The 121,896-nt window shown below is 45.3% G+C and overlaps 2 protein-coding genes across 4 annotated transcripts; one reads left to right on the top strand and one right to left on the bottom strand.

The window, feature by feature from the left end:
• Window positions 1-15,067: 15,067 nt before the first annotated feature.
• On the bottom strand, window positions 15,068-17,859 carry LOC142290559 (uncharacterized). The gene is made up of 3 exons (XM_075334517.1): window positions 17,667-17,859; window positions 16,818-16,968; window positions 15,068-16,713 (listed from the first exon to the last, which is right to left on the bottom strand). Exons 1-3 carry the CDS (start codon window positions 17,851-17,853, stop codon window positions 15,540-15,542), a joined length of 1,512 nt encoding a protein of 503 aa, XP_075190632.1. The 5' UTR covers window positions 17,854-17,859; the 3' UTR covers window positions 15,068-15,539.
• Window positions 17,860-50,156: 32,297 nt separating this feature from the next.
• Window positions 50,157-101,810, top strand: NFE2 (nuclear factor, erythroid 2). Of its 3 annotated transcripts, XM_075334520.1 has the most exons (4): window positions 50,157-50,236; window positions 50,498-50,557; window positions 97,929-98,094; window positions 100,158-101,810. In XM_075334520.1, the coding sequence occupies exons 3-4, from the start codon at window positions 98,023-98,025 to the stop codon at window positions 101,193-101,195; spliced, it is 1,110 nt and encodes a 369-aa protein (XP_075190635.1). In that variant the 5' UTR covers window positions 50,157-50,236; window positions 50,498-50,557; window positions 97,929-98,022; the 3' UTR covers window positions 101,196-101,810. The 3 variants fall into 3 exon arrangements, with proteins under 3 accessions (XP_075190635.1, XP_075190636.1, XP_075190634.1); XM_075334521.1 differs by lacking the exon at window positions 50,498-50,557 and having other exon boundaries at window positions 50,177-50,236; XM_075334519.1 differs by having other exon boundaries at window positions 50,181-50,557.
• Window positions 101,811-121,896: the final 20,086 nt, after the last annotated feature.

Genomic DNA, 121,896 nt, shown 5'->3' on the forward strand with positions numbered 1-121,896 from the left:
TTGCCTGTTTGGATTAGATGGGTTCTTACCAACATACAGTGAAAAATATTCATGTCAGTACCAAATTTAGAAATATATTTACTTAGAAAATTGGTGATGTGTTGAATATTTATTTCAACAGCTGTATAAGGTTATTGGTTAGGCAGATGTTTATGGTGTCTTTGCCTGGTGTTCAATGTATGTCAAGTGGGGCTCTATGGCCAAGTTGATATTAATGCTCTAAAGGGTGCTTTACACGCTGCGACATCGCTAGCGATCTCGTTAGCGACGTAACACGCCAGATCGCACATATGATTTGCCGAGATCGCACATGTGATCGGGGCTACAAAAATGACCTATGTGCGATCTCTGCAAATCTTATCTGCGATCTGGCGTGTTACATCGCTAACGAGATCGCTAGCGATGTCGCAGCGTGTAAAGCACCCTTAAGTCCTGGGAACAATAGTCTTTTTCATCTAGTGAGAAAGGATAAAATTTAAATGAAAAATTGTAGTTTTAACATCAATCATAGTATACTTCTTAGACCAGGGTGCTGGGCACTTGTCTTGTGAACCAAGATTGCTTGTCCCTTTTCTGCAGTGGTGGAAATTTCATGAAGAACAAATAGAAGCCTTCAGTACCCTGGTAAGATGAGAAGAGGATGAACGCATACAAGACCACATCTATAAGGCAGACTGCAAAGACTGACTTGATTTGACCAATGGTAAGTATTGGACCAAACTGCCCAAAATGGTGATGAAGGGGTGACCACACACATGGGGTTTGGGGAATAACCTTCTGAAAGGATGGAGAGAACTAAACACTTTCCTTAACTGCTACAGTGCCTTACAAATGTAAAGTACAACAGATAAAAGGTCAATATATCACAGATAACATATACAACAATATTAACTAATTCACTGCCATAGATATACATGGAATGTGTATTCACTTTTATATGCCTTTTTATTTCACCATAGATATTTCTCTACTAGTTTTGAAACAGCAACTATATGCGGAAGACTGAAACTCAAGATAAACTCTTGACGGAGAACTTGTGGGACTTGGTTACAAATGTGGTCAATGTACAAGAAGTTTATATTCTCATAAAACCACATTCCATCCTGAGTGGCAAATTCATTGTGCAATGTATCCACAGGCCGAACAACGGAAGGACATGTGAGTCTCCAAGGGTTGTGACTGTGTCAAGGCAACTTACTACAGTGATGCAACCACCAAGATGAGATATTCCAAGATGAGATATTACCTAACTCAAAATGAACCCCACAATCTTTCATAAATTCCACTCACCCACACTTTCTACTGAAAAAATGCTAATAAGGAGATTACAAAATGCTTACTGACAAAGCAATGGTGATTATTTACTCCAGAAGAAATCTAGGAGGCATTAGTCCTTGTCTAGTCTAATAGATACCTATGCTGATCTTCACAAGAGCATACAGATCCAGAATAGTCCCCTTTAGCTAGACGATGGAGTAGACGTATGCAGCTGCTGCGTAACCTCTTAAAAGGGGACCTTTAACTACATTTTTCATGTTGACATGGATACACCATGTAATCGTAGTTTTATTTCATTACATAGATATCAGCAATGAAAGTATTCAGCACCTTAAAAGTCCAAATGGGCATTGCCAGAGAGATTTCACTGGGGGGCAAGCTCTTCTTACCCTCTGTATGAAACTGACCAATCATAAGCAGGCAGGAACACACTGGGGAAAGAAGAAAACACCCCCATAATAACTTAGAACTTGTTCAGTTTGGGACATATATCAACAAACAGCAAACGTCCGTGTGATTAACTGACAGCTTCTAGCTCTCATCTCCAGCAGTCAGTGTGGGGGGATGGGACATACTGCAGAAGTTGGGGATTCTCATTACAAGCACTTGTGTCTCTCTGCTTAGTGTGAAGTGGGCGATTCTTCATTGCTCCTTATGTGACCAGAACCATTAACCAAAACTAGATAAAAAGCAATCCATTACATTTTTCTGCTTTAATATTATATCACTAAAGAGTATCTAAAAATGTACAATATCCTACAATTATTCATTAGCCACAAGATTTTTAGACATTTACATCTATACCAACATCATGATTATAGGAACTTTAAACCTTATTAGCAAAAGAAAAGTTTTACAAACAGCTGTCAAAAATAATCTTAAAAGACCCATTAGATCAATATGATTTTATTGTAAAGTCCATCAATTGCTTCCTAAAATACTTCCATATTAAATACAACAATAAGTGGTGGGCAAAAAGATCTGAAAGACTACACAGAGATAATAATTACAATACTTCAATTAATAAAGCATATTCATTCATATAAATTAAGCAAAGGGAGAAAAAAGGAACAGCACTCACCGGTTATTGCTGTGAAGTATTCAGGTTTATTTCATGGTCGGAGGATACATGCTTCGGCTTTACAGGGAGGGAATGAGGATGGTTAGCACAAAAAGACCAGTCTTTTTGTGCTAACCATCCTCATTCCCTCCCTGTAAAGCCGAAGCATGTATCCTCCGACCATGAAATAAACCTGAATACTTCACAGCAATAACCGGTGAGTGCTGTTCCTTTTTTCTCCCTTTGCTTAATGTTTCATGCCCTGATGCTTTTGGAACAAGCACCCCGCAGCTGTATTCAGTATAGTCCAACCTGGAAGTTTTCTCCTGTCACAGCAGAGATCAATAGCACCGCGTGTGCTTTCTGCAACTAGCCGCTGGTTGTTTGATGTGGACAGTCCTCAGTGGAAGTAGTGCCCCGCGAATCCTTCTTGTTATCATTCATATAAATAACTCCTATATCAATACTACAAAGATTTGGTGTATATAATAAATCATAAGGACAAATCGCAATTTATTCATCCAGTGATATTTCCATGGACACTTGTCCTCACTTCACTCTCTTGGAGCCTTTGTCCTTTCTTTCTGTTCTTTTTCCTTCCTTATAAATTGGCAGATTTTTCTCTTTAAATGCTTAATTGCATATGATATCTACTGTGCATGTGCGAACCTTGCTACCCTGTCCCCCCACCCGACTCACGGCATCATTAAGGTGATTTGTGCAGCCTGAAGCTATTGGTCACACGTCACTGTTCCCGGTTATGCGCAATCTGCATCTATATCCACGGGCATCGCAGTTGGCAAACGTGGCTGGATGCGCATGCGCTGACTCCAACAGACCACACTTGTTAATTTCCGATCAGTTTGCAGTATATTTACACTGCTATGGTGGAGGTCAAGGCACTATACCCCCTGAAGAAGTGAGATCAAACCCGCGAAACTCGCTTTGAGGAGCATATTCTATGGCAATTCTACATAGAGAAGCTCATTATGAGTAAGGACATGTGTGCAATATACATATAACCAAGTACATGTACTATTCTTTTATATATGCACTGGAGGTATTGCCTACTATGTTATTTTATTTAAGATATTTCTTTTACCCATCCTACAATGTTAAATGTACTACCTTATTATCCATGTTCTGCTTTTCGTTGTTTTTTATAAATTTTAAACTTTTTACAATGTAAATTTTAATAAAAAAAATTTTTTTAGTTAAGAAAACTCCTTTTTTTGCTGTTTTATTTCCTATAAAATTCTGGAGTTACAAATAGTTACTATAATAAAACAGTGAAGATTCTGTATTTACGGTAGATTAAATGACCTAATCTGTAATTGTACTATGCACCCAGTGGATTTGATTCTTCTAATTCTATTTCTAGACTGCAGTACGGTGTAATCACACATGCACGATCTCACTACAAAGAAAGAAGACGATTCCCTCTACAGAAGAATATCCGGATCTACTGAGCATGTGCAATCTGACATAAAAGACCTACAGGGCAACAAAGAGGACAAAAGCCTCTGGCGTGAGGATTTTCAGGGGGTTTATATCTAAAGCATTGAGCATTTTTGAAAATTTATTGTATTTGAAATTTGTATTTATTTTGATATTTTAATGTATTAATCAATGAATTATAATATGTGAAGAACCACTTAAAGGATTTAGACACTTTTCATTTTTTTACATATATGTGTGCATTTTTGACTAAAAAGCATTTTGTAGTTGGAGTTCATTAAACATTTTGAAACATTTGGCATAACAGCCAAAAATCACTCAGGAAATCTAAAATGTGGAACTATTAAGGGTGCTTTACACGCTGCGACACCGCTAGCGATATATCGTCGGGGTCACGTCGTTAGTGACGCACATCCGGCGCCGTTAGCGACATCGCAGCGTGTGACACCAAGGAGTGACAATTAACGATTGCAAAAGCGTCAAAAATCGTTGATCATTGACACGTCGCTCCTTTTCATAATATCGTTGGTGGTACATGCCGCTGCTTGTTCGTCGTTCCTGCGGCATCACACATCGCTATGTGTGACACCGCAGGAACGACAAACATCTCCTTACCTGTGTCCAGCGGCAATGAATAACGAAGGAGGTGGGCGGCATGTTCCGACCACTCATCTCCGCCCCTCCTCTGCTATTGGGCAGCCGCTTAGTGACGCCGCAGTGACGTCGCTATGACGCCGAAAGCACCTCCCCCTTGGAGGAGGGATTGTTCGGCGGTCACAGCGACGCAGTTGAAAAGGTATGTGCGTGTGACGCTGCCGTAGCGATAATGTTCGCTACGGCAGCGATCACCAAATGTCGCACGAACAATGGGGGCGGGTGCTATAGCGCATGACATCGCTAGCGATGCTGCAGCATGTAAATCACCCTTTACTGTGCTGATGGAGATACCACACACATCCAGGAGAGGTATAATGCAAGGTGGTTTAATTCAATGCGTTTCGAAGTGTAACCCCACTTCTTCATCAGGAAATCCACCAGTATGGGTAAGATCCTATTGTGTTTTTTTCCTTACAGCTTTTTATTTGGCATATCAGGGCATTTTAGCCTGCATAATAAGTTTCCAGTCAAATTCATTATTCTCCTAAAGTTCTCTTCTCCTAAAACATCTTCTTTATGACCACATCACAGCTAAACTTTCAACAAGTTATATAGCAATTTAAAACTAGTGATTATCGAACATTAAAATACTGGAGTGATGATTACTTAAATCGAGCAGGTCAGACCCTTGGATGGGATCAACTCGAGTAACGAGTATAATGGAAATCAATGGGAAACTCGAGCATTTTTGCAGAAGACCCTCCTAAGACGTTTGGGTGGAGGGCATGAAAATTGCTGAAATGGATGGAAACAGCACTCAAATGGAATGGGAACTGTATGGGGAATATGCCTGGATACTTCTCTGACTCCAAGGTTGCTGCTGGGAACAATATTGTAAGATTATTATGCCACTTTTGTGGAGTGAAAATAAAACATACAAAACCAAAAACCAAGAGAAGAATTCAATCCAATAAAATAATGATTTTAATTGAATAATATTAAAATAGAAAAGATAAAAAATGAAAATACATCAAGTACAGGTATGAAAAAGGGGGGCACCTGGCACACTCTACTGGTAATAAACTCCTAAATAATGAAAGAGTACGATAATTTGTTCACATTATTGTTCCATTTCCTTTGGTTATTCACGCACAGTTGTACAGTATTTCACGTACAAGGCCACCATGAGGGCTTACTGCCCTTACTGGTGTATGGGGCTCAGTGAAGTGGGGGCACAGCCCGGGCCCAGTGTACTTACTTCGTTTTATTAATACACGGGTCAGTCCCTAGTGATAACTGCAGTCTGCAAAAAATATGGCCGCAGCAGAGGTGTCCAGCCATGTCATTTTAACTGAGTGCACGCTACACATGGCTAATTTGCATGTGAAGTGCTTCAGGCATATTGCATGCAAATTAGCCATGTGTGGTGGCCCTTGAAAAAGGACTCAAAACGAGCGTCGGGCTTGGGCTGTGAACGGTGCTAATTCTGCCATTGTATATCCCGGTATGTATTGACTTGTCCCGTGTACCATGCTGTCCTATGTATTTTCTAGGGAAATTTTCCTGCTGTAATTTTGACACAGGTAGTGACAGAGGTTTACAGCAGCATTTATGGCAGTCTTATTAGATTATTATAGTCAGAGTGGGGTGATACATTATATTATATTTACATGCTGAATTGAGTCATATGCTGTCCACTCTCGCTGTTCACCTCTAAACACCATTGTCCTGGCCCCCACCCTTGTGGAGTCATTACTCCTTGAACTTGCCTCACCGTTCTCACTGTGACCCACGACGTGAGTCACAGTTGTGGCATATATGACCTTTTAACGTTTTTTGTATTTTGTAATTGCTCAATAAAATTATGTTGGACACTTAAAATACTTTAATGTGTGTTCTTTGGACACATAGTTTTCTATTAATATACGGGAGTATGCCCTTGTATTAGGGAATCTTTCTATATGGGGGAACTCTTGTTTAACGAAAAGTTGATATAGTAGATGAGAATGCTGTCCCCTATTTATTCTATGAATCTTTCATTACAAATTAGCCATGTGGTGGCACCAGGGGGAGTAGGGCAGAGCAGAGCACGTCATACCGCGGCCCAGCATGCAGCAGCGGGATGAGGTCATCACACTGAGATGTCATAAACTTAATGTGCGTCCGAGGGCACACATCCAGCTGAAATGCATCGCGGTGCAGAGAGCGATTGCTGTCCTCCTTCCCTGCTCAGTGTGGATTACGCATCATACATCATTCTCACAGAGTCCTCCATTGTGCTCCTGCACAAGTGCACTTCTCTCTGTGTTTTTCTAAAATGACATCCTAGCCTAATGTTGAGACTTTAGCTCAGGTTTTTCTTCGGAAGTCATTAAGCTTCACGGAGTTCCCTCTAATATTGTCTCAGAGGAACTAATTTCATTGCCAAATTTTGGAGAGCGTTTTGCTTTCAGTTAGGGATTAAGTTGTCTCATTCTTCAACGTTCCACCTTCAATCTAAAGGACAAACAGAAAGAGAAATAACAATATGAACAATATTTACGTTGTTTTGTATCTAACAATCAGGAAGAGTTGTCCTCTTTCCTTCCTCTCACCGAATTTGCTATTAATAAACGTCGTCATGAATCCACTGGGTATATCACTTATTTTTGTGTCTATGATCGGCATCCCCAGTTCTGTACATTAGAGGAGGAGCACTCCTCAGAAGTACCTGTGGAAGAGTTATTTGTCTCATCTTTATTGTCTACATGGGAGAAGGATCAGTAACATTTATGTGACATGGGTTCTAAATATAAAAGTGTAGCTGACTGTAGACATGTGCCTGGTTCGGACCAGTGTAAAGTTGATCTGGAGAGGTTATCTACCAAGAACATTAGACTCAATATACCTTCATTAAAGTTAAGTTTATTGGTCCTTATCAAACTACTACAGTCATTAATCCTCTGGCTTTCCGCCTGGCACTTTTAGCATCATTCAAAATCCATAATGTTTCAAAAAAATATGTGGCTTTTGGAACCTCTCTTCCCTTACCTTCAATACTGGCCCTAGTTGATGCGTCATTAGTGTTTCAGGTTTCAAAAATTGTTAATTCCTGTTTCGTGCACTGTTAGTTGCAGTATTTGGTTCATTGGCGGGTTTGTGGTCTTGAGGAGAGGACTTGGGTACCAGCCTCTGATATTCATACTAAGCGCCTGGTAAGGAATTTTCACCGCCTCCATCCAGAGAAACTGGATCCTGAGGGATACTGTATTTAGAGGAAGGGGTACTGTCACAAGGAGATTTTTGCAGGCATCGCCATCTGTCATGGAGGCGTCAGAATATGTGGAAATTACAGATTCTGGCACTCTGGCTGCTAGCTTCTCTGAGGCAGCGCAGGGAGACGTGGGCATCGACTTACAGGCTTAGGAAGCCTAGCAAGAGTTCAACTCTGCTGGGCCGCTTGTTAGTCTCTTTGATCACATGCTCTGGGGGAGCCAATCATGTTGGCTTCTCTCTTATACAGTCATATGAAAAAGTTTGGGCACCCCTATTAATGTTAACCTTTTTTCTTTATAACAATTTGGGTTTTTGCAACAGCTATTTCAGTTTCATATATCTAATAACTGATGGACTGAGTAATATTTCTGGATTGAAATGAGGTTTATTGTACTAACAGAAAATGTGCAATCCGCATTTTAACAATATTTGACCAGTGCAAAAGTATGGGCACCCTTATCAATTTTTTGATTTGAACACTCCTAACTACTTTTTACTGACTTACTAAAGCACTAAATTGGTTTTGTAACCTCATTGAGCTTTGAACTTCATAGACAGGTGTATCCAATCATGAGAAAAGGTATTTAATGTGGCCACTTGCAAGTTGATCTCCTATTTGAATCTCCTATAGAAGAGTGGCATCATGGGCTCCTCAAAACAACTCTCAAATGATCTGAAAACAAAGATTATTCAACATAGTTGTTCAGGGGAAGGATACAAAAAGTTGTCTCAGAAACTGTCAGTTTCCACTGTGAGAAACATAGTAAGGAAATGGAAGAACACAGGTACAGTTCTTGTTAAACCCAGAAGTGGAAGGCCAAAAAAAATATCAGAAAGGCAGAGAAGAAGAATGGTGAGAACAGTCAAGGACAATCCACAGACCACCTCCAAAGACCTGCAGCATCATCTTGCTGCAGATGGTGTCACTGTGCATCGGTCAACAATACAGCGCACATTGCACAAGAAGAAGCTGTATGGGAGAGTGATGTGAAAGAAGCCGTTTCTACAAGCACGCCACAAACAGAGTCGCCTGAGGTATGCAAAAGCACATTTGGACAAGCCAGTTACATTTTGGAAGAAGGTCCTGTGGACTGATGAAACAAAGATTGAGTTGTTTGGTCATTCAAAAAGTCGTTATGCATGGAGGCAAAAAAACACGGCATTCCAAGAAAGCACTTGCTACCCACAGTAAAATTTGGTGGAGGTTCCATCATGCTTTGGGGCTGTGTGGCCAATGCCGGCACCAGGAATCTTGTTAAAGTTGAGGGTCGCATGGATTCAACTCAGTATCAGCAGATTCTTGACAATAATGTGCAAGAATCAGTGACGAAGTTGAAGTTACGCAGGGGATGGATATTTCAGCAAGACAATGATCCAAAACACCGCTCCAAATCTACTCAGTCATTCATGCAGAGGAACAATTACAATGTTCTGGAATGGCCATCCCAGTCCCTAGACCTGAATATCATTGAAAATCTGTGGGATGATTTGAAGCATGCTGTCCATGCTCGGCGACCATCAAACTTAACTGAACTGGAATTGTTTTGTAAACAGGAGTGGTCAAATATACCTTCATCCAGGATCCAGGAACTCATTAAAAGCTACAGGAAGCGACTAGAGGCTGTTATTTCTGCAAAAGGAGGATCTGCAAAATATTAATGTCACTTTTATGTTGAGGTGCCCATACTTTTGCACCGGTCAAATTTTGTTTAAATGCGGATTGCACATTTTCTGTTAGTACAATAAACCTCATTTCAGTCCAGAAATATTACTCAGTCCATCAGTTATTAGATATATGAAACTGAAACAGCTGTTGCAAAAACTCAAATTGTTATAAAGAAAAAAGGTTAACATTAATAGGGGTGCCCAAACTGTTTCATATGACTGTATATGTTGACTGGACTATTTCATTAATAACAACTATAGTTTACCTATAATAAATGTAAAGTCCAGCTCTCCGTATTGCCCATCCTTGTCCGTTATGGAGCTTGGAATAATTCTGCGTTGCCATAGCCAGCGTAATCCAAAGACGAAAAGATAGAAATCCGTCTCTTCAGCGTACAAATCCTTCTATATTTAGTTTATAAGAAGTACATTAGACAGCGAACAATGAGCTCATGAATAGCATGGTCAACGCGTTTCAAGTGCGTTTAGCACTCTTAGTTATGATACTTAGTTATGACCAATAAATCTTAAAGCGTTTTCAGACCGATAAACACAACGGCATGTTAATTACTTAATTCAGTGATTAACTCAACCAGATCACGCTGATAAAACATGATGAATACAATATGAAACAAACACAATTACTAAATTTACAAAAGTTTAAGATACATTCTATGAGTATAATTAGCTAGATTTGCAACATGAGAGTATATACATTTATATACTCTCCACAAAAGTGAAAACAATCAGATTGGCACATTTCTGTTGTTCAGCTTTGTAGTTTTATTTTTATATGTACTTTTTTTGTTAGATTTTTTGATATATTATTGGATTATTTTTTTAAGTCATTATTATTTAAATAAAGAATATAAAAATAAAACTACACATTTCAATAACAGAAATGTGCTGATCTGATTGTTTTCACTTTTGCGGTGTGTACATAAATGTATATACTCTTGTGTTGCAACTTTAACTATATTCTTGGCTTGTTTGTATTTTTAACTTCTGTAAATTTAGTAAAATAATCGTGTATATTCATGTTGTATTCACCATGAGCTTGTTGAGTTAATGACTGAATTAATTAATTAACATACCAGTTTGTCTATCGGTATAAAATCTATTTAAGATTCATTGGTCGTTTGGCTCTGTATCATTGCTTAGGGTCTCGTCACATCTAGCGACGTTCCAGCGATCCCACCAGTGATCTGACCTGGCAGGGATCACTGGACCAGCGATACATGGTTGCTGGTGAGCTGTCAATCAGGCAGATCTCCACAGTGATCAGAGACCAGCCAGATCAGAGACGCTGTACTTGGTAGCCAGGGTACACATTGGGTAACTATGCAAAGCGCTTTGTATAGTTACCCGATGTGTACCCTGGCTACGTGTGCAGGGAGCCGGCGTCTGGCAGCATGTAACCGGCGTACGCTGGTAACCATGGTACACATCGGGTAACTAAGCATATTTGCATATTTAACCCGATGTGTACCATGGTTACCAGCGTACGCCGGTTACAGGCTGCCAGACACCGGCTCCCTGCACATTCAGATCGCAGGTCTCCCGCAGTCAAACACGGCGATGCATGCTGCACAGCGGGAGACCAACGAGCAAAAAATGGTCCTGATCGTTTTGTAACGATCAGCGACCTCGCAGCAGGGGCCCGCTAGCTGCTGCTTGTCACACACAAAGATATCGCTGGCGAGGTTGCTGATACGTCACAAAACCTGTGACGTTTCAGTGATCTCGCTAGCGATCTCCCTGTGTGTGACAGGGGCTTAAGAGTGCTACACGCACTTGAAATGCATTATTCATGCGCTCACTGTTTGCTGTCTAATGCACTTCCTATGAACCAAATAAAGAAGAATGTGTATATTTTAGAGCCGGATTTCAATTTTTCTTCTTTGGATAGTTTACCTATGTTGATCTGGTGAGGTATTGGGATCCAAACTTACTGGTGGTGGTTGTGCATTATTCCTGTGAGCGCTTGTGGTGTTAACCCTTGTTATCTTTTTGTTGCTTCCTGCCTGCTCCTGCTTTTCTCCTTAGTCTCTTACTATTTGTTCCAGTGAGTTTATAGTGTGTTTGAGTTTTGGTTTTCCCCTCTCTGTCTTATTATGTGTTACCATCATACTCCTGCCCCTTCCTTTTCTGGGAGGGGCTAACAGATTAAATCTGGTCAAGAGAACAAGACAATAGCCAGGCATGGGACTTAGGCATCTTAAGTATTAGGGGTAAACCTAAGCTTGTGACATTTTGCTATTAAATTTCAAAGAATGTTCCTGCCATTAACTTTTATCATTTGTACATACAATAAACAAAAGATCATTATAAATCCTATCAAGAACAACATTTGCTTGGAGTTTGTATGTTCTCCCCATGTTTATGTAGGTTTCCTCCTGGTTCTCCGGTTTCCTCCCACATCGTTCATTGTATCCTGCGCGCATTGCAGCAGGCTTTGTTTCCGGGTGTTCAATTGCCGGCTTCAGATGTGCACTGCGCATGCGCAGTGCGTGTCTAAAATTGACAAGGAGAACCCGGAAGAGAAGCCTGCTGCAATGCGCGCAGGATACAATGAACGATGGGGACGTCGCTCCATGGTATCACGCCCACAGGGGCGTGATACCACAGAAATATGCAGACGTCCATAGGGCAAGGTGCCGCCCCTGTGACCACATTCCCTGCTATTTACATAGGAAATATGAAGGTAATAAAACGTTTTTTATTACTTTCATATTATACAATTTTATAACACAGGGATGAGTAGGGAGGTGTAATTAGGGCACACATGCGTCTGCTGATAGGTCAGAACGCATATTCTAGGTGACAGGTTCCCTTTAAGTTAGTAAAAACCTTCTTGTTTTTTATTTTCTTGTACACTTTATTCCTAAAACTAATTAAAACAAAATTAAAATCCTTTCCTGGATTTCAAAGAGGCACACTGTCACTCTCATTTTTTATGGATCACCTCCGAGACCAACTTCCTGAATAATTCTGTGTAATCGTGAGTCAGACTTGAAGACCTGCTTTTATGACACAGAGGATTGAAAACTTTACTGGTTAGCTCATTGTAACTCAATCTTGTGTCGCTCCCAGGAGGCAGTCTATATACTTTATCTAGAATGATGTAGGTTATATCCAACAAGTTACATACCCTCCCATTGCTGTTAGGCTGCTTTCACACATCCGGCTTGAGCTGTGCGGCTCAATCCGGCTGTGCAAGCTATGCAACAGATGCGGTGAAAACACCGCATCCTTTGCATAAGTTTTTCCCATGCGGCCCGTCCGGTTTTTGCCGCTTGCGGCATGCTACTGAGCATGCGCAGTGGCAAAAACCGCATGCGTCGGCCGGATGCAGTTTTTGCTGCATCGCGCCGCATCCGGCCGCCATAGGCATGCATTGAAAAATGCGGCGCAATGCAGTTTTTTTGCCGCACGAAAAAACGTGCCAGGCAACGTTCCATCCGGCCGCCGCATCGGCTAAATCTGCCGCATGCGGCAAAAACCGGATGGAACGCAAGGCCTTGCAGCACAATGCGGCACTAATTAAAGTCTATGCAGAAAAAACGCAACCGGCAGCAAAAAAAAACAGTTGTGATTTTCCTGCAAAGTGCCGGATTGTGCCGCATTGCAGAAACCGGAGGTGTGAAAGCAGCCTTAGGCCTCTGCCACACTCACGTGTAAAAAACGTACGTTTGGTGTAGTCCGTTTTTTGTGTCCGTGTTCCGTATTTGCAGTCCGTTTTTCCCCTCCGTGTGGTGTCCGTATGCATATCGTGTGTCATACGTGTGTACGTGTGTGCGTTTTCCTGTGCGTGAAATACGTCAGTGTGTGTTCCGTGTGCAGTCCGTTTTTTGTGCGTGTTTCACATGTTTCACACATTGAGATAATGGTGATTACTTGGAATTAAATGACACATAGGTGTATGTGATTAGGACATAAATATAAGTTAACTATAAACTGTTTCCTGCTTGTATTATGCCTTGGAGCACCTATGTGTTGAGACAAAATTGTCGCAATGCCATTATCCACGGAGGCCTTAGTGTTTTTATGTTGGATTATATCTCGTCGTTTTGGCGTTCGACGCCACATGTTGCAATATGATAATGTAAGAAGAACCAGATTGTGGGTGCATCCACTAATGATGATGCGGCCTATGCATGGTCATTTCCATACTTTATTTTTTGAGTTACGGAATTTCCCAGATAAGTTTTTTTCATACTGCCGGTTGTCAGTTGAGAGTTTTGATTACTTACTAAATATTTTACGACCTCATTTGCAACATCAGGACACTTGGATGCGGCTTTCCATTTCCCCAGAGGAGAGATTTATGGTGACTCTGAGGTATTATATTTGTTATTTTTGTAATTTGTGTAAATGTGTTATTTTTCACATTGAAATGTGTAATTGATCTTTATTGATCTAATCTCATTTTTGATTCAATGTTTCTGTTTTCTTATGATTGTTTTAATTTAAAAAAACATAGTGTTAATTGTAAATCATTGTTTGTCTTGTTTTCATAGATTCTTGGCGACTGGTCAATCTTTTAGTGCTTTACATTTTGATTTTTTGTTGGGTCGATCAACCATTGCCGTTATAGTACGTCACACATGCGACATGATATGGCAACATTTAAAAGAAGAAATGATGCCTCAGCCAAACAGAGAAGATTGGTTGAAAATCTCTAAGGGCTTCAAGGACTCTGTTGACTTTCCTAACTGCATAGGAGCTTTGGATGGCAAGCATTTCAGAGTAAAAAAGCCACCAAACTCTGGGTCACGTTATTTCAATTTTCATAAGTTTTTTTCCGTTGTTATTTTGGCATTGGTTGACACAGAATACCGTTTTATTTATGCAGACATTGGGGCCTATGGTAGTGCCTCAGATGCCCGTATTTTCCGTTCATCAAGATTAGCCCAACGCCTGCAAGACAATTCATTATTGATCCCCCCTCCAGTTGCCCTACCTGGTACATCTGGACCGTTGGCACCATATGTGATGGTAGCAGATGCAGGATTTGCATTATCCAAACATGTTATGCGACCATATCCAAGGAGATCCATTGATGACAGGAAACAGTACTTTAATAATCGGCTAACTAAAGCAAGACGTTATGTGGAGTGTGCATTTGGTATTTTAGCTAACAAATGGCGCATTTATCAGACAACGATTCAGTTGCAGCCAACCTTTGTCACATCTGTACTCAAGGCTACCATAGTGCTTCACAATTACTGTCGGATACATGAAGGAGGAACTTATGTGGATGATGAATTTCAGATAAACCATGTTGTTAATCCCACAGGTGAACCTATGTCTCATAATTCCGTGACATCTGGTTTACAAATTAGAAATTTATTTACTGATTACTTTAATTGTTTTGATGATACTAATAATAGTGATGATTGTTAAGATTGTGATGGTTTTTTGTTGATAAAAATATAAATTTTTTTTATTATAGGAACTTGGTTAAATTTTCTCAACATCTAAGAGCTTAAATCAAACTAGTATTAAAGGGCAAATGCGTTAATCATAAACTGACATTTCTGTTAGCAACATGGTTTTCTGAATGTTGTATGTATGTGTATGTACATTTCTGTGTTACTATCATGTTTTAGGAAACTTATTTTAAACTTACAACATTAATAATGTTAATCGTCTATTGAAAAAATGCAATATTATTAATAAATATCAATAATAAACATGTTTCTTTTCTTCAAAAACAGAATCTTTTATTAAGAATAAGCATATTAATCCATAAAGTAAGGATGTTATTTTTTCACATCCACATTAAAAATGTACATATTGTTCATCTTGTGTTAAATTTTTCTAAATGTAAATTTTGATGGTATTCTTCATAACATACAAAATATACTTTACATACAAGAGTAATTGTAAAGAAAATGTGTGCATTGCTTACAATGTTGAAAAATGTCGGCCAATTACGTTGCTATCATGTTGGACATTGACATAGACCAAAAAATTGTAAACTGTGTTTTCAGAATATTAGAACTAATCTAACCATCAAATTGGTTGGGTAAAAATGTGTTCATAAAATTACAAAAATAAAGGCCATAAAACATATATGTGATCCGTCACTAAGTATAATCACACATGTTTTTTAAATCTTTTCAACTCTGAGTTTGCACATTTTTGGAAATCCCTCTTTTTTAACATTTTGACACATTCATCAGATTTGTTGTTTGATTGTTAAGATTAACAAAAATGTGCATCACAAGTCAACAAGATCTTCTAGTGAAGTAACCTGAGTGTTGCTGAGTATGTTGTTTTGTGTGGCCTCAGAAATGGTATTTTCAGGAATGGAAGCAGTTGTTTGCTGAACAACATTCCTATTACTAGCTACAGTAGTGTGTGGAACAGTCTGTTGCATGCTGGTTTGTCCCAACACATTGCCTGTGGTTGAGTACACCTGTGGATCTACATGGGTAATTGGGTATTGTGTGTGTGTATGTTGTTGACCTTGAGGATAGTTGACTGATGTTTGTAAGTGTGGTGTAGGTAACATAGTTGAGATTGGATAATGAGGCATCATGAATGATTGTGGGTATGTTGAACCTGGAAACAAATTAGGTAAACCACCAATATTTGTGGGTTGAGTAAAGTAACTAGTAGTTTGAGTTGGTTGTAAATTCATATAGTTCATGGGTTGCTGTGAGGTAGCACTTTGTACAGTGCTTAAGGCACCAGTATTGGTTGCAACATACCCTTGTCTAATTGGTGTTGGGAATAACGTACTTGAAGCAATTGAAGGTTGTCCAGATTGTTGTAATAGTGGATTATTGACTATTACAGTTGCCATTGTTGTTTGTGTTGAAATTGTATTTTGATTGTCTGTTGTGTTTGGGACTGTATGTTGTTGCATAATGGTACGCCAATTTTCTATGGCCTCATACACTCTCACTGGTTCCTGTTCTGCCTGACTAGCTGACAGTAGGGTAAGCATAGCAGCTCTTACACGTTCCTGCCTATCTGAAGGAATTTTGGTTAAGCTAGTAGATAAAGACCGACAAAAACGCTCGGCATCTGTTTCTGGAATTAAAGTGTTCATTATGTGAATAATGCGTGTGTCAATTATTTCCGGTAAGGATCTCATTTCCTCAGGTCTGCGGATTCTTCTTGCACGTAGAGGTTGTGGTGCAAAACGTGGAAGTACATTTGTTTGTGTTGATTGTGTAGCTGGTGTGGTTGTTTGTTGCGTTGATGAGCCTTGGGTGTTGGTTTGTGCACTCTCTGTCCCACCCTCATGTGATTCATTTGCTGCATCTTGTTGAGTCTCAGGAATTTCAATGTCTTCTCTGGCAGGTTCTTGTTCTGATGCTGAGGTGGCTGTAGCAGAGGGACCTGCTGTTGGTTCATCATCTGATTCGTCAAGATTATCCTCCGTTCTATAAGAAATGAAAAAACAGATTACAATCTTAACATTTATCTTTGTCCAATTATCTTCAGGGGGTTCTTTTTTTTTTTTTTTTTAAACAAAAAAAAAACTTACTGTGTAACTTCTAAGATGGGTGCTAGGAAGCTTATTTGTTCATAATAAATATATCTGCGTTTGCGGCCTTGGCTGGATGAGGATGGTATAGGGTTGTACTCCCTTCGGTACTGATCACGGGCTGAACGCCAACGCCTTTTTACCAAGTCAACTGTGGAAAATAAAAAAATATGTCACTTGCAACATTCTCCATAAATCTGCACACATTAATTTAAATAATGTTTGCGAAATGTAATATACAATTTAACACAATTATGTTGGTCAAATACTTTGGATTAAATATAATTTATTTAGATATTCTTCATTCAAAAACATGTTTAGACATTCACACATAACCAAATAATATTTCTGAATAATTATATTTTAAGTAATTGTCATCTATATTTAAATTATAATTTGGTGTTTTTGCAATGACATTTGGCTATCAATTACTAGAAATATTATTTGATACATGTAGGTAATGATATTGACATGTCATTTTAAACAATTTTATTTTAAAAAAAAAAAAATACAAGATTTTCAATTGTGATACTAAATTTAGACTAATACAACAGGGAATTTAAAAACACATGACAGTTTAATCAGTTAATTAAGTAAATTCATGAAGAATTCCAAGTCAGATTACAAATTTAAGTATACTTTGATTTTTGACACTTATGAAAGTTTGGTGATACTATGAAAAAATTGTACAGGAACTCAATATATTGAGTAGTACATATACCAATTCTTCTCATAGGATTTTACACTAAAAGACAACATAACTATGCCAAAACAATCACAGTTTGAAAGTATGAAAAAATCCAAATATAGATATTACATAAATAACTATAAAAAAATACAACAACTTACCATATTTAGCACGCTTTGCAGGAGAACATCTAGACCATGCATTATTGGGGTACACTTCCTCAGCTACTTGATTCCAATGGCGCTCAACTGTCAGTCGGTCATGGTAACCATCTACACGTGTATCCCATAATGGTGGGTGAGTCTCGACAGCTGTTATAAGTTTCTCCGTGTCCACCCGTGGTGCCATTATTATATTTCGAAGACGAAAGTTTGCTCAAAATAGATCTTGCAATACACAGAACTACAACTTCTTGCTTGCTCACTCCTTCTGCAAATGCACAGTTAGTTTTGTGCAAAAAAATATGTTAGCTACGCCACCTGAAAGTATTTCAGAGTGTAACAAACTTTCTAATTAAAACACGGACACGGACCACACGGATAGCATACGGAGGCCATCCGTATCACGTACGTGTAAACACGGACCCATAGGATTTAATGGATCCGTGAGGACGTGATGCCGGTGGAAAACGGACATGTCAGCGCTTTTTCGACACGCTCAAACGTACGCACGGAACGGACACACGCTCCGTGCGCAAACACTGACGTGAGGCTTTTTAGATTAAAAATAGTATGTCAACATCAGCACGTGTCTCCGGTACGTGCAAAAAATGCCAAAAACGTACCGGAGGCACGGATGTGTGGCGCAGGCCTTAGGCTGTTATAATGAGGGACCACCCCATACCTTTTGAGATTTCCCAGCCCTAACCCCATTTTTGGAAGGAGGAATGGAGAATCATCTTTCCCTTTTCTGATTACTCAGTTCTAGTGTTGAGCGAGTATGCTTGTCACTACTCGGTACTCGCACGAGTATCACTGTACTCGGGCTACTCGGCGGGTACCGAGTAATTTCGCGATACTCATGCTGTACTCGTGGTCTTCATGTTGGCGCTCTTTTGAGAGCCAGCCCTCATGCAGGGATTGGCTGGCAGACCGCAATGCCACAGCCCTGTTACTTGTGGAATTGCAGTGATTGGCCGGCCCTCACAGAATGACCGTGCCTTTAGTCCGACACTTCCCCGCTCGGCTACGGCCCCTCCCGCACTCCACTCCGCGTGTATATATATATGCACGCTTACACACACACGCACGTTTTTTTTTTTAATTTACAGTTTTATGGTTTCTACATGCTGCCGGTGGTCATTTCACAAAAATACTCGGGTCTCCCATAGGATAACATTGGACTCGGTGCTCGGGCCGAGTACACGAGTATCTTGGGATGCTCGGCCCGAGCCTCGAGCACCCGAGCTTTTTAGTACTCGCTCATCACTACTCAGTTCCTTTATCACCAGCCTTTTTTTTACTACATCACAATGCTATCCTGATGAAATCTTATTGAGTCCTCATAGTGAAACACCTGGTAAATGCCACAAGTGCCTGGTGGACAGCTCTGTGGAGAAAAGCACAACCTCCTAATGAAACTTTGGCTCCAAAACATGCAAGATCTTTGATTCATGGAGTATCTGATCTCTCAATTGCATACACATCATGATGACTTTCTGAAGAAGGGACATTATTGGTTAGAAAAGCAACATTCAGACGAGTATAAAGCATTTTTGACTATATAGCCATCTCCTTACAAGATGATGGGCACTCATGGGGTGGAATAAGGATGCAGTTATGCTCATTTCTCTATCAACAGGCTGAGTTGTATTATACGTGTGTATCTGCTAAGGCGACAAGCTATCTTACATTTTATTTGTCATCAATTTTTTTATAATTATAACCTATTATAATGGTAAACTACATGAACTATATATGCAAATCTATAGTAAGAAAAAGTACAGCATTTAATACTCAGACATCGAGTAACCTTATGGACTCCCCGCCAGACACAGATAAGCATGCTCCAAACTAATGGGCTTCAACTGTGCTGATAATGTAGCTTTATCTATGACCAGCAGTGTAAAAACGCCACTCGTCTAACAGCTATAGGTTAACATACCGAAATTTAAAGCAGCTAATCCCCAAGTACTGTTTCTATGGTCCATTAACATAATAGCATAATGGGATTGCATGTATACCTAATGTGTGTCATGTCAATGAACAAAATATTCAGCAATCCACAGGTATCATATACGTGTCCTATTCCCATTACTAGGACAGCCGGATGATGGTACATGTCCCAGCACATATGTATAGATTACATAAAGCTGAGTGGAGGATACCGGGCACCGCTGATCCCTGTATGGCTGACAAAGCTGTGCTTTCAGGCAGGTGGAGACCTGGGTGCGTGTCCCAAAGCAAAGGCGATACAAGATCCACAATGAAGAGATGAAAGGTCGCACTCCAAAGGTCGAATAAAATATTTTTCTTTTTATTCCACGATCACATCAGGGGTACAGGTAGTGAGGGAGGATGAGGGTGTGCCACGTCGGACGACGGCAGCCGTTTCGCAAGTAACCTTGCTTCTACGGGTCCAGTGGCACTGGATGTAGATGTGATCGTGGAATAAAAAGAAAAATATTTTATTCGACCTTTGGAGTGCGACCTTTCATCTCTTCATTGTGAATATGTATAGATTATCAACACCAAAAACGCAACCAATGTTTGGGAATAAATTCAGTTAAATATAAATCACCAACAAATTATGCGATTGCATATAAAACCAATTTTTATTAAATATAAAACATTAAAAATGCCAACATAGACAAAATGTCTCCAGCAAACGGACCCCTCAAAGGGTAAATATGTACTAAAAAATTATGTTGGGAACACCAGGTCAAAGAATCGCGCAAAAAATCCCCCCGTATAGACAAAGGAATAATATCTATGTATAGATTAAAAGTACATAAAGGTAACACAAGTGTGTGGTTGTAAAATTATAATGGTTACAATTAACCATAAAAAGACATAATTGCAACAATATACCTACAGGGGAACAGTAGACAAAAGTAAATGGTGTCCCACACCCTCTCCAACGTACGTATCGCACTGGTAGAGCTTCTTCTAGGACTTGTAGCGCTCCTGGAAAAAGCGCTACAAGTGCGAAACATGCGTTGGAGAGGGTGTGGGACACCATTTACTTTTGTCTACTGTTCCCCTGTAGGTATATTGTTGTGATTATGTCTTTTTATGGTTAATTGTAACAATTATACTTTTACAACCGCACACTTGTGTTGCCTTTATGTACTCTTAATCTATACATATATATTATTCCTTTGTCTATACGGGGGGGATTTTTTGCGTGATTCTTTGACCTGGTCTTCCCAACATCAATTTTTGGTACATATTTACCCTTTGAGGGGTCCGTTTGCTGGAGACATCTTGTCTATGTTGGCATTTTTAATGTTTTATATTTAATAAAAATTGGTTTTATATGCAATCGCATAATTTATTGGTGACATATGTGTAGATGCCGCATCATCTGCATCGCTCATCTCCCATTGTTTAAAAAGAACCAACCATCATGATTTTACAATATGAACTAAAGGCAGTGCCAAACAGGCACTAAGATGCTGAATCCACATATACCTGTTGTAGAAAGATCGGTTTCTTTGTTGATGAAAAATCTTTAACCAAAGTTGCAGAAATGCACTTCACATTAACTGATGTGCAACAGGGGTGGGCCTTTGTGGGTTGGGTCCTCAGCGTTTATTCCTCCTCCTGGCTTGCCCCTTTTCTTAATTTGAATATCGCGCCCTGCTGCCATTGCTGTTGCCACAGTAATTGTGTTTACATTAAAATGACACCGGAGTCCGCGCATATGCGTACCACGATCTCCGATGCCATTTTATTGAAGACACCGTGGTGAAGACTATGAAAGGCATCGGCACATGCACAGATTTTTTTTTTTTACATCTGTGCATGTGTGACGCCCTGGGCAAGCCAGGGGTCACAGGTAATGACATCACCACACCCTACACCCTGGTTAGGTACACCTAAGCTAGACCTGAAATCCTTGTTGCCTTCCTCCAGGGGCTGATGTCCACACCAGGGGGTGGGCCAGGCGGTTGGCTCCGCCCACCGAGGAGTTCACAGTCCTGGAGGCGGGAAAACACAGGCAGTCAGAAAAAGTTAGAGTTTGGAGGAGGAAGTGAGAGGAGAGATTAGGTTTGGAGTTTGAAGTAGAAGGAGGGAAAAGTAGTGAAAGAGAAAAAGTGACAGTTTGAAAGCCTGAAGTTAGTCCGGGTGTGTGCCCCGGACAGAGACAGCAAGGTTAGCAGACGGCGGTGACCGTCTGCAGTGGAGTCTGATCGGAGGTTGCCGAAAGGACCGTGGACGGGTGGTGGCCCGGCGGTACCGGACCGGTATACAAGGAGAAGCCAGCACCATTGGCAGGGGCCTTTCGGATCCCGGCAAGGCTTGGAGTCGCCGTGAATTTGCCAAATCCGTCAGTGAAGGGGACCTCCGGGTCTCCAAACAACTAAGTCCCGATTGAAGGCAACCGTCCAACCGTATGAGAGAGACACCGCCACCGCCAAGGCACCAGTTTCTCAGGGCCAGCGCCTGCGGGCAAAGAGGGGCTCCTCTGGCCCATATCCAAGTCGGGGAGCGGGTTACCGGTGGGAAACCATCACTACCAACATTGAACTCAGGTGCAGGGAAAGAGACAGTCACCGTTAACTACCGGGGAAAAGCAACAGCAGCCGTCCGTGGGAACCGTCTTGCCAGCCGTGTGTTTTACCGAGAACTGTGTCAACGTCTCAGGCTGAGTGAGTACCACCGTGTCATGAGGCACAGTGCTGCCCCCGCGACCCTGCACCTCACCAGGCCCCGCACCTGGCCCGCCATCCCTCATCCTCCACCCCATCACTGGGCCCCGGGACAACCAACTCCTACCCACGGAGGGGAGAACTAACAACTCTGCTGCTCCCTGTCACCGCTCCCGGGATCCCCATACAGAGCAGCGGTGGTGTCCACACAATCACCACAACCGTGGGTGGTGTCACGGACAATAAATCCCCAAAACCAAACCCCTTTTCACTCACGGGCGAGGAGCGCCGCTCGAGTCCCCGGGATCCGGCCCATCGCTCAAGCCACCGAGCCGCAGAGGCCGCAGCGGCAGCCGGACCCCAGCAGTGGGAGAGCGCAGCGTCCCCTCCTCCACCCGCGACACATGCGCTCATGCTGTTCATAATCTTCACCGCAATGTCTTCAATAAAATGGTGCCGGAGATTTTTATTCCACCCCCTCCCTCACAAAACCCAGTCTCTATTCTATGCCCCCTCACACTTTTCTCCCCCCAAAATTTACTGTTTTTATATACACCCTCCCCCCTCGCTCACCAAACTGTATTCTTATACATTTTTGACTCTCTCCCCCTACTATTTCTTCATGAATTCCCCACTTTCCTAGCTCACCATACTTTATCTTCTCACATTCTCCCTTCACTTTCCATACTGTCTACTCATACATACCCTCCCTCCCCATATTGTTAATGCACACATTTCCTCCCTGCTCCCCATACAGTTTCCTTATACATTCCCTCCTCCACTCCTCATATTGTGTCCACACCTACTCCCCACCCCGTGCACCATGCTGTTTTTCATATATCCCTGCATACTGTGTCTGCAACCACTCTCTCACCTCACTTTCCATAGTATCTCCTCATATATCCCTCCTTCCTATACATTTAATGCACACATTTCCTCCCTGCTCCCCATACTGTTTTCACAAATGTCCCCCCTCGTTCCCCATAATGTTTTCGCACCTACACCCTGCTCACCATACTATTTTATCATATATTCCCCCTTCCCCATTCTGTGTCCTTGACTCGCCCACGGGGTCTGAGGGGTTACTCGTCACCGGCTGGTGCGGAGGGTTGGGATGTCACAGCTGCTAAGCCCGGTTACGTGACCCCAGCGGTGTTAATTAATGGTGGGGATGATGATGGGGATAGAAATTCTTCGTGACACCACCTGTGGTGTGCGGCTATAATAGGAGCCACCGCTGCAAGGGGTTTCCTCTGAGGGCCAGTGGTAATGAAGCTAGGTTGGTACAGCTCTCCACAGGCAGAGCTCAGGCCCACAGGGAGGTTGGGAGTAGTAGTCCACTCTAATAAAGGAGCGCGGGGCATGGGAAGGATTAGACGATACAGCGGCTGCAGTTTAAGTGAGGTTGCAGCTTCACTGAGATGTCACCGCCTTTGGACTGCCGGACTCCGCTGTGATGGGCTCCAGCCGTTCCCGTGTAGTTTGGAGGTCAGAACCGGTGTTTTTTCCTGTGAGTCCTTCCTCCCTGCGCTGTATTGTGTGAGTCCCTGCAGCCTAAAGCCACGCAGGGACCCGAGTCCTTGAATGGACCCCATTCCTGTCCCATATGGCAGGCAGAGCGAGTCCATTACTGGTGCCGCTCTCTCATCACGGCTCCTGGCTCTATATGCTGCTGTGCCCCAGGCGCTTTCTGTGGGCCAGAAGACTTGAAATCCTCTGCCCGGTGGATTCTGCTTGCGGGACGTGCAGTGCCCACCAGCCTAGGGCTCCGCACCCTGTTCTGTGCGCTCAGTCCTGAGGGAGGTATGGCACAGCTCTCCCCTCAGTGACCCTGTTCTCCCACACCTCACTTGTTCCGTGTTTGACACTATGCAGTGTCAGCGTCTGTCTGTGTGTGCGTATGTCGCCTTGCTCCCCGTTGTGTAGCTCCCCCCCTCTAGAGCAGAGGGTCCACTACATTAGTGATGGCCACCCCCCAGGTCTCTACCTTAGCCCAGTCCCAGTGAGAGGGCATCTAACTGTGTACTGTAGTGGATTGTGGTGGTTTACCGGCAATGACCTCCTCCTTATCCAGGATGAATACTGCACCTCTGGTGAAGTGCAGTAAGCCTCAGGGATGCCACATCCGCAGCCATTCTCCCCCTCACTATCCATATTGTCTCCTTTTACATCACCCTCCCATACTGTGTCCACACCTATTGCCCCGTTCCTCACTCCCCATTCTGTGTCTGCACCCTCCTTGCTCCCCATAGTGTTAATGCACCCATTCCCACCTGCTCCACATACTGTTAACACACCCATACCCCCTTCCTGCTCCCCATTCTCTTTCCTTAAATCATCTCCCCTCAAATCCCCCCCACCTCTATTACAATAAATCTTCAATGTCTTCAGCTCTAGTGGAGTGCTTACCATACCAATGAGTGATCTTTGCACCTATTCAGCACTAGCGAGTGATGTAAGCACGTGATCAGATGACCTAATCATGCTGCTGACGTCTCCCTGGCCGGCATTCAGGACTCCAATTGTACTAATGCCTGAAAGACGAGAGTACAATTGATTGCTGACAGCTGGTACAGAGAATGGCCAAATCCCACTCTAGGGGGGCCGTCAAATTGCAGCCTCTGGAGATACACTTAGAACTGCTGCATCAGGAGGCCCGATGGCACCCACTGCAGGCTGCACTCTGGGCTAATGCCCCATGTGCCCTCCCAGATACGCTCCTGACAGTTAAATATGGAACTTAGACAGGGCAATAGACTGGTAAGCCACGCAAGATATTTAAACAAACATGCTTCTTGCTCAGTTGTGCTGCATAATGTAATTTCACTCTTTTGCTTAATCTATGTTCTAGTTGCTATATATATATATATTTTTTTTTCAAATCTAACAATCTTTTAAACATTTTGTATTCTCTCTCCACATCAGTGCCTCTTTCCTCCCCTCTCCAATGCACAGCTCTCATACTTCTGTAACTCTGAAATCCAACTTCTACCACCATACATACATGTAACACTCGCACAAATCACTGACCACCTGCTCCTTTATTCTCCTTCTCCTAGTTGCTGGGGACATCTCACCTAACCATGGCCCTCTTTGTTAGAGATGAGCGAGGCCCCGTTCAAGTTCAGTTCGACGAACCGGTTCGGCGAACCACTTGAACCAATAGGAAACAATGGGAAGCAATCACAAACACATAAAAACGCATTATAAATGTACACATACAGTTAACAAACATTGCTATAACACTTACCGGTGCCCGCGATGCGTCCTGCACTCTGTCTCCTGTCACTATTCCTTCCGATGATCGCTGCGTCCTACCGATAACCAGCACTGACAGGACCTTCCGTGACGTCGTCAAAATAGCCATGTGACCAGTCACATGGCTATTATCTCATTGGCTACAGACTGGTCACATGACTTTGACGTCATGTCCTGTCCTAGGTCCTGTCATTGCGCTCTCCGGTACACGGTGCACGTTTGTGTATCGCCGTGTACCGGCGACATGCTCTAGCACACGGTCGACTCCCCGTTCTGATTCCCCGTTCCATTAGGGACCGGCTGACACAGCCAGTCATTAACAGAGATCACCGTTGCTATAGCAACGCAGTTAGCGGTGACGTCACCGTTAACCGCGGCTCCGAGAATCACATGATCGGAGCACCGTTGCTATGGTAACGCGTCTGTCAGCGTTACCGCTGTTACCGCTAACAGCCAGCAGCACTGATCACTCACGGAGTGAAGGCTGCACGGGAAGCAGCGTCTTTCCCCATGCAGCAGTGATGGAGCAGAGCTGCATTTGTTGAACGAGAAAGACAGAAGACCATAGATCGTGGAGGGCTGACAGTGAGTAATAAACATGGAGTCTCTAATGTGTCTGTGTATTTATTTCTATTAAAGTATTTTTTCTCTGTGTGGTGTCTTTTTTTTAACCCTTTATTGGAGATTCTTAATGGCCGGGTCAAACGTGCCTGACATTAAGAATCTCTGGTTTAATACTAGCTAGTAAAACAAAGCTAGTATTAACTCATTATTACCCAGCAAGCCACCCGGCTTCAGGGCTGTTGGAAGAGTTGGATACAGCGCCAGATGATGGCGCTTCTATGAAAGCGCCATTTTCTGGGGCGGCTGCGGACTGCAATTTGCAGCAGAGGCGCCCAGAAACCTCGGGCTAACCTGTGCTGCGGATTCCAATCCCCAGCTGCCTAGTTGTACCTGGCTGGACACAAAAATGGGGCGAAGCCCACGTCATTTGTTTTTTAATTATTTCATGAAATAAGTGAAATAATTAAAAAAAACGGGCTTCCCTATATTTTTGGTTCCCAGCTGGGTACAAATAGGCAGCTGGGGGTTGGGGGCAGCCGTACCTGCCTGCTGTACCTGGCTAGCATACAAAAATATGGCGAAGCCCACGTCATTTTTTTGGTGGGCAAAAAACTCCTGCATACAGTCCTGGATGGAGTATGCTGAGCTTTGTAGTTCTGCAGCTGCTGTCTGCTCTCCTGCATACACTAGTGAATGGAGCATGCTGAGTCTTGTCGTTCTGCAGCTGCTGTCTGTTCTCCTCAATACAGACAGACAGCAGCTGCAGAACTACAAGGCTCAGCATACTCCATCCAGGACTGTATGCAGGAGTTTTTTGCCCCCTGAAAAAATTATGTGGGCTTCGCCATATTTTTGTATGCTAGCCAGGTACAGCAGGCAGCTACGGGCTGCACCCAACCCCGAGCTGCCTATTTGTACCCGGCTGGGAATAAAAAATAAAGGGAAGCCTTTTTTTTATTATTTCATGAATTTCATGAAATAATTAGAAAACAAATGACGTAGGCTTCGCCATATTATTGTGTCCAGCCAGGTACAACTAGGCAGCTGGGGATTGGAATCCACAGCACAGGTTGGCCTGAGCTTTCTAGGCCCCTCTGCTGCGAATTGCAGTCTGCAGCCGCCTCAGAAAATGGTACTTTCATAGAAGCGCCATCTTCTGGCGCTGTATCCAACTCTTCCAGCTGACCTGGTGAAGGGTGGTTCGCTGGGTAATAATGGGGTTAGGGCTAGCTGTATATTATCAACTGAAATCATTAATACCCAGCGAGCCACCAGCATCAGGGCAGCTGGAAGGGTTGGATACAGCGCCAGATGATGGCGCTTCTAGGAGAACGCCATTTTCTGGGGCGGCTGCGGACTGCAATTCGCAGCAGAGGGGCCCAGAAAGCTCGGGCTAACCTGTGTTGCGGATGCAATCCCCAGCTGCCTAGTTGTAACCGGCTAGACACAAAAATGGGGCGAAGCCTACATCGTTTTTTTTTTTTTAATTATTTCATGAAATTCATTAAATAATTAAAAAAAGGGCTTCCCTATATTTTTAGTTCCCAGCCGGGTACAAATAGGCAGCTGGGGGTTGGGGGCAGCCCGTACCTGCCTGCTGTACCTGGCTAGCATACAAAAATATGGCGAAGCTCACGTCATTTTTTTTGTAGTTTTTTGGCAAAAAAAATAAAAAATGCTTCCCTGGATTTTCCATTGCCAGTGAAGGTAACACCAAGCAGTGGGGGTTAGCAGCCAGTAGCTGCTTGGATTACCCTTAGCTAGCAATACAAAAAATGCAGCGGGAGCCCATATATATATATATTTTTAATTATGTATTTAAATAACTAAAAACAAAATGGGCTTCCCTGTATTTTGATTGCTGGACATCACAGTGCTGTAAAAATAAATCTTTAAAAAAAATGTCGTAGCGCTCCGCGGTATTTTTGATTCTCAGCGCAGATAAAGCAGACAGCTATGGGTTGCCACTCCCATCTGCCTGGCGTTACCTTGGCTGGCAATCAAAATACAGGTAAGCCCATTAATTTTTTCTATTTAAAAAATAGTTAAAAAAAAAATAACGTTGGGTCCCCCCATTTTTGATAGCCAGCTAGGGTAAAGCAGACAGCTGTAGCCTGAAAACCACAGCTGGCAGCTTTACCGTGGTTGGTGATCCAATGTGGAGGTCACCCCAGGCTCTTTTTTTATAATTATTTTATAAATATTAATAATTACAAAAAAAAAGTAGGGTCCCCCCAAATTGGATCACCAGCCAAGGTAAAGCGGACAGCTGTGGTCTGGTATTCTCAGGGTGGGAAGGTCCATAGTTATTGGGCCTTCACAGCCTAAAAATAGCAGGCCGCAGGCACCCCAGAAGTGGCGCATCCACTAGATGCGCCAATCCTGGCGCTTCACCTCAGCTCATCCCGTGCCCTGGTGCAGTGGCAAACGGGGTAATAAATCGGGTTGATACTAGCTGTAAAGTCACCTGACATCAAGCCCAGCAGTTTGTGATGTCATGGCGTCTATTAGATACCCAACATCATAAACTGTCAGTACTAACAAAAAAAATCGTCAAAAAAAATTTATTTGAAAAAACAGTCCCCAAAACATTCCCTCTTTCACCAATTTATTGTAAGAAAAAAAATAAAGGGGTCCCACGACGACTCTGGACCGTCTAGAATATGGGGGGAGACACTCAGGGAACGTATCCCCCATTTTCTAGGAGTGCAGACCCTTCATGTGAGGAGTGTGGGTGCAATGAATCTGCACTCACTCTCCCCGGGTCCACAGCAGCAGAGTCCATGTCGTAATGGTTGCTACCAAAGCTGCAATGCCCTGCTCATGAGGTAAGGGCATGCCTAATCAGGAGAACTATTCTACATTTCCAAATATTGGTATTTGCTGATATTATTGCTATTCCACCTACTATATATTGGGGATAGGATCTTGGAGATGGAATACCCCTTTAAGTCCAGTTATCCAGCTGAATGAATACTAAAGAACAGAGCTCACTATTTAGATGTGTTTTCTTGTGGCGTATAACGGACTCTCATGTTTGGTACTCGTTCAGCAAGGCAACTATAAAATCAAATACCTCCATCTGGAAATGTAGTATATAGCTCTCCTGATCAACTATGTTCCTTACCTCATGAGCAGGGCATTGCAGTAATAATATTAGTGTTATTAATTCCATAGCGCTTTGCATACATTGGAACACTGTCCCCATTGAGGCTCACAATCTAAATTCCCTATCTGTATGTCTTTGGAGTGTGAGAGGAAACCGGAGTACCCGGAGGAAACCCACGCAAACACAGGGAGAACATACAAACTCCTTGCAGATGGTGTCCTTGGTGAGAATTGAACCCAGAACCTCAGTGCTGCAAGACTGCAGTGCCAACCACTGAGCCACCGTGCCACCCATTTAGCTTACAGATGCATAACCACCACTCACTGTGTCTGAACACAGGAAGCTGAGCTGACAGCCGCTCTGTGCATGCGGCAGCATCTATTGTGAAGGAGAGGGCTGCGGGGGATCAACGCTACACAGGTACCGTGGGACACCGGGGAACACCGGTGGGGTTATAGGGGGTGACCTGGCAGGGCCTGGGGAGGAGTTTTCTGTCGCATGTGTCATGGCACATGCGACAGAAATTAGAGGAGTAGGGTGAATGTGGCCGGCGCGCTGCTGTGCGCGCGGCCATCTTGGATTTCTGAGATGGGGTCAGGGGGGGCACTTTGGCGACACCGGGGGACCGGAGGGGACCGGGGAGGAGATTTATCATGTTTGTTCATGCCAGATGGGAGATAAATAATTTTTTACCGACGCTGTCATTTACTATAAAGTGATCATCGGTATACGGTGTATACCGGTGATCACGTGAGCGGGGACCGGAAAAACCGTCCTGAATCATGATCTCCAGGGTCTCAGCTACCCCTGAAACCCCGGAGATTTTCTGACGCTGGGGGGCGCTATTCACTTATTTCTGCCTGCTGTTTATAAACGGCAGATCAGAATAAGGCTACATTAACACGACCGATCCATTTTTGCAGTCTGCAAAAAACAGTCCTTTTTTTCACGGGTGCATCTGTGTGGCATCCGTTTCCGTTCCGTAGACGGTCCGTATGTCATCTGTTTGTCATCCGTGTGCCTTCCGTTTTTTTTGCGTACTGCAAAAAAACTGAAGGAGGGAAAATACATAAATTTACCCAGGATCCATAGCTTCAACCTACATGAGGTGGTCACATGTTTACTCCAGTGCCATTTTCTACTGCTTTTCACAACATAGAGCGCTCTGGTGATTTTCTTGTGCCTGTGCACTTCATATCAGTCTTTTCTGTCATTATAATGGCAGAAAGACACATAATGTCCCATTCTCCTGCAATTTGTAATTTTGCACCCTTTGGTGCCTTTCATGTGGCACTAAGGGGTGCTTAGCTTTGTATTTAGCCAAAAAAATGAAAAAAAAATGAAGTGGGGTTCCCCCTATTTTTGTAGCCAGCTAGGGTAAAGTAGACGGCTGCAGCCTGCAGACCACAGCTGGCAGCTTAACCTTGGCTGGTAATCCAAAACTGAGGGCACCGCACGCTGTTATTTTAAATTAAATAAATAATTAAAAAAACAAAACACGTAGGGGTCCCCCCAAAATTGGACCACCAGCCAAGGTAAAAAAGACAGCTAGGGTCTGATATTCTCAGACTAGGGAGGTCCATGGTATTGGACTCTCCCCAGCCTAAAAATAGCAGGCCGCAGCCGCCCCAGAAGTGGCGCATCCATTAGATGCGCCAATCCTGGTGCTTCGCCCCAGCTCATCCCGTGCCCTGGTGCGGTGGCAAACGGGGTAATATATGGGGTCAATACCAGATGTGTAATGTCACCTGGCATCAAGCTCTGGGGTTGGTGAGGTCAGGCGTCTATCAGATACCCAACATCACCAACCCAGTCAGTAATAAAAAAAAAATAGACGACAAACACATTTTTATTTGAAAAAACACTCCCCAATACATTCCCTCTTTAACCAATTTATTAGAAAGAAAAACAAATCCAGGTCTGCTGTAATCCAAGGGGTTCCCATGACGATCCATACCATAGTCACTGTCCCAGTCAATGAAGAGCAGGATGTTCCCCATTGGCTGGGAGAGCAGTGCAGTGACCTGAGCTAACATCAATGGGTCAGCCCAGGTCACTGCAGGGGATGACAAGTGCTGCTGTCAGCGAGGTACATTACCTGCGCTGATCTCCTGCACTGCTGACAGCACCTGTCACTGAGTTCAATGACCGCCGCCTTCACAGCCAAGTATCGCGAGCGGCCCGTGACGTCACCGCTAGTCAGTCTCGGGTCAGAAGCGAGAGAAGGTGATGTGACAAGTGGCGGCCATGGAGGACAGTGACAGCGTTGAGGTCGGGAGGGCGGGACTTCATCACCGCAGGTAAGCCAAGCGGGACCATGTGTGCAGAGTGCCAGGTGGGTGGAGCCTAGCGGGGTAATGTGTGCAGAGTGCCAGGTGGGCGGAGCCTAGCGGGACCATGTGTGCAGAGTGCCAGGTGGGCGGAGCCTAGCGGGGTAATGTGTGCAGAGTGCTAAGTGGGCGGAGCCTAGCGGGACCATGTGTGCAGAGTGCCAGGTGGGCGGAGCCTAGCGGGACCATGTGTGCAGAGTGCCAGGTGGGCGGAGCCTAGCGGGGTAATGTGTGCAGAGTGCCAAGTGGGCGGAGCCTAGCGGAACCATGTGTGCAGAGTGCCAAGTGGGCGGAGCCTAGCGGGACCATGTGTGCAGAGTGCCAGGAGGGCGGAGCCTAGTGGGGTAATGTGTGCAGAGTGCCAGGTGGGCGGAGCCTAGCGGGACCATGTGTGCAGAGTACCAGGTGGGCAGAACCTAGCGGGGTAATGTGTGCAGAGTGCCAGGTGGGCGGAGCCTAGCGGGACCATGTGTGCAGAGTGCCAGGTGGGCGGAGCCTAGCGGGACCATGTGTGCAGAGTGCCAGGTGGGCGGAGCCTAGTGGGGTAATGTGTGCAGAGTGCCAGGTGGGCGGAGCCTAGAGGGGTAATGTGTGCAGAGTGCCAGGTGGGCGGAGCCTAGCAGCGCCATGTGTGCAGAGTGCCAGGTGGGCGGAGCCTAGCGGGGCAATGTGTGCAGAGTGCCAGGTGGGCGGAGCCTAGCGGGACCATGTGTGCAGAGTGCCAGGTGGGTGGAGCCTAGCGGGGCCATGTGTGCGGGCGGCGGAGTGTGAAGTGGGTGGAGCCTAGCGGGGTCATGTGGCGCTGAGGACGTCAGTGTCGTGGACTGCATGGCTGGGGACAGGTGAGTGTGAGTGTGTGTGTGTGTGTGTACATGCCGCGTGCAGGAGGGGGCGGAGCGAGCTAAGCGGGGAATTGTCGGCTCCCTGTACACGTAACTAGGATAAATATCGGGTTACTAACCAAAGTGCTTTGCTTGGATACCCGATGTTTATCTTGGTTACCAGCTTCTGGCAGGCTGCCAGCGATGGCTCCCTGCACACTGTAGCTGTAAAAAGCCCTGCTTTTTGCTGCTAGAATCGTTCTCGAACGTAACTAGAACTATCGAACTTTAGCAAAAAGCTCAAGTTCTAGTTCGATCTAGAACAGCCCCCAAAATCACTCGAACCGTGAACCGCGCTCAACTCTACTCTTTGTACTAGTAAATATAACTCTTTTTCTGCAATGCATAGAAACCCTGCTGATCCTATTAACATTCATTGCATGTCTTCTGTCTAATTTAATTGTGCCCTCTAGAACTCTCTGTCAATGAGTAACAAACTCACCAACATCCACAACTTCTTCCTTTCCAGTTTTCTTAACCTTTTGGCTGTCACTGGAAAGTGAATAAAGCTCTTGGGCACCACTACCGGTGCTGCTGTCCCATATGGTGGGCTATGTTTTTCACATACCCCTAGATTTGAAAGCAGACAAGGTTAGTCTGCTCTTTCCAGCACAATGTGCTTTCTAGGTTATCTCCTGGTACCTGCACGTATGTTTCCTTCTTTTGATTACCATACCGTCACTCTTCAAACCCTTCTCCCTGCAAGTGGCGGTTGTCTATCGCCCTCCAGTCAAAACTAACCAGTTCCTGGGTCACTTTGCCCCCTGGCTCCAACACTTTCTATCCTCTGACATTCCCACTCTTATCTTGGAGGACTTTAACATTCCCATTGATAATCCATTCTCCTCAACTGCTATGCCTCTTCTTTCTCTAACCTCCTCTCTTGGACTTTCACAGCTTGCTAAGTCTCATATGCATGAAGACAGAAATATACTGGATCTGATCTCCCAGCTCTGCTCAGTATATGCCCTTACTAACCCCCCTAACACTTTTTGACCACAATCTTATTTTTTTCTCTGTCAAGAAATGTTATCCCACTCAGGTGTCATGCTAGGTACAGGGAAGTACCAAACTTACGGCGAAAGGGAAAGGAAACCCTGTGTCTACGGAAAGAAAAGATGGTGACCCCTGACTGAATCTACTGCTGGTCCCAGGGGTCCCTCACCACCCTAGATAGGTTCCACACGTATGCGCCGAGCTGGATACCTAACCCTAGGTATCCCTAGTGCTGGGCCCTAATAGAGAACGGATGGGATGAGCTCTTCATCAACCCCACTAAACAACTATAAAAGACATAAGGAGGACACACAAGGGGCAAGGCATGAACTACTTATCATTAGATGACGATTCCATAGAAGAGTACAAACTACCTGCTTGCAACGTAGGCTTGAATGAACTGAAAAATATCACCAGAACCAGTCCAAAGGAAGGAAGGGGTATTTAAAGAACAGGGGAATACTGACAATCAACAGTTGGGTGGAGGAGAGACCGTGCTGGGTCCAAAAGGGAGAGAGATGAATCCAACAGGAAAGCTACCTGAACCAATGAATACTGACAGCAGGAACAATGGAAAGTCACTGAGCATTTTGTGCAGCCAGACACTATGTTCTTCTATGGCCAGAAACCACATGACTGCCTGTCACACGTGACATACCTGTGACATCAGAACATCCCAACTTACTACACATGCAGAAATCTATGTGCCATCAATACTCAGAAGCTTATGAAAAATCTTCAGTCATCTTTAGCCTCAATATCCTTCCTCTCCTGTCCAGACTCAGCATTGTCAGACTATAATAAGACTCTGGAAAATGCCCTGGATGAAGCAGCACTTGTTACACACAGAACAACCTGAAACAGACAACAGCATTGCCGCAATCACGTTTTCTCTAGCAGTGCACTAGATGTGCTGAGAGTAAGTGGACAAAATCATTCAAAATCAATCAAGTTTGTGCACAAAACTTACTCTTCTTTCCATCTTGCTATCAAGCCTACTTCACCACCCTCATTATATCACTATCCGACAAACCAAAACGAATCTTCAAAATTTTCAACTTATTTATTAGACATAAAGTAGAGGCCCCATCATTAACCTTTGCGCTGACGATTTGGCGACTTATTTACAAGAAAAAAAACAACAAATCCATGAGGAAAGCTTCGCCCAATCCCCTTTCCTTCTGCAGCTCAAGTTCAATTTCCACCTTTGTACCCATCAAGAAGAAGGTACCAGGCTCCTTGCGTCTTCTTGCCCTAAAACTTGCACCAATGACCCTATTCCCTCACATCTTCTTCAGTCTCTCTTCCCAGCTATCACTACCAACCTAACTAAAGTTCCATTTAAATAATAGAAAACTGACAATTTGACTTTTTATTTTTCTGGACAACTTATCAAAAAAATCACGGACAATTTTTTTACGAACACAGATAATAAGTGATACATGTCCATAGTCCATAATTCTGATAAGAAGACATTAGCTGCATTCACTGTAAACTATAAAATAATGACAATTGCAGTCAAAAATATCTGTATTAGTTTCTTCAGCTTGAAAAAAAATCATGGACTCCTTAAAATAATTTTTTACTAATAGGTCAAAAAAGTGACATGTATTTATGGACTATCCTGGAATTTCAAGATGGTTGGCAGACCAGCTTAAAATGTAACCTGTAGCTCCCCCTGAATAGTAAGATTTTAGGTTCTTATCTTATGTAAGACTAGGAAATTACAAATATTAGGTGGTGAAACAAGTGTTTCTGCTGCTGTACCACAGTGAAATATGCCAGTTGTTAGGGAGGCATCCCACTTACCAGATGAAAGTAGTTCTTGCTTTTTGTTTATGGACGTATAGTATGATAGTGTATAAAAAATCAGATAAAGTAAACTGAAATAAGACAAAAAACACTGCTGTCAATCATCTGGGCCTCATTTCCTTCACTGCAGCAGACTTCTTTTAAAGGGAACCTGTCAGCAGAAATTTTGCCCAAAAGCTAAAAGATTCCCCCTCTGCAGCTCCTGGGCTGCATTCTAGAAAGGTCCCTGTTATTATTGTGCCCCATGTGAGACCAAAATAAAGAGTTTATAAAGTGGTACCTTTTTGTATTCAGATAGTGTAAATGTGACACGGGGGCGGGCTCTCTGCCGTCCGTTATTCTGCCTCCTGGTCCTGTATGCCGCCCCATCGCTCCTTTCCATAGCTGATGCACCGCCCACTGCTCCAGCCATCCCCGCGCATGCCCAGTGCCAGTCTCACGGGACTGAGCAGTGTGACCGCTGGTGACGTGTGCGCAAGCAAGTGATTATGGGCGGGGCTGTGATTGTTATCAGCAAGTACCCGCCCATAATCTCGTGAGCGCGCAAACCTCTTCAGCGGTCACACTGTGCTCAGGCTGGATGCTAGACTGTATGGGCTGCTTCCAGGGATGACGTCCCTTTTGTCACGTGATAGGGGCGTGTTCAAAATACTATCACGTGACAAAAGGGACGTCATCCCTGGAAGCAGCCCATACAGTCTAGCACTACCCTGAGCACAGTGTGACCGCTGGAGAGGTTTGCGCGCTCACGAGATTATGGGCGAGTACTTGCTGATAACAATCACAGCCCCGCCCATAATCACTTGCCTGCGCATACGTCACCAGCGGTCACACTGCTCAGTCCCGTGAGACTGGCACTGGGCATGCGCGGGGATGGCTGGAGCAGTGGGCGGTGCATCAGCTATGGAAAGGAGCGATGGGGGCGGCATACAGGACCAGGAGGCAGAATAACGGACGGCAGAGATCCCGCCCCCGTGTCACATTTACACTATCTGAATACAAAAAGGTACCACTTTATAAACTCTTTACTTTGGTCTCACATGGGGCATAATAATAACAGGGACCTTCCTAGAATGCAGCCCAGGAGCTGCAGAGGGGGAATCTTTTAGCTTTTGGGCGAAATTTCTGCTGACAGGTTCCCTTTAACACAAACATCCAATGGACAAATGTGCTGAAATTTTCTAATTTCATGGGGTTGCCCAGAGAAAACAGGTTTTCACCTATCGAAGGTATAAGTGAAAACTTGGTGGTCAGTGTGAGTCCGACCGTGAGGACAACTACTGCATTCATTTCCGTATGGGGCTTCTATCAACAACCCCATAGAGAATGAATGGATCAGGGGTCGGGCGTCAGGCTTGCTGCTCCATTTTTTAATGGGAATAATGTTCCATGTTGGGGAAAACATTTACTGCTTTGCTGTGCCGTAGCAGCAGACTTCCATTTACTATTTTGGGTGAACTGCCGCTCTAGAAGCTGTCCCATATTGTGTTGTGTGAAGGTGTAAGATGGAAGATGACATAGCAATGTACGAGCAAGAATCACGATATTCTGACATCCTTTGCAATTCAAAATGCCATTCTAGCCTCCCGTGCTGCAACAAATAGTCAGGAATGACACTTCTGATTCCTTTTTTTTTCCCAGCAAAGATATCCTGTTGTTCTTTTGCATTTCTTCTTTCATTAGTTTTTTTTCTGTTTGTTTCTAAAGACTAAAGGGGGCTTTACACGCAGCGACATTGCTAGCGTGAAAGCACCCGCCCCCGTCATTTGTGCGTCACGGGCAAATCGCTGCCCGTGGCGCACAATATCACTAACACCCGTCACACATACTTACAGTCAGGGCCAGAAATATTTGGACAGTGACACAAGTTTTGTTATTTTAGCTGTTTAAAAAAACATGTTCAGAAATACAATTATATATATAATATGGGCTGAAAGTGCACACTCCCAGCTGCAATATGAGAGTTTTCACATCCAAATCGGAGACAGGGTTTAGGAATCATAGCTCTGTAATGCATAGCCTCCTCTTTTACAAGGGACCAAAAGTAATTGGACAAGGGACTCTAAGGGCTGCAATTAACTCTGAAGGCGTCTCCCTCATTAACCTGTAATCAATGAAGTAGTTAAAAGGTCTGGGGTTGATTACAGGTGTGTGGTTTTGCATTTGGAGGCTGTTGCTGTGACCAGACAACATGCGGTCTAAGGAACTCTCAATTGAGGTGAAGCAGAACATCCTGAGGCTGAAAAAAAGGAAAAAATCCATCAGAGAGATAGCAGACATGCTTGGAGTAGCAAAATCAACAGTCGGGTACATTCTGAGAAAAAAGGAATTGACTGGTGAGCTTGGGAACTCAAAAAGGCCTGGGCGTCCACGGATGACAACAGTTTCTTTGGTGAAGAAGAACCCGTTCACAACATCAACTGAAGTCCAGAACACTCTCAGTGAAGTAGGTGTATCTGTCTCTAAGTTAACAGTAAAGAGAAGACTCCATGAAAGTAAATACAAAGGGTTCACATCTAGATGCAAACCATTCATCAATTCCAAAAATAGACAGGCCAGAGTTAAATTTGCTGAAAAACACCTCATGAAGCCAGCTCAGTTCTGGAAAAGTATTCTATGGACAGATGAGACAAAGATCAACCTGTACCAGAATGATGGGAAGAAAAAAGTTTGGAGAAGAAAGGGAACGGCACATGATCCAAGGCACACCACATCCTCTGTAAAACATGGTGGAGGCAACGTGATGGCACGGGCATGCATGGCTTTCAATGGCACTGGGTCACTTGTGTTTATTGATGACATAACAGCAGACAAGAGTAGCCGGATGAATTCTGAAGTGTACCGGAATATACTTTCAGCCCAGATTCAGCCAAATGCCGCAAAGTTGATCGGACGGCGCTTCATAGTACAGATGGACAATGACCCCAAGCATACAGCCAAAGCTACCCAGGAGTTCATGAGTGCTAAAAAGTGGAACATTCTGCAATGGCCAAGTCAATCACCAGATCTTAACCCAATTGAGCATGCATTTCACTTGCTCAAATCCAGACTTAAGACGGAAAGACCCACAAACAAGCAAGACCTGAAGGCTGCGGCTGTAAAGGCCTGGCAAAGCATTAAGAAAGAGGAAACCCAGCGTTTGGTGATGTCCATGGGTTCCAGACTTAAGGCAGTGATTGCCTCCAAAGGATTCGCAACAAAATATTGAAAATAAAAATATTTTGTTTGGGTTTGGTTTATTTGTCCAATTACTTTTGACCTCCTAAAATGTGGAGTGTTTGTAAAGAAATGTGTACAATTCCTACAATTTCTATCAGATATTTTTGTTCAAAACTTCAAATTAAACGTTACAATCTGCACTTGAATTCTGTTGTAGAGATTTCATTTCAAATCCAATGTGGTGGCATGCAGAGCCCAACTCGCGAAAATTGTGTCACTGTCCAAATATTTCTGGACCTAACTGTACCTTCCTAGTGATGTCGCTGTGGGTGGCAAACAACCTCTTCGTTAAGGGGGAAGTTCGGGCGCCGTCACAGCGACGTCACACAGCAGCCGACCAATAGAAGCGGAGGGGCGGAGAGGAGCCGCATTAATGACACACCCACCTTGTTGCCGGAGGACGCAGGTAAGCTGTTGTTCATCGCTCCCGGGGTGTCACACGTAGCGATCTGTGCTGCCTCAGGAACGACGAACAACCTGCGACCACAACGACCAACGAGATTTTGAAAATGAATAACGTGTCAACGATCAACGATTAGGTAAGTATTTTTGATCGTTAACAGACGTTCGTAGCTGTTACATGCAATGAAGTCGCTAATGACGCCAGATGTGCGTCACAAAATCTGTGACCCCGACGACATATCGTTAGAGATATCGTTGCGTGTAACGGGGCCTTAATAGTCAGGAATGACACAATTGTTTCTTTGTGTTTTTCCCAGTAAAGATATCCTGTTGTTCATTTAGGATTTCTTCTTTCATTAGTTTTTTGACTGTTTGTTACATTAGTTTTTTGACTGTTTGTTACTAAAGACTTTTTCAATCTGGACATTATATCAGACTTTGTCTGATCAGTTCTTGTCATTCTTTATAATACCTAGACATTTTATGTAATGCCTAGGAAAAGTATAGAACAGCACAGATATTTCATACCTTGCCTGAAAACGACAGGGATTGTATACATTGCCCAGGTATTCTATAGAATGCTGGGTTTTCATACATTGCCTGTAACATATAAATTAAAATATCCGATTTGTTCTCTAGAGAAAATGGTTTATTTAGTTTTACACTCAAGAACTAAGATGTCTTTTTTTGTACCCAATTTAGAGCTGGTGTGGAGCAGGGGTCAGGAATTGTCTAATATGGAGTTTTCCAATTTAATCAAGTGATAACATTTTGCAAGAATGTACCAACCTTTTCTGATTGATTGGGGTCTGACTAAATCAGCACGTGAGCTCCTTCCTGATTTTTACTGCGCAGCAGCACTCTTGGCCCCTCACTCTACAGGGGTATGCAACAAATGATTGGAGTCATAAACCAGTTTCCTGCACAGGTAATGACCAAGCGTGCCACTGGACACTAAACCAAAGCTGATGACAGTTCACAAAATCAAGACTATTTCTAAGATATGTTATCACCTTCAGATCACCAGTGGTCTGATTCTCAGAACCCCGACAAGTTATCCTACTGTAGCACTGTGTAGGAGGGGGCGAACAACGCCCACTCCTACGTAGAGGTGTTATTGTAATGTAAATATAATGTATATAAAAAAGGTATTGCATATAATATAGTATGTAGAAGAGCTGAATGGGCGTGGCGTTCGGTTCCACCTAGTGGCCGTAGGTATTATATGTTTTATAGTAAGATAGGGTTACCGGGGAAAAGAAGCACGGTGTGGACGCATCAGCTGGAGGAAAGTTCCCAGATCGAGTGCCGGCCTGATAGAAGAGCAGACACAGCACAAGCAGTCCTAAGGGCCTGACTCAAGAACGAAGTGGTGACCTTAAATAAAGTGATTCCTGAGTTGTTTTACAAAAGACTGATGTGGCAATTGTGTTTGCTTTCCCATCTACGACGAGGACCAGTAAACAAGATGGAGGTAACACTGGACGTAATTAAAAAAGCCTCACGCCCCAATGGGAGCATCACACGAACATACACATTACACATTTAATGAAGCAAGGGGAAGCATTGCCGGCCATCACCCGCCTCCCCTCTTCAACTATATCATATGTTTCTGAGATCGGAAGCACACTAAAATGCAGTAGATTCACACATGAACATCAACCATGACACAGATCAACTGGTCATGAAAAGAGGTTTCTTCTAATATTTATCCAAAATGTATCAATTTTCACTTGTGTAAAATGAAAGCTCAAAAATAATTGTTGATTTTCGTTTTTCCAGCTTCCCTGTGTCACATCTCTATCTAGACCTGCTACAGCAAAGTATGGTTCAGTCACACAGCGTCCTGATATTCACTGTGCAGCTGGAGCTGGCGGAGACTCCATGGTCAATATCTCTGGACAGCGCAGATGCTGTTATTCCAGGGATCAGTTTGGATGATGCCTGTGGTCCTGCCCAGCAAAACTAATAGCTATGTATGCTCTGCAGCAGCCCAGCAGGTATATTCAGCTCCCTGCTATTGACAGTGAGGTAGTACATGTGTGCCTTTCCCTGATCCTGACCTTGGCTTGCTTGACTTCGCTTTGACTGATAACCTTGTATCTGACCCCGGTTGTTTTGTCTCCCGATTTTGACCCTCACGTTACTGACCTGGATAGTAAGACTACTGCCCCAGACTCTCCTGCAGCCAGCAGATATTCCAACTCAGAGGGCCCAGTTGTAAGTCGGAATCTCTATATAGGGGTTAAAAGGTGAAAGCCAGAAAGCCAGGGTTCCTCTGGTATCTGCTTGATGAAGGTACTAGAGCCAGGTATATCTGAAGTAGCTTTTTGAGGAATTGTCCCATTGTTCCACATTTATTATCTTTCCACAGAATTGATGAAGATGTATGCTCATTGAGGGGGTAATCTGGATTTTAGGAATGGAGGAATGGAGCTCCAAAGTCTCCCATGTGAATGTAGAGCTAGTGCGCATGTGCATCCAACACTCCTATAAACAGTTGATGCAGCATTGGTCACACATGCTCAGGACCGATCTATTCAAACAAGTAATTATTGAGCACCACCATTCACATTACATGGTCAACTGGTCCTGCCAAAGTGCCTGGTCACCTTTGGAGTCAATGTTCTGTTCTCAATCACTTAAAATTTACAAAAAGTATGACATTTTGCCATTAGAGCGGAATTCCATTAGGTAGAAAAAATTACCTATCCACAGGACAAGTGAGAACTTGTAGATCAGTGGGAGTCTAACTGCTGGTACCCCAATGATCATGCTCTTTTATCGTCAATACAACAGCGTTACAGTGTGCAAGCTCGCTGACCGCTCTATTAATAATAATAATAATAATAATATTTATTCACTTATATGGCGTCATTAATTCCACATCGCTTTACATACAGTGGGTACGGAAAGTATTCAGACACCTTTAAATTTTTCACTCTTTGTTTCATTGCAGCCATTTGGTAAATTCAAAAAAAGTTCATTTTTTTTCTCATTAATGTACACTCTCCACCCCATCTTGACAGAAAAAAAAAAGACAAAAAACTAAAAAAATCACATGGTCATAAGTATCCAGACCCTTTGCTCAGTATTGAGTAGAAGTACCTTTTTGAGCAAGTACAGCCATGAGTCTTTGTTAGGACCAGGAGGACGGGTAGGCCCAGGAGGTGGATCCACTGGGCTGAACACCTCACCGAGGGCAAGGTGCCCTGTAGCCGGAGCACTACGGGTAGCAGGACAGTCCGTACAGAGGCGTGGAGTGAAGAAGTCCCTGGGACCACGGAGTCTCTGAGGGCACTCCGGGTGACGGAGCTCAGGTTCGGAGGCCGAGATGATGTCAGGCAGAATCCGGAACCAACGGAGCGAGGAGGTGGGTCACCACACGGATCCAGGGATCGGAGATGGTAGGGACTGGCGAGATGGCGGACAGTCACCGTTCGGGGTTCTGGAATCGTCAGGACCAGTTGGCGGGACAGGAGCGGCTCTACAAGAGAGATAGGTGAGTATGAGACAATGGCACAGGGAGACCTGACTCCTAGCTTAGCAAACACGAAGAACAGGCCCCGCCCACTTGGAAAGGAACCCCCTATATACCCTGTACCTGCATCTTCAATATCCTGTTGGGGGACGCTGGCCCTTTAAGAAAAGGTCAATGACCGCGCGCGCACCCTAATGCGCATGCGCGAGGCCCGGGTGCCAGAAGCCAGAGCAGGATGCGGTGTACAGGAGGCAGGAGTGCCGGGCCGGCTCAGGACAGCAGAGGGACGCCGGGACCGGGGACCGGGTTGCCTGGAGGACGCAGGTGAGGGAGCATGGAGGCTGAGGAGCGGGGGACCGGGGAGCGTGGCACGGGAGCGGGGAAGCAAGGTCCGGGAGCGGGGGAGCGTGGCAGAGGAGCCGGGGAGCGTGGCAGGGGAGCCAGGGAGCGTGGCAGGAGAACCGGGGAGCGTGGCATGGGCACCGGGGAGCATGGCACGGGCACCGGGGAGCGTGACAGTACCCCCCCCACGCCCCCCTCCCCGCAACCGGGACAGGAAGGCACGTATCAGAGGAGTACCCACATTCTCCCGGGGTTCCCAGGACCTATCTTCAGGACCATACCCAGCCCAGTCCACCAGGAAGAACTGTCGGCCCCGTACGGTCTTTATGGCCACGATATCCCTTACCGCATAGATGTCATCATCAGCAATAGGAGGAGGAGCAGAGCTGGCAGCAGCGAAGAAGGGACCAAGGACAACCGGCTTGAGCAGGGAGACGTGGAAGGAGTTGGGTATCCTCATCGTGGCCGGGAGCTGCAGCTTGTAGGAGACCTCATTTATTTTGCCGAGGACTTTAAACGGCCCGATGTAGCGAGGACCCAGCTTCTATGATGGTAGCTTCAGACGGACATATTTGGAAGCAAGCCAGACCAGATCTCCTGGAGAGAAACACGGAGGATCCAGACGCCTTTTGTCCGCGTGTCTCTTCATCCGCAGGGAAGCACGTCCAAGGGACATCTTGACAGAGTCCCAAATTGTTGAAAAGTCACGGACTACGGTATCAGCAGCAGGGACATCCGAGGAAGAAGATACAGGTAATGGGACGGAAGGCTGAAGTCCGTAAACGACATGGAAGGGAGAGCTGGAGGAGGACTCACTGATGTGATGGTTATGAGAGAATTCAGCCCAAGGAAGGAGCGTGGACCAGTCGTCGTGATGGGTGTTAACGTAGTGACGCAAGAAGGAGGTCAGGATCTGATTGACTCGTTCCACTTGGCCATTCGACTGAGGATGGTAGGCTGAAGAAAAGTCCAGAACCACTCCCAGATGTTTGCAGAGGGCCCTCCAGAAGCGAGAGGTAAACTGAGTTCCTCTGTCGGACACAATGTGTGAGGGAAAGCCATGCAACCGGAAGATGTGCTGTATGTAGGCGTCAGCGAGTTCCTGGGCAGAGGGGAGTCCAGCCATAGGGACGAAATGAGCCATTTTGGAGAACCGATCCACCACGATCCATATGACTGTGTGTCTGGCGGACAAGGGCAAGTCTGTAATAAAGTCCATTGCAATATGTTGCCACGGAACGGAGGGAATTGGCAGAGGCAGAAGGCGACCATATGGCAGGTGTTTGGGCGTCTTGTTCCGGGCACAAGAGGAGCAGGCTGAGACAAAAGACGCGACGTCCGTGCGAAGGGATGGCCACCAGTAGTGACGTACAATTGTACTCCATGTTCTCTTCTGACCAGCATGGCCGGCTATTTTCGAGGCATGGCCCCAATGCAATACTTTTTGTTAGTCAGTCTCAGAGACATAGGTCTTCCCGGGCGGTATCTGGGCCAGAGTGACAGGAGCCACCGGAATGATTTTACTTGGGCAGATGATGGGCTAGGATGTCTCCTCCTCCTGTTCCATGGGCACGAATGACCTGGACAAGGCATCTGCTCGCACATTCTTATCCGCGGGCCGAAAATGGAGCTGAAAATCGAACCTGGCAAAGAATAAGGACCACCTGGCTTGTCGTGGGTTCAGTCGCTGAGCAGACCGCAGGTATTCCAGGTTCTTGTGGTCCGTGTAAATGATCACGGGGTACACTGCTCCCTCCAGAAGGTAGCGCCATTCTTCCAGAGCTAGTTTGACTGCTAATAGCTCTCGGTCACCGATGGTGTAGTTGCGTTCAGGCGCTGAGAAGCTCTTGGAGAAGAAACCGCAAGTAACCATCTTCCCGGTGGAGGACTTCTGCATGAGCACTGCTCCGGCTACAGAGGAGGAGGCATCCACCTCCAAGCTAAACTGTCGGTTTAACTCAGGACGGTGGAGCACAGGAGAGGAAGCAAATGCCCGTTTCAGGGAGCCAAACGCGGCGTCGGCCGCAGGTGACTAGTCCTTTGGATTAGCCCCCTTCTTGGTCAAGGCAGAGAGAGGCGCAGTCAGGGCAGAAAAGTGAGGGATGAACTGACGGTAATAGTTCGCAAATCAAAGAAACCATTGAATTGCCTTCAGTCCGGAAGGAGGGGGCCAGTTGACAATGGAAGAGACCTTCTCTGGGTCCATCTGCAGGCCGGTATCGGAGATTACGTAACCCAGGAAGGGAAGAGAAGACTGCTCGAAGACACACTTCTCGTACTTGGCGTACAGACGATTCTCTCTCAGTCTTTGTAGTACCAGCTGCACGTTCTCTCTGTGGGTCTGGAGGTCCGGAGAGAAGACCAGAATATCATCCAAATATACCACCACACAGACGTAGAGAAGGTCCCGGAACACGTCGTTCACTAATTCTTGAAAGACTGCCGGTGCGTTACACAGGCCGAAGGGCATCACACAATACTCGTAGTGCCCATCGCGAGTGTTAAATGCGGTCTTCCATTCGTCCCCAGAGCGGATGCGGACCAGGTTGTAGGCACCACGAAGATCCAACTTGGTAAACACACGAGCTCCTCTAAGCCGATCAAACAATTCAGGGATGAGCGGCAGGGGGTATTTATTCTTTACGGTAATTTGGTTCAATCCCCGGTAGTCAATGCATGGGCGCAGGTCGCCCTCTTTCTTCTTAACGAAGAAGAAGCCTGCTCCAGCAGGAGAGGAGGATCTCCGGATGAATCCCCTTGCCAGGTTCTCAGTGATGTAGGCAGACATGGCTCTTGTTTCAGCAGGGGACAAAGGATATATCTGTCCTCGAGGTGGTGTAGTTCCCGGGAGTAGGTCGATGGCACAGTCGTAAGGACGATATGGCGGCAGTACCTCTGACTCCTTTTTATCAAAGACATCCGCGAAGGACCAGTAGGCCGAAGGCAGTCCTGGTAGGGACTCCGGAACCGGAGGTCGTCGGATGGGCTGTATGGACTTCAGGCAGTTCTCGTGGCAAGATGAGCCCCATCGGGTAATTTCACCAGTACGCCAGCTGACCGACGGTTCGTGTGTCCGTAACCAGGGGAGTCCCAGCAGGATTTGATGAGACATATGTGGGAGGACGTAGAGAGTGATGTTCTCGGTGTGCAGGGCACCGATACGTAGTTCTACTGGCTTGGTGATCCACGAGATGGTGTCAGAGAGGGGTCTCCCATCTACAGAGGCAATCACGAGGGGTTTGTCGAGTGGAGTAACCGGCACCTGGTACTTGTCCACCGTGGCCTGCTGGATGAAACTGCCTGCTGCCCCGGAATCGAGGTACGCCTCTGCCGTGAACCGCGTCTCTCCCGTTGTCACTTGAACAGTCCACGTAACCGGGTCTGAGAGAGTCCCAGCACCTAGGGTGGCCTCTCCTACCAACCCTAGGCTTTGGAGTTTCCCGGCCTCTCTGGACAGGAACGTAGCAGGTGTGTGCCCTCTCCACAGTAGAAGCAGAGACCCTTGGCGAGCCGTTCTGCTCGGCGTTGTTCGGACTGCCACACACGATCAATCTGCATGGGTTCGTGGACAGGGACGCCAGACGATGCCGACTGAGGTACGACGGGCTTCTGCGGAGGAGAGGAATGCCGTATCGGACGTCTCTCGCGGGACACCTCTTTGGATCGTTCCTGAAAACGTTGGTCAACGCGGGTGGCTAGTGCAATCAGGGCATCCAGAGTGGAAGGAACATCGCGGCCTGCCAGCTCGTCCTTAATACGACTGGAGAGTCCTTCCCAGAAGGCGGCGGTGAGGGCCTCATTGTTCCACCCCAATTCTGAGGCCAAGGTGCGAAAGCGGATGGCATATTGGCCCACCGTCAAGGTCCCCTGACGTAGCCTGAGGAGTGATGAGGCGGACGCGGCGGCACGTCCGGGTTCGTCAAAGGTGGTTCTAAACGCCTGCAGGAATTCCTGGATGTTGGTAGTTACAGGGTCCTCCCTATCCCACAAGGGGTTCATCCAGGCCAGTGCCTCACCCTCTAGATGGGACATCACAAACGCCACCTTGGCTTGGTCGGAGGCAAACAGGTGCGGAAGCAGCTTAAAGTGGAGGGAGCACTGATTCAAGAATCCTCTGCAGGTCTTAGGATCTCCGGCATATCGGGGTGGAGAGGCCAAGCGGAGTTTAGAGGCTTCCGAGGAAGCCGCCACTGGTACTGCGGCCGTGGACTGTGCTGTTGAAGCCTGAGATGCCAGGGACGTGGCAGTTGCTTGCAGCGTGTTCAGGTGGGTATCCACCGAGGACATGAAGGCCAGCATGCGGGACTGAGTCTCGCGCTGTCGTCCGAGTTCCTGCTGCAAGTTGCCCAGCTGGGCCGCTAGTGCTTCGGCGGGATCCATGGCCTGTTCTTACTGTTAGGACCAGGAGGACGGGTAGGCCCAGGAGGTGGATCCACTGGGCTGAACACCTCACCGAGGGCAAGGTGCCCGGTAGCCGGAGCACTACGGGTAGCAGGACAGTCCGTACAGAGGCGTGGAGTGAAGAAGTCCCTGGGACCACGGAGTCTCTGAGGGTAGTCCGGGTGACGGAGCTCAGGTTCGGAGGCCGAGATGATGTCAGGCAGAATCCGGAACCAACGGAGCGAGGAGGTGGGTCACCACACGGATCCAGGGATCGGAGATGGTAGGGACTGGCGAGATGGCGGACAGTCACTGTTCGGGGTTCTGGAATCGTCAGGACCGGTTGGCGGGACAGGAGCGGCTCTACAAGAGAGATAGGTGAGTACGAGACAATGGCACAGGGAGACCTGACTCCTAGCTTAGCAAACACGAAGAACAGGCCCCGCCCACTTGGAAAGGAACCCCCTATATACCCTGTACCTGCATCTTCAATATCCTGTTGGGGGACGCTGGCCCTTTAAGAAAAGGTCAATGACCGCGCGCGCGCCCTAATGCGCATGCGCGAGGCCCGGGTGCCAGAAGCCAGAGCAGGATGCAGTGTACAGGAGGCAGGAGTGCCGAGCCGGCTCAGGACAGCAGAGGGACGCCGGGACCGGGGACCGGGTTGCCTGGAGGACGCAGGTGAGGGAGCATGGAGGCTGAGGAGCGGGGGACCGGGGAGCGTGGCAAGGGAGCAGGGAAGCGAGGTCCGGGAGCGGGGGAGCGTGGCAGAGGAGCCGGGGAGCGTGGCAGGGGAGCCAGGGAGCGTGGCAGGAGAACCGGGGAGTGTGGCATGGGCACCGGGGAGCATGGCACGGGCACCGGGGAGCGTGACAGTCTTCTTGGGAGTGATGCAATAAGTTTTCACACCTGGATTTGGGGATCCTCTGCCATTCTTCTTTGCAGATCCCCTCCAGTTCCGTCAGGTTGGATGGTGAACGTTGGTGGACAGCCATTTTCATGTCACTCCATAGATGCTCAATTGGGTTTAGGTCAGGGCTCTGGCTGGGCCAGTCAAGAATGGTCACAGAGTTGTTTTGAAGCCACTCCTTTGTTATTTTAGCTGTGTGCTTAGGGTCATTGTCTTGTCGGAAGGTAAACCTTTGGCCAAGTCTCAGGACCAGAGCACTCTGGAAGAGGTTTCCTTCCAGGATATCTCTGTACTTGGCCGCATTCATCTTTCCTTTAGTTGCAACTAGTCGTCCTGTCCCTGCAGCTGAAAAACACCCCCATAGCATGATGCTGCCACCACTATGTTTCACTGTTGGGATTGTATTGGGCAGGTGATGAGCAGTGCCTGGTTGTGTCCACACAGACCACTTAGAATTATCACCAAAAAGTTCTATCTTTGTCTCATCAAACCAGAGAATCTTATTTCTTGTCTGGGAGTCCTTCATGTGTTTTTTTTGCAAACTCTATGTGGGCTTTTATATGTCTTGCATTGAGTAGAGGCTTCTGTCGGGCCATTCTGCCATAAATGCCCAACTGGTGGAGGGCTGTAGTGATAGTTGACTTTGTGGAACTTTCTCCCATCTCCCTACTGCATCTCTGGAGCTTAGCCACAGTGATCCTGGGGTTCTTCTTTACCTCTCTCACCAAGGCTCTTCTCCCACGATTGCTCAGTTTGGCTGGACAACCAGGTCTAGGAAGAGTTCTGTTGGTCACAAACTTCTTCCATTCAAGGATTATGGAGGCTACTGTGCTCTTAGGAATCTTGAGTACTGCAGAAATTCTTTTGTAACCTTGGCCAGATCTGTGCCTTGCCACAATTCTGTCTCTGAGCTTCTTGGGCAGTACCTTTAATCTTATGATTCTCATTTGGTGTGACATGCACTGTGAGCTGTGAGGTATTATATAGTCAGATGTGCGCCTTTCCAAATCAAGTCCTATCAGTTTATTTCAACACAGCTGGACTCCAATGAAGGAGTAGAACCATCTCAAGGAGCATCACAAGGAAATGGACAGAATGCGACTGAAATATGAGTGTCTGAGAAAAGGGTCTGAATACTTATGACCATGTGATATTTCAGTTTTTCTTGTTTAATAAATTTGAAAATATTTCTACATTTCTGGGGTTTTTTCTGTCAAGATGGAGGGCAGAGTGTACATTAATGAGAAAAAAAAGGACTTTTTTTGAATTTACCAAATGGCTGCAATGAAACAAAGAGTGAAAAATTTAATGGGGTCTGAATAGTTTCCTTACCCACTGTACATTGGCATCACTGTCCCCATTTGGGGTCACAAGCCAAATTCGCTATCAGTATGTCTTTGGAGTGTGGGAGGAAACCAAAGAACCCGAAGCAAACCCACACAAACAAGGGGAGAACATACAAACTCATTGCAGATGTTGTCCTTGGTGGGTTTTGAATTCAGGACCCCAGCGTTGCAAGACTGCAGAGCTAACCAGTGAGCCACCGTGCCACTCATTAATTGATTAATTCTCTATGGGAGCACTGGAGTGCTGTGCTTAGCTTTCTTCGTCAGTTCCTTAAGGACTGAATGGAGAGGTGGTCGAGCATGTGCACGGGCTTTCCATTCTAATGATGGAATTAAAGTACCCATTAGTAACAATCAGTGAGAGTCCTAATGGTCGCTCCCTGCCGATCTGTAAGGTATCACCTATTCTGTGGATTGTGATAACTCCAACCTACTTTAAGTTTGCAAAGCTTATGGTAAGGAAATGTGTTATACATTTGCATTGGGTTGAATTGCTTCTGTGTGTAGTTTTAATGATCATGCTATAGAATGTAGTGAAGTTAGTATAACTTTTATTCATTACTGGTTAGTGTGGCATATAAGGGCAATGTCTGAATACCGGTCATATAAAGAGAATTATTTGAAGCATTTCTGTTGCTATGAACTACATAGAAGAGCTAACATACACGTTCTTTTTTTATCTGACTTTAACAACTGTCCCTAATCTTTACCCATGGCCCTCAGTGACAGCAAAGGAGGTAGCTGCGATCAGGAGGGTGGGGAAAAAAAGGGTGGGGAGAGGATGCCACTGTCTTAAGTTTGTGGTTTAGCAGCAGCAAGTGTGGATTAACAGGGTAAGACTATGTGCTGAGGCCACTTCCAGTGATATGACAGGATGGGGACTAGGAGGTAAGATGGGGAAGGTGGCGTACGACAATGTGAGGGGGCACATGTGACAGAACCTAAGACGTGAGGCTGTGAATATTGGATTTAGTGTTAGATGATGGGTTTTTAGACTAAGTATGAAAAGATGGGAGATCTGATAGGGTGAGACAGGAGAATCTCAAATGGCCAAGTTTACTAGACAATGCAGAGGAGTAGACCTTACTGAAGACACTGACTGATGAGGTCCACTTCATATCAAGAAACATCATAATTATCTGTCAACAGGTCGGACTCCACCAATATCCACATTTCACGCTTTAAATGGTCAAGTCAGGACAAGTTCAGGTAAGTCCATGACATAAGTCCATTGTTTTTTCTTGACTGGATCCTGAAGGACCAAACAGCTGGTATAGCAATAGTGCAAAGCCCAGTGGTATTAATACAACCTCACACTGGCTGGAGGTTTGAGACCACCATACACTTGTTCAAGTGATTTAAAAGGTTTGGTGCACACTCTGGGTAATAGAGCCCCTAGTGCAACACTCATCATGGTGTCTGATTAACTTTCTATGGATAAAATAATATAATTGCATAAATTACCTAAAGGGCGTATAAATCCAACGAGTGCAATCCTATAAAAAAAGGAATTGCCCTCGGACCAATGTTATTCAATGAGGCAGTGCAGACCTGCGGTTTTTCCTCCATTACTTGCTGATAGCGCTGACAGTTTTAAAACAAGGTGAGCACCCGCTACGTATGAATGACTTTACTCCAGTTTTGGTTCCAACAGAATTAACCTTAATTTATACCTGTGCTATTGGGTAATAATGTAACCCATGGAAATGTGCCGACTCTATCATATTTTATATCTTTACAGCATCTTATAGATCCTACTGGCTTTTGATGGGGTCCATCCAGATTTTGTCAAGATTTATGCTCTAAGGGGCACATTTAGGCATTGAAAACATAACTCAGCGTGCAGTGCTAATTTTTACAGTAAAATCATGGACGCTATGATGGAAATCAAATGAATCCCATTGTAGTGAATAAGAGTCTGTCAGGCGCTGCTAGTGTCCATCATTGTCACAAAAAAAATCCAGAAATATGTATAGAGATGTCAACATTGCCTTATAATATAAATGTGAATATCGGCTTAGGATGCAGATGTGTATATATTGTAGTATTAGAATGGATTTGAACACAGCCTAATAATGTAGATGTGAACACAGCCTAATAATGCAGATGTGAACACAGCCTAATAATGTATATGTGAACATAGCCTAATAATGTAGATGTGATCACAACCTAACAATGCAGATGTGAATATAGCCTAATAATGTAGATGTGAACACAGCCTAATAATGCAGATGTGTAGATATGTGTACACAGCCTAATAATGTAGATGTGAACACAGTCTAATAATGCAGATGTGAACAGAGCCTAATAATGTAGATGTGAACACAGTCTAATAATGCAGATGTGAGCACAGCCTAATAATGCAGTTGTGAACACAGCCTAATAATGTAAATGTGAACACAGCCTAATAATGTAGATGTGATCACAGCCTAAGAATGCAGATGTGAACACAGCCTAATAATGTAAATGTGAACATAGCCTAATAATGTAGATGTGATCACAACCTAACAATGCAGATGTGAATATAGCCTAATAATGTAGATGTGAACACAGCCTAATAATGCAGATGTGTAGATATGTGTACACAGCCTAATAATGCAGATGTGAACACAGCCTAATATTATTATTATTATTATTATTATTTATTTATAGAGCACCATTAATTCCATGGTGCTGTACATGAGAAGGGGGTTACATACAAAATACGTATACAAGTTACAGTAGACAGACTAGTACAGAGGGAAGAGGGCCCTACCCTTGCGGGCTTACATTCTATAATAATGCAGATGTGAACACAGCCTAATAATGTAGATGTGAACACAGTCTAATAATGCAGATGTGAGCACAGCCTAATAATGCAGTTGTAAACACAGCCTAATAATGTAAATGTGAACACAGCCTAATAATGTAGATGTGATCACAGCCTAAGAATGCAGATGTGAACACAGCCTAATAATGTAAATGTGAACACAGCCTAATGCAGATGTGAACCTATTTACTCACTTATATTTTACTCACCTATAGCCTTTGAACATTCCTACAACAGGTCACAAGGCACTACTATTATGAGCAGACGGTTATGCAAAAATCACTATTAAGACATAGACCAAGCAGTGGTACAGCACAGTATAAAAAGTGCCACCAGTTAAATGCAGGAGAAAAAACTTACAGATGTAGTGTGTGATCATTATTTATAAGCTAATTGCCAACATTCTTAGACTATTTCTGAAATCATTGGTAAATTTCAAATAAAGCAGCAAAAAACCTTTAGAAAATATATGACAGCAAATTGCTGTTATCTATGAAACAATCCTCATACTGTACAATGTGGCATATGTTGGTGACTGTGACATAGTTGCACCCCTTTATAAGTTTACATTTCTAGGTTCACATAACCTTTACTATATCTGAATCACTTTTTCATCTAACATTAGGTTAAAATTAAACACAGCAGCTAAATAAAAAATAAATAAAAAATAGTAAAAAAAAAAACCTCAAAACTCTCACCTCCTTCTATACTTTCCTATAGACAATATGCTTGAGTATCTGTTTAGTTTCCAGCGCCATCAAGAAATATTGAATTGGCTTACTTTTGGCTGCTTTTACCAAGATGTAAATTGCTGGAACAGCAGCAAGTATACACGTGATTTTCTACATGGCACATAGAGGTGGAAGCAAAATGTGCTGCTGGTCTGAGCTCAATCTGGACACAATAAACATTAAAGGACAACTCCTTCTCAATCAGATCATTTTCCCCCTTTGAAATAATAATATCTAAACGCACCTCTGGTGCCGGTGCTGTTCTGCCGGTGTTGGGTCACTCTCCCGGGGCTCATGTGACATTTTTACATCACATGAGCCCTGTATCCAATCAGCGCTGACTTCACTCTCTCCGCCATGAATAAAACATTAAATAAAATTCAGAGCTGCAGCTGGCAGCTTGCATGTGTAAAGGAAGGAACAGTAAAGTCATCATTGATTGGGTGCAGGGCTTACGTGATGTAAAAATGTCATGTGAGTCCTGGGAGAGCGGAATGGCACTGGCACTCAAGGTGAGTATAGGTGTTCTTATTTTAATGAGGGCAAATTATCTGCTTGAGAAGGTGTTGTCCGAGTAGTGAACAACTCCTTTAAAATTACTTCCAGAATTGCAAATTATCCCTTATCCATATGTTGTCTATGGATTTCACAGAAAGCTTAGTATAGCACTTGGCTTATTCAACCAGTCCCACAACCAATAAAAGGGGCAGAGCCCCTTTCTTGTGATTCTTGGAGGTCTCATATATCAGATCTGTAGTGATCAGTAATTTAGCCTCTATCCTGTGAATAGGTAATATCTTGAAGCTGAAATAACCCTTCAAAATGATGGTTACCCTTGAAATCCATTTTGTTTTATTTTAAATTCATGCTAAGTAAATTTTTCAACACTCTGGTTTTCTAAAACAAAACTCCTAAAAACTGTAATAGACATTTGGTTTGTTTACTATCCAATGCAGATCTTATCAGCCCCCCCCCCAGATGGCTACACCTTACTGGTTTGCCCTAATTCATAATATTCTGGTCACTGGCTTCTGCCATTAAAGGGAGCCTAGGAGCAGTGTATACTGTAATACATTGAACTCAGTAATAATGTATGACGCTCACTCTAGTGTCATTTGCAGGGACATTGGATGACTATTATTGATAACTGGACCAAACTCAATATTGTTGTTTGTCTGGTGGAAACAAATTATTACCTATCTACAGGATTGGAGATAACTTGTTGATCAGTGGGGGTCCGACAAGCGGAATCCACACCGGTTGGCAGAATGGGGAACGTTTATCCTTGTTAGTATGAACTATCAGTGCAGATGTTCAACCTCTGCGCCATTCATTCCTTATTGGGCTGCCAGGCGGTGCGCGGGGCTCTTTCCCCCAGTCCCATAAGTGGAGTGGCTGTCGGCCATCTGTACTTCCACTATTTTGTAACATTCCACCAATCAAGTTGGACCCGAGTGTTGGACATCTGCCGATCAGCAAGTTATCACCTATCCTGCGGATAGGTAGTAACTTGCTTTCACTGGACAATTTCTTTAAAGGGAACCAGTCAGGTCAAAAAAGTGTTATAACCTACAAGCAGGAGCATGTGTGAGCTAGTAACCCTTTCCTACCCATCCCTGTGTTGTAATAGTGTGTAATATGAAAGTAATAAAATACATTTTATTACTTACATATTCTCTATGTAAATTAGCAGGGGCTGTAGTCCCATGGGTGTCGTATCGCCGTGGGCGTTTGCAAGCTTTCCATGGTATTACGCCCCTGTGGGTGTGATACCATGGATTTACATGAGCGACATCACGCCTGCTCCTTCAGAATCCCGCGCATGCGCACTTACCATTCTCGCCGCCTTCTCATCCTGGTGTTTGCTTTTTGGCTTCAGACGCGCACTGCACATGCTCAGAAGACTCCTGCGGTTATGGTCATGTGCAGTGCGCGTCTGTACCTGGCAAGTAAACACCAGGATGAGAAGGCTGCGGGAATGGCAAGTGCGCACGCACGGGATTCTGAAGGAGCTGACGGTGACGTTGCTCATGTAAATCCATGGTATCACACCCACAGGGGCGTAATACCATGGAAAGCATGCAAAGGGAATATGTAAGTAATAAAATGTATTTTATTACTTTCATATTACACACTATTACAACACAGGGATGGGTAGGAAGGGGTTACTAGCTCACACATGCTCCTGCTCGTAGGTTACAACGCTTTTTTTGACCTGACAGGTTCCCTTTAAAAAAAATTCCACCTTCTAGTTGATAGTTTTCAGGATGGATATTAGTCTTTTTTTTATAACCCTTTTTATGTAACTACTGTATTTCTCTGTCATTGTAGCAAGTACACTTGCATCCTCCTTAGCCAAGTTTTCACTGTGTCACAATTTTGCTAGAAAGTTATGTAATAACTGAAACACTTGTATTTCCAGTACAGAAAGCTCCATATATTACATGTTCTCAGATGACTGGAGGTGGCCAGTCTATTACCCGACAAGACAAATATTAAAGCAGTAAGGGCAGTAGAACAATCAGTAACTGAACCACGGTTACATTACATAGTACAGTAAAGGAAATTATTATTTCATCCCTTGCTGATTTTGTAAGTTTGCCCACTGACAAAGACATGAACAATCTATAATTTTAAGGGTAGGGAAAATTTTAACAGAGATAGAATATCCCAAATAAAATCCAGAATATCACATTGTATAAATTATATAAATTTATTTGCATTTTGCAGAGAGAAATAAGTATTTGATCCCTTTGGCAAACAAGACTTAATACTTTGTGGCAAAACCCTTGTTGACAAGCACAGCAGTCAGACGTATTTATAGTTGATGATGAGGTTTGCGCACATGTCAGGAGGAATTTTGGTCACTCCTCTTTGCAGATCATCTCTAAATCATTAAGATTTTGAAGCTCTTACTTGGCAACTCGGAGCTTCAGCTCCCTCCATAATTTTTCTATGGGATTAAGGTCTGGAGACTGGCTAGGTCACTCCATGATGTTAATGTGCTTCTTTTTGAGCCACTCCTTTGTTGCCTTGGCTGTATGTTTTGGGTCATTGTCGTGCTGGAAGACCCAGCCACAAACCATTTTTAATGTCCTGGTGGAGGAAAGGAGATTGTCACTCAGGATTTTATGGTACATGGCTCCATCCATTGTCCCATTGATGCAGTGATGTAGTCCTGTGCCCTTAGCAGAGAAACACCCCCAAAACATAATGTTTCTACCTCCATGCATGACAGTGTGATGGTGTTCTTTGGGTCATAGGCAGCATTTCTCTTACTCCAAACACGTTGAATTGAGTTAAGGCCAAAGAGCTCAATTTTTGTCTCATCTGACCACAGCACCTTCTCCCCATCACTCTCAGTATCCTCCAGGTGTTCATTGGCAAACTTCAGATAGGTCTGCACATGTTCTTTCTTGAGCAGTGGGACTTTTCAGGCACTGCAGTATTTTAATCTATTACGGCGTAATGTGTTATAAATGGTTTTCTTGGTGACAGTAGTCCCAGGTGCCTTGAGATCATTAACAAGTCCCCCCGTGTAGTTTTAGGCTGTTTTCTCACTTGTCTCATGATCCTGGATACCCCACGAGGTGAGATTTTGCATGGAGCTCCAGATTGATGTTGATTGACACTCAATTTTGTATTTCTTCCATTTTCTTACTATTGTACCAACAGTTGTCTCCTTCTCACCTAGTGTCTTACTTATGGTTTTGTAGCCCATTCCAGCCATGTACAGGTCTATGATCTTGTCCCTGACATCCCTCTAAAGCTCTTTGGTCTTGCCCATGTTATAGAGGTTAGAGTCTGAAAAATTGTCTGTGGACAGGAGTTTTTTATACAGGTGACAATTTAAGACAGCTGTCTTTAATGCAAGTAATGAGTTGATTAGGAGCGTCTAAGTGTCTGTAACAGCCAGAACTCTTAATGGTTGGTAGGGGATCAAATACTTATTTCTCTCTGTAAAATGCAAATAAATTTATATAATTTATACAATGCGATTTTCTGGATTTTATTTTGGATATTCTATCTCTCACTGTTAAAATTAACCTACCCTTAAAATTATAGACTGTTCATGATTTTGTCAATGGGCAAACTTACAAAATCAGCAAGGGATCAATTATTTCCTTCACTGTAGCTATGTGGTCATTTTTGTGATACAAGCACACTATCAGCTTGTAGATGATTATCCTGAATTTGTGAGAATTATTCAGGTCTTCCAACCTACTTCAGTGTGTCGTATTATGGTAATATCTACCTATTAGTTTAACCGGTGTGCTATACAAATCCCTTTAAAATATCAATCTTTATTAATTCATTTTTAAAAACGCCCAGGTGAATAACTCCAAAAAAGAGGGAGCTACTATAGATCAGGTACAACCCTAAATTTTGAAATCATATAGACAGATATAATAATAAAAAAGCCAGCACCATACCTCTCTACGCTACAGTGACCCTAATACGCCACTTTGTCTGGCTCTGCCTGTCAACGGAGGGTATGACACCCTAACGTAACTGGGCGCCCCCGTTCCTCGATGGCTGACCCTCACTCTCCCTAATTGACCCTACCAATGTAATGACAGCTTCTGTACCTGATATTCTCAATAGTTAACACATGGTATAATACTCCATTTTAAACTTAACTAGAGGGTTAATACCTCAATATCAGTAAGCTAGGTACAGAGCAAGACAAAAGACATCTGCTGCCACAATCAGCTTACAGCATGTCAATCAAAATACAGTGGGGATAAATGTACTTCCCTCAGTTTGATGCTGTGTATATGGCCTCGACGCGTTTCCCCGCCCGTCATCGGATCATCAGGAAGCCCAAGGGAAATGATAAGAGAATAAGGATTTCAGCATCATATGTGGTAGTGGCCGGCGCCATTGAATCATTGGTTTAAATAAGTCAGACCATAACACTAGAAGTCCACTATGGAGGACAAACAAACCAGGCTACAGTCCCCAAATCATTACTGCACATGTCCGTTTCCATCAGACACTAGAGCACTATTGAGAATATCAGGTACAGAAGCTATCATTACATTGGTAGGGTCAATTAGGGAGAGTGTTGGTCAGCCGTCGGGGAACGGGGGCGCCCAGTTACGTTAGGGCGTCATACCCTCCGTTGACAGGCAGAGCCAGACACAGTGACGTATTAGGGTCACTGTAGCGTAGAGAGGTATTGTGCTGGCTTTTTTATTATTATACTGTATCTGCCTATATGATTTCAAAATTTCGGGTTGTACCTGATCTATAGTAGCTCCCTTTTTATCAATTAGTATTTGAGTTATCCTTTGAGTTTTTTGGAGTTATTCACCTGGGCGTTTTTAAAAATGAATTAATAAAGATTGATGTTTTAAAGGGATTTATATAGCACACTGGCGAAACTAATTTTGAACATTCCCATCAGCATTTATAATTGTTAAACTAATATCTACCTGTGGCGCCCTGGGCAAGCCAGGGGTCGCAGGTCGTTACACCACCACACCCTACGCCCCGGTTAGGGACACCAGAGCTAACCCAGGATCCTTGTTGCCTTCCTCCGGGGGCTGGTGTTCGCGCCGGGGGGTGGGCCGGGCGGTTGGCTCCGCCCACCGGGGAGTTCACGGCTCTGGAGGCGGGAAAACCGGGCAGTGAGCTCAGGGAAGAGCTTGAGAGTAGTTAGGGAAGTGGAAGGAGTAAACAGCTAAGATGAGTTAAGGAAGTGAAAGTAGTGAAGTGAAGGAAGTAAAGTGGAAAAGGAGGAAAGTAAGAGCGGTGACAGTAAGAAAGCCTGAAGTGGGTCCAGCTGTGTGCAGGACAGAGTCAGCAAGGTCAGCAACGGCGGTGATTGTCAGGAGGGGTGACCGTTTGGAAGTTCCTGGAAGAACCGCGGATGGGTGGTGGCCCGGCGGTCTGGAGCAGTGTACAAAGGACAGTCAGCACCAGGGCAGGGGCCTCTCGGACCCCGGCAAGGCTAGGAGTCGCCATAATTTGCCAAATCCGTCAGTGAAGGGGACGTAGATCCCCCAACAACCAAGTCCCGATTGAAGGCAACAGCCCAACCATTACAGTAGAGACACCGCCACCGCCAGGGCACCAGTTTCTAAGGGCCAGCGCCTGCGGGCAAAGAGTAGAGCTCCTCCGGTCCAGCTTGAAGCCGGGGAGCGGGTTACCGGTGGGAACCCATCGAGACCATCAACAACATTAGGTGCAGGAAAAGGGACATCACCGTCACCTACTGGGGAAAGCAAGTGCAGCCGTCCGTGGGAACCGTCTTTCCAGCCGTGTGTTTTACCGAGAACTGTGTCAACGTCTCAGGCTGAGTGAGTACCACAGTGCCGCAAGGCACAGCGCTGCCCCCGCGTCCCTGCGCCCACCAAGCCCTGCATCTCCCACCTCATCACTGGGCCCCGGGATCACCAACCCCTACCCACGGAGGGGCAACACAACAACTTGCTGCTTCACACCATCACTCCCGGGATCCCCACACAGAGCAGCGGTGGTGTCAACAACTCACCACAACCGTGGGTGGCGTCACGGACAATAACCAATCCCCACACCCAAAATCCCCTTTCACTCACGGGCGAGGAGCGCCGCTCGAGAACCCCCGGGATCCGGCCCACCGCTCGAGCCACCACTGAGCAGCAGCAGCCGGACCCGAGCAGAGGGGTGAGCGCAGTGCTGACACCCTCCTCCCCGCCCGCGACATACCTATGAAGTATTTTCAGAAAATGGAGAAACTTTGGCATGTGCTGGGCCAAATAGATATACAAACTATTCAATTTCATGAAATGACTTGAAGCAATAATATTATCAGAACCCCAGACATTAAAAACAAAAGGTACAATTTAATTTGCAAAAGGGCTTTAATAAAGGGGTTTTCCGTTATTACTTGGATATACCTTCTCATTCCCCATATTTGTCCTCCATTAAAATAAAAAAAAGCTTATATTCACCTCTGGTTGGTACTGTTACTGTGGTGGCGGCACTTGTTCTCCCGGAGCTCACATGACGTTTTTATGTCATGCAAGGCCTGCACCAAATCACCACCAGCTTCTCTCCCCGCCTTTGAATGTGTAAGTAAGAAACAGGAAGTGAGTGGCAGCCGCATCTTTTACCTCCTGTTGATTATTTATTTGTCTGAAGGTGGGGAGAGACAAGCTGGCGGTGTTTGGGTGTGGGCCCCTGCTGAGCTGTCAGGTCATTGAGCAGTACAGCAGGGGCTGACAACTTTGCTCTTGAAATGCAGATTGCAGTACTTCATTAGTAAAGGTTTTAGATAATCCAATCACGGATGTGGACAGCTCAGAAGTGCCAAAAGTTGCATAACAAACACAGTGAAAGGGCTGTACTGGCTATCTGGCAATTATCAGATTGGCTGGAACCTACCCTGGCCTGCTCTGACATTTGGTATTTCCCAATATCCCCAGCAGCACAGGGTGGAAAATGGAGGGGGTGAGCTAAGTGCTGGATCACAGGCTACTGCATTGCAAGATGGACATTGTAGTAATAGAGCACAGTAAGCCTGTCAAGAGAAACGTATGGATGTAAACATTAGAGCTGCTGCTGGCAGGCACCAAGTGATGCTATCAGCGTGATAAAAGGTTAAGATTACTATAATAAGAGTATGGATGCATTCAGTGGCACAAAATAGCATGATTGATGAGTAAAAAATAAAATGAGTTAGGCTAGGGCCCCACTTTGCGTTCTCCTACTTGCAGTTCAGAGCGCACGTTTTGGGCTTAATTGATTTGACCAAAGTTGCCTTTTTCAGAAATTTAGCGCTGAAAACACATGCGTATTTACTGCGTTTTAGATGCTTTTTCAGCGCTTTTTACCTGCTATTCCACCTGCGTTTTGAACATCTAGACACTGATAAATAAAGTTTAAATAGTCAAACTCAATGAAAAATTGGAAAAAATAAACAAATCTATATTTTTGTGAAAAATAATGGAAATAAATTATTTTAATGAAATTATAGCGGTAATATGATATTTAATGGAAAAATAGCAATAATTTAATAAATTTCTTATTTTTAATTGTCAGACTATGTGTGTGTGTAAAGGGACATATGAAATCATTATTTTGATGTCCAAAAAGCATGCGTTTTGGTAGTCCAAAACGCATGTTTTCTGCACTGAAAAAGCAGGTAGAACGCTGGAATTTGCAGAAATCTTGGGTTTTGCCATTTCTCATTGACTTCAATGTTAGCAAAACGCACCCAAAATGGCAAAAACAATTGACATGTTGCTTCTATGAACGCATGGTTTTTGCCACAAAATATGCAAATTAAACGCAGCGTTTAGAAACGCAAAGTGGGGTCAGGAAATCCACTTTTTCCATAGACTTTGCTGGTAAATCAAAACGCATGCCTTTTGGCATGAAAAAGGTGCTTCTCAAAACGGACCTAAAAAGCACCTAAAACTCAGGTGTAAACGCAAAGTGGGGCCCTAGCCTTAGGGTAGTGAATAACTTCTTTACCTGGAGCTTGGCAGAATTTATTCATTTAAACCTATAGCAAAGTCAGTAAATTGAACAGTAGCTTCTTTAACTTCAATAGCACTCAACTGCTTTCCACATCCAAATTGGATAATATATACTGTATATGATTCATGTCTTTAAAGTTGAAATGTCTCTGAGATATGGATAAAGAAACTCACTGGCAATTTGTATTTTGACCAAATTGTTCTACTTTGGTCTCATCTGACCAGAGCACCTTTTTCCACATGCTAGCTGTGTCCCCCGTTTTGCAAAGTACAAACGGGACTTAATATGGCTTGCTTTCAAAAATGGCCACATTTCTGGAGTATACGACTGATACAGTGACATGCAAAAGTGTGGGCACCCAAATTACTGATATTGTGAACAGTTAAGCAAGCTGAAGATGCACTGGTCTCTAAAAGGCATAAAGTTAAAGATGAACATATTTTGTTTGTATTTTAGGCCAAAAAAAATTCTTTTTTTTCTTTTACATTTTTAATTAACAAAAAAGGTAATTGGGCCATTGCAAATGTATGGGCATCCTGCATGGTTAGTATCAAGTAGCACCCCTTTTAGTATTTAGTATCAAGTCTCACAGCTTTTTGTACCCAGCCAAGAGTCTTTCAATTCTTGTTTGAGGGATTAGTCTATTGTGGATTTTGACGTGTCTAGGATCCTCTTCATCAATCTGTAGAAGCTATCATTTTTTTCAACTTCAGCTTTTTTACAGATGGTGTTATGTTTGCATCAGGAATTTGTTGAAATTTAATTTAATCCATTCTTCCATCTACTTGTGAAATGTTCCCCGTGCCATTAACTGCAACAATAATGCTTAATGGTTGGCGATATATTAATGTCTGGAAATTCTGCACCTTTTTTTCTCCACACATACCTTTGATTATTCTGGCCAAAGAGTTCTATTTTAACCCCATTGGTCCACAGGACTTGTTTCCACAATGCGTCAGGCTTGTTTAGATGTTCTTTTGCATAATTCTGACCCTGAATTTTATGGTGAGGATGCAGGAGAGCTTTTCTTCTGATGATTCTTCCATTGAGGCCATTTTTGTGCAGGTTTCTCTGAACAGTAGAACAATGTACAACAATGTCAGAGTCAGCTAAATCTTCCTGAAGGTCTTTTTCAGTCAGGCGGGGGTTCTGATTTGCTTCTCTAGCAATCTTACTAGCAGCAAATTTTCTTGGTCTTTCAGACCTTTTCTTGGCCTCCACTGTTCCTGGTAACTGCTATTTCCTATTATCATTTCAAACTGGGGAAAAGGCAACTTAAAACTGCTTTGCTATCTTTTTTTTAACAACTTTATATTTTTGAAAAATTTTGAAAATTTTACAACCATAAAACAGTCACAGAAATAGAGGGAACATTCCCCAGGTGTGCATAGAAATACATTGAATAAGAATCATACTAAAAGGCTCAAGTGAAGATCGTGCTAACATAGACCATATATTTATCCAGGAGAAGAAATAAGAGTAAATGTTGCAATATGTTCTAATAATATATTCTCTCCACCCTGAATACAATCTCGACCCAGTGGATCTAAAGGAGACCCATCCAATCAGACTGTCGGATTTGGTAGGTGTCCATGAGAGTATCCCATAGGGACCATGTCAAAGTAAACCTATCCATTGTATTATGGAGCTGAGCTGTCAACCGCACCATATTTCTGACATCCTTTACCCAGGCGTACACATCTAAGACAGACGGTGGGGCTATATTCTTTCAATACAGTGATATTAGACATTTAGCAGCTGTAAGAATTTGCAGCACGAGCTTTGTTTCAAATTTGCCTAGTGACGACGGAAGGGCAAATTCACCACTGGGTCTCTATTAATCCCTCCACTCACCACTCCACCTATCAAGGACTCCACCTCCACCCAGAATCTATTGATTTCCAGACACATCCAGAATATGTGGTATAAGGACCCCCCCCACTCCCACATCTCCAACAAACATCTGGGTAGGTGCGATTAAACCTGTGCAGGAGTTCTGGGGTGTGATACCATGTCATAAGAACCTTGACTTGGTTCTTCTTGTAAAGAGTGCTAACTGAGGACCGAAATGTCCTAGACCACTTCACTGACCAGACCGCCTTCAGCAAAGGTCGTCCGACCCATCCCCCCCCATCTCTTCATGTAAGTATGCTTAAAGAAGTTGTCCAGTTACCAAAACTGAATTTTTTTTTTCTGATAAATCTTGCTAATATGTGCCTCTCCACACATCTATCATGTTATTTCAGCTATATTACCTTTTATTGTGCACTAGCAGCACATCCTCATTGCTGGCTCCAGCTCTGATGGGGTTAATCTCTCTTCTGACTTCCTGGATTCAGTTCCTACAACTCCCATAATTCGTTGTGGCTCTAGGGCTGTGCCTAAATTATCTAACACACCCACTGTGTCTAACACACCCACTCTCCTCTCCACCCAAAGTCTCCTCCCTGCCTCTTCCCTGTGGATACACTGAGAGCAATCACACAGAGACAGCAGCAGCTCTGCACAACCAGGGGAAGAAAGCGGCTATCTCCTGCTTGTTCTCATATAGTTCATAGTGTGTGTGGTGTGTGTGTGCCTGTGGGTGTGTTGTGTGTATATACAGTGTGTGTGTGTGTGTGTGTGTGTGTGTGTCTGTGTGTGTGTGTGCCTGTGTGTGTGTGTGTGTACAGAAATTATGATTATTAGCCGGCACAACATGTGAAAAAAATAATTGGGGGAAAAAATTAAGGGGTCATGAGATTGCTTTTTCCCCTCTTGCCTAGTCTGTGTGTCGTCCGTATCATTCGTGTGGCATGCATTTTGCAGGCTACTTTCACATCAGCGTTTTTTTGCCTGTAGGCAAACAACCACAAACTGCATATGACTGGATCCATTGGATTAAATGTGCAGCGCATGCAACTGTTATTTTACTGGATCCTTCTGCAGCGTGACACAGAATTTATCGGCCAGCACTGGAGTCAGCTGACTCCTGATCTCACAGCCCGCACACGCTGCAATAGCTGCAGGTGGGCTTATTCACATGACCGTTCCGTTTGTCCTGGTCAGTTCCTGTTTTTTTTTGCGGACCCACGGACAGGACCATCTTTTCAATGTCTTTTGTATAGGATCGGATGGCACACGGTAGCACCTCCATGTGCATCCGATCCAAAAAAAAAACCCACATCGGATGCCGTATGTCCGCTCCGTTATTATGGAACATGTCCTATTCTGTTCCGTAATAACGAACCGTGACTCAATACAAGTCAATGGGCCCGCAAAATTCCCGGAAGCAACATGGAAGCACTTCCGTGTGACTTCCGTTGGGTGCCCATGCAGTCTGTGTCCCGCTCCAGCCTCAGCCCCGTGGCTGCCCGCATAGCATTGTCAGCAACTGCCCGCACTGCAGTGTCAGCAGCCGCGGGGATGACAAGCGCTACCGTCAGGAGGTTACTAAGTTCATTACCTGCGGTGATGAAGTCCCACACTCCTGACGTCAGTGGTCGTCACTGTCTTCTATGCCCGCCGCTTGTTACATCACCTCTCGCTGTCGACCCGAGACTGTGACTAGTGGTGACGTCACAGGCCGCACGCGATACTTGGTTTGTGAAGGCGGCGGTCATTGAACTCAGTGACAGCGCTGCTGTCAGGAGTTCAGCGATCATCGCAGGTAATGTACCTCGCTAACCTCCTGACAGCAGCACTCGTCATGCCCTGCAGTGACCTGGGCTGACCTATTGATGTTAGCTCAGGTCACTGCACGGCTCTCCCAGCCAATAGGGAACATTCTGTTCTTCATTGACTGGGACATTGACTATGGTATGGATCGTCGTGGGACCCCCTTGGATTACACCAGACCTGGATTTGTTTTTCTTTTTAATAAATTGGTGAAAGAGGGAATGTGTTGGGGAGTGTTTTTCCCAATAAAAATGGGTTTGTTGTCTATTTTTTTTTATTACTGACTGGGTTGGTGATGTTGGGTATCTGATACTCGCCTGACATCACTAACCCCAGGGCTTGATGCCAGTTGACATTACACATCTGGTATCAACCCCATATATTACCCCATTTGCCACTGTACCAGGGCAACGGGATGAGCTGGGGCGAAGCACCAGGATTGGCGCATCTAATGGATGCGCCACTTCTGGGGTGGCTGCAGCCTGCTATTTTTAGGCTGGGGAGTGTCCAATAACTGTGGACCTCCCTAGTCTGAGAATACCAGACCACAGCTGTCCGCTTTACCTTGGCTGGTGATCCAATTTGGGGGGGGACTCCGTGTTTTTTGTTTTAAATTATTTATTTAATTTAAAATAATAGCATGGGGTGCCCTCTGTTTTGGATTACCAGCCAAGGTGAAGTTGCCAGCTGTAGTTTGCAGGCTGCAGTCATTTGCTTTACCCTAGCTGGCTACAAAAGATAGGGGGACCACATGTCATTTTTTTATTATTTATTTGTTGGCTAAATACAAGGCTAAGCACCTTAGTGCCACATGAAAGTCACAAAAGGGTGCCAGCTTAGAATATGCAGGGAGGTGGGACATAATATATGTCTTTCTCATCTATCTATCTATCCCTCCATTCATTCATTCATCCCTCTATCGCTCTCTCTATATCTCATGTGACCGTGTGCGGGCTGTGTGTACAGGAGTTCAGCTGAGTTCAGATCAGCTGACTCAAGTGTCAGCCGATTAGGCTGGGGCCACATGGGGATTACTGCGAGCCCCTCGCATTATATTATACTCGGCTCACGCTCAGTACAGCAGAGCCGAGTGTCATGCGTGTGTCCCTGCGACTGAGGTCCGACTGTGCGAGCAGACCTCAGCTGCTGGGGGCGGTCTGGCACTCAGGAGGGGCGGGCCAGCACTGAGGAGGCGTGGGAGGGATTTCTCTCCCTCTCTCGTCCGTAGTCGGCTATTGCGATTCTAGCTCTGCACTTGCGGTACACCGATGTACCGCAAGTGCAGTGCGATTTTTCTCTCACCCCATACACTTCAATGGATAAAAGAGGAAGAGTCTTGCATTACAATTGCAGCATGCTGCTATTGTTTTCTCGGTCCAATTAGTGCTGAGAAAATAATCACTCATGTGCGCTGATACACAGGCTAATATTGGTCCGAATGGAATGCGATGTTTTATCGCACTCCACTCGCACTGCTTTCTCGCCGTGTGGCTTAGACCTTACTTTTTTTGTGTCCCCCTGCATCCATCGCAGCGTGTGCGGGCTGGAGTTCAGCTGAGTTCATATCAGCTGACTCGAGTGCTGGACTGAACTCAGGTGACCTCACAGCCCGCACACGCTGTGATGGAGGCAGGGGGACACAGAACAAGTAATCGGCCGACACTGGAGTCATCTGATTATTTGTTCTGCTGGCGCTGTGGTCAGGAGTAGGGATGAATGAGCAGTAAAATGCTCTGGTGCTCGATGGGCAAAGCCCATGTCGATTTTTTTTTTTTTTTTTTTAAAAATTCATTAAAAATAAAAAAATAAATAAAAAATCCCATAACCCTAACCCTAGGGTTAGGGGTAAAAAAAAAAGTGTGGGCTCCCTCTGCATTTTCTATTGCTGAGGGTAACCCAAGCAGCTACTGGCTGCTAACCCCCGCTGCTTGGTGTTTCCTTCACTGGCAATGGAAAATCCAGGGAAGCCTTTTTTTTTATATATATATATAAAGGTTTTTGCCTAAAAACTGTTTTAAAAAAATTACGTGGGCTTCGCCATATTTTTTGTACGCTAGCCAGGTACAGCAGGCAGGTACGGGCTGCCCCCAACCCTTAGCTGCCTATTTGTACCTGGCTGGGAACCAAAAATATAGGGAAGCCCGTATTTTTTAATTATGTCACTTATTTCATGAAATAATTAAAAACAAATGACGTTGGCTTCGCCCATTTTTGTGTCCAGCCAGGTACAACTAGGCAGCTAGGGATTGAAATCCGCAGCACAGGTTAGCTCGAGGTTTCTGGGTGCCTCTGCTGCGAATTGCAGTCCACAGCCGCCCCAGAAAATGGCGCTTTCATAGAAGCGCCATCTTCTGGCGCTGTATCCAACTCTTCCAGTGGCCCTGGTGGCAGGTGGCACACTGGGTAATAAGGGGTTAATGCCAGCTATGTTTTACCAGCTGGTATAAAGCCCGAGATTCTTAATGTCATGCCAAGTTTGACCCGGCCATTAAGAATCTCCAATAAAGGGTTAAAAAAAAAAAGACATCACACAGAGAAAAATACTTTATTAGAAATAAATACACATACACAGTAGGGACTCCATGTTTATTACTCCCTCTCACCCCTCCACGATCGAGAGATTTCTGTACTGACCATGCCAGGAGAGAGCGAGGGAAAAGAGAGAGCGCGAGGGAAAAGAGAGAGCGCGAGGGAAAAGAGAGAGCGCGAGGGAAAAGAGAGAGAGTGAGGGAAAAGAGGGGGGGAACAGGGGAGGGAGAGAAGAGAGAGGGGTGAGAGAAGAGAGAGGGAAAAGAGAGAGAGTGAGAGGGAAAAGAGAGAGAGTGAGAGGGAAAAGAGAGAGAGAGAGGGAAAAGAGAGAGAGAGTGAGAGGGAAAAGAGAGAGAGCGAGAGGGAAAAGAGAGAGAGCGAGCGAGAGGAAAAAGAGAGAGCAAGAGGGAAAAGAGAGAGCGAGAGGGAAAAGAGAGAGAGCGCGAGAGGGAAAAGAGAGAACGAGAGGCAAAAGAGAGAGGGAAAAGAGAGAGCGAGAGGGAAAAGAGAGAGAGCGAGAGGGAAAAGAGGGAGAGCGAGAGGGGGAGGGAAAAGAGAGAGAAGGGGAGGGAAAAGAGGAAGAGAGAGGGGGAGGGAAAGAGAGAGAGGGGGAAGGAAAAGAGAGAGAGGGAAGGAAAAGAGAGAGAGAGGGAGGGAAAAGAGAGAGAGATGGAGGGAAAAGAGAGAGAGAGTGATAAGAGGGGGGCGAGGAGAGAGGGATAAGAGGGGGGGCAGAGAAGAGGGGGAAGAGGGGAGGGGGAGAAAAGAGGGGTGGGAGAAGAGAGTAGGGTGAAAGAAGAGAGGGGGGGAAAGTAGAGAGAGGGGGGTTAGGTGCTCTGTCACCATCTTGCTCTACTCTGTGACTTGTGGTGCAGGTGACAGAGTGGAGACAGTTGGTCCCATGCAGCAGGACAGGTGACAGAGCAGAACGGTGACATGCTCTGCTCTGACACATGCGGTGCTGCTTGGGACCAGCCTGTCAGTGTCTTGCTGTGTTGTGTAGTGCTGGTGGGAGGAGCGCACATGATCACACTGCCCAACACCGCCCGCTCTCCTGACATCGCAGCAGAGTGTGCGGGTGGAGAGTGTGATCAGATACTTACGTGACAGGGGAGATTTCAGCTGAAGAACCCCCCCTGTACTCCACACAGGTGCCCCGTGCCTCACCATCTGCCGGACGCCACCTCTCCACACTGTGCCATCCTCCGTATCCTCCCCTCGATTCTGGGCTGTGACGTGCGGTAGTCACCGCCCACAGCCCAGTCAATCAGTGTGAGTGGCGCCAGCATCCTCTGACGTACCCATCTAGTTTGAGAGCCCGGAATTGACGTGATGTAAGAGGATACTAGCGGCCGCAGCACCAGGGGGTCATGTGACCAGCACTGAGCGTGCAGGATAGCGCCGCTCAGTGCCAGAACTGGAAATAGAAGCCAATGGAGAAAACGCCTATAATGGTAGGTAGAACTCATAGAGAAAATAAAAAAAATGGGTGAACCACCCCTTTAACTGGGTCCGAAAGGTTGCCATTTGCCAATATGCTATAGATGGCAGAAATTAGTCGAGGTCCGTCCTGAGCAAAGGATCTCAAATGCCGAGGGGCGACGTGCCCCCGTCTGTCTCATAATGTCTGAAAAATAGTGTGTTATCTGTTGGTAGGAGAAATATAAATGAAAGGGCAATTTATGTTTGTATCGTAGGTCTGAAAATGATTTTAATTTTAGCGTGACTGGGTTTACTATGTCTCGGAAGCAAAAAAGGCCAGCCTTTGCCCATTGACCCACCACCCCCGGGCTCAAACCTTCCAATAGATGTGGGGTGAACAGGAAAGGGGTTAGGAGAGTGGAATGTGTTCCTAACTGAAACCTAATCCTACAATGCTGCCATAATTCTCTTGTAAACGCCATTGGGCCCAGGAGATCTCTAGAGGGGATGTCGCTAGGGCGACCCCATATTTGGGAGCTCGGATGGAAAGGTGCTTGCCAGAGTTTCTCAATCTCTGTCCATTTGTTGTAGGCCGGTAGGGTCGTCCATGAGGCCAGGCTGCATAGATGTGAGGCGTAGTAGTAAAGTGTAAGATTCGGACATGACAGGCCACCCCCTGTACGTGGTGGGTATAGGACTGAGTCAATGAATGCCAAGTGAATTTCATAAGGGATGACTGGACTTTTTTTAACACCGCCAAGGGAACCCGCAACAGGAGTGTTTCAAATAGGTAGAAAAACCTAGGGATAATTGACATTTTAATTGTGGCAATTTTGCCCAGGAACGAGATCCGCAGGAATTACCACTTTTTTAGTTGATTCTCAACATCTCGTATCAGGGGTGGGAAATTCGCCTGGTATATTGTCTTATAGCTGGGGGTTATATTAACTCCCAAATACCGCAGGGAGTCTGAACACCAAGTGTATTTAAAATTTTGTTTGTAGCTTAGCTTCTGGGATATTAATAGGTAGTGCCTCCATTTTATCTGAGTTAAGTTTATAGCCTGAAAATTTAGCATATTGGGCCAGAACCGCCTGCAGGTTTGGTAGGGTGATGGCAGGATTAGTCAGGGACAGCAAGACATCATCCGCAAATAAGGCCACCTTAAAGGATTTATCCCGAACCTTAACCCCCGTAATATCTGGATTGAGTCGGATTTGTACCGCCAGCGGCTCAATACTAAGTATGTATAACAGGGGATACAGTGGGCAGGAAGACGAATTGTCGCCAAAGGAGAGGAATACAGGCCCCTTAACGTAGAAACAAATGACCCCGACAAGCCGAAATGACTCAGTACTGAAAACATAAAGGACCAATCCAGCCTGTCGAAGGCCTTCTCCGCATCCAATCCAAGGAGAAGTGCCTCCACCCCCTCTCTATTTACCACCTCCACCAGATTGAAGATCCTGCGAGTATTATCTCCTGCCTGTCGGTAGTGAACAAATCCCACCTGGTCTTTATGGACCAGATGTGGGAGCCAATTATTTAGGCGTTCTGCCAATAATTTTCTGAATATTTTAAGATCGGAGTTCAGGAGGCTAATAGGGTGATAACTCGCGCAGTCCATAGGGTTCTTACCTTTTTTAGGAATAACAGTAATATACAAGTGTAGAAACATGTTTGGGATATCTTTACCTTCCATAAAGAGGTTGAAGAGACGTGTCATAAGGGGAGACAGCTCCTCCACAAATGGCTTGTAATACAGATATGTAAACCCATCAGGGCCAGGTGCTTTATGGCTTGGGAGATATTTAATAATCTGGTGGATCTCATCTGGCATTATTTTCTGATAAAGATCATCTAATGCCTCCTGAGATAGTTTTGGGAGATGGCAGGGTGTCAGATAGTCGTTCAAAACTTTTGCTCTGTTTGGTTGGGACGTTGGAAATGCTGGAGAAATGGAGTATAAGGACAAGTAGTATGTGTGGAAAAGTTGGGCTATTTTTGTGGGATCATAATGAGGGGTACCTGAAGTGTCCTTTATAGCACAAGGAGTGGAATCCACCATTTGGTCTCTAAGTTTTCTGGCTAGCATCATATGCGGTTTATTACCGTATTCATAATATTTTTGACGGGAGTAGCAAAGAAGTTTCTCTATTTTCCCCGTGCGAAATCTCCTTTAGTATGGTTCTCAGATCTATAACCTCTTTCAGGCGACTCTTGGTGGGGTGAGTACGGAGACGCTCCTCTGCTGCACGGAGGTCATTTTCATATTGGCGGCAGAGTTGTTGGGAATCTTTTTTAAATCTGGAGGAAAGGGCTATACACTCCTCCCTAAGGACTGCCTTATGGGCCTCCTATATCATCGGGAAAGAGGGAAGGGACTGGAAATCCGCAAAGCAAATATATAGCACCTTACGAAGAGATTCTCGAGATGAGATATTAGTAAGTAAAGATTAATTTAGTCTCCAATGGGTTTGTCTTAAAGGGGCAGTTGTTAGATCAAGAGACATTAATAGGGGAGCATGGTCCGACCATGTGATACTGCCAATTTGCGCTTGTTGAAGTGCTCGGAGTGTAGGGACATTGCTGAAGAAGTAATCAATTCGAATATGTGAATTGTGAAGGTGTGAAAAAAAGAGTATATTGTCTTGCTGTTAGGTTATTAATCCTCCAGAGATCATACAATTGATGTTTGCGGATTAGTCTGCGGAAATTAGTAGATAGATACCGTGTTTCCCCGAAAGTAGGACCCCCACGAAAGTAAGGCAGGGTGGGGGTTTCGGGGGGGTCCGCCAATGTAGGGCACCCCCCGATTGTAAGGCAGGGTAGCGGGGGTGCCCGGGGAATGTAAGGCCGCCTATGGGTGGTGGTCGCGGCGTAATGTATACCTCCTCCGGTGAATGGCCCCCGCAATCTCGCCGGCCTGCGGCGCGTCCCGGGTCAACGCTCTTCCTGCTTGATGCTGATTGGCCGATCAGCCTGTTCGTCACAGGCTCCCTGCTGGCCATCAGCTCGAGCTGTGATTGGCCAGTCAGCCGGCTCGCAGCTGATTGGCCGAATCAGCCGCGACGTCACCGCCTGCAGGCTCGCTCCCATTGGTCCAGCGTCCCCGGCGTCCCCGGCAGAAGGAAAGTAACGGTAAGTTACTCTCTCTCTGTGTGTGTACGGTATGTGTATGGGGGCTGTATGTGTCAGAGTGTGTGTGTGTGTGTGTGTGTGTGTGTGTGTGTGTGTGTTTTACCGGTACGATATGTGTGTGTGTGCCGTGTGGGTCTGTACCGGTACCGTATGTGTCAGTGTGTGTGGTGGCAGAGTGGGGGGCAGAACCACTGTATGGGGAGGCTGCAGGGGGGAGGATGGGGTGGGTGGATTCCGGACTCTCAAACAATGGGGAGGCTGCAGGGGGGAGGATGGGGTGCATGCCGGACTCTCAAACAATGGGGAGGCTGCAGGGGGGAGGATGGGGTGGGTGGATTCCGGACTCTCAAACAATGGGGAGGCTGCAGGGGGGAGGATGGGGTGGGTGGATTCCGGACTCTCAAACAATGGGGAGGCTGCAGGGGGGAGGATGGGGTGGGTGGATTCCGGACTCTCAAACAATGGGGAGGCTGCAGGGGGGAGGATGGGGTGGGTGGATTCCGGACTCTCAAACAATGGGGAGGCTGCAGGGGGGAGGATGGGGTGCATGCCGGACTCTCAAACAATGGGGAGGCTGCAGGGGGGAGGGGGAAATTGTTATTTTTTTTTTCCAATGTAAGGCCTCCCCCGAAAGTAAGGCAGGGTGGGACTTTTGGGGGTAAAATTAATGTAAGACAGGGCCTTACTTTCGGGGAAACACGGTATGAAGGCATGTAGAGACCCGAGGAGTGTGGGGGAGCCAACATCCTATCAGCCCTGTCCGAAAATACCATATTAAAGCCACCCCGATAATATGTGCGACACCGCAGATGATGGGAGACGAGACAAAATGGAGGAGATAAACCCAGTCTGATTTGAATTTGGGGCATATAAATTACACATAATCATTTGTATCCCATTCAGAGTACCTTGTACAATCAGAAAGGGACCTAAGGGGTCCGCTTCCCACTTGCTCACTTGAAATGGGCAAATGGGAGAAATAAATATGGCCACTCCCGCTTTTTTGTTAGTATTTGTAGCTGAAAATGATTGAGGGAACCAGTAGTGAGCAAAATTAAAAGAGCTTTTTTCTGTGAAGTGGGTCTCCTGCAGAAACACCACTTCAGCCTTAGATTTGCGTATCTCTTGAAGGACCAATCTCCTCTTCATGTCAGAATTTAACCCCCTAACATTAAGGCTCAACAACTTAAACATTTTAAGACCTTAAAATAAGCTATTGTGAAGGATAATGCATAAAACATCCTTTGCGTGTATACAGTGCGTCCACCCATATCCTATCCACTGCCATTAACTTGAGAACGGCAGCAGCTATATGCATAGAAGGGGTGTCTAGGTATAGTAAAGTAGCCATGCGCTACGCAATGAAACCACCTATAGCGCCACCTGGTGGAAAACAACGGAGTTAGCATTTTTATCTTGAAAACGGAACGAGATAGAGAAAAAAGTGAATTACAAAGTTCAAGGGCATCATCAATTCAATACAAATTATGATTATGCAGTGATTGTTTCAACAGACACAACAGCGAGATGGATAAGCTGATAATAGCCTGATCGTTCATGAGCTTCTTGCAGTACTCAAAGTTCTCAAGAACCTCACAAATGTCAGCGATCCACACCCACTCTACAGTTATTATGTGTAGTGGCTGACTCAGTCTGACAGGCATGTTGAAGCTGATATTCAGCTATTGCCCTCTGCTGCTCACTAATCCCTGACAACATATGATATGTAGAGTTCCACCGCGTCGACTTGGCAAATTAAAGCGTTTTTGCAGCGCTGTAAGACCAGCAAAAGTGGTAGAGGGATGGCGGAAATCGGCGCTAATACGGCACACCTTCTCAAGTGAACATGAGCTTACAGCTTACATGTTACAGGTACACCAACTCAGACTCCGGCTCACTTTTTTTGTTTGTTTTTTACCTTCTCAGGTAGGTATGGCAAGTCAGGGTAAGTTTTGAGAAATTTCTGAACAACTAGTTTCAGCACGTGAGCCATGCAAGGCACATATACCAGCTTGCCAACTTTTAAATCGATCAGTTCATTGGAGTAAAGCACGTGAGTTGAAGTTGTTTTGCAAAGAGAAAATTTAGAGGGGAAAAAAAGGTAAAAAAAATATGGGGTCCGTCTTATACTCCGGTGGATTCTTACCTGGGGGAGGGGGGGCCACAGCAGTAGTGGAGCAGGGTCACTCACAGGAGGCAGGAGCAATGGTGGAGTAAGGGCTATGTGGCGGGTGTACCAGATGCTTGCTGCGGGTGCTGTGAGGCAGGAGCATCCAGAAACTGTCGGTGGTGCAGGCTTCAAAGAAATGACACCCAGAGTCGGCGAGTGTGCAGATTTAGCTATCGGCTCAGTGACAAGCCGAGATTTCATTGCGCATCCGCCACCTACTGGTGCCATTTTCCTTAAGTCCGCTGCTGGAAGATCAATGGGCTGGAGGTGGCGCGTGTGCAGATGAGATCTTCAGCCAAGAGCTCCATCTGCACATGCGCTGACTCTGGGCGCCATTATTTGAAGCCTGCACTGCCGACATTTTCAGGATGGCCCCTGCCTCACTGCCCGCAGTGAGCACAGTGTCTGCAGCACAGCGCATGAAGCAATGCCCCTGCCTCCTGTGACCATTCTCTACCACCCGCCGGTAAGTTACATTCGGATTATAAGATGCACCCCTCATCTTCCTCCCAAATTTTTGGGAGCAAAAGTGTGTCTTATAATCCAAAAAAAAGGAAATTAACAATTACTTAAAATGTTTTGATGCAGTTAAAGGTTCACACGAATACTGAAAGATAAGGTTCACATACTTTTCTCTCATAGACATGTGATATTGTATCATTTTACTCAATAAAAATGAGAAGATCTTAATATTTTTGATGTGCATCTTTTTTTTTCCAACAAATTTATTGCAACATCCTCCTCTGTGGCCTCCCTGCTAACCATCTCACACCTCTCCAGTCCATCCTTAATTCTGCTGCCCGAATGATCCACCTCTCTCCTCAACATCACCCCACTTCCCCCCTCTGCAAATCCCTCCACTGGCTCTCAATACTCCACCGTATCCATTTCAAACTACTAACACTGACCTACAAAGCTGTCCATAATCTGTCTCCTCCGTATATCTCCGAACTAATCTCTCGCTACACTCCAACACGTAACATCCGGTCCTCCCAAGATTTCCTTCTCTCCTCTTCTCTCATTTGCTCCTCTTGAAACCACCTCCAAGACTTCTCCCGAGCATCCCCTGTCTTCTGGAATTCGCTGCCTCAACACGTCAGACTATCTGCTACCCTCACAAGCTTCAAACGGAACTTAACAACTCATCTGTTCAGAACTGTCTATAATCTCCAATGACCCCACTGCGTCACCACCGCCTCACCACCGTGCCGGAACTGCCGCCCGACCTACACCACACCTACTGTCTCCTGCACAAAATCCTATAGAATGTAAGCCCGCAAGGGCAGGGCCCTCTTCCCTCTGTACCAGTCTGTCTATTGTAACTTGGATATGCATTCTGTAAGTAATCCCTTCTCATGTACAGCAACATGGAATCAATGGTGCTCTATAAATAAAAATTAAAAATAATAATAATTAATAATAATACCTGGTTCGTGTCCTTTAGCCATTCATGCTAGTAGAGATCCTACCTTATTCCAGAATCTGAAGAATTTGGATGTCCTTTCCTGCCCTGCAAGGCCACATGCACACGTTGAGTATTTGATGAGTATTTACCTCAATATTTTAAAGCCAGAACTAAGAGTGGGTAAAAAATACAGAAGTGATGCCTGTGTTTCTATACTTTTCTTCTGATCGTTCCACTCCTGGTTTTGGCTAAAAATACTCAGGTAAAAAACTCACCAAATACTCAATGTGTGCATGAGGCCTTAAGGCTGCTTTACACGCAGCGACATCACTAGCGATGTCCCTGGTGAAAGCACCCGCCCCCGTCGGTTGTGCATCACGGGCAAATTGCTGCCCGTGCTGCACAACATCGCTAACACCTGTCACACATACTTACCTACCTAGCGATATCGTTGTGGCCGGCGAACCGCCTCCTTTCTAAGGGGGCGGTTCGTGCGGCGTCACAGCGGCGTCACTAAGCGGCCGCCCAATAGAAGTGGAGGGGCGGTGATGAGCGGCCATAACATCCCGCCCACCTCCTTCCTTCCTCATTTCCGGCAGCCGCAGGTACGAGATTGTTCCTCGTTCCTGCGGTGTCACACATAGCGATGTGTGCTGCCGCAGGAACAACGAACAACCTGCGTCCTGCAACAGCAACGATATTTGGGATTAGAACGACGTGATCAACAATTAGGTAAATAATTTTGATCATTAACGGTCGTTTCTGTGTTTCTCGGTAGCGATGTCATTGCGTGTAAAGCCCCCTTTCGTCGTTCTAGTCTGTCTAAACAGAGATCAAATTCTGTTTTGGCTCTGCAATTTGCTCTGTTTATTGGGTTGTGATCCATTAAGTAGTTTATGTAAAAAGATCTAAGTTTCATATTTGCTTCATTATGTTTTGCTGTCATTTAGCTTTATGAGTTTTAACATATCTCATGATCCTGCCTCTAATTACTGCTTTTGCTGCACCCCAAAAACATGTGTGTTGTCTCTTTGTTAATTATTTTCTAGACTATTTTCAACACACCATTCTTTCCGTTGTTTATGAAAATTTTCATCCCTAGCCAGGAAAGCTGAAAATCTCCATTTAATGTCCAACCCCTCAGGAAATGTGGCACCCTGGACTAGCCAGGTCGTCTCAGGGACTACAACACGACACCCCCACCCCGAGATAGGCACATCAGTCAGACAAATCCTTGTTGCCCCCCTCCAGGGGCTGATGTCCACACCAGGTGGGGTGGAGCCAGGCGGTTGGCCCCACCCATTGAGGAGTTCACAGTCCTGGAGGCGGGAAAGGAAGTGAGTTCAGCTCGGGCAGAGCTCGAGAGCAGTTAGGGAAGTGGTAGTAGAGGAGCAAACTGACTGTGTCCGGGTACGTGGCCCAGGCACCGAGAGCAAGGTTGGCAGACGGTGGTGGCCGTCTGCAGGAGAGGCAGATCAACGCGGAACCGCAGGACCGGGGACGGGCGGTGGCCCGCCGGTACCGAACCGGGGAGCGAAGTGAAGCCAGCACAAACCGGCAGGGCCTGCGGACCCCGACCAGGCTTGGAGTCGCCGTTAAACAGGTCAAATCCGTTAGTGACCGGAACCCCAGGGGTTTCCAAACAGCCAAGACCCAATTGAAGGCAACCGTCCAACCAGCACAAGGGAAATACAGCTACCGCCACAGCTAGAGTTCCCAGGGCCAGAGCCTGTGGGCAAAAGGGCTCCTCCAGCCAATATACACGCTGGGGAGCGGGTTACCAGTGGGAAGCCATCGGGACCGAAGATACACAAAAGGTGCAGGGAAAGGCAGCCACCACCAACCGTCCGGGAGAAACCACAGCAGCCGGCTGCGGGACCCGTCCATCCAGCCGTTTGTTTTACCAGAGACTTTGCATCCATTTGTGGCTGAGTGAGTACTACCGTGCCGTCCGGCACCGCGCTGCGCAGTCCAAGCGACCCTGCACCTTGCCCAACCCGGCCTCCCCGTCACCTCACCGGGCCCCGGAACCACCAACCCCCTACCCACGGAGGGGAGAGAAACATCCCAGCTGCTCCCTGCCATCACTCCCAGGATCCCCGTCAACAGCAGGGGTGGTGCCCCAACCTCACCACAAACCGTGGGTGGCGTCACGGACCAAATCCCCCAAACCACACTAACCCCCCTTTCACTCACGGGCGAGGAGCGCCGCTCGAGTCCCCGGATCCGGCCCACCGCTTGAGCCACCGAGCAGCAGCAGCGCCGGACCCGAGCGTGGTGAGCACAGCGCCCTCCCCGCCTGTGACAACTTGGCGTCACGAACAGGATCTTACCGTTCTACCGGCTGGTAGAGGTGCGCCTTGTGTCCCACCGGACAAAATTTCTGAATCCGCCATCTTGGGCACAAAGATTTTCCCGCTCGAGCGTCTTCTCGAGCAGTGGAGGCACAAAAGACGAAGCCCCGCCCCTGAAGAGGAGGTGCTAAGAAAAGACCAAGGGGGGACACGGATGGAGAGATGGCGGCGTCCTCGGGCTGGAGTGCGGGAGCACCCACCACCGGAGCGTCTAAGCTCTGGGGGAACCGAGGAGGAGTAGCCTTTGAAGATTGCGGCCCGGGTGAGCTCCCCGCCGGGACCGCTGCTTGGCTGGAGTGGGAGCTGGGCCGGTTCTGCTTGAAGGTGAGGGCGCAGAGCTTGCAGCAGCTGCTGGATTGGAAGGCGGAGATGCGTAGAATGGTTGCCATGGTGTGGGCCCGCGAGCAAGGGGCCGCTGCGGCCGTGCCGCGTCGCGATCAGGCCACCCAAGCTCCTGAACCAGCCTTGATTGCGTGGGAGACGGGGGCCAGTACCGCAGCAGGAGGTCCAGAGAGAGTGCCGCTGATGGAAGAGGGGGTCCCGAGCACGCTGCCCCCGCCACCGTTCCCAACGGCGATCAGTGGTTCTGGACTGCACTGCCTATGGAAGGAGAACCCGATGTACCGTCCGATCCCCGAGTGGGCCGACCCCCTACGATATCGCAGCGTGTAAAGCGGCCTTCATTGGAAATCTGTCAGTTTCCCCTCTACTGTAAAACTAAACTCCATCTTAAACTCTGTATATTTCCTTCTAGCATAACTTTTGCCATGTCTCCTCCACCTTGAAAAGCTATACATAACCAAGAATTCTCTGTATTGCCACATATTCCATCGCATCTGTGGATCATCTAAAGCAGTGGTCCGCAACCTGTGGCTCAGGAGCCACATGCGGCTCGTGGGCCCATGATGTCTAGCTCCCGGCTGTCTTCAGCTTGGTGAAAACAGCAATGAAGAGTAGGTCTCCGGATGGTGATGTTTGTGAGTAGCCCCACAAAAAAGAGCAAATCTTAATGGGGATAAGGTAGGAATCTTGGATCTGCAGTGGTCCGCATCCTGTGGCTCGTGGGCCCATGATGTCTTGCTCCCGGCTGTCATCAGCTTGGTGCAAACAGCAATGAAGAGTAGGTCTCCAGATGGTGACTTTTGTGAGTAGCCCCACAAAGAAGAGCAAATTTTAATGGGGTAAGGTAGGAACCTTGGATCTTGGTTTACTGCCTGGGTGTGATTTTTGTGAAAAAGCTTTAGCTGTCATTATAACAGTAATGGGGGTTCTGGGCATACCTACGGTGATGGGGGGTTGGAGCTGAATGGGGCTCCTGACCCTCTCTTAGAGCTGAATGTGGCTATCAAGGTCAGAAAGGTTGGCGACCTATGATGTACAGGAATATTATAATTATAAGTGACAAACTCTTTGTCCCACATCACAGTATCATGATGCATCCTGACTTTGTTCAGTTCTTTTAATCAGCATCAGCTGACCTATCACAGTCCCCACAATTACCCTCCAGATTTTTAAGGAAGACCAATGCTTGATCCCGGCCCGAAAAACTACTCAGATCCTCCTCCATGTGGAAACATTTTAAGGGTCGCTGGAATCTGTAAGGGCAAAACATACTTTCTTTCTCAATTGTTCCATGCAGATTCTACTAAAGACACATTTCCTCTTAGTGACTTCCACCGAATAATCCCCTCAAAGTTGTACCTTGTGACTTTTTAACTTTAAGGGTGGAGATGTCTTTCTGTATCTCAGTACAACATTTGCCTAGTCTGAGTAATCCAGATATTTCACAAGTACTGGTCTAGGCAGACCTAACCCTAACCTTGTGTTGGTGGCTGTAAGGAACCCACCCTGTGCGCTCTCTCGACTTTCAAGGAAGAGGAGATGCCCAGTGGTTTCGGCAGATTTTTCTGCACCTATCCCTGAACGTTTGATGGGTGTAATACATTCTGGAAGACCTATAATCCTGAGATTACTCCTCCTGGACCTATTTGACCTATTTTCTAGGTCGTCCACTTTATCCAATAATTGGCAATTTTTGTTGTTTTCTGGAGATCTAGTGCTAGCAAGTTCATCATCCACACTACTAATCCGGACTTCTGCGGTGTCTAATCTCTCCTTTTGCAAGGATAGGTCGCTTTGTAGTTGCTGTAGCGTACTGGCTACTGTGGCTTCCCCATCATTTTCACTAACCTGTGAGGATTGCTGAATCTTTGAGGATTTAGCATTCCTTTTCCCCTTTGGTATGCTTGGCACCATCTTGCCGCACTCTGAGCTGGTCTCTCTCCGCAGTGCTGTGGAATAATATGCCGAGGTCCCGCACCGGGTAAGGAATTTCTCCATCCAGACAGCTGTCCTCTGTGCAGCGGTGGGCCAGGTATTATGCTGTTTCATTCAGTCTTTGTGTTGGAAACCCCTTGCTTCGGTGAAGGAGCCGCAGAGCTATTCTACCTGCGTATACTCATGCGACCCAGAACCAGAAGTTGATGTGGTTCTTTATCTACTTTTAGGACTTATGTGAAAATCTGATGTAGTTTTAGGTCAAGTTTATGCAAAGATATGCAAAAAGTTCTGAAGGATTCACAAACTTTATGCCTGCTTTACACGCTTCAATAAATCTTTCAATCCGTCGTCGGGGTCAAGTTGTAAGTGACGCACATCCGGCATCGTTCGTGACGTATTTGCGTGTGACACCTACATGCGATCAAGATTGAACGCAAATACGGTGATCGCATACACGTCGTTTATTCCTCATACATTGGACGTTTTGTTGCACGAACCTAGTCAATTGAAACGTGTGACATCCCTCATACGATTTTGATGTCTGAGGCTATGTGCGCAGGTGTGCGCTCTGCACCGCAGCTTAAAAAAGGTCCGCTTCAGAGCGCAGCTGAAAAGCTGCGTTCTGAAGCGCCTCACAATGTCTGTCATGCACTAATCTCTGTCAGTCGGTCACTATCTCTGTCCCTCTCTCTCTGTCCATGTCAGTCTATCCCTCTTACCCCCTCTCTCATACTCACCGATCCCCGATCACCGGCGCGGCTCTGCACGGCGTTCACACTGCTCCGGCGGCTTTTACTGTTTTGAAAAAGCTGGCCGCCCATTAAACAATCTCGTATTCCCTGCTTACCCCGCCCACCAGTGCCTATGATTGGTTACAGTGAGACACGCCCCCCACGCTGAGTGACAGGTGTCACACTGCACCCAATCACAGCAGCCGGTGGGCGTGTCTATACTGTGTAGTGAAATAAATAATTAAATAATTAAAAAAAACGGCGTGCGGTTCCCCCCCTAATTTTAAAACCAGCCAGATAAAGCCATACGACTGAAGGCTGGTATTCTCAGGATGGGGAGCTCCACGTTATGGGGAGCCCCCCAGCCTAACAATATCAGCCAACAGCCGCCCAGAATTGCCGCATACATTATATGCGACAGTTCTGGGACTGTACCCGGCTCTTCCCGATTTGCCCTGGTGCGTTGGCAAATCGGGGTAATAAGGAGTTATTGGAAGCCCACAGCTGCCACTAAATCCTAGATTAATCATGTCAGGCGTCAATGAGATACCTTCCATGATTAATCTGTAAATTACAGTAAATAAACACACACACCCGAAAAAATCATTTATTAGGAATAAAAAACGCAAACATATACCCTGGTTAACCACTTTAATCAGCCCCAAAAAGCCCTCCATGTCCGGCAGAATCCAGGATGCTCCAGCGTCACATCCAACGCTGCTGCATGGAGGTGACCGGAGCTGCAGCAGACACAGCCGCTCCGGTCACCTCCACACAGCAACTTAAGACAGCCGCGCGATCAGCTGAGCTGTCACTGAGGTTACCCACTGTCACTGGATGCAGCGGTGGCCGCGGGTAACCTCAGTGACAGCTCAGCTGATCGCGCTACTCACCTCAGTTGCTGCGTGGAGGTGAGAGGAGCGGCGGTGAGTAGCGCGATCAGCTGAGCTGTCACTGAGGTTACCCGCGGCCACCGCTGCATCCACCGCTGCATCCAGTGACAGCGGGTAACCTCAGTGACAGCTCAGCTGATCGCGCGGCTGTCTTCAGTTGCTGTGTGGAGGTGACCGGAGCGGCTGTGTCTGCTGCAGCTCTGGTCACCTCCATGCAGCAGCGCTGCATATAATGTATGCGGCAATTCTGGGCGGCTGTTGGCTGATATTGTTAGGCTGGGGGGCTCCCCATAACGTGGCGCTCCCCATCCTGAGAATACCAGCCTTCAGTCGTATGGCTTTATCTGGCTGGTTTTAAAATTAGGGGGGACCGCACGCCGTTTTTTTAAATTATTTAATTATTTATTTCACTACACAGTATAGACACGCCCACCGGCTTCTGTGATTGGGTGCAGTGTGACACCTGTCACTCAGCGGGGGGGGCGTGTCTCACTATAACCAATCATAGGCACCGGTGGGCGGGGTAAGCAGGGAATACGAGATTGTTTAATGGGCGGCCGGCTTTTTCAAAACAGTAAAAGCCGCCGGAGCAGTGTGAATGCAGTGCATCGGGGATCGGTGAGTATATGAGAGAGGGCTGCTCAATTCAGTTACTCAGGAGTTTAGCGGTCACCGGTGAGCCCTTCACTGGTGACCGCTAATCAGGGCGCGACACAGACAGAGCCGCAGCATGACCATGAAATCGGGTGAGGTTCACCCGAGTTCATTCTGACAGTGCGGCTCTTTCTGTGTCTGCTGTCATCTGCCATTCAGCTCTGCTACATGGCTGTCTGTGTCTGCTGTCAGCGGCCATGTAGCAGAGCTGAATGGCAGATGACATAGTAAAAACGCATCCCTACACATTACACACGCTTGGCAAGTCAATAAATAAAAAAAAAAAAAGGTGCCCAATGCATACGTCACAGAACACATGATCTAAAGGATTGCACACACAATAGATCAATTTAACATAGACTACTAACGCTCGTGTGACAGCAAATGAACGACCTACGTGCTATCTCATTCAATCGCATATGCGACCTGGGCGTGTCACATCGCATACGAGATCGCACACCTAATTGTAAGGTGTAAAGCAGGCTTTAAAGCACCATTGTATGTCCTATTCCAGATATATGGCAATGTAATTATATGATGCATTGCTTACTTAAAAGGAACTTGAAGACTGGCAAGTGACCAAGGCAGTTTAATGGAGGGATTAAATTTGATCGGTAGATAAGTTTACATTACTTTTTTGTTTTTAGAATATGCTCAGTCATTTTTGTAAAAGTATTGTTAAATTATGAAATAATATTAAGGTGCGATCTCCCAACCCAAAAATACCGTTTGTTGTTAAGTTATTAACAAAATTAACCCTCCTAATACATCTTTTTATTAAAGAAGCAGTACTATTAAGTTTCTATAAGTTTAATATACTCACCTACCTATAATGTTTCAGAACTCGATCCAGTCACCTTTTGCAGCAAGGTTGGTTTCCTTCCCTACTGAGCTGCAGCCTGGTCGGTCTCTGTCCAAATGCTGATGATTCTTTTACCTTTGTTCTTCTTCATATGGTTTGCAGTTATTTAGGTCTTATCAATTGCTTATTTTGCCTCTGTTCTGTCACATCCTGGGGTTGGGCTATTTGTATTCTCCTTTCACCATCTTTTTTTGCTGGCTATACTTCCATGTGTATTTCTGCTAAGAAATTCCAGTCCTGCAGCTAAGGGGTTTTGCCTGTTAGGTAGAGACTAGTGGTGTATTTGCTCTATATATTTCTTATTTGCTTTCCCAACACCTTTCTTTTAGGTTTGTAGGAGGTTACCCTTGCTTGCATTTATTATTTCTCCTTTTTCAACTTGTACACATTCTTTATGTTTTTTCACTTTGGGTTCCCCTCTACCTATGCACATTTTCTCTATTTTATTAGTTATGCATAGTAGCCTCCCCTCTGGTTCCTCAGGAAAATGAGAAACAGCTTGATGGCCTTTTGGGGAGACCATTCTGAGCTGTAGTTTCTAATTGTGCAGCTAGGGACATTCTAGACTACCAAAAAAGAAAAAGAAAGGAATGTAGTGTAAAGCCAATGTAGTGCCAGCAAACTACGGACAAGAGGGGAAAACTCCACAAATATGGTGGTGCATCCCTCTTTTAGTACAAACGTTCTAGACTGTTTATGGAAACAGTATAAAACATATAGGACCGTGGATAAATATCAGGTAACAACTCAAAAAATGTTAAATCTTGAGGAAAGAGTCTTTAGATTTACCAAGTATGAAATACACCCAAGAGGCAGACATAGTAAAAAGTATAAACATTTTTATTTTCAATAATTGCATAGGGTGTGACATAAATACATAATAGTCATAAGAAACCAGAGTATGAAGAAGTGTAGGAGGGGAAGAAACCCCACGTGACCTAGGGAAAGATATCAAATCTCACCAGTGATCTGCATAAAAGCCTGGACATACAAAAAAGTGCCTAAATGCAAGTGCAAAAAGTGGCCAGCTAGGAGATGACAAAAATCTCAAAGCATAGCCTAACAAGATAGGACAGCTTACCAGGGCGGCAGATCACTGGACTTGGACCCAGGTGTACACGTGGGGACCGGCGTCCCAACACGTGTTTCGCGTGGTGTGCTTCGTCGGGGGACAGATAAGAAATGAGTGCTCAGTACAAAGGTTATAAAGGGGCCAGGTTGCCGCTTAATCGCCAATTAAGCGGCGCATCATGATATTATGCTACGGGCTGCGCCGTGGTTCAGCGTCAGCAGCGAAGGCCGGATGGAGGAAAAACCTCCGGTGATGTCACTGGTGCTTCCGGTCCTTCGCTACTAGGGACGCCAACACAGGCACGCCCATAGAGGCGGATACTATGTCCATGACACGTTACTAGTGTTTCCGGTCCTCCGTTGCCAAGGACGCCAACACAGGCGCGCCCCTAGCAGCGGACAGTATGTCAGTGACGCGTCGCTAGTGTCTCCTATCCAGGAAGAGGAAAAAGGCCCTCTGAACCGTAAGTTATAATGCAAACAATTGCGCTAAAGCGATGATCACCTCCAGTCCACATGGCAGAAGGTGAAAACCTTTGTTACTAGTTTATAGAAAGAAGTGAATACATGGAAGTTAATAGAAAAAGATGAATAGAGAATAGAGAAAGAAGCAGACGTCTGCAGAGAATACATAGTGAATATAAGTAATCACACAATAATGCATGAATATGCAAAAAACAAACAAACGGCTGCTACATAATTCCTTCATGGATTTAGAGAAATAAGGCTCGTTCAGAAGGCATGATTGCCACGGAATTTCCATTAATTCCTGAGGAGGGCCTGGAATGGGAGTAAGGTGGCGAGATAACGGCAATGGATCCCTTTTAACTAGACAAATATAAAAGACACACTGTTAAAAAGAGTTATATATGACTGCCACAAGTACCAGCATGAGCAGGCATCAACTTATGTAGGAAAACACATCAATATACTAAAATCTGGGCAGTGCGTAGCCCCCAGCAGAAATACATGCATCATGGAAATATATAAAAAATATATCCATCTTCGGGAGATATCAAAGTGGGAGAGTAATGAAAGCATCGGGGCCCATTTATATCAGGGAGACTAGGAGTCTAGAGGAACGGGGCATAGGAAAGCCGTTCATTGAGACCATGTGGGGTCTGGGTGCCTAAAGTGAAAATCCATCGGCACTCCATCTGTGCCAGGCGTTTTTTGAGATTGCCGCCTCGGATTCCTAGATGTACCTTATCGATACCTCTAACCCGCAGAGATACTGGATCACAATTGTGAATCTCTCTGAAATGGCGGGGTATCGTTTTTAAGGTCTCAGGGTTGGTGGTCTCTTTTGCTGCCAGGATGTCCCGCACATGCTCTCTCGTACGAATGCGGAGCTCGCGGGAAGTCAAACCAATGTAGATCTTACCGCAGCCACATGTGGCGTAATAAATTACGCCAGATGTGCTGCAGGAGATGTATTCACGAATGGAGAATTCTCTCCCTCCGTCTGCGGAGCAAAAGGTAGTAGCCCTGATAATGTTTTGGCAACCTCGGCAGCTGCCGCATGGGTAACAACCAACTCGTTGAGGGCCACATCCAAAGAGGGGGGTTCTCTTGGCCACATAATGGCTATGTACCAGTATGTCTCTGAGACTCCGGCCCCTCTTTGCTGTCATTAATGGACGTTCAGGCAAATACCCCTCAAGAGAGGGTTCAGTTTGGAGTATGGCTCAGTGCTTGCTCAACACCCCTCTAATTTGTTCCCACTGACGGCAGTAGGTGGAGATAAACCTGGCCACTGGATTAGATGGTGTTGACGGGCTATCATTCCCAGACAGTAGTTGGTCCCGTCGGGAGTGTTTAGCACGTTGGTAACCCCTTTTGATAGACCTCCCACTGTAGCCCCTATTGATAAACCTCTCCCTCATATCTCCCGATTCCCTTTCAAATGAACCATCCAAGGAGCACAGTCTGCGTAAACGCAAAAACTGACCCGTCGGGATTGCGTTGACAGTTGACCTGGGGTGTCCTGAGGTGGCATGGAGGAGGGAGTTGACCGCGGTGGTCTTGCGAAAAATAGTAGTGGATACTAAGCCACTAGGTTCAGCAAAAATCCGAATATCACTTTTTTCACTTTAGGCACCCAGACCCCACATGGTCTCAACGAACGGCTTTCCTATGCCCCGTTCCTCTAGACTCCTAGTCTCCCTGATATAAATGGGCCCCGATGCTTTCATTACTCTCCCACTTTGATATCTCCCGAAGATGGATATATTTTTTATATATTTCCATGATGCATGTATTTCCGCTGGGGACTACGCACTGCCCAGATTTTAGTATATTGATGTGTTTTCCTACATAAGTTGATGCCTGCTCATGCTGGTACTTGTGGCAGTCATATATAACTCTTTTTAACAGTGTGTCTTTTATATTTGTCTAGTTAAAAGGGATCCATTGCCGTTATCTCGCCACCTTACTCCCATTCCAGGCCCTCCTCAGGAATTAATGGAAATTCCGTGGCAATCATGCCTTCTGAACGAGCCTTATTTCTCTAAATCCATGAAGCAATTATGTAGCAGCCGTTTGTTTGTTTTTTGCATATTCATGCATTATTGTGTGATTACTTATATTCACTATGTATTCTCTGCAGACGTCTGCTTCTTTCTCTATTCTCTATTCATCTTTTTCTATTAACTTCCATGTATTCACTTCTTTCTATAAACTAGTAACAAAGGTTTTCACCTTCTGCCATGTGGACTGGAGGTGATCATCGCTTTAGCGCAATTGTTTGCATTATAACTTACGGTTAAGAGGGCCTTTTTCCTCTTCCTGGATAGGAGACACTAGCGACGCGTCACAGACATACTGTCCGCTGCTCGGGGCGCGCCTGTGTTGGCGTCCTTGGCAACGGAGGACCGGAAACACTAGTAACGTGTCATGGACATAGTATCCGCCTCTATGGGCGTGCCTGTGTTGGCGTCCCTAGTAGCGAAGGACCGGAAGCACCAGTGACGTCACCGGAGGTTTTTCCTCCATCCGGCCTTCGCTGCTGACGCTGAACCACGGCGCAGCCCGTAGCATAATATCATGACGCGCCGCTTAATTGGCGATTAAGCGGCAACCTGACCCCTTTATAACCTTTGTACTGAGCACTCATTTCTTATCTGTCCCCCGACGAAGCACACCACGCGAAACACGTGTTGGGACGCCGGTCCCCACGTGTACACCTGGGTCCAAGTCCAGTGATCTGCCGCCCTGGTAAGCTGTCCTATCTTGTTAGGCTATGCTTTGAGATTTTTGTCATCTCCTAGCTGGCCACTTTTTGCACTTGCATTTAGGCACTTTTTTGTATGTCCAGGCTTTTATGCAGATCACTGGTGAGATTTGATATCTTTCCCTAGGTCACGTGGGGTTTCTTCCCCTCCTACACTTCTTCATACTCTGGTTTCTTATGACTATTATGTATTTATGTCACACCCTATGCAATTATTGAAAATAAAAATGTTTATACTTTTTACTATGTCTGCCTCTTGGGTGTATTTCATACTTGGTAAATCTAAAGACTCTTTCCTCAAGATTTAATGTTTATGGAAACAGGATGCAGTTGCAGTGGTGTAGGCTTTATTTTGCCTATTACCATGTGGTAGTTTGGTACATAAATAACACTACCACTGCTTTCTCTGGTGTGCAGCACCATTCTGCTCTTCTAGTGAGTGACATCACTGCTCTACAGGCTCTCTGGATCACTTTATGCTCCATGCGAGAGCTGGAAGTCTTTTTTACAATGTAAGTATATGGAGCTGTGGCACCCCTGAGGCTTCAGTCGCCACGGGGTACTGCTTCTCACTTAAGGTGCAGTGCTCAACCCGGACCCAGAGGAGGTCAGTACTGGTTTTACCACTTACACAACTCAAACACACAACCAGGTTGCCCTCCCCACTGAAGACTGGGCTAGGGTAGGGTCCTAAGGCAGTCTCCAAAAATGGGGGGCAGCCTCCCACTAGTGAGAGGGACCCGAGGAGGAGCAGCCACCAGGGGGAGTCAGGAGCCAACATAACAGTTAGAGAGTTCTCCAGCAGGAGAAGAAGGGAGCAGACGGTCTCATCGGTGGCTCTGATGGGACACACCAGTTCATATGGTTGCCGAGGGGAGAGCTTGATTGCTCCCTCGAGATCGGCGCCACACAGGGTGCAGGGCCCTAGGGAAGATCATTATTCAAGCTGGTTTTCCAGCATCTGCAAGGACAGGGAGATTGCACATCTCCCTGCCGAACACAGTGCCTGAAGCACAGTGCCATATATGATCCGGGGCCTTGATCCGAGTCAGGCCCCATTGCGGAACCGTGGCACCTGCAAATGGGACTGGAGTTTTCACTCAACACTGGGGTCCCCAAGTAGCTGTAAGCCACGGGGATCCATCAAACAAGGTGCTAGGAGGAAGGGCCCACCAACCACCACACCGGACTAACCACCAAAGGGATCCGGGTTCAACGGGGCCCATCACAATAGGTGACCGGTACTACCTGGGCGTATGGCATAACAGTGAGTAAAAACAACCTGGAACTGCAGAGACTGTGTGAGCCTGTTATTGCCGGCGCCGCCGCCCCATGCCTTGGCGCCTGCCATTACTACTCCTTTCATCATACTCCCCGGGGCTCACTCCACCTGTGGGGAGTGATACCATCCTCGCTGCTACTACCATCAGCCCCAGAGGACGGCGACAGCAGCAGCGGCTATTCCCTGGCCACGTACCACAGGGGGTGTCACAACAAACATCATTCATCCCAACCTCCTATCCCCTTTTATTGTAGGCACCTCAGGGCATGAAACCGGGCAAGCCACCCGTGGCACCCCCCGGACTCAACATCACTGGCCCGGCGACGAGTAAGGTTAACCGCCCTGCCCCCTGGGTGCCACAGAGCCTTGTACTGTTGCTCCAGAGACTTACATACTTGAATATGTCACTTCCGGGTCATGAAGAGCGCAGTGTGACATGGAAAATCTGACGTCATGCTGTAGCGGAGCAGAACAACAATGGATCCTAGAGAGAGCTGTTGTAGGTGTGTATATTAATACACTCACATTACATTACATTTAATTAATAAAAAAACCTAATGGGAGAGCTTTTTAACTAAACCTGATAGGATCCTGTTATTTCTGATTTGTTGACCTTGGCCTCTCTACTTCCTTGTCTGTTTCCATATACCTGTTGGGGTGCATTGGTGAAATGATCCAAGGAGTAAAGCGGGCTTTACACGCTACGATATCGCTAGCAATTGCTAGCGATATCGTACGCAAAAGCACCCGCCCCCGTCGTGCATGCGATATCGTGTGTTTGCTGCCGTAGCGAACATTATCGCTACGGCAGCATCACACGCACTTACCTGGTCGGCGTCGGAGCTGTGACTGCCGGACAATCCCTCCCTCAAGGGGGAGGGATGTTCGGCATCACAGCTACGTCACCGTGACGTCACTAAGCGGCCGGCCAATCAAAGCGTAGGGGCGGAGATGAGCGGGACGTAACATCCCGCCCACCTCCTTCCTTCCGCATTGCGGCCGGCGGTAGGTAAAGAGACGTTCCTCGCTCCTTCGGTGTCACACACAGCGATGTGTGCTGCCGCAGGAGCGACGAACCACATCGATAATCAACCATTACCGATTTTTTGTTTTGGGACGACCTCTCCATGGTGAATGATTTTCACCATTTTTGAGGTCGCTTAAGGTCGCTGGTAAGTGTCACACGCTGCGATATTGTTAATGACGCCGGATGTGCGTCACTAACAACGTGACCCCAACGATAAAACATTAACGATATCGTAGCGTGTAAAGCCCCCTTTAGATTCTACTGAAATAATCCAGACATCCAATCTCATTCAAGCACATCTCTGGTCTGATGCAAACAGTTTAGGGTAGCTAGCTCTTCGACTGTGTTGGAACAAAATGTGGAAGAGGAGCTGTCAAAACTAGAAGAGGGCTTCTGAAATGGTACAAGATAAGTATATTGATAAGTTCAGCCAGCAAATAATAATAGTAATTAATAACTAGTAATGATTAGTTGTGCCACTGATCTTTTGTATCTAATTCTGTACATATAACACACTTAACTTCAGCAGTATATATTACTGTCACGTTCGTCTCCCTACATGCCTACATGTAGAGACCAGTGGCAGCTTTTGGACAGGAGCCTCTCATCTGGCTCTCTACATTTAAATGGGTTTTGTTACTCTTAGCTCTGAAGAGGTTAAGTGTCAGTTTTTCGCTTGCAGCCTTTCCAAGCAGTTCCTTGCTGAGTGCTTTTAGCTGCACTCACTTTGTAGTCCTGCCCTTCAGGGTTAAATAGTGGTGTATCCCAGCAATCCTTGCTGAAGATACAAAGTCATTTGGTCTCTGTCCACCTTGCAGGAAGGTTCTGCAGTTGTAATGTATTTTTCCCCCGTTTGTCTTTACTTCCCTGGTGTGCTGTTAGTGCAGCGGTGACTTCTAGTGAACCTCACCTGCCCCTCACTAATGAGGGCTACTATAGGGCCTGCCAAGGGTCTCAAGTTCCTGTTTGGCGACAGTTGCTGAGAATATATAGGGACTGGTGAGGAGTGGAAGGACAGCTGCAGGTGAGGTTAGGAGGTGCCCACCTACCCCTTCTCACTAGTTTCAGGGCCTCCCATTGTTTTTATCTCCCCGGTGCCCCCCTTTTCTTCTGTTTTTTTTTGTTGTACATCAGACGCACGTAGGTCTGAACACACCTCGCCACATATGCTACACCCAGCAAGCGTGACAACTACTTGTGTTTTAGCTATTATACATTACATATACAGTATGTACATGGGTCTATTTTCAGAATTTCACAGCAGGACTACTGCATGGTCTCCTGATAAGCCTTATCGGCTCTGTGCAGTAAATACAGAGGAAGGCAGGGAAGGAAAAGGACCGTACAGAGGAAAGAAATTACCATATTCATCTTCAAATGGAAAACTATAAATTTTAGTATGCAATTATATGTGACTATACAAGATATGCTCTATCCATAAAGGGGCTGATGTATCATCCAAGAGATTTCTGATGATTGATCTCCATTTACAAAAAGACACATTCAAAGGGTCTTAAATTCTGGATCTAACCAACCTAGGGTGTCTGTTAAAGTAAAAGCACCCCTCCAACATTTCTTTTTTTCAGCGCTGGAGTGGTGCTTTTAATCTAAGGTCCCTGTCCCTTCTCTTATACTCACCATCTGAAATTTTCACCTTTTTTTCGGTGCCATCTTGTGCCTACAACTTTTGACTAGCGGCAATGAGAAGTTATGTCACAAGCTCTCAATGCCAGTCTATGCCAGCCTGAAAGTGGCTCACATACACTTGTATTGAAGAATGACCTCTGGTGCGCTTCATGAAATACTGGAGCTGCTGGTGTCACAAATTGCCAGAGATCGACAGGAACAGTGACGATAGAAGGTGAAGAGAAGACAGAGTAGGGTAAGTAGAAGACCAGTGTTAGGGAATTTGGATTAAAAGCCACCACTCCAGTGGTGAAATAATAACAATAATTTTAATTATGTAGCGGGAACATATGAAACATATTCCTGTAGTGAAACAAAATCCCAAAATGCTGGAGTGGTGCTTTAAGTGCCCACGATAAGTATTTGGTGAGTTTCTAATATTTCTGATTTTCTGAAGCATTTCTGCACCATTTAGGTTACTTGTCTTGTTCCATTGCATTTTTGAGTATTTCTGTGTTTTCTTTTTCATACTTTTTTTTAGGTATCATTTTTGTCTCTTTTTTGATATATCATGTTTCTAATAAAACTGCTTTGTTTTGGATACTCCCTATCACTTGGCTTCATAATATTCTTCTTACACAAGCACGATTGGATTACATGCCTTTTTAATGTGATTCCGCAGTGGAAACGCAATGTCTGGATTGTACTTGTTTCATTCAAGTCTGTGGAATATCTGCATATAAAACGTACATCTACTCCAAGAGGTATTCACATGTTGTGGAGTTCAAAATTGCACTGCAGGCCAATTTAGGCTGAGTAATAAACAAAAAGTGACCATGAGACTTATGTAAATGTCTTTACTTTGATAGATCTTTAAAGCAGTTGTCCACTACTTGGACACCCCCTTCTCATTCCCCTTGTTCACCCCCGTAAAAGTAAAGAAGCTTATACTCACCTCCGATGCGGCCGCCATTCCAGCAATGTCTGAAGTCACATTTTCAGGGCCCACATGACATTGTTATAACTTGCGAGTCCCACAACTAATAAGCACCCGGTTTCCTTCTCCCCGCCTTTGAACATTTGAGCAGTATGTGAGCACTCCTCATACGTCTGAAGGGAGAGAGAAGGAAGCCAGTGTTGATTGGTTTCAGGGCTCACGTGTTATAACAATGTCACATGTGCCCAGGGAACACGGATTCAGACATCGCTGGAACGGCGCTGGCATTGGTGGTGAGTATAGACTTATGGATTTTTATGGGGGGCAAACAAGGGGAATGAGAAGGGGTTGTCCAAATAGTGGACAACCCCTGTAATACAATGTGTTTTTTTTGCAGCCTAGAAGCATAAAAAATGCACCAAATACTCATCATGGGAACTTAGCTAACTGTTCCATGCAGAGAATTGGCCTTGCATGCTGATGGTCTCCATTATAGTCTATGACAGATACTAAACAACCAAGACAGTGTGCAGTGAACATCCAGTGGAGATGTCCATAGATGACAGACATGTATTCCGAATCACACCGTAAAAAAAGTGTCCAACAAACCACTTTATCAGTCTGTGGCCCTTTTGTTTTTGTCTGCAATTTCCACTACATTGCTACAAATCTACAGGTGTTGTAGTGAAGACGTGGCACAAGTCATTATACAGTTGTGTTCAAAATAATAGCAGTGTGTTCAAAAACAAGAGTTAAGCCCACAATCTTTATAGTAGTTTTTATTTCCCTGCATTGGGAACATTGCACACTGTTTTCTAAATCAAAATATGCAGAGAAATTTACATCATTTTAACTACTTTACAGAAAATATAAAAAAATGAACATTGGGCTGTTCCAAAAAATAGCAGTGTCTGCATTTGTCTTTACTTACTCAAAATCTGTCCTCTTATTATTTAGGATTTAGCCTTCCTGTGAATCAGTAACCTAATATTTAGTTGTATAACCACAGTTTTTCTAGAGCTGCTTCATATCTACTGTATGTTGTATAGAGTCAACCAACCTCTGGTACCTGTCAACTCTTATTCTAGTCCAGGATGCGTTGACTACATCCCACAATGTATTAGCATTTGTTGGCTTTGCCTCAGAAACGGCATAGTTGATGTCTCCCACAAGTGTTCTATTGCATTAAGGTCCGGGGATTAGGTTGGCCACTCCATAGCCTCAATTTTGATGGACTGGAATCAAGATTTGGCTTGTTTACTGGTGTGTTTAGGGTCATTGTCTTGTTGAAACAAACATTTCAAAGGCATTTCCTCTTCAGCGTAAGGCAACATGACCTCTTCAAGTATTTGGATATATGCAAACTGGTCTATGATCACTGGTATGCGGTAAATAGACCCAGCACCACAGTAAGAGAAACATGCCCAATTCATGATGCTTGTACCACCATGCTTCACAGTCTTCAGAGTGTCCTGTGGCTTGAATTCAGAGTTTGGGGATCGTCTGACAATCTGCTTTGGCCCTTGACCCAAAAAGAACAATTTTTCTTTCATCGGTCCATAAAATGTTTCTCTATTTCTCTTTAGGCCAGTTGATGTGTCTTTGGCAAATTGTATCTGCTTCAGTATATATCAATTTTTTAACAGTGGAACTTTGTAGGCACTTCTTAGTAATAGATTAGCGTCACACAGGGGTCTTCTAATTGTCACAGCACTCACAGGTAACTTGAGACGTCTTTGATCATCCTGGAGCTGATTCTGGCTAGTCTTCCATCCATTTGAATGGTCGTCTTCCATTTTCTTCCAGTTCTCTCTGTTTTTGCTTTCCATTTTAAAGCATTGGAGACCATTTTAGCTGCACAGCTGAGCATTGTCCGCACTTCTTTATAAGTTTTACCCTCTGCAATCAATGTTTTAGTAAATGTATGCTGTTCTTCTGAACAATGTCTCAAACGACCCATATTTCTCAGGCTTTCAAGGAGAAAAGGCAACCTGATTCCCCCGGGTTTCTTAACAGAATGATTGACCTCACTATTTTAACTCCTCAATGCTATTATTTTGAACACCCCCCCTTCAATTAATTATTTCAATACACAGACTGAAAAACCTGCAGATCATGAATGTCGAGTCTGGTGGTTTTCTAAAGCCCGCTTTACACGCTACAATATATCTTACAATGTGTCGGCGGGGTCACGTCGTAAGTGACGCACATCCGGCATCGTGAGGTACATTGTAGTGTATGACAGGTACGTGCGATTGCGATTGAACGGTAAAACGTTCATCACATGCACGTTGTTCAATTCCTAATAATTGAACGTCAGGTTGTTCATCGTACCCGGGGTAGCACACATCGCTGTGTGTGACACCCCGGGAAGGATGAACAGATCTTACCTGCGTCCTGCGGCTCCCGGCCAGCAATGCGGAAGGAAGGAGGTGGGCGGGATGTTTACGTCCCACTCATCTGAGCCCCTCCGCTTCTATTGGCCGGCTGCCGCGTGACGTCAATGTGACGCCGAACGTTCCTCCCACTGCAGAAAGTGGATGTTCGCTGCCCACAGCGAGGTCGTATGGACGGGTAAGTACGTGTGACATTCATTTGTGCAACACGTTCAACAAATTGAACTAGCCGCACATACGATGGGGGCGGTTACGATCGCATACGATATCATATGCTAAATCGTAACATGTAAAGCAGTCTTTAGACTCTAGTGCACCAACTGGTAAATTTTTTAACATTTGGTAATATAATTTGTACTTTTAATGATAATATTTAAAAGGACATAAATGTCAAGTAGAATCACCTTTAGTGAGATGCAAAAGCCACAAAATTTATAAGGCTGCTTTCCAGGCAGCCATTACTGTGCATACAGCACTAACAAGTAATCCAAAATAGTTAACTCTCTGAAAACATGGATATACTTGCGATATCAATTATCAGCAGGGATGTTATACACAATGCTAATAAGTCACGTATTGTTATACCATATCTCATATACTGCAACCTCTTGTCATGCCTAACAGAGGTTTGCAGTTTAAAGGGTTAAATAAATGTCAACTATTAACCTGTTCTGATTAATGCTATTGCACATATCTCAACTGTAAACAGCCACTAAAAAGTGCTTATTGTGCAATGTGTAAACATGTTAACGGTAAACATATACACAAAAGTGTGGTTGTGCAACAATGGATTATTTTTAAATATACACTACAGTTCAAAAGTTTAGGGTCACTTAGATATTTCCTTATTTTTGAAAGAAAAAGGACTATTCTAGCTGCAAACGTCTGGTTTTGAATGCAATATCTACATAGGTGCATAGAGGCCCATTTCCAACAACCACCACTCCAGTGTTCTAATGGTACATTGTGTTTGCTAACTGTGTTAGAAGGCTAATGGATATTTAGAAATCCGTTGAAAAGCCTTTTGCAAGTATGTTAGCACAGCTGAAAACAGTTTGCTGATTAGAGAAGCTATAAAACTGACCTTCCTTTGAGCTAGTTGAGAATCCGGAGCATTAAATTTGTTGGTTTCATTAAACTCTCAAAATGGCCAGAAAAAGAGAACTTTCATGTGAAACTCGACAGTCTATTCTTGTTATTAGAAATTAAGGATATTCCATGCGAGAAATTGCCAAGAAACTGAAGATTTCCTACAATGGTGTGTACTACTCCCTTCAGAGGAGAGCACAAACAGGCTCTAACCAGAGTAGAAAGAGAAGTGGGAGGCCCCGCTGCACAACTGAGCAACAAGACAAGTACATTAGAGTCTCTAGTTTGAGAAATCAACGCCTCACAGGTCCTCAACTGGCTGCTTCTTTAAATAGTACCCGCAAAACGCCAGTGTCAATGTCTACAGTGAAGAGGCGACTCTGGGATGCTGGCCTTCAGGGCAGAGTGCAAAGAAAAAGCTAATAAAAGGCAAAGATTAATATGGGCAAAAGAACACAGACATAGGACAGAGGAAGATTGCAAAAAAGTGTTATGGACAGATGAATCGAAATTTGAGGTGTTTGGATCACACAGAAGAACATTTGTGAGACGCAGAACAACTGAAAAGATGCTGGAAGAGTGCCTGACACCATCTGTCAAGCATGGTGGAGGTAATGTGATGATCTGGGTTTGCTTTGGTGCTGGTAAAGTGGGAGATTTGTACAATGTAAAAGGGATTTTGAATAAGGAAGGCTATCACTCCATTTTGCAACGCCATGCACCCTGTGGACAGGGCTTGATTGGAGCCAATTTCATTCTACAACAGGACAATGACCCAAAGCACATTTCCAAATTATGCATGAACTATTTAGGGAAGAAGCAGGCAGCTGGTATTCTATCTGTAATGGAGTGGCCAGCCCAGTCACCAGATCTCAACCCTATAGAGCTGTTGTGGGAGCAGCTTGACTGTATGGTACCAAAAAGTGCCCATCAAACCAATCCAACTTGTGGGAGGGGCTTCTGGAAGTATGGAGTGAAATATCTCCAGATTACCTCTGCAAATTAACAGCTAGCATGCCTAAGGTCTGCAAAGCTGGAATTGCTGCAAAGGAGCATTCTGTGACGAAAGCAAAGTTTGAAGGAGAAAATTATTATTTCAAGTAAAAATCATTATTTCTAACCTCGTCAATGTCTGGACTATATTTTCTATTCATTATGCAACTCATTTGATAAATAAAAGTATGATTTTTCATGAAAAAGACAAAATTGTCTGGGTGACCCCAAACTTTTGAACTGTAGTGTACACTCAGATAGTGGTAATATGCAATGTTAAATAAGGAAGACAGTGAGGTGTTCTCTTACCATCCACACTCACTATCAACCATATAGGCTGAAATTACCTTAAAGAGGCAGGGGGGCCCTCAATATGCCGCACATTACCCCAAACAATATCAGACAGGAGACATCCTTCCCGACGCGTTTCCTCAAGAGATTTGATTCATCAGGGAAAATTGAGGCTGTGACAAAGAAGGCATTGTGAACTCCGGACCAAAAATCATATACATTTTGTGGTTTTTGCATCTCACTAAGTGTGATTCTACTTGACATTTATGTGGTTTTAAATATCATTAAAAGTTACATTTTAATACCATTGCTGTATACTACTCCATATTTGGTATTCCATTAATTCTATTATTTAATATAATTTATACCAGATACAGTGAATAATCTGGTTAGTCATATTACACTGCTATTATTTTGGACACTACTGTACATAACGAATGGGTTGCTGAAGTGTTTCTTTTTTCATTACATAAACTAATACACTTGGAAAAATTCTCAAAAACTTATTTGTTCATTGATTGTTTTTCAGAGTTACGGAGAACTAATATGATCTATCCCTATCCTGCAAATGAACGCCTGGCTTCTTCAATGTAAAGCCTAGATTTGGATCGCTCCTTTCATAAATGGGAGAACCGTGTGCCCAAGGAGACATGGATCTCACTTGGCAAGAGATCTTCTCTATCACCGAGCTACAGGTTAGTGCACGTTTATATTAGTTATCATAATATTATATGCAATCTGTGGGCTTTCCTATTTCATTATAGAAGTCACACACGGAGATCAAATATTTTTTACCAACATAAACGAGTAATCCCAGTTGGGCAGAAGCCATAGTGCCAGTCGAATTTTACATGCCTTTTGGCTATATAATAGTGTTCTACCAAAATATGGATCATTTTTCTGTGCTGAATAATTCTATACCACATCTTAAAATTTGTAGGCACTGTACCTCTGACAGGGTTTAATGGTGGGCACAACCTTTAAGGTATCATAAAGCATGCAATGTTATTTTTCTCATGAAAATTGGCTCTCCAGAAGAATCTGATGGAAGCCAGTAGGGCGCATCACCAAGCCCCAGAGATCTCTACCGACCAACAAATCCAACACTATGTTTTAATTTTGGTCGTAAACAGTAATTACAATAGATGAACAGAGCAGTATATATTGTTATCTGATCAGGTATTAGGATACCGGCACGCTTTACCGACACTCCAGCGATCCCACCAGCGATCTGACCTGGTCAGGATCGCTGGTGCGTCGCTACATGGTCGCTGGTGAGCTGTCAATCAGGCAGATCTTACCAGTGACCAGCCCCCAGCCAGCAGCGACGCGTGGAAGCGCTTGGTTACCCGATATTTACCTTGGTTACCAGCGCACACCGCTTAGCGCTGGCTCCCTGTACTCCTAGCCAGAGTACACATCGGGTTAATAAGCAAACCGCTTTGCTTATTTACCCGATGTGTACTCCAGCTACTTGTGCAGGAAACCAGCACTGACAGCGTGAGAGCAGCGGACGCTAGTAACCAAGGTAAATATTGGGTAACCAAGCAAAGGGCTTCGCTTGGTTACCCGATATTTACCTTGGTTACAGCTTACCGCAGGCTGCCAGACGCCGGCTCCCTGCTCCCTGCACATTCAGATCGTTGCTCTCTCGCTGTCAAACACAGCGATGTGTGCTTCACAGCGGGAGGGCAACGTCCAAAAAATGAACCAGCACTGTGTGTAACGAGCAGCGATCTCACAGCAGGGGCCAGGTCGCTGCTCAGTGTCACACAAAGCGAGATCGCTAATGTGGTCACTGGTGCGTCACAAAAACTGTGACTCAGCAGCGATCTCGCTATGTGAGAAGTACCCCTTACACAATAAAACCATCAGCAGAAATTCCCTTCAGTTAGTATGCAAATATTCCCTGTATTTTTGGTTTTGGACAAAAATATTGGGGACTCCTTGTGAAATGTAAAAAATACATTTGCTCATGCAACACCAACAGAACACAAACTTAAAGGGGTTATCTAGATCTATTTTGTTTCCTCATGGGGCTAGGAAATGACAGGCACATAAATGCAATCACAGACCATTCCTGCCGATGATTCTGCTGCCTCATTTGACTTCACATCAACAGAGCAGATCTTCCTCTTCTGAACTGCTCTGTCGTTGGGGCGTGACTGCCGACATCATGCTAATTGACAGCTGGCTCTCCGCAGTTGGGCAGCTGGGAGCTAGCTGTCAATCAGCATGGCATCAGCAGTAATTGTCCAGCAACAGAGACGAGCCTAAGAGAAGCAGCTGCCCTGTAAGTTATATTATTGTGCAGAATCGTCTGCAAGAGCGTCCAGTGACAGACATTGGTACCTGGTAAAACAGGCAGGTAGTAAGCAACTTCAGTGGACAACCCCTTCTTAAATTCGAGAGGCCCACAAGTAAAATACGAAAAGCTTTTGCACCGGTGCTGTTCCAGGGATGTTATTGTAACGTCATCTGAGTGCTGAAGCCAATAATCAATATCCTTTCACAGCAGACATCCACTTTGACACACTAAATATTGCAATCGGTCTGTGACCACTGATTGGCTGCAACACTCATGTGACGTATTATATTGCAAACACCAGGAGATACAGTGCAAGCATTGCTGGAACAGCACTTATGTCAGAAGTGAGTGTAAGCTTTTCATATGTTACTTGGGCTTCCATTTTACTCTTGGTAAGTCATGTAAATATCCAATGACAAAAATAATTACTTAATTTCTGTTTTCGTTTAGGGCTTGGATTTACACCCAGATTCCTCATATTATGTTGAGAATGGATATCAAACACCCCTGTTGCCTATTCCAGGTTGCAGTTTCAGTAGTGTCGCAAGAGACGGCATGGTACCAATTGCAAACAATAATATGCCAATCTGTAACCGATCGTATATGGACTGTCAAGCGCTGAATGCAGCAACAATCCCTATGACTTCTGGATATGGTCCAACATCATACACAGGGATGTTAATTTCATCAAGTAGCTCTCAGATGGGGGCAATGAATCAGTATCAATTAAAGCACATACCATCCAATGCAATGAGTGCATCAGGAGACCAGATGATTATCCAGGAGCCTTACCTCGGTAGTTTTAATTCTCTCCACCATCCCACCAAAAACCATGATGATTTTGAATCTGATTCTGGATTGTCCTTGAACTATAGTGATGGAGAATCAATAGAAATAGAGAATATAGAAAGCCACAGGCTTCGCTCAGAATACATGGAAATAATTCCACAACAAGCCTACCAAAACCAGTATCCTTTGGCACCAAATCTCACACAACCCATTCTAGAAAACTTGGGTGAAGCTCAAACATACTTTACATCGAGAACTCAGGAACTTGTCTGCAGTAGGGATGAGCGAAGAGCAGTCGCAATGCAGATCCCATTCCCCACTGACAGGATAGTCAATCTTCCTGTGGAGGATTTTAATGAACTTCTGTCTCGGTACACATTGACTGAATCTCAGATGGCTTTGGTCAGAGACATCCGTAGACGTGGCAAGAATAAAGTAGCTGCTCAGAACTGTCGGAAGCGCAAGATGGAGAACATTTCCATCTTGGAAAAAGAGATTGGGCACCTTATGACAGAACGTGAGGAATTACGTAGAGAACGAGAACAAGTAGAAAATATAATTTCTGAACTGAAAAATAACATGAAAGTTCTTCAGAAAGATGTTTATAGTATTCTAAAAAATCAGGACAGCCATCGGTACCATGATGACATGCTGCTCCATCAAACCTCAAATGGTAATGTAAATTTCTCATTGGAGTAGAATGGATTGTCCTTTTCCAGAACTTGACAATTTTTTTTTTCAAATTGAAGTACAAAATACTAAAAAGGTGTTTTGTCATTGTATTTCTGTACACACTATGTTGATTAGTTTTAGGACTGCAGTTAAGCCATTGTTTTTGTTTCTGCTCCATAGTCTTCAGTGGAAGTCACATCATTCATTGAAATTATAGTCAACCTAAGTCTATCCTAATATACTCAATCTCTACCTAGAATCTGTGTGCATCACTAAGGGGTACTTTGCACACTACGATATCGCAGGTGCGATGTCAGTGGGGTCAAATCGAAAGTGAAGCACATCCGGCGTCGCTGTTGATATCGTAGTGTGTAAATCCTTTATAATACGATTAACGAGCACAAAAGCGTCATAATCGTATCATCGGTGTAGTGTCTGACATTTCCATAATGCTGCTGGAGCGACGGTACGAAGTTGTTCCTCGTTCCCCTGCGGCAGCACACATCGCTGTATGTGAGTCCGCAGGAGCGAGGAACATCAGCTTACCTGCATCACCGAGGCTCACGCCGGCTATGCGGAAGGACGGAGGTGGGCGGGATGTTTACGTCCCGCTCATCTCCACCCCTCCGCTTCTATTGGCTGCCTGCCGTGTGACGTCACTGTGACGCCACACGACCCGCCCCCTTAGGAAGGAGGCGAGTCACCGGCCAGAGCAACGTGGCAGGGCAGGTGAGTGCATGTGAAGCTGCCGTAGCGATAATGTTCGCTACGGCAGCAATCACAAGATATCGCTGCTGCGACGGGGCGGAGACTATCGCGCTCGGCATCGCTACAATCGGTTAGCGATGTCGCAGCGTGCAAAGTACCCCTAAGAAAGCATTAGTATGCCAGGCCATTAATCTGTGTAACTGTCTTTGTACAGATGGGCACAGAGGTGGATGCCCATGGAAGAACCATTAGGAACCGCAATTGCAAAATACAACTTGTATGATAAAAAGAATCTAATGTCATAAAAGATTTTGATAATTGAATGTTGTGTTCAACCTTATAAAAAAAAACAACAAAAACACTTCTGACATATTTTATTAACACACCTCAGGAATAGATTTTGAGGAAGACAAGAAAGCCATATGCACAAAAAGAAAGGCAGGCACTGCCAGTAAATCATATGTAAAAATAAATATATTGATACTGTATGTACAGCTGAAACCAGAAGTTTACATACACTATCTAAGTAGACACATCTGCATGTTTTTCTCACTATCTGACATGAAATCAGAATAAACCTTTCCTGTTTTAGATCAATTAGGAACCAAAATTATTTATATTTGCGAAATGCCAGAATAATGAGAGAGAGACTGTTTTAAGGCATTTTTATTACTTTCTGCAAAGTCAAAGGTTTACATACATTTCATTAGTATTTGGTACCATTGCCCTTAAACTGTGTAACTTAAGTAAAACATTTGGATATCCTTCCACAAGCTTCTCCCAATAGTTGGTAGGAATTTGGGCCCATTCCTCCTGACAGAACTGGTGTAACTGAGCCATGTTGGTGGGTCGCCTTGCTTTAGATTAGATCAGATTTAGATCAGGGTTTTGTGATGGCCACTCCAAAACATTGACTTTGTTATTCTTAAGCCACTTTGTAACCAGTTTGGCAGTAAGCTTCGAGTCATTGCCCATTTGGAAAACCCATTTCCACCCAAGCTTTAAGTTCCTCACTAATGTCTTGAGATGTTGCTTCAGTATTGCCACAATCTTCTTTCCTCATGATGCCATCTATTTGTAAAGTGCACCAGTCCCTCTTGCAGCAAAACAACCCCACAACATAATGCTTCCACCCCTGTGTTTCACAGTTGGGATGGTGTTCTTAGGCTTCGAAGCTTATCCCTATTTTCCCCAAATGTATCGATGGTCATTATGGCCAAACAGTTCAATTTTATTATAGTCAGACTACAGGACGTGTCTCCAAAAATTAAGGTGTTTGTTCCTGTGTGCATTTGAAAACATTAATCTGCCTTTATTATCTTTCTTTTGGAGTAATGGCTTCTTCCTGTCAGAGTGGCCTTTCAGCCCATGTTTATACAGTACTCATTGAAACTATGCATAATGGCACAATCTTACCAGCTTCTGCCAGCATCTTCCAAGGTCTTATGCTTTTGTTCTTGGGTTGATATGCACAAGTCTGACCAAAGCACATTCATCTTTGGTACACAGAACCCATCTCTTTCCTGAGCGGTATGATGGATGGACATTCCCATCTTGTTTGTACTTGCGTATAGTTATTTGTACAGATGAATATAGATGTAGATGAACGAAGATGCACCTTCAAGTATCTGGAAGTTTTACCCAAGGATGAACCAGATGTGCAAGTCCACAATTCTCTTCCTGAGATTTTGCCTGATTTCTTTTGACTTTCCAATGATGCTACACAAAGAAGCAGTGAGTTTCAGGTGTGCATTAAAATACATCCACCACTGTGTCTCTAATTAACTCAGATGTTGCCAATAAACCTATCAGAAGCGTCCAAAGACATGACATCATCATATTGGCTGTCTCATATTGTTTAAAGGCATAGTACTCTTAGGGGTACTTTGCACGCTGCGACATCGCTAGCCGATGATAGCGATGCCGAGCGCGATAGTACCCGCCCCCGTCGCACATGCGATATCTTGTGATAGCTGCCGTAGCGAACATCATCGCTACGGCAGCTTCACATGCACTTACCTGCCTGCGACGTCGCTCTGGCCGGCCCCCCGCCTCCTTCCTAAGGGGGCGGGTTGTGCGGCGTCACAGCGACGTCACACGGCAGGCAGCCAATAGAAGCGGAGGGGTGAAGATGAGCAGGACGTAAACATCCCGCCCACCTCCTTACTTCTGCATAGTCGGGGAGGCAGGTAAGGAGATGTTCCTCGCTCCTGCGGCTTCATACACAGCGATGTGTGCTGCCGCAGGAAAGAGGAACAACATCGTACCTGTCGCTGCAGCGAAATTATGAAAAGGACTGACACTACACAGATCACCAATTTACGATGCTTTTGCGATCGTTTATCGGTGCATCTAGGCTTTACACGTTGCGACGTTGTTACTGGCGCTGGATGTGCGTCACTTTCGATTTGACCCCGACGACATTGCAGTAGTGATGTCGCAACGTGCAAAGTACCCCTTAGTGTGTGTAAACTTTTGACTTTGCAGAAAGTAATAAGAATGCCTTAAACATTCTCTCTCTCATTATTCTGGCATTTGGTAAATATAAATAATTTTGCTAATACTAACTGACCTAAAACGGGAAAGGCTTATTCTGATTTCATGTCAGATAGTGAGAAAAACATGCAGATATGTCTTTTTACATAGTTTATGTAAAATTCTGGTTTCAAGTGTATATACTGTTTGGCTTCACAAATCAAGACATCAGTACCCTAAACAATGTATGTATAATAGTAATTTTTAAGCCAAGTTGCTGATATTATTCACACATCAGAGCACATTTTTATACTTTAGGCCACTTCCCAGTGATTCTAAGGCCTCGATGACTATATGAGTGATTCCACACATTGTTTGATAGACAGAGTACCGTAATGATCTGAATTTGTTATATTTGATCACCTGTATGGTTCCAGTTTTGCAGCTCTGATATAAATCCTAACAAGTGGAAGCAATGCACAATGTTAAAGTCATGAAAAGTAATAACTAAAGGCTAAGTGATAAACAAGAAGTCACCAAGTTAGCATAGTATAAGGAATGTAAAAAAATAGATTTTATGCACCATGTGGGAATTCAATTATGGATTTGGTGTGCTTCCTTGCTGACAGACAAATAATCTATTTGACATTAGATTTGGTGATTTGAGAAATACTCATAAAGATTGAGAAAATGCTTAGTATTTTCCTGTACAATTGTAAATTAAAGAAAGTTTGGATTGTATAATGATATAAATGATTCTGCTTAAAATCTTCTGACTGTTGTTTCTCTTTTGTATGTGTAATATATTCTTAAAAATGTCTCTTACATGGCACGTGGAAGAAGGTGCTTTGGTAGGATGAGACCAAAGTAGAATTTTTTGGGGCTAAATGCAAAACCCTATGTGTGAGAGTAGTTTGCAAAACCCTTCTGGCTGAAGTTAAAGTCACTAGAAGACCAGTTTTCAGAGTGAGCACTCTAATAGTGACAGATGAAAGAGGTACAAATGAGTTATGGGAAAAGCAACAGATTTAGATCCCAAGGTGTTACTTTGGGTGCACCAATGAGTCTAGATCTAAAGGAAGCTCTGATAAACCTAAGCACTGAGGAGTGATAGTCAATTTTCTGGTCAAATAGACTCAGGAGGAGGGTCAGATTTAGGAAGTGAAAGACGAAGTGGTGGAGAATGAAACCATTGACCCAACCTGGCAACGTGGCACACATAGTAGTGAGTACAGCAGCGTAGAGGGGGAGGCATCTGTATGACAGGCCGAAGGAGGTAGTGGCTTGACCAGAAGAAGAAGAAGGCGATTAACTTTTCCCCAGAGCACGCCTACGTGGCCAGATCATAGGCCAAGGGTTCGGTGTTCCCCAGTCTGGCTATTTTTTACAGAAAGTCCTGCATATAAAAGGACAATTATTTGCAGCATCTGCCATACCAAGCTGAGCAGAGCATTAACAAGCTGAGCACCGCCAGTATGTTCAAGCACATGTCAGCCAAGCACCCCACTAGATGGTTGGAACACCTTCGTAGAAAACCAGGGTCTGAGGGTGAAACCACTGCCACTTCCCCTGGGCTATGTGCTTCCCAATCCACTGTTCAGGGAACAGGTGCAGATGTCACCTCCCCTGAACCTTTTGTTGCATATACACAACTAACATCAGCGACCACATCTCATCCCTTCTCCCAGTGTAGCGTTCAGTTGTCCCTACCCCAGACTTTTGAACGGAAGCGGTAATACTCACCCACTTGCCCAAACACTAAACGGCCACATTGCCAGACTGCTTGTCCTGGACATGTTGCCACTCCGGCTTGTGGAGACTGAGTCTTTCCGCAACCTCTTGGCAGCAGCTGTCCCTCAGTCCCCAGCCGCCACTATTTTTCCCAGTGTGTCCTCTCCACCTTACAAACGCACGTGTCCAACCACATCACCCATGCTCTGATCAATGCAATTACTAGGAGGTCCACTTAACCACAGACACGTGAACAAGCGCTTGTGGAAAGGGATGCTACATTTCCTTGACAACACACTGTGTGAACCTGGTGGAGGTCGGGATGGAGATGTACCCTGGTACACATGCTTCTGATACATAGAATAGATGGCCCAAGTTCTATCAGGGTTTCCCTTTCTTTGTACACCAGCTTCCGCACCTCCTCCTCCTGCTCCTCATCCTTGGCAGAATTACCCTCCTAATCAGTCCCCAGGTGGGAGCGTGCAACACTGCCTCAGCAAAGCGGCAACAGGCACTATTGATACTCATCTCTTTAGGTAATAAACCGCACACCACAGCAGAGCTGTTGAAAGGTCTTAAACCAGACTGATTGGTAGCTCTTGCCGCTGAACCTAGAACAGGCTTGGTAGTGTGCGATAATGGGTGTAACCGTTTCGCTGCTTTGATACTTGGCAACCTGGTCCACATGGTTAACTTAGTTGTACAGCAGTTTCTGAATTCATACCCAGACTTGCCGTAGCTAGTTGTCAAGGTACACTGTGTCTGCGCCCATTTCAGAAAGTCACCTACCACCGCCACCAGTCTGACAGTGCTGCGGCAGTGCTTTCCATTGCCACCTCACTGAATGCTTTGCAACCTGCCCACAAGCTGGAACTTAACATTACACAAGGGTTAGTGAGCAGCAAAGAGCAGTAGTTGATTACCAGCTCCAACATTCCCATTGGACTTCCAATCACCCTTCCTACATACAGTGCCTACAAGTAGTATTCAACCCCCTGCAGATTTAGCAGGTTTACACATTCGGAATTAACTTGGCATTGTGACATTTGGATTGTAGATCAGCCTGGAAGTGTGAAATGCACTGCAGCAAAAAAGAATGTTATTTCTTTTTTTATTTTTTTTTTTTTTAAATTGTGAAAAGTTTATTCAGAGGGTCATTTATTATTCAACCCCTCAAACCACAAGAATTCTGTTTGGTTCCCCTAAAGTATTAAGAAGTATTTCAGGCACAAAGAACAATGAGCTTCACATGTTTGGATTAATTATCTCTTTTTCCAGCCTTTTCTGACTAATTAAGACCCTCCCCAAACTTGTGAACAGCACTCATACTTGGTCAACATTGGAAAGACAAAGGAGCATTCCAAGGCCATCAGAGACAAGATCGTGGAGGGTCACAAGGCTGGCAAGGGGTACAAAACCCTTTCCAAGGAGTTGGGCCTACCTGTCTCCACTGTTGGGAGCATCATCCGGAAGTAGAAGGCTTATGGAACTACTGTTAGCCTTCCACGGCCTGGACAGCCTTTGAAAGTTTCCACCCGTGTTGAGGCCAGGCTTGTCCGAAGAGTCAAGGCTAACCCAAGGGCAACAAGGAAGGAGCTCCGGGAAGATCTCATAGCAGTGGGGACATTGGTTTCAGTCAATACCATAAGTAACGTACTCCACCGCAATGGTCTCCGTTCCAGACGAGCCCGTAAGGTACCTTTACTTTCAAAGCGTCATGTCAAGGCTCGTCTACAGTTTGCTCATGATCACTTGGAGGACTCTGAGACAGACTGGTTCAAGGTTCTCTGGTCTGATGAGACCAAGATCGAGATCTTTGGTGCCAACCACACACGTGACGTTTGGAGACTGGATGGCACTGCATACGACCCCAAGAAAACCATCCCTACAGTCAAGCATGGTGGTGGCAGCATCATGCTGTGGGGCTGTTTCTCAGCCAAGGGGCCTGGCCATCTGGTCCGCATCCATGGGAAGATGGATAGCACGGCCTACTTGGATATTTTGGCCAAGAACCTCCGCTCCTCCATCAAGGATCTTAAGATGGGTCGTCATTTCATCTTCCAACAAGACAACGACCCAAAGCACACAGCCAAGAAAACCAAGGCCTGGTTCAAGAGGGAAAAAAATCAAGGTGTTGCAGTGGCCTAGTCAGTCTCCTGACCTTAACCCAATTGAAAACTTGTGGAAGGAGCTCAAGATTAAAGTCCACATGAGACACCCAAAGAACCTAGATAACTTGGAGAAGATCTGCATGGAGGAGTGGGCCAAGATAACTCCAGAGACCTGTGCCGGCCTGATCAGGTCTTATAAAAGACGATTATTAGCTGTAATTGCAAACAAGGGTTATTCCACAAAATATTAAACCTAGGGGTTGAATAATAATTGACCCACACTTTTATGTTGAAAATTTATGAAAATTTAACTGAGCAACATAACTTGTTGGTTTGTAAGATTTATGCATCTGTTAATAAATCCTGCTCTTGTTTGAAGTTTGCAGGCTCTAACTTATTTGCATCTTATCAAACCTGCTAAATCTGCAGGGGGTTGAATACTACTTGTAGGCACTGTAACAAGTGCGGAATGGGCATGGATGTCTGATATCTTGAATGTTCTTCAAAACTTTGATGACTACACCATAATGCTGAGCGGCGATGATGGCATAATCAACCTAACCATCCTGCTGCTGTGTCTACTGAAACACTTGCTGCTCACACTGAAAGAGGAAGCTATGCAAGGTGACCAGGTGGCTATATAGCAAGAACTTATATTGTGTGCAGAATTATTAGCCAAGTTGTATTTTAGAAGATTTTTTTATTATTGATCAACAACTATGTTCTCAATCAACCCAAAAGACTCATAAATATCAAAGCTTAATATTTTTGGAAGTTGGAGTGGGGTTTCTTTAGATTTGGCTATCTTAGGAGGATATCTGTTTGTGCAGGTAACTATTACTGTGCAGAATTATTAGGAAACTTAATAAAAACCAAATATATTAGATTCTGTCAGTTGCTTGATCTGTTTACAATCAACATTGCGTGCAGCAGCCACCACAGCCTCCCAGACACTGTTCCGAGAGGTGTACTGTTTTCCCTCCCTGTAGATCTCACATTTTATGAGGGACCACAGGTTCTCTATGGGGTTCAGATCAGGTGAACAAGGGGGCCATGCCATTATTTTTTCATCTTTTAGACCTTTACTGGCCAGCCACGCTGTGGAGTAGTTGGATGCATGTGATGGAGCATTGTCCTGCATGAAAATCATGTGTTTCTTGAACGATACCGACTTCTTCCTGTACCACTGCTTGAAGAAGTTGTCTTCCAGAAACTGGCAGTAGGTCTGGGAGTTGAGCTTCACTCCATCCTCAAGCCAAAAAGTTCCTACAAGTTCATATTTGATGATACCAGCCCATACCAATACCCTACCTCCACCTTGCTGGAGTCTGAGTCGGAGTGGAGCTTTCTGCACTTTACTGATCCAGTCTCTGGCCCATCCATCTGCCCCATCAAGAGTCACTCTTATTTCATCAGTCCATAAAACCTTTGAAAAATCAGTCTTAAGATATTTCTTGGCCCAGTCTTGACGTTTTAGCTTATGTTTCTTGTTCAAAGGTGGTCGTTTTTCAGCCTTCCTTACCTTGGCCATGTCCCTGAGTATGGCACACCTTGTGCTTTTTGATACTCCAGTAATGATGGAGCTCTAAAATATGGTCAAACTGGTGGCAAATGGCATCTTGGCAGCTTCATGCTTGATTTTCCTCAATAAATGGGCAGTTATTTTGCGCATTTTTTGCCCAACGCGCTTCTTGCGACCCTGTTGGCTATTTACCATGAAACGCTTAATTGTTTGGTGATTACACTTCAAAACTTTGGTAATTTCAAGACTGCAGTATCTCTCTGCAAGACATCTCACAATTTTGTACTTTTCAGAGCACATAAAATCTCTCTTCTGACTCATTTTGCCAAAGGAAAGGAAGTTGCCCAATAATTAAGCACACCTTATATAGGGTGTTGATGTCATTACACCACACCCCTCCTCATTACAGAGATACACATCACCTGATTTACTTAATTGGTAGTTGGCGCTCAAGCCTATACAGCTTAGAGTAGGACAACATGTATAAAAAGTATCATGTGATCAAAATACTCATTTGCCTAATAATTCTGCACACAGTGTATACTGGGTAATATTACCGAGCTCAGTCTCATCCCATCTTCTCAGCCCAGATTGAGTGATAATCAAGAGAAGGATGCTGAGGAGGAGGAACAGGGGTTGATTGTCTGCACTACAGAGGGGACTACCAACAACTTCTTGTCTGTTCAGCATGAACAGCAGGATCAGGAGGAGTGGCAGGAGGAGGAGATGATGGATAGTTTTTGTCCTGATGGGGACACTGAAAGCTTGCCTCTTGGTAGTCTGACACACGTGGCTGAGTTTGTCTTCTTGCCTTTCCTAAGACCCTTGCATGATACGTATTTTGACCACCACCAAATATTGGTTGTGCACATTTCTCAACACACTTAAGTTCAGTACCAGTTCCCGTCACCTGCATAATACTTTCCGCAGATATCTGGGCGATATCCTCCAATTTATTTCTCTTTATAATACCCTCCAAGACACATGTTCTTTGTTTTGAGAAGCTGTCGCTCTGTCTGGTTATGGATGTGGCAGAAGTTCCCAGGGTTGTGCTCAGTGCACACTGACACTTCAGACCCCCATCCTGGAGGAAGCTGCGTCCTCTTCAAATGCACCGCATGGTGTTAAAAATTAATTTTACACACCCTAAATTAATCTGTCGATTCTGAGCTCCATTTTATTTAAAGTGATCTGGGCGCTGGGAGGGATAATAAGAAAATCAAGCCTTTACAAAACACATCCAGTATTACTCCCAAATGTATCAATGAGGGCCCTCCCAAATTTCTGGTAGAGGGCCACCTGTGGGCCTTTTAAAATGTAGACCCACGCAAACACAGGGAGATCATACAAACCCCTTGCACAAGTTGTCCTTGGTGGGATTTGAACCCAGAGCCCCAGCGTAGTGTGTCCAGAGACTGCAGTGCTAACCACTGATCTGCCGTCCCAAATGTATGAGTGAGAGTCCTCCAAAATTTCTGGTAGAGGGCCACCAGAGGGCATTCCAAATGTCTGAGTAGGGCCGCCTGAGAGCTCTCCAAAATTTATGTGACAGCCAATGTTGAGTATAGAAAAAAGATTCCGGTCTTTGTGAGCGCTAGTAATAGATCTTTGGTCTTTGATCTTTTAAGAAATTTGGCTTTATTATTAATAACATAAAGCTCTTGTATTAACACAACGCGTTTCAGCAAGATACACTTGCCATCCTCAGGTGTAACAAGAGCACTTCACATATTAAATTCTCAGGTGTAACAAGAGCATTTAATACAAGAGCTTTATGTTATTAATAATAAAGCCAAATTTCTTAAAAGATCAAAGACCAAAGATCTATAACTAGCGCTCACAAAGACCAGAATCTTTTTTCTATATGCCTACTCCCATAAGGGAATCCGAGTAGAGCTGCTGTGAGTAATAGAATCCATCAGATCATTTGAACTAACAGCGGGAGGACGCAGGTCCGCACAGAGCTCCAGGATTCAACAAGTCGGTGAATCTGAAGCCAGCAGCGGCAACAAACCTGGATCCACCCAGCAGAACAACGGATAACGCCAGCTGAGACAGTCCCTCATCTCCCAGAGGAATTATACATCTAACACCGGGGTTGTGCGAGGGCGCACAACCTAACCAGGTGAGCAATTCTATAATATAAATATACAGAAATCACTCCACGGGTGCTTCTCATATGCGCTATATTTTTATCTCTACAGTGAGCCAATGTTGAGTAGGGACACTATTGTGTCAATTTTGGGTGCCAACCTCTGCGGTCTGAGAGGGACAAATCAGGGTCAAATTTAGAGAAATCTAAGCCTGTTTCGGGTCCTTTGATTAGATCTCCCCTGATTTGACCCTCTTGTGTGTGTAAGGATGCAGTGGTAAAAGAAAATTAACATCCCTGGCCACAAGCACTTGTCCATATATTGATTATTCTATGGACATTTTTGATTAACTGCGCTGGTCAGGGCACAGTTGATGTTGGAAAACACGTGCTGTTGCAGGGCAAAAAATAGTGGTGGCTGAGGAGCGAGTACCAAAGACCAGAAGCTGCCATGAGGTTGCAGCAAGCCTGTGTCCATAAGTCTAAACGGCAACATTTCCATGGCAAGCAGTCTGCAAATATGCCATTTTGGGCCTGTGGGTGTTTGTTTGGCTGGCTGTATATTTTAATTTCCATGTCAAGGCCTGGGGTAGGGATACTTGAACCCTGGGCTGGGGGGAAAGAAAAAAAAACCATCTGACAGCGTTGCTGATTGGGCTTGCGAATATACAACGACAGGTGCAGAGCAGGAGGTATCTGCATCCTGGACAGGGGATTGGCAAGCACAAAGCACCCTGTGTACTTTCTTCCTCACGTCTACCTGGCCGACATGCAAAGCTTCCTATTTAATTGTGAGCATGGAGCTTTTGAGGAGACACAGAAGCAGGATGGTTACACTGATTATGGAGTTTAAAATGACATGTTGCAGGCTACAAAATGTGAGGGGTGTATTCACATTTTGATATAATGTAAATCCTTAGTCTTCCTGAATGGTTGAAAATGCCTTTTAAACTTTGAGAGCTTTGTAGATGGAAATCCCTTCCTTAGATCAGATGCTTTAGCATGAATCTCAACCAAAACCGGACCAAAAAAACTAATCGCCCTGACAAAGAATGCCACAGTCTGGATTTCAACTGAACATCTTCTGACCACTTTTTCAACCACCGAACCCAGCAGGTTGAATTTGACAAGCAGTAAGTGTGTGCTGTCTCACTCTCTGCCCAAAAATCTGCCGCATTTAGGATAGTCTGGAGATCTGCTTACAAGTGGTCTCAAAGACTTATTTCTTAATCTGACATTCCTGCTGGCTGAGCCATATGATTAAAGCTTTGCTACTATATTATGTTTGAAGGTTGCCGCTCCTAACTCCCAAGCTCTTTTTAGGAACATTTTCGCCTTCCTACCTAATGGGTCCCTAAAGACTCGCACTGTCAAAAAGTAAAGTGGACTTACAAGATATTCTAGAAATGGCCCCATCGATCTTTTGTGCTTTGTCCCAAACCTGATAAACATTTTCTTTTAACTCCCTTCAAGGTGAGCCCCTTAATATCCGGTCTCTTACATTCCTTTTTACATGGATGAAATTTTTCTTTTCGGGAATTTTTAAGGACCTCCATTCCACAGAACATATCTAGCATGGCTCTATTTTTCATTTATATCCTCTATTTTCAATGTTGATCCAAATGCTTTCACCAGCTGATCCATCTTCTCAGTAGGAAAACATAACCAACCTTCATAATCGCTAGAGTAAGAAGACAAAGTAAAGCCCCTCTAATTCTCCATCTTCCATTTCCCCATCAGAGCTACAGTTGTAAATTTCTTTATCTGTTAAAAATAAACTTCCCAAAACCACCAAATGAAGAGTAGCATCGTTTATGAGAACAGGTTTACATATTATCTTCTATTACCTCATGCATGACTCTTGTAGAGGTGTCATATTATGGGAGGGACAACATAGTAGACTTTAGACAATGGCCACATTTTGGTTGGAAGAGTTTGCTAAACAGACTATTGGCATTCTGAAAAATTGTACTAAATTTCCATTCATAAAATGTAGATTACTTTACTGGTAATGTTTTTTTCCAGAACCCACAACAGCGCCACCGGAGAGAGGTCCACCCATCTTAGGACAGAAAACCCACTGAAATAAAAGGGCGGCATCTCTCCACCGCATCAGTTAAGTTTCAGAGACAGAGAGGAATACCAGAAAAAGCATATCAATATATACCGTCACCAACATCTTCTACTACTCGCAGACTGTGTTTACAACACCAGAGAGTAAACTCTAAAAGAAAAATAGATTGGAAGTAGTGGCGCTGTCATGGGTTCTGGAAAAAAAAACATTACAAGCAAGCAATTTAGATTTTTCCTTTCACCACGACAGCGTCACCAGAGAGATTCTGATAGAAAAAATAGCATCTAGGGAGGGACCACAGCTTGTAGAAACCCTCTATTGAGTGGTAAGTCACCATGGATGACAAATCTAATCAGCAGTGATAAATGAAGGTGGAAGAGAAGACCATGTTGCCGCCTTGCAAATCAGTTGAAGAGGCATGTCCATCTTCTCATACCAGGGAGTCGCCACTAACCTGGTAGAGTGGGCAGTAATACCATGCGGCGCAAACCTGCTTTTGAGCTCTGAATGCTCCCATCCTCCATCTCGCTATTGTACCCTTTGACTAGAAGGCCCTTACTAGCCGCCCTTCCACCAGAGACCACCTTCTGGACTCGGAAGCCTAAAGACTTCTATTCATAAATCCCCTGGTTGCAGAAAAAGAGGCGAACCCCATAAACTATAGACATGTGGAACCGTAGTCCGGAAGGCACGTATGTTGGGAACACCAAACCGGATTGATCATCAGACCAACAGAGGGAGAAGCAATGGTCATTATTCCTAAGGAGACAAGCCTAAATCTAGAGGGCTCTCGGCTTCTTAAGGCCGCTTTACACGCTACAATTTATCTGACGATCTCTTAAACAATGTGACACGCCCAGATCGTTGTTACGATTTGCCGAGATCGCACATAGGTCGTTTATTTGCGGTCACACGTAACGATCTCACAAACGACGCAACAACGTTCAGCGATAAATTGTTTGACCAAGGCGGTCGTTTGTATGTTGTTTGTCATTGGCAGTGTGTCAAACGTACCAATATGTCTGCTGCGTTCCAAACGATGAACAATATTTTGAAACTGAACGACGTGTCAACGATCAACGATTTTCATCCTATTTGCGATCGTTCGGAGTCGCTCGTAGATGTCACATGCAACGACGTCGCTAATGATGCCGGATGTGTGTCACAGAAACCGTGACCCCGACGATATATCGTCAGATACATCGTAGCGTCTAACGCCGCCTTTAGAATCTGAGGAAAGAGGCCTGGAAAAATGCGGATTTCCAAACTCAGACACATACTGTATATATTGAAAGAGCTGACTTGTTATACCCGAGGCATCCTGCACAGGACCTTAGTCCGAATAGAGCTAGTACAAACAACCACTTGACACCTGGGCGGACTGCCTAAGGCTATGTGCGCACGTTGTGTACTGGCCCTGCAGAAATTTCTGCAGCGAGTTAAAGAGCAAACGTGCGCTTCAAATCGCTGCAGAAACAAAAGCCGATTTCATGTGCTCTGCATGTAGCCCCTCCCATAGACAGAGCAGGGACTTCATGCAGAGTGCACGAAAGAAGTGACATGTCACTTCTTAGAACGTGCGCTTCCATAGATTGTGCTGGGGACGCAGGATGCATGCAGTTACGCTGCGGTGCAGATCGCAGCGTAACTGCATGCAATTACGCAACGTGCGCACATAGCCTAACTATGAAAGGACTATACTCAAATAACATGAAATTGCCACTGTCAGTCACTAGAACGGACTTATTGCTCTCAGTGAGAGAAACAAAATTAAAATTTTGTAGCTGTGATACCTTTTAATGGCTAACTAAAATAAAATGATGCTACAAAGCAAGCTTTAGAGACATCTCAGAAAAGATTGCTTTGTAATATCATTTTATTTTAGTTAGCCATTAAAAGGTATCACAACTACAAAATTTTAATTTTGTTTCTCTCACTGAGAGCAATCAATCATTTTTCAACTGGCTAACACGGTGCTAGAGCCCATGTGGAATAGTAACCCTAAAATGTCCTCTGCGAGCAGTGAGCCTATGTGGGACGCTAAGGGGCTCTGTGCTCAGAAGCAGCATTAACTGATACCCAAAAAAACCTCACAGAATATTCATACTAGAATTTGTAAATGGGACATTGGTCCAGAAAATAGTCCAATTACCATATGTGGAACCAGAAAGGGACACTCCCCCTTAATATGGGGCTATTGCTCTTCCAGGATTGATAGCACATCACGTTAAAGAATGAACACTATAACTGTCTCTCTTTAGCAATAAGTTATAAATGAGAGGCAGGACCTAGTAATGAAACACAGCAAACCCTCCCGACTAGCAAGAATTCGGACTGTAGCTGAACCTAGACTCTTGTTGTGAGGGGAAGTAAAATGGCAATCCGAGTATGGTGATTATCACGCTAAGCTAAGTTCAGGTCCAAAAGAACAAGGCCCCTCTAACAAGAGTCGAGGCTAAAGACTCAAGATGTGAGGCATGCAGCCGAAGACGCCAGGCCCAAGGTAGGAGACCAAAAGGTACGAGGTCACAGGCATGAGGCAAAAAGGCACAAGGAAAAAAGGCGCAAGACCAAAAGGCGCAAGGTCAAACGTGCTAGATGTGGAGCCAATAGGCGCAAGCCCGTAGGCCAGAAGGCACAAGCCCGTAGGCCGGAGGCACAAGCTCAGAGGCACGAGGCTCAAGCATGGAGGCTCAAGACCAAGCCCAGAGGCATGAGGCACCAACTCAGAAGCACGAGGCCCAAGCCCAGAGGCACAAGGCACCAGCTCGGAGGCCCAAGCCCGGAGGCACGAGAACCAAGCTCAGAGGCACGAGGCCCAAGCCAGGATGCATAAGCCCGAAGGCACGAGACTGAAGGCACGAGGTACAAGCTTGGAGGAATTAGGCATAAACCCAGTGGCATAAGCCCGGAAGCACGAGACGCAGGCCCCGGAGGGCACTCCAGTTAAGCTTAAATCCAGCGGGTGAGCTGTGAAGGTCAAAGACTAAGAAGCAGTGAGAAAAGATCCACAAAACAGTGAGGCCCCGACAGACCTAAGGCGTAAAGCTAGAGGTGAGGGTTTTTTGGGAAACGATGGAGCCGAGCAGTGTGTGGGCAGAGCCATGCAGCTTGTGGTCAGAGCCGAGAGGTCTCAGCCCCAGAGGAGCGAAGGTGCATCAGACTTACCTTTGAGAGTAATGCATCTGTGGACTTAGGATAAACTTACCACATTTGAGCCTTATCTCCCATGTCAGTTTAGTTCCACAAGGACAAAGCAATTCATCGTGAGGATCAGCTGGAGGGCAGCCTCCACCTCCAAAATAATGTGAGAAATCCACAATATATGCCCTTCCATAGAAGGAGCAGACAGATAGACCTAGTTTGTGCAGCCTTCACCGATAGCTCCCCAGGGGAGAAGCGGAGTCACGGCCAGGAATACCACATCATTGCAGATGGTAAGCCAATGGCAGCAAGTTCAAGAGGTGTCATGAAATTCTAAAGGACAAAATCTCACCACTCTAGGAGAACTTCTCATGCGGCTGACTCCACTCTTGCAGATGTCCGAAGTACCGAGTCACTGGGCTGAGTAGTGTCCTGGAGACTCCTGTGGGGAATACGCTGTTGGCCCATCTGCTGATGCTGATGCTGCTTCTGGATCAAGTGCTGTGATCTGGAGGGGGCATGTGTGACCATGCCACTACCCGTACCGATTCTATCCTCTACATGAAGTAGCAGGGGGCAGTACCATCCTGCCGTTGCCCACGCCGTTAACAGCTTTCTTGCCTGATGTCATCCAGCCGTACCAGACCTCTGGATCTTCACCTGGCGCGTTCATGGCAGGGACAGCTGACAGTCGCTAAGCAGGAACGATGACCAGCATGTTCTTCCGCTTCTAGTTCCTGCTGACGTCATCTGGCCATGACACACTGGCACGTCCGGATCTTCAACCGGTGTGTTCTACTGCAGGCACAGCCGACCGGCGCCAAGCAGGAATGCAGACGCCGGCAGGAACACTGTCGGCACGCTCTTCTACAGGGACAGGACATGAGCGACGAGCAGGAATGCAGCTTGGATCTTCATCTGGAACACTCGTTGCAGGGACAGTCCCAGGACTCCGAGCAGGTATGTCGAACGCAGGGTAGAGTACTCGGCCCTGGACCTATCCCCCGAACCCTGCGTCGCGTGCCATCCCAAAGGAAAAGCACCCCTGGAGATGCTTCCGGGGTTGAGGCCGAGGACCTGGCAATATGCCATGCTTCCAGCCATCAGATCAGCCCCAGGACAGCCGTCCTTCACCGTCGCAGCGCCACAGATCTTCTGGGTCTCCCATCCTGGGACAGGAAACCAAACTGATGCGGTGGAGAGATGCTGCCCTTTCATTTCAGTGGGTTTCCTGTCCTAAGATGTGTGGACCTTTCTCTCCAGTGGCGCTGTCGTGGTGAAGGGGGACAAAAGAGAGGAAAAAAAAAAGTACTTTACCTCTTATAAACTTAAAGAGGATTTAAAGAGGTATTCCCATCTCAATGATCCTTTCCCAAAATGTAGTAGGTGTAATAGCAAATACCTCCAATTAGAAATGTAGTATAGTTCTGATATAGCCATGTCTCTTACCTCATGTGCAGGAATTTGCAACTTGTTATCCATAGTTAATACCACAAGCAACTAACTCACTATATGAGTGGATGGAGGTATTTGCTATTATAGCTACTACATATTGAGATAGGATCTTGGAGACAGGAACATTTAAATATTTCCCATGTTATTTCAATCTTAGGCTATGTTCACACAGGACATCTTTTGGTGAGTTTTTGAGATCACAAAGATGTACCTAAATGCATGCATTTCCTTCTCCCAGCAAAATCAATGAGCTTTCTATTTTGCGGTCCACACTGGGCATCTTTTTTGGCTGCGTTTTTGAAGCTGCAACATGTCAATTCTTTTTGCGTTTTTGAGCCCTTCCAGTCGATTTGTTGTTTCGTTTTGTTTTTTTTAAATCAGATAATTTTTATTGAACATAAAACAGTTAGTACAGAGCAATTTTGAAAATACCTCCGAGAACATTTATATCGTCTCCATAATGAACTTAGTATCACAGTATTTTCCAAAATTACAAATGTTATCTCTGTACGATTTTAAATCAGTATTTTGATATTCCATAAAAGAACATTTAGACAAGCTAAACTTATAAGTAACGAAAATTAAAGATAACAATTACATCAGTACATCTGTCCAGCTTAAAATCACTATATGGCCTCATCACTCTACAGTACATTCCTATCCACTCGCACCCCATATCCCCCAACTGTTAACCAGATCAATCCCTCCTTTTCTCTTCCGGCCGCACCATCCAACATTTCATGACAACTCAAGAGTGGCCAGACCCCCATCCCCAAAATTACTCCCTCATTGTTAGCAAAGTAATAGATGGTCTAACATAGCATCCTGGACCAACGTCCCAGAGGGGAGACCTGGAACCTCCATCCATGGCTGCCAGATATTATAAAATTTACTAAGTGCTTTCCTCTTTAGGTAGACTCCTCGTTCCAGTCTAAAGGGTGCTTTACACGCTGCGACATTGCTAACGATCTAGGGCAGTCATGGCGAACCTTTTACAGGTCGAGTGCCCAAACTGTGGCCCTAAACCAATTTTTTTTTCCGAAGTGCCAACCAATCCTATTATGTAAATAATTGATTTTAACCTTACCTTTGCCGTCTTCTCTTCAGCAGGGGGCATCACGCTCATGCATGCTTACCACACATTGAAGCTGAGCCCCTGCCCTTTCCAGACACAGCAGTTGATGATCTTTCTGGAAAAAATTACAGCATATTAGACAGAGATTTTAGCCTGGAATGCAATCAGATTTCACCCTGTACTCCACATCTACATTTAAAAGTCTGAACATCTTGAAATCCCATAAAGATGTACGAGTTGCTCCCTTCCCCCTTCATTGTGTAGTTCTGTCCCCCTTCCTGGTAAACATGTCCCCCATCCTTACTTATATTTCCTACATTCTGGTATATTTGTCCCCATCATGGCCCCATCCTGGTAAATGTACCCCATCCCAGCATATTCCCCATCCTGGTAAATGTACCCCATCCTGGTAAATGTACCCCATCCTGGCATGTTCCCCCATGCTGTTAAATGACCCCATCCTGGTAAATGTACCCCATTCAGGCATGTTCCCTTATCCTGGTAAATGTCCCCTTTTCTGGTAAACGTACCACATCCTGGTAAATGTACCCCATCCTGGTAAATGTACCCCATCCTGGCATTTTTCCTCATCCTGGCATGTTCATGTACCCACATCCTGGCATGTTTCCCCCCATCCTTTCATGTTTCCCCCCCATCCTTGTAAATGTATCCCCCTTCCTGCTAAATGTACCCCATCCTGGCATGTTTTCCCCCATCCTTGCATGTTTCCCCCATCCTTGCAGTCATGTTTCCCCCCATCCTTGCATGTTTCCCCCATTCTTGCAGCCATGTTTTCCCCCATCCTTGCATGTGTCCCCCATCCTTGCAGTCATGTTTCCCCCCATCCTTGCATGTTTCCCCCCATCCTTGCATGTTTCCCCCATCCTTGCAGTCATGTTTCCCCCATCCTTGCAGTCATGTTTCCCCCATCTTTGCATGTTTCCCCTTCTTTGCAGCCATGTTTCTCTCCATCTTTGCACATTTCCCCCATCCTTGCAGCCATGTTTGCCCCGTGCTCTGTTTGTTTGCCCCGTGCTCTTTTTGTTTGCCCCGTGCTCTATTTGTTTGCCCCGTGCTCTATTTGTTTGCCCCGTGCTCTATTTGTTTGCCCCGTGCTCTGTTTGTTTGCCCCGTGCTCTGTTTGTTTGCCCCGTGCTGTTTGTTTGCCCCGTGCTCTGTTTGTTTGCCCCGTGCTCTGTTTGTATGCCCCGTGCTCTGTTTGTATGCCCCGTGCTTTGATGTATGCCCCATGCTCTCATGTTTGCCCCGTGCTCTCATGTTTGCCCCTCTGCTTCCATGTTTGCCCCGTGCTTCCATGTTTGCCCCGTGCTCCCATGTTTTCCCCGTGCTCCCATGTTTTCCCCGTGCTCCCATGTTTTCCCCGTGCTCCCATGTTTGCCCCGTGCTCCCATGTTTGCCCCCCGCTCTCCATGTTTGCCCCTCGCTCTCCATGTTTGCCCCTCGCTCTCCATGTTTGCCCCTCGCTCTCCATGTTTGCCCCCGCTCTCCATGTTTGCCCCCCGCTCTCCATGTTCGCCCCTGTGCTCCCATGTTTGCCCCCGTGCTCTCCATGTTTGCCCCCGTGCTCTCCATGTTTGCCCCCATGCTCCCATGTTTGCCCCGTGCTCTCCATGTTTGCCCCCTGTGCTCTCCATGTTTCCCCCGTGCTCTCCATGTTTGCCACAGCGACGTCGCAGGGAAGTACGTGTGATGGGTGTAAGCGATGTTGTGCGCCACGGGCAGCGATTTTCCCGTGACGCACAACCGACAGGGGCGGGTACGCTCACTAGCGATATCGATATCGCAGCATGTAAAGACCGCTTTAGGATACTTATTTTGTTTTTAAACTCCACTATAGTTGGAGAAGGATCTAGCTCAGGGGTCTCAATCACGCGGCCCGCGGGCCGCATGCGGCCCGTCAGGCTGCTTCGTGCAGCCCCCAGTTCCGTGCCCCTGTTCACTATCGCGGCCGGTGCAGGGGCCGCAGCCACTGTCTGCACTTTGTTAGATGAGTGTTTTGCCGGCGCTGCGTTCTCAGAGGCAAGAACTGTGCGCGCGCAGCGCCGGCAAAACAACCATCTGATCTGACATAAATCGCTGCCAGGGGCTGCGGTCCCTGAACCGGCCGCGATAGTCACCGGGGCACAGCCTGCAGACAGCAAGAAGCAGAGGTGAGGAGCCGAGGGAGCGCGGGACAGGTGAGAAGAATGGTGGTTTTTTATTTTTTGTGTATGTGAAGGACGGCACATTAACCCCTTAGCGACCTATGACGTACTGGGTACATCATGGCTCCCTGGTACTGAAGGATCCATGACATACCCAGTACGTCATGGCGAAATCG

This window comes from Anomaloglossus baeobatrachus, chromosome 2, assembly GCF_048569485.1.
Source record: "Anomaloglossus baeobatrachus isolate aAnoBae1 chromosome 2, aAnoBae1.hap1, whole genome shotgun sequence".
Classification (NCBI taxonomy): domain Eukaryota; kingdom Metazoa; phylum Chordata; class Amphibia; order Anura; family Aromobatidae; genus Anomaloglossus; species Anomaloglossus baeobatrachus.

Coding starts and splice junctions, on each gene's coding strand:
- LOC142290559 (XM_075334517.1), bottom strand. CDS start 17,853: ATGGCACCACGGGTGGACACGGAGAAACTTATAACAGCTGTCGAGACT. Junction 16,969..17,666: donor TGCAAAGCGTGCTAAATATG/GTAAGTTGTTGT, acceptor TATTTTCCACAG/TTGACTTGGTAAAAAGGCGT. Junction 16,714..16,817: donor CCCATCTTAGAAGTTACACA/GTAAGTTTTTTT, acceptor CATTTCTTATAG/AACGGAGGATAATCTTGACG.
- NFE2 (XM_075334520.1), top strand. CDS start 98,023: ATGGGAGAACCGTGTGCCCAAGGAGACATGGATCTCACTTGGCAAGAG. Junction 98,095..100,157: donor TCTCTATCACCGAGCTACAG/GTTAGTGCACGT, acceptor GTTTTCGTTTAG/GGCTTGGATTTACACCCAGA.